Source organism: Hemitrygon akajei, chromosome 26 (assembly GCF_048418815.1).
Source record: "Hemitrygon akajei chromosome 26, sHemAka1.3, whole genome shotgun sequence".
Classification (NCBI taxonomy): domain Eukaryota; kingdom Metazoa; phylum Chordata; class Chondrichthyes; order Myliobatiformes; family Dasyatidae; genus Hemitrygon; species Hemitrygon akajei.
Window position 1 is genome coordinate 51096687 of NC_133149.1, and position 144179 is coordinate 51240865.

Below are 144179 nucleotides of genomic sequence, written 5' to 3' on the forward strand. Positions count from 1 at the left end.
GTACAGTTCCTCAAGCCCAGTACAGTTCCTCCAGACCAGTAAAGTTCCTCAAGCCCAGTACAGTTCCTCCAGACCAGTACAGTTCCTCAAGCCCAGTACAGTTCCTCCAGACCAGTAAAGTTCCTCAAGCCCAGTACAGTTCCTCCAGACCAGTACAGTTCCTCAAGCCCAGTACAGTTCCTCAAACTCAGTACAGTTCCTCCAGCCCAGTACATTTCCTCCAGACCAGTACAGTTCCTCAAGACCAGTACAGTTCCTCCAGACCAGTACAGTTCCTCCAGCCCAGACCAGTTCCTCAAGCCCAGTACAGTTCCTCCAGACGAGTACAGTTCTTCCAGCCCAGTACAGTTTCTCCAACCCAGTACAGTTCCTCCAGCCCAGTACAGTTCCTCAAGCACAGTACAGGTCCTCCAGTCAAGTACAGTTCCTCCAGACCAGTACAGGTCCTCCAGACCAGTACAGTTCCTCCAGACCACTACAGTTCCTCCAGACCAGTACAGGTCCTCCAGACCAGTACAGTTCCTCCAGTCCAGTACAGGTACTCCAGACCAGTACAGTTATTTCAGACCAGTACTGTTCCTCAAGCCCAGTACATTTCCTCCACACCAGTACAGTTCCTCCAGCCCAGTACAGTTCCTCCAGACCTGTACAGTTCCTCAAGCCCAGTACAGTTCTTCCAGACCAGTAAAGTTCCTCCAGCCAAGTACAGTTCCTCAAGCCCAGTACAGGTCCTCCAGACCAGTACAGTTCCTCCAGACCAGTACAGTTCCTCAAGCCCAGTACAGTTCCTCAAGATCAGTACAGTTCCTCCAGCCCAGTACAGTTCCTCCAACCCAGTACAGTTCCTCCAGCCCAGTACAGTTCCTCCAGACCAGTACAGTTCCTCCAGACCAGTACAGGTCCTCCAGACCAGTACAGGTCCTCCAGACCAATACAGTTCCTCAAGCCCAGTACAGTTCCTCCAGCCCAGTACAGTTCCTCCAGCCCAGTACAGTTCCTCCAACCCAGTACAGTTCCTCCAACCCAGTACAGTTCCTCCAAACCAGTACAGTTCCTCCAGACCAGTACAGTTCGTCCAGACCAGTACAGGTCCTCCAGACCAGTACAGGTCCTCCAGACCAGTACAGTTCCTCAAGCCCAGTACAGTTCCTCAAGCCCAGTACAGTTCCTCCAGACCAGTACAGTTCCTCCAGACCAGTACAGTTCCTCAAGACCAGTACAGTTCCTCCAGAGCAGTACAGTTCCTCAAGCCCAGTACAGTTCCTCCAGACGAGTACAGTTCTTCCAGCCCAGTACAGTTTCTCCAACCCAGTACAGTTCCTCCAACCCAGTACAGTTCCTCAAGCACAGTACAGGTCCTCCAGACCAGTACAGGTCCTCCAGACCAGTACAGGTCCTCCAGACCAGTACAGTTATTTCAGACCAGTACTGTTCCTCAAGCCCAGTACAGTTCCTCCACACCAGTACAGTTCCTCCAGCCCAGTACAGTTCCTCCAGACCTGTACATTTCCTCAAGCCCAGTACAGTTCTTCCAGACAAGTAAAGTTCCTCCAGCCAAGTACAGTTCCTCAAGCCCAGTACAGGTCCTCCAGAACAGTACAGTTCCTCCAGACCAGTACAGTTCCTCAAGCCCAGTACAGTTCCTCAAGTTCAGTACAGTTCCTCCAGCACAGTACAGTTCCTCCAGCCCAGTACAGTTCCTCCAACCCAGTACAGTTCCTCCAGCCCAGTACAGTTCCTCCAGACCAGTACAGTTCCTCCAGACCAATACAGTTCCTCAAGCCCAGTACAGTTCCTCCAGCCCAGTACAGTTCCTCCAGCCCAGTACAGTTCCTCCAAACCAGTACAGTTCCTCCAGACGAGTACAGTTCTTCCAGCGCAGTACAGTTCCTCCAGCCCAGTACAGTTCCTCCAGCCCAGTACAGTTCCTCAAGCCCAGTACAGTTCCTCCAGACGAGTACAGTTCTTCCAGCCCAGTACAGTTCCTCAAGCCCAGTACAGTTCCTCCAGACGAGTACAGTTCTTCCAGCCCAGTACAGTTCCTCCAACCCAGTACAGTTCCTCCAGCCCAGTACAGTTCCTCCAGACCAGTAAAGTTCCTCAAGACCAGTACAGTTCCTCCAGACCAGTACAGTTCCTCAAGCCCAGTACAGTTCCTCCAGACCAGTACAGTTCCTCCAGACCAGTACAGGTCCTCCAGACGAGTACAGTTCTTCCAGCCCAGTACAGTTCCTCCAGCCCAGTACAGTTCCTCCAGCCCAGTACAGTTCCTCAAGCCCAGTACAGTTCCTCCAGACGAGTACAGTTCTTCCAGCCCAGTACAGTTCCTCAAGCCCAGTACAGTTCCTCCAGACGAGTACAGTTCTTCCAGCCCAGTACAGTTCCTCCAACCCAGTACAGTTCCTCCAGCCCAGTACAGTTCCTCCAGACCAGTACAGGTCCTCCAGTCAAGTACAGTTCCTCAAGACCAGTACAGTTCCTCCAGACCAGTACAGTTCCTCAAGCCCAGTACAGTTCCTCCAGACGAGTACAGTTCTTCCAGCCCAGTACAGTTCCTCAAGCCCAGTACAGTTTCTCCAGACGAGTACAGTTCTTCCAGCCCAGTACAGTTCCTCCAACCCAGTACAGTTCCTCCAGCCCAGTACAGTTCCTCCAGACCAGTACAGGTCCTCCAGTCAAGTACAGTTCCTCAAGACCAGTACAGTTCCTCCAGACCAGTACAGTTCCTCAAGCCCAGTACAGTTCCTCCAGACCAGTACAGTTCCTCCAGACCAGTACAGTTCCTCCAGACCAGTACAGGTCCTCCAGTCAAGTACAGTTCCTCCAGACCAGTACAGTTCCTCCAGACCAGTACAGTTCCTCAAGCCCAGTACAGTTCCTCCAGACGAGTACAGTTCTTCCAGCCCAGTACAGTTCCTCCAACCCAGTACAGTTCCTCCAGCCCAGTACAGTTCCTCCAGACCAGTACAGGTCCTCCAGACCAGTACAGTTCCTCCAGACCAGTACAGGTCCTCCAGACCAGTACAGTTCCTCCAGTCCAATACAGGTACTCCAGACCAGTACAGTTCCTCCAGCCCAGTACAGTTCCTCAAGCCCAGTACAGTTCCTCCAGCCCAGTACAGTTCCTCAAGCCCAGTACAGTTCCTCCAGACGAGTACAGTTCTTCCAGCCCAGTACAGTTTCTCCAACCCAGTACAGTTCGTCCAGCCTAGTACAGTTCCTCAAGCACAGTACAGGTCCTCCAGTCAAGTACAGTTCCTCCAGACCAGTACAGGTCCTCCAGACCAGTACAGTTCCTCCAGACCAGTACAGTTCCTCAAGCCCAGTACAGTTCCTCCAGCCCAGTACAGTTCCTCAATCCCAGTACAGTCCCTCCAGCCCAGTTCACATCTCCAGAGGAGTACAGTTCCTCCAGCCCAGTACAGTTCCTCCAGCCCAGTACAGTTCCTCCAGCCCAGTACATCTCCTCCAGACCAGTACAGTTCCTCCAGACCAGTACAGTTCCTCAAGACCAGTACATCTCCTCCAACCCAGTACAGGCCCTCCAGCCCAGAGTGCGTACACATTTTTATCATCAGAGTGTGTTAACATCGCCACATCCGACCCCGAGTTACACTTTCCTTGTGGGCATACTCGGCAAGTCTATAGAGTAGTAACTGTGAACGGGATCTAAGAGAGAGCAAAGAGGACAACGAGCTGTTGAAATGCACGCACGACTAGATAGCAAAATGTAACAGGGGCGTGAAACAACGAGGCAAAGAGTCGCCAGATACGCTCCTTGGCCACACCATCAGGTGCGGCTGTACACTTGCTGGTCAATGCGAATATCTAATCGGCCAATCACGTGGCCTCACCTCAATGCGAATATCTAATCGGCCAATCACGTGGCCGCAGCTCAATGCGAATATCTAATCGGCCAATCACGTGGCCGCAGCTCAATGCGAATATCTAATCGGCCAATCACGTGGCCGCAGCTCAATGCGAATATCTAATCGGCCAATCACGTGGCCGCAGCTCAAAGCGAATATCTAATTGGCCAATCACGTGGCACGGTCAAGAGGTTCAGTTGTTCAGAATAAACATCAGGATGGTGGGGGGGGGGGCGGATGAGAGTGACTTTGACTGTGGAATGGTTGCCGGTGCCAGACGGGGTGGTCGGAGTATCGCAGAAACTGCCGATCTCCTGGGGCTTTCAGGCACAGCGGTTTCCGGAGGGGAGAAAAAAACAAGAATTGCATCGAGTGAGCGGCAGATCTGTGGGTGAAAAACCCCTGGTTGATGAGAGAGGTCAGAGGGGGAAACGGCCAGACGGATTCAAGGAAGGTGACGGCGACTCTGAACGCACGGCCCGTCGAACCTTGGAAGTGGACGGGCCACAGCAGCACCAAGACCGCCTACGTACCCTCGCTGGTTCGGGGGGGGGTAGGGGCACACAGTGAAGTCTCCGCTCAGGGCAAGTGCTTCTGCAATAAATCTCTCCTGATAAAAAAGAATCCAGCGGCAAGAGAGACCGGTGTCCTGGTCAGGGTCGTTTTAATCCTCAACCTACACCGTGATCGGCGGCGACCACGTTCCCGGGGCGGAAGCCGGCCGATCGTTTGTATCACACTGTTAGAGTCATTGACCGTGAGGTGCTTTGGGATGCCCTCAGGAGTGTGCGTGTGTGTGAGAGTGAGTGTGTGTGTGTGTGTGAGAGTGAGTGTGTGTGTGTGAGTGTGTGTTTGTGTGTATGTGTGTGCGTGAGTGTGTGTGTGTGTGTGAGAGTGCGTGAGTGTGTGTGTGTGTGTGTGACTGTGTGTGTGTGTGAGAATGTGTGTGTGTGTATGAGAGAGTGAGTGTGTGTGTGTGTGACTGTGTGTGTGTGTGAGAATGTGTGTGTGTGTGAGTGTGTGTGTGTGTGTGTGTGTGTGTTTGTGTGACTGTGTGTGTGTGTGTGAGAGTGAGTGTGTGTGTGTGTTTGTCGCTCTGGATTTCCAGCATCTGCAGACTTTCTCTGGTTTGTCAAAGCCAAAATGAATGAACAGCCTGCGGAATCTGACAGGAGAAAAATCACCAGCATTCTCCTGTTAACCCTACTCCCCATCACTGGTCACCTCGGAGAGGGAGCAGAAGGCACTCATCGGCCCTGAGAAACTCCGCACGTAGAAAGAAGCGGTTCATTTAAAATCCCGAAGTCATTCAGACCGAATGCAATCCCGGCCTTTGTCCGGCCCTCCCTCCCGCCCGCCATCCCCAAACCCCACCGAATGCCAGTAGCAAACATGGCGGCGCTCCAGTGGGGCCGCGGCGCCAGGACGGCGCGGATTGGCTGAGGCGGCTTCCGCTCCTGCCGCGAGCCGCGGGCGGCCCCGTTCGTGCGCCGGGCGGGCAGGAAGTGGGCAAGATGGCGGCGGCAGAGGTGGCGGACGGCGATGACTCCCTGTACCCGATCGCCGTCTTGATCGACGAGCTGCGCAACGAGGACGTGCAGGTGAGCGGCGGCGGCGGCGGCGGTCGGGGGGTCGGGAGGCTGCCGGCGGCCGGCGGCCGCTTCTGGGCGGGGTTGCGGCGGGCCTCTGCGCTCTCGGCCCGACCGGGCCGCCGGGGGCCCGGGTATGTGAGGCCGAGCCGGGGCCCAGGGCGGGTTCCCGGAGGCCGAGGGAGAAGGAGGGAGGAATATCCTCCGGGCCGTGGTTTGAGGGTGGGTCAGAGCCAGGGACAGGTTTAATATCACTGCCTGGTATGAAATACGACGTTCTGCGGCTGCAGTGGACTGCAACATAAATATCAAAAACTATAAATGATAGTATGTGTGTGTGTGTGTGTAAATATAACTACATAAAAATAAATTGCAGTGTGGTTATGTGTATAGCAATACATAAATTGCATTGCAATGTATTAATGTACACGTGTGTATATACATATGTGTGTGTATATATATAAATTTCTATGTATGTGTATATATGACACACACAATCATATGTATGTGTGTATATATCACAGACACACACACACCCCCACTCCCCCCCTCAGGTCAGGAGTGTGATGGAAGACTCGCCCCTCGCCTGAATGAGTGCAGCTCCATCAACACTCAGAAAGCTCGACACCATCCAGTACAAGACAGCCCCCTTGATCGTTACCCCTTCCAGAAGCATCCGACCCCCCCCCCCCCCACCATCGACGGACAGTTGCCGCAGTGTGTACTGTCTACGAGGTGCACTGTGACAACACACCAAAGTTCCTCAGGCAGCCCCTCCCAGACCCCAGGGCCACCACCGTCTAGAAGGACGGGAACAGCCGATCCCCGGGAACACCCCCACTTGGAAATCCCCCTCCCAGTCACTCACCACCCTGACTTGGAAACATATCGCCGTTCCTTCATTGTCGCCGGGTCAGAATCACGGAATTCCCTCCCTGACAGACAGACAGACATACTTTATTGATCCCGAGGGAAATTGGGTAATTGGGACAGCACTGTGGGTGTCCCCACAACTCAGGGACTGAAGTGGTTCAAGAAGGCAGCTCATCACCACCTTCTCAAGGGGCAACTAGGGATAAATGCCGGCTCAGCTGACGACACCCACAACCCGGAAAAATACACAATAAACCTCTAAGTTGCAATGTGTGTACATTATGTATCGTGACGGCACAAGAACAGGCGCTGAGCACAAGGGCCATAGAGCAGGAGTCTTGTCACGCCAGACGAGACCCAAGGGTGCGGACTGCGCAAGGGATGTGCTGAAGCCGTCCAGCACCTTGTAGCAGGGGCAATGTGCAGGCAGGGACAGCGTAGACTGAACGGTACAACCAAGCTGCAGGAACATCTGCGCTGAGCGTGGATCAGACACTCCCCAGTCCAAATGGGAAACACCCGAGAAGGTAGCGGAGAGTGACGGAGCTAAGATCCCGTGGGACCTCCAAATACAGACTGATAAGCAGGTTCTGGCCGATCCACCGGGCATAATAATACCGGACAAGGGACAGGAGAAAGCAATAGAGATTTGGCAATCCCAAATGACAGTGACCTCAGGAAGAAAGAGTATGAGAAGCTGGAGAAATACCGGCTTGAAAGAGCAGATAGAGAGGATGTCGAGGTTCAAGCCAGAGTAATCTTGGTGGTGATAGGAACACTCGGAGCCGGGAGAGGTCTGAGATCTCGGTCCAGGACAACGGCCCACGTTTGTCCAGCCTCCTTAACGCACAAGCCTTCTAACCAGACGGTATCCTGGTAGAAATCTTCGATGCCCTCTCGTTTGGTTCGCAAACAGCATCCTTGCCTCTTGATGCCATCTGCTGTTGACGCGATTGAGCGCCGTCATCCTGTAATCTTTCGGCATTTTCCTCATCAGAATCGGGTTTAGTATCATCGGCACGCCGTGAAATCTGCTAGCGTGGCTGCAGTGATACACGACAGTACAGAAAAAATGTAAAAAGTAGTGCAAAAAAGCATATTTTAAAAAAAAGTAGCGAGGCAGTGTTCTTCATTTCAGTGTCGGTTCAGAAATTGGATGGCGGAGGGAAAGAAGCTGTCGCTGAATCAGTGACTTCAGGCTTCTGTACGTCCTTCCTGACGGTAGCAATGAGAAGGGAGCCAGTCCTGGGTGATGGGGGTCCTTAATGATGGACGCTGCCTTTCTGAGGCACCGCTCCCTGAAGATGCCTTGGATGCTACTGAGGCTGGTACACCCATGATGGAGCTGACTGATTTTACATTTCTGCAGCTTACTTCAATCCTGTGCAGTAGCAATCCCCCCCCCCCCCCCCCCCAATACCAGGTGGTGATGCAGTGAGTCAGAATGCTCTCCATAGTACATCTGTAGAGATTTGCGAGTGTTTTAGGTGATATTCCAAATCTCCTCAAACTCCAAGTGAAATATAGCTGCATCGGTATATGGGGCCCGGGAGAGATCCTCAGACTCCCAGGAACTCTCCACTGCTGATCCCTCGGTTTGCGTTCCCTTGTCTTACCCTTTCTGAGGTCCGCAATCGGATCTGAGGTGGTGGCTGCAGCACCACTCGACTGGCTGGTATGCCTCGCTCCTGTACGCCCCCTCGTCACCACCTGAGATGCCTTGATACCGCAGGTCAGGACGGGCCGGTAATTTATGGAGCTATCCTATCACCACCTTGCTACTATAGACAGATACTTTACTGATCCCAAAAGAAATTACAGTGTCACAGTAGCATTACAAGCGCACAGATGTTCAGATATTAGAGGAGACGTAGAGAGAATAAAAAAAATAAATTACCTCAAACAGTCTAACAGGAGGGGAGGGTCATCACTCCTCCTCCCCCCCTCCCCGGCTATAGGTTAACTCATTATAGAAACGGCCGAGGGTAAGAATGACCTCATTTATCGCTCTTTTGGAGCAGCGCAGTTGTCTCAGTCTGTTACTGAAAGTGCTCCCTCTGTTCGGCCAAGGTGGCACGCAGAGGGTGAGAAACATCGTCCGGAATTGCCAGGATTTTCCGGAGGGTCCTTTGTTCTACCACGGCCTCCAGTGTGTCCAGTTTTACTCCTATAACAGAGCCAGACTTTCCAATCAGTTTATCGAGCCTGTTGGCATCAAAGGTTTCAAAGGTACATTTAATGTCAGAGAAATGTATACAATACACATCCCGAAATGCTTTTTCTTCGCAACCATCCCTGGAAACAGAGGAGTGCCCCCAAAGAATGTTAGAACCCCAAAGCCACCCCCAGCTCCCCCCTCGGGTATGCAGTAGCAAGTCAACAATTCCCCGTCCCCCCACCAGCAAAAACCACCCCCCACCCAGCACTGGAGCGTGCAGCGAAGCAACAGCAAAGACACAGACTTGCGGCACCCCAAAGACTACCCGTTCACCCGGTAATTTGACAGCATGTGACTCCGGGTCAGGGTCTTCAAAAGAACCCGGCAAGGGAAAAATAGAGATATTAAAGATGGAAATAGAGCTGTTTCCAAAGACGCAAGCAAAGGAGTCGCTGTTTAGCGCCATTTTAGCTAAACTCTGCCCTCACCCCTGTTGATGCCATTGCCCCAGCACGCCACCCCATAGGCTTGCCAGCGTAAAGCTGAAATATCCACAATTGTTTCAAACACTCGCCACCTTCAGAGATTCAAAGCAAAGTGTGAGCCCTGTTCGTTTTGCACGTCTGTACTCTGCATTCCAGTTCGTTATGGGTGAGGAGGAGCGGAGTTACGGCCATCCGACCCGTCGAGGCCGATTCGTTACTGCATTGTAAGGCGACCTTTCAAAACTGCTCCCTGGAAAGAAACGGAAAGCCGGTCAGAATAGTCCTGTGTGTGTCAGGGCTTCCTGTCGGGTCCTTTGTTCTAGCACATTCTCCAGAGTGTCCAGCTTGACTCCTGTGACAGAGCCAGCCTTTCTAATCGATGCGGGTGATATTTTAAGATGATGGGTAGCGCATATCAATGACCCCTGAGGCGTGAGCTGAGAGCTGGCCGGCTGGCTCCCAGTGGCCAGAACCGGATGGTTGTCGGCCTGTACAGTTTGAACACCGTTATTCGGCGGTCGTTCATTCCTGTTTAGGGTCCTAGCCGGTCACTCTGCCGGGAGTTCGCTGACGCGGCCTTGAATTTTCCTCCCATCTCTGTACTTGACACCCGACTGGGTTTTTTTTTCCTGTGTGTCGTCCGGTTAGTCAGCTGGTGCTTCCGATTTGGTGTGCCCTGAAATTGCCGAATCCACCTGCAGTGTGTTTCCACAGCGGGATAGAAAATCGGTACATCTCGGCGATACAGCACGGAGTATGTCCTTCCTGTTTCAGAGCCCCGACAGACCCGATGAACCCTGACCTAATGACCGATTAACCTACCTGGTACAGCTTCGGACTGTAGAAGCCCCACACGTTCCACGGGGAGAACCTGCAGAGACTCCTTTGCAAATGGCGCCGGAATTTAACCCCGAAACGCCCCGAGCTGTAATAGGGTCGCCCTGGCTGCTGCGCCGTAAGGATCAGGGTTGTTCAACGGTGTGTAATCCACTTCCAACCTGTCTTCGCCTAAAGCTTGTGGACAGTTTACCGTCAGTAGGCAGTGTTTCCTCTGGAAGATCTGCGGATGCTGGGAATCTGTGCTACACCCACGCCCCCCGCCCCCAGGCCAGGCAGCGTCTATGGAAAAGAGCACGGTCCACATTCCAGGCTGAGACTGCCGAAGGGGTTTTGGCCCGAAACGTCGACCGCGTTCTTTTCCATAGACGTTGACTACGCTGGTTAAGAAGGCGTACGGTGCATTGGCCTTCATCAACCATGGGATTGAGTTTAGGAGCCGAGGGGTAATGTTGCAGCTGTATAGGACGCTGGGTCAGACCCCACTCGGAGTACTGTGCTCAGTTCTGGTCGCCTCACTACAGGAAGGATGTGGAAACCATAGAAAGGGTGCAGAGGAGATTTACAAGGATGTTGCCTGGATTGGGGAGCATGCCTTATGAGAATAGCTGGAGTGAACCCGGCCTTTTCTCCTCGGAGCGACGGAGGATGAGAGGTGTACAGGATGACGAGAGGCATTGATCGTGGGGATAGTCAGAGGCTTTTTCCCAGAGCTGAAGTGGCTAACACGAGAGGGCACAGTTTTAAGGTGCTTAGAAGTAGCTACAGAGGAGATGTCAGGGGTAGGTTTTTTACTTGGAGTGGTGAGTGCGTGGAATGGGCTGCCGGCGACAGTGGTGGAGGCGGATACGATAGGGTCTTTCAAGAGACTCCTGGCTAGAAAAATAGAGGGCTGTAGGTAACCTGAGGTAATTTCTAAAGTAAGTACATGTTCGGCACAGCTTTGTGGGCTGAAGGGCCTGTATTGTGCTGTAGGTTTTCTATGTTTTTATTGAAGAAATTATTCAGGCGCACATGTCACTGTGCAAAAAAAAATAACACAGCACAAGATTTTTGTGTGCACTGATTACAAATTAGAAGGAACATTGTTAGTAGAGATCAAGAGAAGAAATTAGGTTGAACTAACGTCTGACTGTCCTCATCTCCATCTTATCGTTAAAGTCCCTCAGCTCCTAAGCCATACTCGTTCATTAGTAATCCAATACCCAACTGAACTAATATACAATGCCCATATCCTGCACATCAGCATGCTTGAAAGCTTCGTGAATGCCACTGCGTATCTGTCTCCCAGACCAGCACGCTCCAGGCACTCACCACTATATGCTTTAAAATAAGACATATAATTAATTTAAGTGCACGGTCCAGCTGTTAGAAATTTCAACATCAGGAGAAAGATATTGGCTGTCTACTCTTATCTATGTCTCTCGTAATTTCTGTCAGGTCTTCCGACAGCAACCGCTGTTCCACAGTAAACAGCACAAGATTGGCCAACCTTCCCTAATACAATATGCTCTCTGATCCCGACATCACCCCGGTGAATCTCCATATAAAACATGCTCTCTGATCCCGACATCACCCCGGTGAATCTCCATATAAAACATGCTCTCTGATCCCGACATCACCCCGGTGAATCTCCATATAAAACATGCTCTCTGATCCCGACATCACCCCGGTGAATCTCTCCATATAAAACATGCTCTCTGATCCCGACATCACCCCGGTGAATCTCCATATGAAACATGCTCTCTGATCCCGACATCACCCCGGTGAATCTCCATATAAAACATGCTCTCTGACCCCGACATCACCCCGGTGAATCTCTCCATATAAAACAGGCTCTCTGATCCCGACATCACCCTGGTGAATCTCTCCATATAAAACATGCTCTCTGATCCCGACATCACCCCGGTGAATCTCTCCATATAAAACATGCTCTCTGATCCCGACATCACCCTGGTGAATCTCTCCATATAAAACATGCTCTCTGATCCCGACATCACCTCGGTGAATCTCCATATAAAACATGCTCTCTGACCCCGACATCACCCTGGTGAATCTCCATATAAAACATGCTCTCTGATCCCGACATCACCCCGGTGAATCTCTCCATATAAAACATGCTCTCTGATCCCGACATCACCCCGGTGAATCTCTCCATATAAAACATGCTCTCTGATCCCGACATCACCCCGGTGAATCTCCATATGAAACATGCTCTCTGATCCCGACATCACCCCGGTGAATCTCCATATGAAACATGCTCTCTGATCCCGACATCACCCCGGTGAATCTCTCCATATAAAACATGCTCTCTGATCCCGACATCACCCCGGTGAATCTCCATATAAAACATGCTCTCTGATCCCGACATCACCCCGGTGAATCTCCATATGAAACATGCTCTCTGATCCCGACATCACCCCGGTGAATCTCCATATAAAACATGCTCTCTGATCCCGACATCACCCCGGTGAATCTCCATATGAAACATGCTCTCTGATCCCGACATCACCCTGGTGAATCTCCATATAAAACATGCTCTCTGATCCCGACATCACCCCGGTGAATCTCTCCATATAAAACATGCTCTCTGATCCCGACATCACCCCGGTGAATCTCCATATAAAACATGCTCTCTGATCCCGACATCACCCTGGTGAATCTCTCCATATAAAACATGCTCTCTGATCCCGACATCACCCCGGTGAATCTCTCCATATAAAACATGCTCTCTGATCCCGACATCACCCCGGTGAATCTCCATATAAAACATGCTCTCTGATCCCGACATCACCCCGGTGAATCTCCATATAAAACATGCTCTCTGATCCCGACATCACCCCGGTGAATCTCTCCATATAAAACATGCTCTCTGATCCCGACATCACCCCGGTGAATCTCTCCATATAAAACATGCTCTCTGATCCCGACATCACCCCGGTGAATCTCCATATAAAACATGCTCTCTGATCCCGACATCACCCCGGTGAATCTCTCCATATAAAACATGCTCTCTGATCCCGACATCACCCCGGTGAATCTCTCCATATAAAACATGCTCTCTGATCCCGACATCACCCCGGTGAATCTCCATATAAAACATGCTCTCTGATCCCGACATCACCCCGGTGAATCTCCATATAAAACATGCTCTCTGATCCCGACATCACCCCGGTGAATCTCTCCATATAAAACATGCTCTCTGATCCCGACATCACCCCGGTGAATCTCTCCATATAAAACATGCTCTCTGATCCCGACATCACCCCGGTGAATCTCCATATAAAACATGCTCTCTGATCCAGACATCACCCTGGTGAATCTCCATATAAAACATGCTCTCTGATCCCGACATCACCCCGGTGAATCTCCGTATAAAACATGCTCTCTGATCCCGACATCACCCCGGTGAATCTCTCCATATAAAACATGCTCTCTGATCTCGACATCTACCGTGAAGGCTTCTCTGGTTCTCACCTCAGACTTTCCTCTGCTGTCTCCTGCACTTCCTGATACAATGTCCCACCGCTGACAGCTGGTTCTTCTCCTCGCTTAGGTTGTGGCTATGCAGTTCCTTCCAATTCCTTCACTCTTACCACCTGCTTGATACTTGTCTTGTTTGAGAGGGATGTGGGCATACGGGACCAGAGTAGAAGGGGAGTCTCAGCGGCCATGGGTGTTTTTTGGCCACAGGGGCTTGTTTCCATTTTGTTGGAGTCTGACCCTGACCTATTTGGTGAACACTATTATGGGTCAGGTACAAACGTCGTGTCAGTACTCTCATTTGCATATGCAGATTTCTGCTAGATTTCCTGCTGAATTCACTCTGTAATGTAAACACGGGCAGCCTCATTTTATTGGAAAGTCATTCCTCGTTGAACTGGTCTGATTGTAAATAACTTCGACCAGCTAATAGCATTGCGTCAAACTGACAGCTCGTGAATGCAGACTCGCCCACTGGAAAACCAAGAAGACTTTGAAAAAGCAGCCCAGAGCCACTAAGATGTAATAAGCAAAGGGAAGACAGACTGTGGAAGAGAGCTAGCTCAAAAATATAAAAAGAGACGGTACAAGTTTTCATCGAGTCATAGAAAAGCACAGCATACAATCGGGCCCTTTGGCCCATCTAGTCTGTGTTGAGCCATTAATGCAGCCTACTCCCCTCGACCTGCAGCGGGACCATAACCCTGTGTACCCCTGCCACCCATGTGCCCATCCAAACTCCTCAAACGTTGAAATCGAGCTCGCGGGCAGCTCTCGTTCCACACTCTCGCCACCCTCTGGGTGAGATGGTTCCCTCTCATGTTCCCCTTCGCTTTTCGCCTTTCAGTACCGAGCAGGTGAGAAGGGTTCTGGGGAAACTCGGGGTGGCGTGAACCCCAGGGTCCTGAGAGGGGCTGCTGAGTCCTCCAGCGCATTTTCAGTCTTGATTCTCGGCCTGGAAGGAATGGGTCCCGCCTGTGTGGGAAAACATCACGTGTGGTCCCAGTACCCACGAGGGGCCTTGAATGACTACCGTCCTGCGGCCCTGACCTCACGCGTCACGAAGACCCTAGAGAGGCTGGTCCCGGCTCGCCTCTGACCCCTGGTCAGGCCGGATCTCGATCCCCTGCAGTTTGCCTACCGGGGGCACGTCGGACTCGTCTACCTCTCGACAGAGCCTACTCCCATTTGGATGAGCAGGGCAGCACTGAGGATCATGTTTTTTTAACTTCTCGAGTGCGTACAGCCCTCATTCCTGGGGGAGAAGCTCCGTTTATTGCAGGTTTACGCTTCCATTGTATCCTGGATAACGGACCACAGTTTGTGCAGCTTCGGAGCTGTGTGTCAGACATGGCCACAGGGGGGCTTCATTGACTCCCTTGCGGTTTATCCTGTACACCTAGGGCTTCAGATACAACACTGAGTCGTGTCATCTGCAGAAATTCTCTGACGACTCGGCAGTAGTTGGGTGTATAAAGGGAGTTCGGGAGGATGAAGGCGGGGCCCTGGTGGAGGACTTCATCAAATGGTGCAAGCTGAATCATCTGCAGCTCAACATCAGTCAGACAAAGGAGACGGTGATGGACTTTAGGAAGACTAAGCCTGCACTGCTCCCTGTTACTATTGACGATGAGGACGTGGATGTGGTGAGGACTTACAAGTTCCTGGGGGTGGTGGGGGGACCTGGACGACAGACTTGAGTGGAGCACCGACACAGAGGCTGTGTACAAGAAGGGCCAGAGTCACCTCCACTTCCCGAGGAGACTGAGGTCCTTTGGAGCGTGCAGGCCTCTCCCTCACACGTTCTACCGGCCTGTCGTCACCAGGACAATCTTCCACCCGGTGGTGAGCTGGGGCAATGGCATCGACACGGGGTGATGCCGACAGGCTCGATAAACTGATTGGAAAGGCTGGCTCTGTTACAGGAGTCAAACCGGACACATTGGAGGCCCTGGTGGAACAGAGGACCCTCCGGAAAATCCTGGCGATTCTGGGCAATGTTTCCCGCCCTCTGCATGGCTGAACAGAGGAGCGTTTATAGTAGCAGACTGAGACAGCTGCACTGCTCCAAATTCTTACTCTCGGCCATTAGGCTCTATAGTGAATCAAAATGGCTGAGGAAGTGATGACCCCCTCCTGTTAGACTGCTTGAGCTAACTTTTTTTAAAAACTGTTTCTTACTTCTAATATTTGTATATCTCTTTTACTTGTAATGCTACTGCGACATTGTAATTTGCTTTGGGATCAGCGAAGTATCCACCTTAACCCACAATATCTGGTTCTCGTCCCACCCAATCTCTGGAAAAAGCCTGGTTTGCGTTTACCTCTCATAATTTTGCATACCTCTATCAAATCACCTCTCAATCTTCTACGTTCCAAGAAGTGAAGTCCTAACCTGTTCAGTCTTTCCTTATAACTCAGGTCCTCCAGACCCAGCACCACCCTTGTAAATTTTCTCTGTGCCCTTTCAAGTTTATTTGCGTCCTTCCGCTAGGTACGTGACCAAAACTGCAGACAATACTCCCAGCGAGGCCCCACCAACATCTCGTACAACTTCAACATCACATCCCATCTCCTGCACTCAGTACTTTGATTACTGAAGGCCGGTGTGCCAGGAGCTCTCATTATGACCTGTGTTGCCACTTTCAATGTATCATGGATCTGTATCCCCCGATCCTGTATCATTTATAGAGCGACAAAGGGGGACTAAAGTGACTGTAAGTGCCTTGGGGAATTAACATCAGGCTAAGGCCTGGAACGATTATCTTGTGTCGGTCTTCGTGGCGGAGGGCACATCTAACATGCGATAGATGTGATGGGAGGTGAGAACAATCAATGTCGACTGAAGAGGTAACGTTGAGCAGACGAGTGGATCTAAAGGAGGGGTCGCCAACCTGGAGCCCACGGGTCCCTTGCTTAATGGTTTTGGCCCGCGGCATTAAAACGGTTGGACGAGGTACATCCCAGGATGCCGAAAGAGGTGGGGGGACAGCGAGGCATTTGGTCAGAAGTGGTTCTGTCAGTCAGACATGGCAGGGATTTATGAAGGGCCATACGTGTTTGATGAACTTCCTGGAGTTCTCTAAGGATATAGGGGGACAGGTGACTGATGGATTTCCAGAAGGTATTAGATTAAGGTGCTGTGTGTGAAAATAAACACACCCATAAGATATGGTTACCTGGAGTTGCGGGTAAAGTATTAGCATGGATAGAGGATTGGTTGACCAGTAGAAGGCAGGGAGTTGGGTTAAGTGGGTGTTTCTCTGGGTCAGCGGCGTTGGTATTGTTGAAAATATCCGTTCACAAGTAGAAGGGGTGCACCAGGTATCGTGTGCCCAGGTCTACCGATGACACGAAGTGGAAATGCAAATTGTGCAGAGTTGTGTAGCTGGAGCACCTGCAGAGGGGTACAGATCGGTTAAGCGAGTGGGCGAGGGAGGGTACGGCATTGATAAGTGTGAGATTATCCACTTTGGAAGGGGAACTGGGTCAGTTCATTACTTAAGCGGTGAAAGTTTGCGGAGGGAACTGGGAGTGATTGTGTGTGAAGGGTGAAGGCTGGTTCGCGGGTCCCAACAGGTTATCGAGAAGGCAGATGGAACCTAAACACAAAGTACACTGCAGATGCTGTGGTCAAATCAACACATACAAACAGCTGGGTGAACTCAGCAGGTCGGGCAGCATCCGTTGAAATGAGCGGCCAACGTTTCGGGCCGAGACCCTTCGTCAGGACTGAAGAGGGAGGGGGCGGGGGCCCTATAAAGAAGGTGGGGGGAGGGGGAGGGTGCAGGCGAAAAACCAATCGGAGGAAAGATCGAGGGGAGGCAGGGAGGCGATAGGCCGGAGAGGTGAAGAAGGAATGTAAAGGGAAAGCAGTATGGGTAGTAGAAGAAGGCAGAATCATGAGAGGTGATGGGCAGAGTCCTTCAGTAGTTTATCCGGTTGTAGCTCCATGGAAGCTGGTATGGCCTGACGTAGACTGGCATTTGTTAGAGGTAAAAAGGAAAGGAAAGTATAAAACTGATTTGGTAAGTGCATTTAACTGTCATGTGATGGAAAAGTATAGTGATTATACTCAGGTCTATACAGATGGTGCTAAGGAACCTGAGACAGGAGTGACAGGGTTTGGGGTGGCTATACCAGCAAAAGCAATTGCAATCAGCAGAAGAACATCTGATAAGTTAGCGGTTTATACAGTGGAGATGATGGCAGTGTTGGTTGCGTTGCGTTGGGTGGAGAAAACTAAATAGACAATAGGTGCAGAAGTAGACCATTCGGCCCTTTGAGCCTGCACCGCCATTTTGAGATCATGGCTGATCAATTCCTATCAATACCCGGTTCCTGCCTTGTCCCCATATCCCTTGATTCCCCTATCCATAAGATACCTACCTAGCTCCTTCTTGAAAGCATCCAGAGAATTGGCCTCCACTACCTTCCGAGGCAGTGCATTCCAGGCCCCCACAATTCTCTGGGAGAAGAAGTTTTTCCTTAACTCTGTCCTAAATGACCTACCCCTTATTCTCAAACCATGCCCTCTGGTACTGGACTCTCCCAGCATCTGGAACATATTTCCTGCCTCTATCTTGTCCAATCCCTTAATAATCTTATATGTTTCAATCAGATCCCCTCTCAATCTCCTTAATTCCAGCGTGTACAAGCCCAGTCTCTAACCTCTCTGTGTAAGACAGTCCAGACATCCCAGGAATTAACCTCGTGAATCTACGCTGCACTTCCTCTACAGCCAGGATGTCCTTCCTTAACCCTGGAGACCAAAACCGTACACAATACTCCAGGTGTGGTCTCACCAGGGCCCTGTACAAATGCAAGAACTAGTCAAAGCGTTGATATGCTCAGATTCCTCTTCAGTACTAGCAAGTTTAAGGTCTTCTCCCTCAAACAGCCGGCAAGATGTACTTCATGAAGTCCTTCAGTCAGTCACAAGAGTTGCAAATCAGGGAGGTCAGGTTAAATTTCTATGGGTTCCAGCTCATGTAGGGGTGAAGGGCAATGAAAGGGTGGATGAGTTGGCAAAGAGGGCAATAAAGAAAGAAAATATAGAAATGCACATTAGTATTAGTAAAGCAGAGGTTAAGTGTGTAATCTGGGGGAAAATTAACCAAATGTGGCAAGAAAGATGGGACAGGGAGGGGAAAGGGAGGCATTTATATCAAATACAAAAAAGTGTTGCAGTTACTAGGGTAGGAAGTAGATACAGAAGAGAGGAAATTGTGTGGACTAGGTTAAGGCTGGGGCACTGTGCACTAAACCAAACATTGAAATTGATAGGGAAACACCAGACAGGACTGTGTGAGGAATGTCAGGAAGAGGAGTCAGTAGAGCATGTAGTTCTGAGGTGCAGGAAGTATGGGATACAGAGAGAGATGATGAGAATTAATCTAAGGGAACTGGGGGTGCAGGAATTCACATTAAAAGGGTTGCCGGGCATGGGTGACAGAACACAGGTCAGGGTATTTTTAGCTTAAGGGGTACAGGGGTTTTTTATAGGATATGATGGATAAACAGAAATAGGGTACTAGGATGGGGAGGATAAAGTGTAGGTTAGGGTATGTGTATGTGTGCGATTGGGTGAAGGGATTTAGAATGTGAGTCCATCGCATACTCCGGAACAGAAGGAGGCGGTAATGCACCATTAAGCTGGGTGCCAACCGCCGTAAAACAAGACGGAGAGAGAGAGAGAGAGAGAGAGAGAGAGGTGATGGGCAGCTAGAAGAGGAGACAGAGTAGAGGTGGGATGGGGGAAGGGGGAGGGAGGGAATTACCGGAAGTTGGAGAATTTGATGTTCATGCCAAAGGGCTGGTCCTTCATTTCTAGAGGGATTGAAGTTGAGAGCGATGAGGTTACGCTGCAGCTGCATCGGGAGTACCGTGTGCAGTTCTGGTCTCCTAACTTGAGGATAGATATACTGCTTTTACAGGAGGTTCACCAGGTTAATTTGAGAGATGTGAGGGTTAGCCTGTGAGGAGGTTTTTAGTTGCCTGAGACTATATCTGCTTGAATTTAGAAAATAAGAGCAGATCTTAATAAAAACATAACATTTTGAAACGGATATGTAAGATAGAGGCAGGAAGGTTGTTTCCACTGGTAGGTGAGGCTAGAACCAGGGAACATAATTTCAAGGTTCAGGGGAATAGAATTGGGATGGTGGTGAATAGAAATTACTTTTCCCGGAGAGTAGTCAATCTGTGGAATTCTCTGCCCAGGGAAGCGATAGAGGCTTCCTGGTAAGACACAAGTTAGATTTTTGCAAATTGAGGATTGTGAAGAAAAGGCAGGTGGGTGGAGCTGAGTCTGCGGTCCGATCAACCACGGTGGGGTAGGATCAATGGACTAGAAAGCAAACTCCTGCTCATAGTTCTCACGATCTTACTGAATGAGGGAGCGAGCAGGTTCAACAGACCAGGTAACCGACCTCTTCTCCTATTCTTCACGTCCTTATTAAATGGCGGAACAGGCTGGGTGGACAACTGCTGTTCCTGTTCCTCGTGTTCTCATTGAATGGTGGAGTCAGTTTGATGAGCTGGGTGGACGACTGCTGTTCCTGTCGAAGGGTCTCGGCCCGAAACGCCGACTACTTCTCCCTATAGATGCTGCCTGGCCTGCTGAGTTCCACCAGCAGTTTGTGTGGGCTGCTGCCCCTGGTCCATTTGTTCTTACTGAATGGTGGAGCAGGTTTGACGGGCTGGGTGGACGACTTCTGTTCCTGTTCCTCGTGTTCTCATTGAATGGTGGAGTCAGTTTGACGAGCTGGGTGGACGACTGCTGTTCCTGTTCCTCGTGTTCTCATTGAATGGTGGAGTCAGTTTGACGAGCTGGGTGGAATACTGCTGTTGCTGTTCCTCGTGTTCTCATTGAATGGTGGAGTCAGTTTGACGAGCTGGGTGGACGACTGATGTTGCTGTTCCTCGTGTTCTCATTGAATGGTGGAGTCAGTTTGACGAGCTGGGTGGACGACTGCTGTTCCTGTTCCTCGTGTTCTCTTTGAATGGTGGAGTCAGTTTGACGAGCTGGGTGGACGACTGCTGTTGCTGTTCCTCGTGTTCTCTTTGAATGGTGGAGTCAGTTTGACGAGCTGGGTGGACGACTGATGTTGCTGTTCCTCGTGTTCTCATTGAATGGTGGAGTCAGTTTGACGAGCTGGGTGGACGACTGCTGTTGCTGTTCCTCGTGTTCTCATTGAATGGTGGAGTCAGTTTGACGAGCTGGGTGGACGACTGCTGTTCCTGTTCCTCGTGTTCTCTTTGAATGGTGGAGTCAGTTTGACGAGCTGGGTGGACGACTGCTGTTGCTGTTCCTCGTGTTCTCTTTGAATGGTGGAGTCAGTTTGACGAGCTGGGTGGATGACTGCTGTTCCTGTTCCTCGTGTTCTCTTTGAATGGTGGAGTCAGTTTGACGAGCTGGGTGGACGACTGCTGTTCCTGTTCCTCGTGTTCTCATTGAATGGTGGAGTCAGTTTGACGAGCTGGGTGGACGACTGCTGTTCCTGACGAAGGGTCTCGGCCCGAAACGCCGACTACTTCTCCCTATAGATGCTGCCTGTCCTGCTGAGTTCCACCAGCAGTTTGTGTGGGCTGCTGCCCCTGGTCCATTTGTTCTTACTGAATGGTGGAGCAGGATTGACGGGCTGGGTGGACGACTGCTGTTCCTATTCCTTGTGTTCTTATCGAACAGTGGAGCAGGTTCGACAGGCCAGACTCCTGCCCCTGCTCCTTGCATACGTGGGCAGCTTGTGCTCCGGGGGCTGCTTTTTGTATCTTGTGCTGTTGAGGACCAGTTTGGTGAGGTTGGTGCATTTACGTCATTTTAAATGGATGAATATTGATTCCATTGGGGAGGTGCTCTGGAAGTTACAGCAATACCCCTTTCCAGTTTAAGATAAGGATTGTGCGTCACATTATGGATCTGTTGGTTTGAGCTCTGAAGTGTAAGTGTATCACATTTTCACAACACCAAGCTTGGAAGTCGAGGTATTCTGCGCCGTTGAACACAGTACGTAGTGGTTAGCACAATGCTAATACAGTTCAGGCGACCCAGGTTCAATTCCCACCCCTGCCTGAGAGGAGCTTGTACGTTCTCCCCGACATCCGGTGGGTCTCCTCCCACAGTCCATCGACGTACCGGTTGTAAGTTGTCCTGTGGTCAGGCTGGGGTTTAAATGGGTGACGGCTCGTGGAGCAGGAAGGGGCTGTTCTGCCCTGTATATCAATAAATAAACTTTAAAGTGTTCACCTCACTACAGGAAGGATGTGGAAACCATAGAAAGGGTGCAGGGGAGATTTACAAGGATGTCGCCTGGATTGGGGAGCATGCCTTATGAGAATAGGCTGAGTGAACTCGGCCTTTTCACCTCGGAGCGACGGAGGATGAGAGGTGACCTGATAGAGGTGTATAAGATGATGAGAGGCATTGATCGTGTGGATAGCCAGGGGCTTTTTCCCAGGGGCTGAAATGGTTAACACAAGGGGGCGTGGTTTTAAGATATTTGGAAGTAGGAGATGTCAGGGGTAAGTTTTTCACACAGAGAGTGGTGGGTGCGTGGAATGGGCTCCCGGCGGCGGTGGTGGAGACGGATACATTAGGGTCTTTCAAGAGCCTCTTGGATAGTTACACGGAGCTTATAAAAATAGAGGGCTGTGTGGTAGGGAAATTCCAGGCAGTTTCTAGAGTAGGTTACAGGGTCGGCACAACGTTGTGGGCCGAAGGGCCTGTGGTAGATTTCTATGTTTTCATAGTGTGAAAACCTGGGGGTGCTAAACATCGCCGGATCTGACCTCGTAATATGAATGTCTGCTGTAGAATGAATGGGATGTGCTGATAGTGGTGTCATATGCCACTTGGGAGAATATTCTGAAATGAAGGGGGGGTGCGTGCGTTACTCTTTCATCCTCGTCTGGATAGTGAGAACAGCCAGGTTCGATTGGCTGATCTTTTTGTGACTCTCGACCAGTCCATTGGTATGAGATGTCCTCAGCGTGTTCGCGTGACTCATTTGTGTGTGCTGCAGTTAACGGAGAGACGCAGCTGAAGTAGTCTTTCATCCGACAAAATGAGAGGCAGCAGGCAGCAGATTGAGAAAGCTTTGGAGGAAGAGGCCTTTTCGACCCCACATCACATGACGTTTTATATTGTTAAAGATCAAAGGACAATTCTGTATTCAGAATGTATCTACCTTACTGCCTTTGAATTACATATAATTTTCACAGCTGCTCTGTAGACACTCAAAATTAATGTTAAATCATCATTGTCTGGTCTTCCAATTAACTGTGGTTCACCATTCTAGGAACCTGCATTTCGGATTTAAACTCCAGTCCATATTCAGACCTAGGTTGCTGAAGTTATTATCTTGCTCCACACCCCAAGTCCTTAACGGTGTGATTTTTTTTTACATCCATTACTGCAACTTGCTATGCTAGATGTATCCCAGATGTCAATCTAGTTTATGAAGCGATCATCCCAAATTTCCATCCTATTTCGTGACAAGATTCATTCCTTGTTGTTCGACAGCTGGGGCGTTTTGTAGCTCATTCTGTTTTTGTTTATGAAGTCATAATCCCAAATTTCCACCCTGTTTCGCGACAAGATTCATTCCTTGTTGTTTGACAGCTGGGGAATTTTGTACCTCTTTTTATTTTGTTGAGTTAAGACTAAATCTGTAAGGAGGAGAATCAGCGTGGCCACTTGCATTTGGAAAATGTAATTCCCTGGATTTTTCATTGTGTGAAGGAAGTTAGTGGGTGTACAGTTGTCCCAATTAAATTTATTAATAACTGATAACATTAAGGGAGAGGCTTGCTCAGTGAGTAGCTAAACCTTGCAGACGAAGGAAGGTTTGTTAATTGGATTTGACTTTGGACAGATGAGAGAGAGAGAGAGATCAATTAAGGCTCTTGGCTTCCGTTGTTGATTTGGTGTACGTAGGAATTGAGGAGGAAGGAACATCGCAAAGTGGAGTTAATGCCAAGATTTGATCAGCTATAATATAGTCATAAAAAAGAACAGTCCAGAAACAGGCCTTTCGGCCCATCTAATCTGTGCCGAACCATTTAAACTGCCTACTGCCATCAAACTGCACCTGGCCCATAGCCCTACCATCCATGTACCTATCCAAACCGTTGAAATCAAACAGATTGATTCATGCTGATACAACAGTATTTCTACGTTATATTGACTGTCCTGTTGCACATACTACTTATTATAAATTGCACATTTAGACGGAGACGTAGCGTGAAGGTTTTTTACTCGTCTGTGTGAAGGATGAAGGTATTAAAGTCAATTCAACCGAGCTCGCATCCGCCACCTCGCGCTGGCAGCTCACCACCTTCCGAGTGAAGAAATTCCCCCCTCACGTTCCCCTTAAACCTCCCACCCTTTAAACCACGGCCTCTGGTTGTAGACCCACCCAACCTCAGCGGGAAAAGTCAGCTTGCGTTTACCCTAGATCCCTCCGAATTTTGTATACCTCTGTCAGATCTCCTCTCAATCTTCTGTGTTCCAAGGGATAAAGTCCTGACCTGTTCAATCTTCCCTGACGGCTCAAGCCCTCCAGTCCTGGCACCATCCTCGTAAATTTTCTCTGTACTCTTTCAACCTTACTGGCATCTCTCGTGTAGTTAGGCGGCGGAAACTGCGCTCGATGCTCCACATTAGGTCTTGCTGCTGTCCCAATGTAACATCCCAACTCCTCCATTCAGCGCCCTGATTTATGAAGGCCAGAAGCTTCCTTCATTTTAAAATCTTTTTATTAATTATTATTGAAGATGAGCAAATAGCTAATTAGCAGTATATCAATAATAATAATAAGGGAAAATAAAGTGTTAAGAATTTTTTTTTTGAAAGAAAAAGAAGGGGGATAAAACCCCCTACTAACTGGGAAAGAAAACCCCCATTGGGAGCAGAACCCCGGAGCTATACATCACACAAGCTTCCATTAAAAAAATCAACTCAAATCCACTTAAAGAAAAATCGGAAGGAAACCATATTAACTAACTCAAATCAGATGATTGTAGCGGGCGAATGGACCCCACCTTTTCTCAAAGTCAAATCGAGGATCGAAATTTCGACTTCTGATTTTCACCGGACTAAGGCATAGCATCACCTGAGAGATCCATTGTATCAAAGTAGGAGCAGAAACATCTTTCCGTTTCAACAGAATAGCCCTTCTGGCCAATAATGTAACAAATGCAATTACATGTTGGTCTGATGGAGAAATACCATGAATATGTTGAGGGACTGTACCAAATAAAACTGTCAACTTGTTAGGTTGTAAATTAATTTTTAAAACTTTAGAAATTGTAGGGAAAATAGACTTCCAAAGATGTTTTTCATAGACCAGTGGGTACGTGGAAAGATCTGCCATGGGTAGTCCTGGAGGCAGACACAACAAAGACATTCAAGAAACTCCTAAATAGGCTCACAGTAAAAGACAGATAGAATTCTCTACAGGACAAAAGCATTTGATTAATCATGACGTGGACTGAAAGGTAAACAACGTGGGCCAGAAGGCCAGCACTGTGCAGTTTTTCTCTACAACACCTAGCTCCCCATATCCAGCATAAAAGTTGACAGAAAGGAATATTGATAAGCATGAAGCTTTCTTCATGACCTTATCTACCCATGACGCCACTTTCAGTGGATTACGGACCCGTATTGCTAGATCCCTTCTCCAATCTCTAATGGCCACCTTAACTGGAAATGGGTGTCCAAAGCAGAGGCTCAGGCATCTGCAGAAAGAGAAACCATTTAGTGACGGGGCTTGGGGCCCGGGACTTGCGCTGACAGGAATAATGTTGTGTGGTGCCCAGTGTTATTACCGTACTGTACTAACGAATCACGCCCAAGCAAGAGTTACTAAATCGTGAGATCTGATCTTTCTGTCACAACAATGACCTCACTCTACTCCGGAAATAATGCTTACTGCTCTGGGTTTCTGTTCTGTTGGCCATGATCTGCATTTAATTGTTAACAAGAGCCACTTAGTGGTGCATTTTTCATTTTGGCATATTGTAAGCAAAGATGTCTTTTTTTCCCCCCAGAATTCTGTTCAGGGTTAGATGGCATTGATCAATTTCATTTCTTTCCTCTTCCGCAGTTACGGTTGAACAGCATAAAGAAACTGTCCACAATTGCGTTGGCCTTGGGGGTCGAGCGTACCCGGAGTGAGCTGCTCCCGTTTCTGACTGGTAGGTACAAAGCTGCGCGTGGTTTGGGCTGCCTCGGTTTGAACAATCAGTCGCCTTACCGCTGATTTCTCGTCTCGGTGCAGACACCATTTACGATGAAGACGAGGTGCTGCTGGCGTTAGCGGAGCAGCTAGGGAGCTTCACGGTGCTCGTTGGCGGACCGGAGTACGTTCACTGTTTGCTGGTAAGAGCGGGCGTACATTTACGAAGCACTGTACAGGACGGTCACGCGGTTAATGCCATCGAAGCGGAGTTACTGTCTTAATAAAGGTTCATTTATTAGGATGAGAGGGGATCTGATTGAGACATATAAGATTATAAGGGATTGGACACGCTGGAGGCAGGAAGCATGTTCCCGCTGATGGGTGAGTCCAGAACTAGAGGCCACAGTTTAAGAATAAGGGGTAGGCCATTTAGAACGGAGTTGATGAAAAACTTTTTCACCCAGAGAGTTGTGGATCTGTGGAACGCTCTGCCCCAGAAGGCAGTGGAGGCCAATTCTCTGGATGCATTCAAGAGAGAGTTAGATAGAGCTCTTACAGATAGCGGGGTCAAGGGATATGGGGAGAGGGCAGGAACGGGGTACTGATTGTGGATGATCAGCCATGATCACAGTGAATGGCAGTGCTGGCTAGAAGGGCCGAATGGCCTACACCTGCACCTACTGTCTATTGTCTAATGGCATGTTGGCCTTCATAACAAGGGGAGTTGAGTTTCGGAGCAAAGAGGTCCTTCTGCAGCTGTACAGGGCCCTGGTGAGACCACACCTGGAGTATTGTGTGCAGTTTTGGTCTCCAAATTTGAGGAAGGACGTCCTTGCCATTGAGGGAGTGCAGCGTAGGTTCACAAGGTTAATTCCCGGAATGGCGGGACTGTCATATGTTGAAAGATTGGAGTGACTGGGCTTGTATACACTGGAATTTAGAAGGATGAGAGGGGATCTGATTGAGACATACAAGATTATTAAGGGATTGGACACGCTGGAGGCAGGAAACATGTTCCCGATGTTGGGAGGAGTCCAGAACCAGAGGCCACAGTTTAAGAATAAGGGGTAGGCCATTTAGAACGGAGATGCGGAAAAACTTTTTCACCCAGAGAGTGGTGGATCTGTGGAATGCTCTGCCCCAGAAGGCAGTGGAGGCCAGTTCTCTGGATGCTTTCAAGAGAGAGTTAGATAGAGCTCTTATAGATAGCGGGGTCAAGGGATATGAGGAGAAGGTCACAACTCTTATCACAGCGTACACTTTTAAAATTATAGGCCATAAGAGAAAAGGAACAGTCTGGTCCATCATTTTCATCATGGCCAATCAATTTTCCCCTCTCAGCCCCCGTCTCCTGATTTCTCCCCGTATCCCGTCATGCCCTGGCCAATCAAGAACCTGTCAACTTCTGCCTTAAATTGACTCGGCCTCCACAATCACCTGTGGCAACGAATTCCACAGACTTGCCAACCTCTGGTTAAAGGAATTCCTCGTCATTTCTGTCTAAATGGATGTCCTGCTCTATTCTGAGGCTGTGCCCTCTGGTCCTAGACTCCCCCCACTATAGGAAACATCCTCTCCACATCCACTCTATCTGTGTCGTCTGGTCCTAGACTCCCCCACTATAGGAAACATCCTCTCCACACCCACTCTATCTGTGTCCTCTGGTCCTAGACTCCCCCACTATAGGAAACATCCTCTCCACACCTTCTCTATCTGTGTCCTCTGGTCCTAGACTCCCCCACTATAGGAAACATCCTCTCCACACCCACTCTATATGTGTCCTCTGGTCCCAGACTCCCCCACTATAGGAAACATCCTCTCCACACCCACTCTATCTGTGTCCTCTGGTCCTAGACTCCCCCACTATAGGAAACATCCTCTCCACACCCACTCTATCTGTGTCCTCTGGTCCTAGACTCCCCCACTATAGGAAACATCCTCTCCACACCCACTCTATCTGTGTCCTCTGGTCCTAGACTCCCCCACTATAGGAAACATCCTCTCCACACCCACTCTATCTGTGTCCTCTGGTCCTAGACTCCCTCACTATAGGAAACATCCTCTCCACACCCACTCTATCTGTGTCGTGTGGTCCTAGACTCCCCCACTATAGGAAACATCCTCTCCACATCCACTCTATCTGTGCCCTCTGGTCCTAGACTCCCCCCACTATAGGAAACATCCTCTCCACATCCACTCTATCTGTGTCGTCTGGTCCTAGACTCCCCCACTATAGGAAACATCCTGTCCACATCCACTCTATCTGTGTCCTCTGGTCCTAGACTTCCCCCACTATAGGAAATATCCTCTCCACATCCACTCTGTGTCCTCTGGTCCTAGACTCCCCCACTATAGGAAACATCCTCTCCACACCCGCTCTATCTGTGTCCTCTGGTCCCAGACTCCCCCACTATAGGAAACATCCTCTCCACGCCCACTCTATCTGTGTCCTATGGTCCTAGACTCCCCCACTATAGGAAACATCCTCTCCACATCCACTCTATCTGTGTCGTCTGGTCCTAGACTCCCCCACTATAGGAAACATCCTCTCCACACCCACTCTATCTGTGTCCTCTGGTTCTAGACTCCCCCACTATAGGAAATATCCTCTCCACATCCACTCTGTGTCCTCTGGTCCTAGACTCCCCCACTATAGGAAACATCCTCTCCACGCCCACTCTATCTGTGTCCTATGGTCCTAGACTCCCCCACTATAGGAAACATCCTCTCCACACCCGCCCTATCTGTGCCCTCTGGTCCTAGACCCCCCCCCCCACTATAGGAAACATCCTCTCCACACCCACTCTATCTGTGCCCTCTGGCCCTAGACTCCCCCAATGTAGGAAACATCCTCTCCACATCCACTCTATCTGTGTCCTCTGGTACTAGACTCCCCCACCATAGGAAACATCCTCTCCATATCCACTCTATCTGTGTCCTCTGGTCCTAGACTCCCCCACTATAGGAAACATCCTCTCCACATCCACTCTATCTGTGCCCTCTGGTCCCAAACTCCCCCACTATAGGAAACATCCTCTCCACATCCACTCTATCCGTGTCCTCTGGTCCTAGACTCCCCCACTATAGGAAACATCCTCTCCACATCCACTCTATCTGTGTCCTCTGGTCCTAGACTCCCCCACTATAGGAAACATCCTCTCCACATCCACTCTATCTGTGTCCTCTGGTCCTAGACTCTCCCACTATAGGAAACATCCTCTCCACATCCACTCTATCTGTGTCCTCTGGTCCTAGACTCCCCCACTATAGGAAACATCCTCTCCACACCCACTCTATCTGTGTCCTCTGGTCCTAGACTCCCCCACTATAGGAAACATCCTCTCCACACCCACTCTATCTGTGTCCTCTGGTCCTAGACTCCCCCACTATAGGAAACATCCTCTCCACACCCACTCTATCTGTGTCCTCTGGTCCTAGACTCCCTCACTATAGGAAACATCCTCTCCACACCCACTCTATCTGTGTCGTGTGGTCCTAGACTCCCCCACTATAGGAAACATCCTCTCCACATCCACTCTATCTGTGCCCTCTGGTCCTAGACTCCCCCCACTATAGGAAACATCCTCTCCACATCCACTCTATTCAGACCTTTCAACATTTGATAGGTTTCAATGAGGTCTCTTCTCATTCTTCTGAACTCCAGTGAGTACAGGCCCAGAGCCATCAAACACTCCTCACGCGACAAGCCTTTCATTCTCAGAATTATTTAAACTCCTTTAAACCCTTTCCACTGTCATCACACTCTTTCTTCGATGAGGAGCCCAAAGCTCCTCACAGAACTCTTAAGTGAGGCCTCACCAATACCTGATAAAGCCTTAACATTACATCCCTGCTTTTATCTTCCAGTCCTCTCCTAATGAATGCTAACATTGCATTTGCCTTCCTCGGCCTGTGAGCTAACCTTTAGTGAATGCTGCACGAGGACTCCCAAGTCCCTCTGCACCCCGGATTCTTGAATCTTCTCCCGATTTAGAAAGTAGTTTACGCTTTTGTTTCTTCTAACAATGTGGACGACCATGAGCTTCCCTCAGATTTTGGCAAAACTGTTATGACAGGTAGCTTCATGTTTATTTGCATATTGAAATCTCATTTAAAAGGAAAAGATTTGGGATAGGGGAAAAATATTTTTAAAAATTAAGTAAATAAGTACATAGGGATTGGATAATTATGTTTGGGGGTAGGAGCGAACATGAACAAGTTAGGATATAAAATCCTACAATGGTAGTCACATAGGGTTACATATAATATTTGGGACCAGAAGTAATGGTTCAGAAGAGATACAAGGAGATTATTATTAATCTTCTATTATTACTATTTTTCTTAATTATTGTCATTGCTTAGTCTGATAGGGTGGATTTACAACTGCACATAATTATCTATTTAAGTGCCTTATTTTCATATTATCTCAATGTGTACTTATGAATGTGTAAAAAATTACAGATAAAATTAAATTTTAAAAAATTTTTAAAAAAGAAATCTCATTTAACCTCATCTTTTAAATTTGAGCGAACTTGGCGACCTTTCATTCAATATTTTCGTATGATCTAACTTTTCTTTCTTACTTTTTCAGTTAATTTTTTTCCTTCTCCGTGAAGTTTTAGATTTGACCAGAAGGATTTTTCCCTTTTTTAAAAAAAAATTCTACCCTCGAAATGGACTGTCCAGTCCCCTTTTTTTTGTTCTAGGTTAGTTTAGTGGGGTTTTTTTCTCTGTCAATAATAGAAATTTTTGAGTCTTTTTTTTTCTCTCTATGGATTGCTAAGAGGAGTTGTTTTTTTCTTTTTATTAGCTTAATGCTATATATGAATTTGCCAGTGTATATTCCTTTCTGTGTACTTTTATTGAAATATGTATTTGAGATAACTTCTCTGACTTGTTTTTATCCTTAAATAAAAATAGATTGAAAATGAAATGGAAAACCTCACAGGATTAACAATTATTGGTTCTTAATTTGAAGACGGAATAGTAATTGCTGATAATTAGGAATGTGTCGGTGTAATTTCCATTTATTTAATATTAGTGCAGTGGTTTCTGGTTAGGAACCTTGGGAATTTCTGTCATTGAGAAAATACGTGCTTGGATTTACAGTTTGATGGGTCTCGTCCTGCAGCACGGTTCTATATTGTCCTGCCTTTAAATGTTTTTGTCTCTCCTTCTCTTTCATTCCTAATTCTCAGCAGTTTAATAATCGTGTTTTTTTTTTAAGAAGTAGAGTAAAAATGAGCATGCGTTTCAGTCTAATTCTTTCCCACTAATCAGCCTCCCTTGGAGAGCCTCGCGACGGTGGAGGAAACGGTGGTACGGGATAAAGCGGTCGATTCCCTGCGGGCCATCTCCCACGAGCACTCTCCTGCGGACCTAGAAGTCCACTTTGTGCCGCTGGTCAAGCGCCTGGCTTGTGGCGACTGGTTCACATCCAGGACTTCGGCATGCGGTCTTTTCAGTGTCTGCTACCCTCGGGTTTCCAGCTCTGTAAAGGCCGAGCTGCGCCAGTAAGTACTTTTCTTCCCTCGGAACGCCGCAGGTGTACGGGGTAGGAGTTAGCTGGGGATGTGGCGGTATCGCCGTAGAAGATCCGCATCCTGTAGTACCGCTCACTGTGTGGGGAGGGCGATCTCCATGGACGTGGTCGTTCTTGGCAAAAGTTTTCTACAGCGTGCGTCTTTACAAGATGGGTGACCCCAGCCGCGCTCTTCAGAGATTGCCCGCCTGGCGTCGTTGGTGGCATAACCGGGTCTTGTGATCTGCCCCGGCTGCTCGTGCGGCCGTCCACCACCTGCTCCCTTAGCTTCATGTGACCCTAGATCGGGTGGGGGGTGGGGGGGTTTGCTACACCTTGCCCAAGGGTGACCTGCAGGCTAGTGGAGGGAAGGAGCGCCCTACGCCTCCTTTGGCAGGGACGTTCCTGCCACCCAATTTCAGTATGGTTTGGTTTTATTGGAGACGGAGATAACGCACTACCGCCATGGTGGACAGGGCCTTGTTTTAACTGAGAACAAACAGCTCCAAAATAGCACAAAGAATGTGGCGTTTTTGATTCTAATGACATAAACTGCAGGTTTTTAGTGAGGAAGGAGCAAAAGCCTCGGTGCTCGTCACTTACTCTCGGCTGTGTGGTTGAAGTGACCTTGTCATTTACAAAGGAGTGCCCTTTCGGAGAGTCGTGTCTTGTCAAGCCTGCTGCTGCGCTTCAGGGCGGTTTTGATTAATGTGGCGTACAGAGGATTTCACTCGTTCAAAAATGAACATGTTCAGAGGTGTTTGAGTCTTGTCGGACGAGAAGGTTGCTTTGGAAACTGTGTTTATCTGCAGTCCACAACCAGCCGCCCTGTTCTGCTCCAAGTGCAAGAGTCCCGCATCTGGGGTTCACTTCCAGCAGCTTTACTCCCTGAATTAAAGTTCTGCGTGGTGTCAATCGTGTCAACTTTCAGTAAATTGCTTCGGGAAAATAGAGGGCAGTGCGGTAGGGGAATCCTAGGCAGTCGCTAGAGTAGGTTACGTGGTCGGCACAACATGGTGGATTTTTTGGGTGGCGTGGTGGAGATGCGTCTCTTACCAAAGGAGGTTTAAGGCTCTCCTTCCCTCCGCTGGCCCGCAGGCCACCCTCGGGGCGAGTTGTAGCACCTGCTTTAGGGTCAAAAGAAGCCGTGGGAGCAGGCGGTGGGCGGCCGCACGAGCAGCCGGTGCAGATCACAAGTCCTGGTGATGCGACCCCTGACGGCAGGCAGACAATCTCTGAAGGGTATTGATAATGGGCTGGGGGGGGTCACCCGTCTCGTAAAGGCGCGCACGCTGCCCAGAAGGCGGCAGTGGCAAACCACTTGTGTAGAAAACTTTGCTAAGAGCAATCGTGGTCATGCAAAGACCGTGATCGCCCACGTCATATGACACAGCGCATAATGCTGATGGGTCTAGCAAGATATTTTAGTAGCTTCTGATTTGGAAACATTAATTGAAAAGATGTCAATTTTTAGTTCTTGCATTTCTATTTGCGAATTGTCGAGTCCTGCATCAATGGGGGGGACTACTCCCACGTGACCTCTCATTTTCTTTTTCTCTCCGTAGACATTTCCGCAGTTTGTGCTCAGACGACACACCGATGGTCCGCCGGGCGGCAGCATCAAAGTTGGGTGAATTTGCAAAGGTCCTGGAGCTGGAGTTCTTGAAAAGCGACATTATACCCCTCTTCACTTCCCTGGCTTCTGATGAGCAGGTACGTGGTTGTAGAGCAGACGCTGGTGAAGTGGAATTGAAGTGGGTGGCCGTGGGGCTGTGGCAGCGGGCCCAGAGGGAGGTGCTCGACGAAGAAGTCCCCCCCCCTCCCCCCCATCTGTGTTGGGTCCTCCAATGTCGAGGGGGGCCACGGTGGGAGCTCCAGATACAACGAATTGCCCCGAAAGGAAAGGGCCTCTTCGCCCGCAAGGACTGTTTGCAGCCCTGAACGGGCGGGTGTAGACCTTGCCTGGCTTTCGGGGAGGGCGGCGAAGAGGAATGAGTAGGCAAGGGAGCGGCGTGGAGAGCGAACGCTGAGGGGTGGGGTGTGATTAGTGGCGGGGGTCCCTTGCAGATAGCGGAGGTTTCGGATTAGCGGTAGGATTGTGTTCCGGGTGGCGGGGGCTACAGACAGTGATGCACTGGGAAGGCTTGTGAGGACAAGGGGGTGGGAATGTAGGTGACGTGGATGAGGGAAGCGTCGATTACAGTGGAAGGGAAACCCTGCTTTTGAGGAAGAAGAGACGTAGGCGTGGTGATCTTATTCCCCAATGGCTTGTCTTGCTGAAGCTGGTGCTGTAACCTTCGCTTTACGTCACGTGTATCAATTGCTTGTACTGTATCCCACACGTCATGGCAGTCTCTGAAATAATGGAGAGTACTTGGCTGTCATTCAGCTCGCTGCAGCAATTGCATGATTACCGCTTGCATTTTACCGTGTGGATGAGCTGGAGGCGGGAAGGATGAGCACAGATGGTTTGCACGTGTCAGGGCACTGAGTTGCATGCCGTTAACGCGTCTCCCTACTCAATAAGTTCACGCCACTTCCTGCTCGCAACGTTTCCGTTGTTGGCGGTCTCCGCCAGCTGTTTACCTTTGTAACCGGGGTTCACAACCCTCTTTTACGCCTTCGGCCGAGGGACCCCAGGCTGGGGGCCCCTGCTTTATAACGTCCGCAGCAGATGGAAGCGGTGCCTGTCAATCTGCCGACGGAATCACACCGTTCCAGTACTCCAGCTGGAGCTGCTCTTCCAAGTAGATGGTTCCCTCGAGGCTTTTGCCTGAAGAACGAACCGTTTAACCAGTGTGCGTCCTTTCCTATTCCACAAATATCCACGAGCAAAAGGCTTGACGCGCTCCGCGGCGTCCTCGTGCACTGAGGAGCCAGAGTCGTACAGAAACGGTACGCCGAAGGGGAGCTGGGATAGACGCTTCGACCCTCAGCTAGCTTCTGGTCAGCGGTTGGACGTGGGGTCCCTGGCGTTGAGCAAGCTTCCCTTCCGATTACTGCCCAGTGACTCCCCGAAATAAACCCCCACATCTGTAGCCAAGGAGATGTTCACACTTGCCCCAGGTCCAAACCCTGCCAGTGATGGCTAGCGTAGCGAACCAAGGATGCAGTGTTCACGCTTTATAAGGGCTTCAACTGGGGATATTGAGGGCGGCTTCGGGCCCCTCATCTCACAAAGGGTGTGCCGAGACTGGAGAGGGGTCAAAGGAGGGTCACGAAAGTGATTCCAGGCTTGTCATATGAGGAGTGTTTGATGGCTCCGTGGCTGTGCGCACTGGAATTCAGAAGGATGAGGGGGAGGATCTCATTGTAACCTATCAAATACCGAAATAGAGTGGATACGGGGAGGACGTTTTCTAAGACCAGAGGAACCAATCTCAGAATAGAGGTTTGTCCATTCAGAATGGAGATGAGGAAGGGTTTCTTTAGCCAGAGAACCTGTGGAATCCATCGTCGGGTATATTCAGGGCAGAGAGGTTGATAGATTCTTGATTAGTCAGGGCATGAGAAATGACCTGATAGAGGTGTACGAGATGACGAGAGGCATTGATTGTGTGGATAGCCAGAGGCTTTTTCCCAGGGCTGAAATGGCTGACGTGAGGGGGCGTAGTTTTAACGTGCTTAGAAGTAGGTACAAGGGGTAAGTTTTTCACACAGGGAGTGGTGGGTGTGTGGAATGCACTGACAGCGAAGATGGCAGAGACGGATATGGTAGGGTTTTTTAAGAGAGGTGAGTACATGGAGCTTAGAAAAATAGAGGGCTATGCGGTAGGGAAATTCTAGGCAGTTTCTCAAGTGGGTTACTTGGTCGGCACAGCTTTTGGCCTGTAATGTGTTTCTACGAAGGGATACGGGGAGAAGGCAGGAGATTGGGCTGAGGGGGAAATGGATCAGCCATGATGAAATGGCGGGGCAGACTCGATGGGCCAAATGGCCTGATTCAGCTCCTATATCCTGTGGTGAAAAGTGACCACTTGGGTGATTAGCTTGGAGGTTCAGTTGTACTCAGCAGCAGAGTGGTGCTTCAAGAGCAGGAGAAAGAAAATTGGGTCATCAATAAATTTTTGCTCTGTTGTGACATTTGCTAATATACTAATCCAAGGAATGCTTCCATCAAAGGTGTTTTTGCATGGCGATACACTCCAAATCCCCATTACAGTACTTGTATCCTGGGAAGATTCCAGCACACATCACCAAGTAGCGAAACCTGTTGCTACTTTCTTGGTGATCATCATATCATATCATCTGGGGAAACAATTGTTATATTGTCAGAATTTATTTTTATAACTTTTTTTTGATGAGATTAATTCTTCCTGATGTTAACTTCAGTAAATTAATTTTGTTTATTTTAAAAATTAAGAACCAGCTCAAACCCGGTTTGAACATCTCTTTCGCAGGATTCGGTGAGGCTGTTGGCGGTTGAGGCTTGTGTGAGCATAGCCCAGCTGTTGCCCCAGGAGGACCTGGAAGCATTGGTGATGCCCACCCTCCGGCAGGCAGTGGAGGATAAATCCTGGCGTGTCCGTTACATGGTGGCTGACAAATTTTCTGAAGTATGTGTTCATTGCTAAAGCACAAAGTGTGACGATGCGGTGCATTTACATTTTAAAACTGGTCTTTAAAGTTTTTCTGTTCCAGCTCGAATCCCTTCTGATGCTGTCAGAAGTGATGAAAACATGATTAGTTCCTCTAAGGCAACACGAGTGAATCTGCAGATGCTGGAAATAAATAAAAACACAAGATGCTGGCAGAACTCGGCAGGCCAGACAGCATCTATGGGAGGAGGTAGTGACGACGTTTCGGGCCGAAACCCTTCATCAGGAGTGAAGTAACGTGGGATGGTGGAGGGGGGATAAGAAGTGGGGGGAGGGATGGAGTAGAGAGCTGGGAAGTGATAGGCTGGGGGAAGGTGGAGAATTATGGGAAATAAAAGAGAAAGAAAGGTAGGGCTGGGGGGAGATTATAGTGAGGGGGGAAAAACAGAGAGAAAGAACCAGACTAAAATTATAGATAGGGATGGGGTGGGGGGGGGGCAAGGGGGTCAACGGAGGTCTGTGAGTTGAATGTTCAAGCCGGCAGGTAGGAGGCTACCTAGGCGGGAGATAAGGTAGATACGTCTGTCTGACTCCCACTCCCACTCCGACATGTCTGTCCATGGCCTCCTCTACCATCAAGATGAGCCCACACGCAGGTCGATGGAGCAATACCTTATCTCCCCCCTAGGTAGCCTCCTTCCTGCTGGCATGAACATTCAACTCACAGACCTCCGTTGATACCCCTGACCCCCCACCCTTACCCCATCCCTATCTATTATTTTAGTCTGGTTCTCTTTCTCTCTCTTTCCCCCCTCACTGTAATCTCCCCCCAGCCCTACCTTTCTTTCTCTTTTATTTCCCATAGTTCTCCACCTTCCCCCCCCCCAGCCCATTTCCCTCCAGCCTATCACTTCCCAGCTCTCTACTTCATCCCTCCCCCCACTTCTTATCCCCCTCTCGACCATCCCACGTTACTTCACTCCTGATGAAGGGTTTCGGCCCGAAACGTCGTCACTACCTCCCCTCCCATAGATGCTGTCTGGCCTGCTGAGTTCTGCCAGCATTTTGTGTTTTTATTTAGTTCCTCTAATATAGTTTAAAAAATCATTAAATCAAGCACCTGCTTATTTTTAATATAAAAAGCTGTTTGACTGACATGCCAAAAGGTGCTGAGATTTTTTCCCCCAGATTCATTTAATTAGCCTGTTTTTAAACATGGATCTGAAATGGAACAAAGTTGGTGGTCTGAACTGAGCTCAGATCTTTTTCAGTGTATCCGAAGGGTGATCCTGTGACAGGGGTGTCGAGCAAACTTGTTGGCAGGGTGCCGGGGATCCTGCACGTGCACAGGTTGATGACGCTGATCATTTTTTTTTGCTTTTGACTGGAGGAAGTTAAGGGGAACTTCAGTTCTGTTTAAGAATGAGCCGAAAGGTCAAAAAGCTTAAATGTCAGCTTTAAACAAATTTTCAAGAAAAGCCTGAGGAGTAATGGGACTAAAAGGATACAATCACATGGGGGGCTTTCGCTTCTGCTTTCCTTTGGTTGTCGAGACGTACCCCTGTACAAACCTCCGCCTTCCTCTCCCCGGCATCGATAATATCACAGCCGCTTCACGCACTCGTGCGGAGCACAGAATTCTCATCAGCTTTGCCACCAACTTTTACCCTGCCTACGGAGTTATCTGGCTTTACTCTAAATTCACCGATTTATTCCGATTTATCCTGCCCACGGAGTTATCTGGCTTTACTCTAAATTCACCGATTTATTCCGATTTATCCTACCCACGGAGTTATCTGGCTTTACTCTAAATTCACCGATTTATCCTGCCTACGGAGTTATCTGGCTTTACTCTAAATTCACCGATTTATTCCGATTTATCCTGCCTACGGAGTTATCTGGCTTTACTCTAAATTCACGGATTTATTCTGACAGTTCGCTTCGTTTTCTGAATCTCCCAACAAAGAAATGACTAAAATTCCGGTCCCACCCCAAGTATCGAGATTAAATCCTCCTGTTCTGTGCGAATGTAAAGTCTGCACAGAAGCAGCTGGTTTATATGTGGATACATTATCAAGGGTACATCATCACAGCTGTTTTACCTGGGTAACACTGAAGAACGCTGCTTCCATTTTATTTTAAATGGACACCATTTATCTAACCATTCCCTTTTCCTCCCCTCTTCCTTTACCAGAGCATGAGGTATCCAGTCATCGATAAGCATCTGAACACAACCATATAACAATCACAGCACGGAAACAGGCCATCTCGGCCCTTCTAGTCCGTGCCGAACGCTTACTCTCACCTAGTCCCGCCGACCCGCACTCAGCCCATAACCCTCCATTCCTTTCCTGTCCGTATACCTATCCAATTTTACTTTAAATGACAATACCGAACCTGCCTCTACCACTTCTACTGGAAGCTCATTCCACACAGCTACCACTCTCTGAGTAAGGAAGTTCCCCCTCGTGTTACCCCTAAACTTTTGCCCCCTAACTCTCAACTCATGTCCTCTTGTTTGAATCTCCCCTACTCTCAATGGAAAAGGCTTAACCACGTCAACTCTATCTATCCCCCTCATAATTTTAAATACCTCTATCAAGTCCCCCCTCAACCTTCTACGCTGCAAAGAATAAAGACCTAACTAACTTATTCAGCCTTTCCCTGTAACTTACGGCAACATCTCTCCGGGTTTCTTTCCTCTAATAGTGGCCTGTGCTTTAAGCTTTCGTGAAGGTCTCAATAGATAAGATACTAGATTTGAGTTCGGCATCCAGATCAAATGTTCGTTCGTTTATTCGTTATGTGCCATGTCATATGACGTGGGCGATCACTGTCTTTCCGTGTCCATGATTGTTCTTGGCAGATTTTTTTCTACAGAAGCGGCTTGCCATTATCCCCTTCTGGGCAGTGTCTTTAAAAGTTGGGTGACCCCCAGCTCTTCAGAGAATGTCTGCCTTGCGTCAGCGGTCACATAACCAGGACCTGTGATAAGCTACTCATACGAGCATCCATAACCTTACCCCATGGCTTCACGTGACCCTGATCTTGGGGGGGGGGTGGTGAACGGGGCGGGGGAGAGGGCTAAGCAGGTGCTACACCTTGCCCAAGGGTGACCTGCAGGCTAGCGGAGGGATGGAGCGCCTCACACCTCTCTTGGTATAGATGCTTGTCTTTATAAGAGAACTAACCCATGTTCAAAAATAAGCTCTGCGTAAGGTAACAGGCACAAAACGCTGGAGGAGCTCAGCAGGTCAGGCTGCATCTATGGAAATGAATAAACAGTCAATGTGTTGGGCTGAGACCTTTCATCAGGACAGGAAAGGAAGGGGGAATATACCAGGGCAAGATAAAGGTTCCCAGAGCACTCGTGAAATTGACACCAACCCATTATTGGAAAACAATTGCATTTATAATGGCATAGAGTTTATTGTAATGTTCTGCTGTCATTGCTAATGACAGACTTTAAAAAAAGGCACTTTCTAGGCTCAAGACCACATATAAACTAATCTTGTAGCTAAAGTCTAGTTCAGATTTTCAATTTTGAAGTTCAAAGTAAAATTTATTTTCAGAGAACATACACGTCACCACACACAGCGAGATTCATTTTCCTGCGGGCAGACTCAGCAAATCTATAGAATAGTAACTGTAAACAGGATCAGTGAAAGATCAGGTACAAATGCAAATAAAAATAAATAGCAATAAATAACGAGCATGAAATAACAAGATAAAGAATATTAAAGTAAGATCATTCATTGGTTGTGGGAGCATCGCAATCGAATAAGTGTAGTTATCCCCTGTTGTTCAAGAGCCTGATGCTTGAGGGGCAATAACTGTTCCTGAACCTGGTGGTGTGGGTCCTGAGGCTGCTGTACCTCCTTCCTGATGATTGAGGGGTAATAACTGTCCCTGAACCTGGTGGTGTGGGTCCTGAGGCTCCTGTACCTCCTTCCTGATGGTTGAGGGGTAATAATTGTTCCTGAACCTGGAGGTGTGGGCCCTGAGGCTCCCGCAGCTCCTTCCTGATGGTTGAGGGGTAATAACTGTCCCTGAACCTGGTGGTGTGGGTCCTGAGACTCCTGTACCTCCTTCCTGATGGTCGAGGGGTAATAACTGTCCCTGAACCTGGTGGTGTGGGTCCTGAGGCTCCTGTACCTCCTTCCTGATGGTTGAGGGGTGATAACTGTTCCTGAACCTGGTGGTGTGGGTCCTGAGGCTCCTGTACCTCCTTCCTGATGGTTGAGGGGTAATAACTGTTCCTGAACCTGGTGGTGTGGGTCCTGAGGCTCCTGTACCTCCTTCCTGATGGTTGAGGGGTGATAACTGTCCCTGAACCTGGTGGTGTGGGTCCTGAGGCTCCTGTACCTCCTTCCTGATGGTTGAGGGGTGATAACTGTCCCTGAACCGGGTGGTGTGGGTCCTGAGGCTCCTGTAACTCCTTCCTGATGGTTGAGGGGTGATAACTGTCCCTGAACCTGGTGGTGTGGGCCCTGAGGCTCCTGTACCTCCTTCCTGATGGTTGAGGGGTGATAACTGTCCCTGAACCTGGTGGTGTGGGCCCTGAGGCTCCTGTACCTCCTTCCTGATGGTTGAGGGGTGATAACTGTCCCTGAACCTGGTGGTGTGGGCCCTGAGGCTCCTGTACCTCCTTCCTGATAGTTGAGGGGTGATAACTGTCCCTGAACCTGGTGCTGTGGGCCCTGAGGCTCCTGTACCTCCTTCCTGATAGTTGAGGGGTGATAACTGTCCTTGAACCTGGTGCTGTGGGCCCTGAGGCTCCTGTACCTCCTTCCGATGGCAGCAGTGAGAAGGGAGTGTGGAACAGAAAGATGGTATTGTCTTTGTGATTCCTCTGTTCACGTGCTAATGCGCAGATTGCTGCTGATGAATCCGTCTCTATCTTTGTTACTCATTCATCTTCTCTTGCCTTTAAAGCTTCAGAAGGCCGTGGGTCCTGAAATTACGGAGAACGATCTGGTTCCCCGCTTTCCAAAACCTGTTGAAGGATTGTGAGGCTGAAGTGCGGGCAGCTGGTGCCAACAAAGTGAAAGGTTGGTTGGGAATTCCCGTTCTCGTCTTTCCCATCCGGTTTGGGATGTCGTTGGTGAAGCGCGGTGAAGACTCGCTGGCGGCGTAAACAGCTATCGGTTACTTTATTAATAGACTCTTGTTGTGGGCAATCTGTGCCTGGAACTCCCCTAGCGGAGGTGAGCCTTTGACCCAGCTGTACCACCTGGCGTTTTGCCGTGCAGTCCTGAACGTTACCTGCTTTTGCTTTTCTTGTCTGCACAGTTTGTCAAGTTTTTTTTTCCCTGCACGTTGTGTGATTGGCGGTCTTGTTCTAACGGGCTCTGTTGGGTTTCTTTGCTTTGTGGCCGCCCGTGAGGAGAGAAATGTCAGGGTCGCGTACGGTACGCGTGGTGGTTGCCCATCTTGTCCGACGGCGACAGGAAGCCCGTGCGGGAGAGTTTTTTTTAAAGCCTTCACGCTGGGGCAGTTCCACTCTCTTAGCCTCAGAAGTCCGGGCCCAGTGGACGAGCACCAGAAGAAGCTGGTGACCAGGACGTCTTCCGTGCCCCTCGCTCTGCGCCGTTGGGTCTCACCCGCCCAGTCCGCTGAGGCTGACTTTGCGTGCTCGGACTGCTGCGTGTCCCGGTCTCACTGGAGTATGAGACTGCTGTCACGTGCAAGCAGCTGCTTGCAGGTGAGAGACGAGTGTCGTGTGTCCGGTGGGGTGGGGGGCAAAGCTGATTGAGCTGCCCCGGGATGGACGCGACACACCCCTCCAACCAGAGGTGCTTCCCCCTTCCCTGGACACCCCTGAACTTTGAACTCCTGTGAAAGATGCAAACAAGTTTGAAAGAACGCAGAGAGAGTTTACGAGGATGTTGCCGGGTCTGGGGGGCCTGAGTCACAGGGAAAGATTGAACAGGTTAGGACTGTATTTGGAATGCAGAAGATTGAGAGGAGATTTGATGGAGGTACTATACTATGGGGAGGGGGGTGTATAGCTGGGGTAAATGCAAGCAGGTTTTTCCCCCCACTGAGGTTGGGTAGGACTCCAACCAGAGGTGGTGGGTTAAAGGTGAAAGGTGAGGAGTTTTAGGGGGAACATGGGGAGAAACTTCTTCACACAGGGGGTCGTGAGAGTGGAACGAGCTGCCTGCTCAAGTGGTCTGTGCGGTTTCGATTTCAGTGTTTGGATAGGTACACAGGTACGAGGGATATGGGGGGGGGGGGGCAGTTATGGTCCCGGTGCAGGCCAGTTTGAATTGTTCAGCATGGACTAGAGGGGCCAAAGGGCCTTTTCTGCCACACTATTTAATGTCGTGCCACACATCGAGGGACTGCCAGGTGATACTTCTCCGAGCGAGGACAGCATGCCTCCCCTCCTGATCTGATCTCAGAGCCCGGTAACAGCAGACGGCCACTTGACTTGGTGTTTCGGTAGTGGCTGTTCCTTGCACTCCGGTGCTCGTGAAGAGCCTTGGAAGGTTGCGAAATTGTGAAGGAGAGTGAATGGTGCCTCTTTAAGTTTGTATCACCTGCTGCCTGACCCGAGGCCTCCGTTGGTCGGGGTCGACCATGGATGTTACGGGCAGCTGTCTGCATGATACACGAGCCAGCGCGGTACGATACGGAGAGCGTGCTGCTGCTGTCCACGTAGCGGGCCCCCCCCTCTCCACGCAGCCGATGAACCCAAAGGAACGGCGGAGACCGATGACGGTTTGGTACCAGGAGTTGCCGGTCAGCGTCGAACTCGACGTCGGACTGCCTCAGGGACTCCAGCTCCGGATTCCCCCCCCTCGGGGGTTCACTCCCGTGAGCGGGTACGGCTGCAAGGCAGCGGAAGTTTGAAGTCAGGAGTTTTCCTTCCAGATGAGCTGCCAACGATCCCCGTCTGCCCGAAGTGACTGGGTTTTAAAGTGTCAGTGACCTACCTTCTCCTGTCAGTAAGGCACACGCAAAGGCCAGGAGCTGGACTTGGTTGCGAGAGGCTGTTTGAGGTGCTTGCCACCGGGTTCCTGCGTTTAAACTGCAGTGGGAGCTTGTCCCCATTACTGCCCCCCGTTTGTGAGAACCTTAGGGAATCATTGACTGCCCAACAAGCTGCATCTTTTTTCGTGTACGTGTCTCTCGATCGGATCTTTTGTTGAAGAAATTGGGTTGGATGTCAGGCCACCCAGACACGCCACTGTCCACCGATTGCGTCTGCAGCAGCACGTCATCACAGAGATGGCGAAAGAGAGATGAACTAGAACTAGAAACCAGAACACGTCATAAACCTGAATTTGAGTCCAGATCTGCAATCTGTGTCGATTTAAAGCAGGCTCAGGTACCGTCGGCTGACAGCATCGAGGAAGAGAGAGAGAGGTTCACTCGAGGTCGAGGACCTTCCCTGGGGAACAGCCAGCGAGAGGCTGAAGTGCCCAATGAGCCCGAAATCGAGTCGCCAGATTGGAGATAACGGGCTCGGAAGTAAAACGAAGATGCGAAAGGGATCGCCCCGCGAACCGTCTTTGGTAGTGTTGTTCACTGCCGCCAGCTGCAGCGGGTGGATTCCCTGCTTCCGAGTCAGCAAGCTGGCAGACAAACATCCAACTCTGCAATCTGCGTCGATCTAAAGCAGGCTCAGGTACCCAGGCGGTTTCCGCCCCATCCGCAAAATCTGGCTCCAGTCGCGCGTTTTGAGAAAAGGGTGCATGGGTCGTGTTTGGCCTTTCAGATTGTGGTGGTTTAGTCATGGGTCGTGTTTGGCCTTTCGGATTGCGGTGGTTTAGTCATGGGTCGTGTTTGGCCTTTCGGATTGTGGTGGTTTAGTCATGGGTCGTGTTTGGCCTTTCGGATTGTGGTGGTTTAGTCATGGATCGTGTTTGGCCTTTCAGATTGCGGTGGTTTAGTCATGGGTCGTGTTTGGCCTTTCAGATTGCGGTGGTTTAGTCATGGGTCGTGTTTGGCCTTTCAGATTGCGGTGGTTTAGTCATGGGTCGTGTTTGGCCTTTCAGATTGTGGTGGTTTAGTCATGGGTCGTGTTTGGCCTTTCAGATTGCGGTGGTTTAGTCATGGGTCGTGTTTGGCCTTTCAGATTGCGGTGGTTTAGTCATGGATCGTGTTTGGCCTTTCAGATTGCGGTGGTTTAGTCATGGGTCGTGTTTGGCCTTTCAGATTGCGGTGGTTTAGTCATGGGTCGTGTTTGGCCTTTCAGATTGTGGTGGTTTAGTCATGGATCGTGCCTTCACTTGAAGTGGAGCTGGCCGGGATAAGTATCGCAGCGTCGGTCGTCTTGGCCTGGCCAGATTCCGTAAATCAAACGTTTCAAGTAGGTTGTGATGTGCCTGCCAAAGTTCTGTGCCAGTCATCTTCAATAGCTGGTACATTGATGCCAACTCACTGAGTCAATCTGCACCAGAACAACTTGGCCGACACTATGGAGGAGGAGTGGGCCAGTTTGATACCTCTGAACATCTGTTTATTAAGATTCCAGCGCGGAATAGGCCCGTCCAGCCCTCCGATCCGCCCCTTGCCCGATTCAATCCTAGCCTGACCACGGGACACCGACCAGTTAACCCACCAACGGGAACGGGGGATGAAGTGAGCACGCGAAGGACAGAACCTGGGCCGTCTGGACCTCGATGCTCACTCTGTAGGTGCCAGCCTCGCTTTTCCTCGTGCGACTTAAATTGTGCTTCAGAACGTATGTTTTCTCTTGCCACTTGTCTCCTGAAAAGAGACAAATATGTCGGCAGGTGCTGTTCAGCCGTTGCTTAATCTGTTAAACTTTTACTGATTTGTCATCGTGTGGTGAGAGTGTGGAACGAGCTACCAGCACCAGTGGTGCACGCAAGCTCGATTTCAACGTTTCAGAGAAGCTTGGGATGGAAGTTTCGAGGGCTCTGGTCCAGATGCAGGTCGATGGGAGTGGGCAATTTTAATGGATCGGCACAGAATAGATGGGCTGAAGGGCCTGTTTCTGTGCCGTACCTTTCTTTGACTCCGGTGTTTTGTTTGAGAACAACTCTTTTAACATGCAGTACTCTATCTTTTGCAGATTTTTGTGAAAACTTGCCAGCAGATTGCAGGGAGACGGTCATAATGAGTCACATCTTGCCGTATGTTAAGGTAAATATGCCTCTCTCACATTCTTGGCTGGTTGTACGGTCTGTCTAAAATTAACGTAGCAACCCATCTCACTCACTTCGGGGGGGGGGAAGAAGTCCCTCAGTGTCTCGGGTGGGCCTGAAACGAGGATTCGGGAGCCTCTTAATCCAGCTCAATATCCAAAAGCACTAGTCACATCTCGACCCCTCTCCCTCCCTCCCCAAGCACTAGTCACATCTCGCCCCCTCTCTCTCCCTCCCCAAGCACTAGTCACATCTCGCCCCCTCTCCCTCCCTCCCCAAGCACTAGTCACATCTCGCCCCCTCTCCCTCCCTCCCCAAGCACTAGTCACATCTCGCCCCCTCTCCCTCCCTCCCCAAGCACTAGTCACATCTCGCCCCCTCTCCCTCCCTCCCCAAGCACTAGTCACATCTCGCCCCCTCTCCCTCCCTCCCCAAGCACTAGTCACATCTCGCCCCCTCTCCCTCCCTCCCCAAGCACTAGTCACATCTTGCCCCCTCTCCCGCCCTCCCCTGAACTTGAAATAAAAAAGACTTCAGTCTGATTAACCTGAAATAATGATTGTTGTCTCCTCTCACGCCGTGAAAGGATCGATACCTGTCTCTCCCCCCCCCCCCCCCCATGGGATGTCGAAATGTTGGAGAGAGCAGTTAGTTTTTGATGGAGGTAGACCATGGTCTCTCGTTGCTGTTGCTGGCGTGCTGGGTGGTGGGGATGATGGTGCTTCGTAAGTGTGTGGGGTGTGGAGGATTGACGCTGCTTGGGTGTGGGAGGGAGCCTTTGGGACTCTGCATTTTTTCTGTCATTCATTATTTGGGATTTCTGTTTTCGAGGACGTCTGTGAAGAGTAAGAATTGCAGATTGTGTATTCTCTGATACTAAGTGGAGCCGTTGAGCAAACACATTCCTGAAGCCACCTTACAGCGCTGCTCTGGTTTTGTGGTCGGTAGGAAGATACGGCACACCGGGCCGTTGACTCTGGCGTTTGCGGGGATCTGGCGGGTACAGTTCCTCCTGTTCTGAAGCTTTGGTGTCGCTCGCCGGGATCAGTGACGTCACCAAGCCCGCTGAGCTCAGCAGAGTGGAGGACTCTCGCACAAGCGCTGCTTGGTTCATAAAGAACTTCCCACTCCGATAAAGGTCGGCACGTGGCGGTTAGGAAGGCGTGCGGCACGCTTTCCTGTACCGGTCGGGGCATCGAGCTCAGGAAGTTGTGTTGCTTTTTTTTTATATAGCCGGGCCGCATCTGGGGTATTGCTTCCAGCTCTGGTTGCCCCGTTATAGCAAAGGTGTTGGGGCTTTGGAGAGAGTGCGAGAGGTCGGGCAGACCTGGGCTGGTTTCTCTGAAGTGGCGGAAGCCGAGGGGAGATCGAATAGAAAGTTATATGAGAGGCATAGAGTGGACGGGGAGCATGTCTTTCCCATGACTAATACCAGAGGACGTGCGCGGAGGAGGGGGTGATCTGAAAGGAGGTGTGTAAGGCTAGTTTTTAACACAGTCAAGACATGCTGGAAAAACACAAGATGCTGGAGAAACTCAGCAGTCGGCGTTTCGGGCTGAACTGCTTCGGCAGGAAGGGCTGAGCCCTGACGAAGGGTCTCGGCCCGAAACATCGACTGTCCTTTTCTCCGTAGACGCTGCCTGGCCTGCTGAGTTCCTCCAGCATCTTGTGCGAGTTGCTCGCATTTTTTAAGCCTGGTGTTGGCTGCCTGGAGTGGTGGTAGAGGCAGAAATATCGGAGACCTTTAATGACGTTTAGATAAACACGCGAATGTGAGGAAAATGGGAGAATGTGGACACTGGGTAGATTAGATTGCGCACTTGATAGGAATTTAAGTACAACGCTGTAGGGTTCTGTTCCGTGATCTATATAAACTATAATATCAAACTGTAAAATAAATTATTTAAGAATGACCCATGACTGACCAGGTGGATCGTAGGAAAGTGGAGCACAATAGCAACCTGACTGAGATATCAAATCACAAACAAGAGGAAGTCTGCAGGTGCCGGAAATCCAGAACAACACACACAAAATGCTGGAGGGACTCAGCAGGCCGGGCAGCATCCACGGAGAACAGTGCGGTCGACGGTTCTGTAGGCACTGCCTGGCCTGCTGAGTCCCTCCAGCATTTTGTGCGTGTTGACTGAGATGCCTGTGTTGTAGCAGAGTTTTAACGCTTCACTTAAAATAAAAGACAAGAGACTCTCTGGGCTCAGTTCGCAGCGAGAACCTCTATTGTCGTGATGATGACGGAGAGCCAACCCTCACGGTGGAGAGACTGACTCTGACCAGGCGAGTGTGTGCGAGTTGACCTTTTGTACAGATAGATGAAACGGTTTGACGTACAAGAAAGTAATAACATCGTATGTCACGTCTCAGCCTGCGGTTTTAGCTGGAACGGGCTGCTCTTCGCTCTAAGGCAGAAGCTCTAGGCTGCGGTTAATAACTAAGCTGTTGCAGTTCTCGTAAGAACGTTGCTCTGCAGAAGTAAGGCGTTAATCGCCTTTGACACACATACTAAACGGAATGTTCCAAACAGGGGCTCCTAGCAGCAAGCAAGGAACATTCTGCAAATGTCACCACCACACCTGTCTAGGTTTTCACTTGATCATTTCCTGTGGGTTTCTTTTCCAGGAGCTTGTGTCCGACACCAATCAACACGTGAAGTCTGCGCTGGCCTCTGTTATCATGGGCTTGTCCACCATCCTGGGCAAGGACAGCACTGTTGAGCACCTGCTTCCCCTGTTCCTGGCTCAGCTCAAAGATGAGGTAACTTTATCACCAAGTACAAACTGTAACATACCCCTCGCGTGACCGGTGGGCATCGGGGATATTTGTTGAATAGCCTACGGAAATCAGGCAAACAGCTGCGGGGGGCTTTTTTTCTGTCTGCTGTTGGAAAGCTGCTGTCGAGTCAAGAGTGGTGATGAAAGGTCGCTTCTTCATTAGGCGATCGGAAAGCTGGTTGCCATCTCCCTGGGACGTACCTTCAGGCATCTGCTGAGGGTGACGGGCAGCCCGTGCTCCACCACGAGACACAGGTATCTGGATGAGTGTGCCAGAACGGGACGTGTTGCAATGCAGATTGATGTGTCTAGGCTTTGATTAGGGGACAGCAGTTGACCCATGTTCATCTGCCATCTTTCCTGATGACAAAACATTGTAACTGCCGTTTGCCGGTGATGTCCAGCATTCTGAGATGTTATAATGACAGACTCTGCAGATGCTGGCAATCCAGAGTGACTGACACACACACACACATCTCTCTCTTCCTCCCTCCCCCTCTCCCTCTCTCTCTCTCCCTCTCTCTCTCCCCCCCTCTCTCTCCCCCTCTCTCTCCCCCCTCTCTCTCCCCCTCTCTCTCCCCCCTCTCTCTCCCCACTCTCTCCCCCCTCTCTCTCCCCCCACTCTCTCCCCCCTCTCTCCCCCCTCTCTCCCCCTCTCTCCCCCTCTCTCCCCCTCTCTCCCCCCTCTCTCCCCTCTCTCCCCCCTCTCTCTCCCCCCTCTCTCCCCGTATCTCTCCCCTCCCCCTCACTCTCCCCCTCTCTCTCTTTCTTTCTCTCCCTCTCTCTCTCTGCCCTCTCACTCTCTGTCTCACTCTCTCCCCTCTCCTCCCCGTCTCTCCCCCCCTCTCTCCCCCTCTCTCCCCCCCTCTCTCCCCCCTCTCTCCCCTCTCTCCCCCTCTCTCTCCCCCCTCTCTCTCCCTCTCTCCCCCCTCCCCCCTCCCTCTCTCTCTCCCACTCTCCCCCTCTCTCCCTCTCTGCCCCCTTCCCCTCCCCCCAGGGGAACTCAGCAGGTCAGGTAGCACCAATGGAGGGGAATGAACCCTTGGGCCGAGGTCCTTTGTCGGGACTGGAAAGGGGGGAAGGCACCCGAATAAGAAGGTGGGGGGAGGGGAGTACAAGCTGGCAGGTGCTAGGTTGACCAGGAAAGGGGAAAGGTTGGTGTGTAGGGGAGGGGGGTTGAAGGGAGGTGGTTGGTGGGAAAGGTAAAGGGCTGGAGAGGAAGGAATCTGATAGGAGAGGAGAGTGGACCGTGGGAGAAAGGGAAGGAGGAGGGACACCAGGGGGAGGTGACGGGTGGGAGAGGTAAAGGGCTGGAGAGGAAGGAATCTGACAGGAGAGGAGAGTGGACCGTGGGAGAAAGGGAAGGAGGAGGGACACCAGGTGGAGGTGATGGGTGGGAAAGGTAAAGGGCTGGAGAGGAAGGAATCTGATAGGAGAGGAGAGCGGACCGTGGGAGAAAGGGAAGGAGGAGGGACACCAGGGGGAGGTGATGGGTGGGAAAGGTAAAGGGCTGGAGAGGAAGGAATCTGACAGGAGAGGAGAGTGGACCGTGGGAGAAAGGGAAGGAAGAGGGACACCAGGGGGAGGTGACGGGTGGGAGAGGTAAAGGGCTGGAGAGGAAGGAATCTGATAGGAGAGGAGAGAGGGACCGTGGGAGAAAGGGAAGGAGGAGGGATACCAGGGGGAGGTGATGGGTGGGAAAGGTAAAGGGCTGGAGAGGAAGGAATCTGATAGGAGAGAAGAGTGGACTGTGGGAGAAAGGGAAGGAGGAGGGACACCAGGGGGAGGTGATGGGTGGGGAAGGTAAAGGGCTGGAGAGGAAGGAATCGACAGGAGAGGAGAGTGGACCGTGGGAGAGAGGGAAGGAGGAGGGACACCAGGGGGAGGTGATGGGTGGGATAGGTAAAGGGCTGGAGAGGAAGGAATCTGACAGGAGAGGAGAGTGGACCGTGGGAGAAAGGGAAGGAGGTGGGGATCCAGGGGGAGGTGATAGGCAGATTACAAGAGAAGAGGGGAGCCGGAATGGAATATGTTATTCAGTGAATAACATTTCTAAGGCCAGTTAGCTTAACATATGTAGTCGGGAAAATGCTTGAAGCTGTCATTAAGGAAGAAATAGCGAAGTATTTAGAAAGGAGGGGTTCCATTAGACAGACACAGCATGGATTCAGAAAGGGCAGGTCCTGTTCGACAAACTTACTGGAGTTCTTTGAGGACCTAATGAGTGCAGTGGGTAGAAGAGAGCAGGTGGATGTCACATACTGGACATTCGGTAGGGTGCTTCACAAGAGACTTATAAATAAGATACGGATGCATGGAGTCGGAGGAAGTGTATTGGCGTGGATAGTGGATTGGTTAACCAATAGAAGGTAGAGAGTTGGTATAAATGGGGTTTTCCCGGTTGACAGTCTATGGTGAGTGGGGTGCCGCAGGGGTCGGTGCTGGGCCCGCAGCCTGTTTACCATTTACATGGATAATTTAGAAGAGGGGACTGAGTGTAGCGTAGCAAAGTTTGCTGATAACACTAAACTAAGTGGAAAAGCAAATTGTACAGAGGATGTGGAGAGTCTCCAGAGGGATATAGGTTCAAGTGAGTGGGCCAAGGTCTGGCAGATGGAATACAACGTTGATAAATGTGAGATCATCCACTTTGGAAGGAATAATAGAAGAGCAGATTATTATTTAAATGGTGAAAGATTGCAGCATGCTGTTGTGCAGAGGGACTTGGGAGTGCTTGTGCATGAATCGCAAAAAGTTGGCTTGCAGGTACAGCAGGATATTAAGGGAAACAAAATGTTGGCCTTCATGGCTAGAGGGATTGAATTCAAGAGCAGGGAGGTCATACTTCAACTGTACAGGGTACTGGTGAGACCGCACCTGGAGTACAGTGTGCAGTTCTGGTCTCCATACTTGAGGGAGGATATGCAAGCAATCATCTGCAGATTTCCTCATGTTTGCTTGAGGAAGGATAGACTGGTTTTGGAGGCGGTGCAGAGGTGGTTCACCAGGTAGATTCCAGAGATGAAGGGGTTAACCTACCAGGAGAGATTGAGTCGCCTGGGACTATACCCTCTGGAATTCAGAAGAATGAGAGGGGATCTTATAGAAACAGACAAAATTTCGAAAGGGATAGATAAGATAGAAGTAGGAAAGTTGTTTCCATTGGTAGGTGAGACTAGAACCAGGGGACATTGCCTCGAGATTCAGGGGAGAAGATTTAGGACGGAGATGAGGAGAAACTGTTTTCCCCAGAGGGTGGTGAATCTGTGGAATTCTCTGCCCAGGGAAGCAGTTGAGGCTTCTTCACTAAATATATTTAAGATACAGTTAGATAGATTTTTAGGTAGAAGGGGAATAAGGAAAAGGCAGGTAGATGGAGCTGAGTTTGCAGACAGATCAGCCATGATCTTATTGAATGGTGGGGCAGGCTCGATGGCCTACTCCTGCTCCTATTTCTTATGTTCTTATGAATCATGAATGGAATAACAACTGCTTCTTTCACCAGGGTCTCTCAAACTATTTAGTTTGAGAGCTTTAGGTAAGAGCAAATGTGCACGGCATTCTTTAGAAGCAGTGATGTGTTGCCATGGAAACACTTTCCTATCATGTTTGGAGAGCTAATTTGTAATCATAGTGCGTATTGGATTAAAGGTGAATTGCTTGATGGTGTGATGGAACTGTAATTTTTCCATCTATCAAGTTCCTTATTTTATTTTGGCGTGAACTTAAACAAAAACGTTGCATGTGCAAATTTGGGATTTTTTAATTAATGTGGAAATTTGCATTTCACTATTTTACATAATTAAAATTATTTTTTTAAAAATCTCCCCTTCCTCTATTCCCCACTCTTGAGTTTTTACTTCTCCCTGGGTCCCCACCCCCTTCCATCTCTCCTCTGGTCCACTCTCCTCTCTCAGATCCTTTCCTCCTCCATCCCTTGACCTTTCCCACCCACCTGGCTTCACCTATCACCTTCCAGCTGGCCTCCTTCCCCTCTCCTCAGCTTTTTATCTGGCGTCCTCCCCCTCCCTCTCCAGTCCCGATAAAAGGCCTCGGCCTGAAACGCCGGCTGTTTATTCATCCTCCTAGACGCTGCCTGACCCGCTGAGCTCCTCCAGCGTTTTGTGTGAGTTGCTCTGGATTTCCGGCGCCTGCAGACTTGCTCGTGCTTACAATTAAAATGACTCCCTTCATGTGCTACACCTCAAAAGACTCACCAAATGTCGGAAATGCCTCGATTTTTTCCCGGCACAGCTGACAGATCCCAAGTGCACATCTTCAAATTGTCGGCTATTAATTCAAACCTTGAGTTATTTGTTCGTTTGAAATGAAATGAAGGAAAAAAAAGCCTGCCGGGTCATGATTTGAACTGTTGGATAGTTCAATAGCATTTGGCATTTTTGCATGTTATTTATGCCACACGTGCAGAAAGATTTCTCAGACGCAGAAATCCCAGTGTGTTTCTTTTGTGAAGGGCAGCTTTTCGCAAAATGGTGGCTGTTTCCCTCCCGAGGAGCTGGCAATAAAGGGCGGTGAGACTCAGGGACAGAATTAGGCCCCTCAGCCCATCCAGACTGCTTCGCCGTTCCATCGTGGCTGGCTTGTTACCCTCTCGACCCCATTCTCCTGCCTTCTCCCCCCGTAACCTTTAACCCCCGGACTAATCAAGAACCTCCACGTTAAACATGCCTAATGACTCGTCCTCCGCGGCCATCAGCGGCGGGCGGACCCGCCGCCCTCTCGCTGAAGAAATTTTCTCTCAGCTCTGGGCGCCCCTCTATTCCGAGGCTGTGCCCTCCGGTGATAGGAAACATCCTCTCTGTTCTAGGCCTCGTAACATTCGATAAGTTTCAATCAGATTCACCTCCCTTCCTTCCCTTCGGAGTACAGACCCGGAGCCATCAACCTCTTCCCCTTGAATGTTTTCACCTTCATTCCCAGGATCACTCTCATGAACTTTCTCTAATACCAGCACATCTTGGGTAAAGGGCCCGAAGCTGCTCACAATACTCCCCAACTGCGAGGCTTCAGCATTGCCCCCTATATTTGTTCTGGCCCTCTCAAAATGAAAGCCGGCATTCCGTTTCCTGCCTTACCACCCTGTCAGCCTGCAAGATAACGTTTAGAGAACCCTACGCGAGGTCTCCCAAGTGCCCTTGCACCTCTGCCTTCTGGAATTTTCTCCCCATTAGAAAGAAGTGTATGCCTTCATTCCTTCTTACCAAAGTGCATATGGCCGTACACTTCTGGCAGTAGGCAGCCGCCGATCCCTCTGGGACCGTGGGTTTGCGCCTCTGGTGGACTTGCGGTGTCCTCTCCAGGGTGCCGGCCTGGGCAGGAAAGTTTGAAGAACTGGCTGTTGCCCATGAAGTGGGTTTCCCCCCTCTCCGCGTCACTGATGCAGTCGAAGGGAAGGGCAAGCGCCGATACAGCTGGGCACCAGGGTCCTCGCAGAGGTCGTAAACAACATCAAACTGCCTTAGGGGTTTACTCCCAAAGCCTTCCCCATGGGTGTGTGTGGCCTCGAGGCAGCGGGGGTTTAAAATCAGGGCTTTCCCTCTCCTAGGTGGGCTGCCGTCCAAGGCTGATGGTCCTCACCTGCCCGAAAAACTTTTGGACACTACAGTATATTCCGGCTGCCACTGCCTTGCTGTTCTCCTGATCTGTCAAGCCCTTCTGCAGACTCGCTCTGCTTCCTCAACACTACCCCGCCCCTCCTCCTGTCTTGGTATCATCCACAAATTTGGCCACCGGGCCGTCAGTTCCATCGTTCAGATCATTGACATATTCTTGGAAAGAAACAGTCGCAATGCCGACCCCTGTGGAACACCAATAGTCCACCTGCAGTCAACCAGAAAGGGCAACTCTTTGCCTCCTGTCAATCAGCCAACCTTCTACCTGTGCTAAGGTATCTTCTGTAATAGTGTGGCACCTTGTCAAAGGCCTTCTGAAACTCCCAAGTAAACAGCGTCCACTGACCCTCCTCTGTCTGTCCTGCCTGTAATTTCCCCTTACGGAAACCATGCACCTCCAAGTACCGGAAGCCTCGTCCTTATTAATGGACTCCCAACGTTTTCCCAACCACTTGAAGACAGGCTAACGGGCTCCCTGGGTTTTGCCTCCCTCCCATCTTAAAAGAGTGAAGTGACATTTGGAAATTTCCAGTCCTCCGGAACCATTCCAGAATCTAATGACTCTTGAAAGATTATTCCTAATGCCTCCCCAATCTCTAAAGCTGCCTCTTTCAGCACCCTGCGGTGCGGCCCATCTGGCGCAGGTGACTTGACTACCGTCAAAGCTTCCAGCTTCCCAAGCACCTTCTTAATAGCAGCAACTGCGCTCAGCTTCTGCTAACCGACGCTCGAGTTCCTGGCGTGACCACAGCTATGTATAGTACTGCGCAAAAGTCCTGGGCTCGTGTGCATAGCTGGGGTGTCTGGGGTTTGCACGGTCCTGCGGTGATTCTTCTATATGGCACTGGGCTGCTGCCGCGGGGGAAAAAAAAATCAGATTTCATGACACCTGTGAGGGGTGATGAACCTGATTCTGATACGGGTCTCTGTTGCGGACTGAGAGTGGGAAGGGGGGCAGGGAGAGGGGGAATTGTGTCCCTGCCCCCCTCTTTTGGTGAATGTCGGTGGTATCGTGGTCCTGCATTTGTATTCATAGACTGTGGACTTTTTCCAGACTTAGGGTTTTTATTTTTTTTTATATTGCTTGTTTCCTTTCATCTTGTTGTGCAGGGGGTGTGTTTCAGGAGGTTAAATGTTCTGTTGGGTTGGGGGGGGTGGATGTGTTGCTGTTCCACTTAGTGTGTGGAGGGGAGGGGTGGTTTTGGTGGGGGGGGCTGATGATCGGGATGCTGTTCTTTTTTGTACCGGGGGGAGTGTGTGTGTAGGTTTTGTGTTTCTCTCTGAATGACTTCCATGTTTCTTTCTTTGCTTCGTGGCTATCTGGAGAGGACAGATTTCAGAGTTGTACATGGATACATGCTTTGATAATAAATGAACCTCTGACTCTCTGGTTGGGAAAGGTGGGGAGGGAGCGGGAAGCACCAGAGGGACATTCTTTAATGATCAATAAGCCAATTGTTTGGAATCAAATGACCTTGCCTGGTGTCTCAGGGCTGGGGTTTGTGTCTGCACCCGCGCCACCCCCTCCTGCCCTGGCACTCCTTCTCTGGCGCTTGTCCCATGCCCCTCCCGCGGGCGCTCCACCCTCGCCATTCCCAACATCCTGTGCTCCCACCAGATTGACAAACTTGCTCTCCGCTGCACGTCGACAAGTCTTCGACACCCTGGCTATATGTGCATGTCCCCTAAGTACTGTAAGTGTGAAAAGTGACGTTCATAATTTCTTTTGTGGGGTTAATATTTCATTAATGTCCGAGATGATATTTGAAAGGAGAGAGTTTGGGGAGCGCCAGTGTGTCTGTGAGACAGTGTTCGCAGTATGAACGTTTTTCACCCGTGCTGTACTCAGAAAATTGCCTTGGGGATACGAATGGACTGGTCAAAGAACACTGAGGCTGTCTACAAGAAGGGTCAGAGCCGTCTCTACTTCCTGAGGAGACTGAGGTCCTTTAACATCTACCGGACGATGCTGAGGATGTTCTACGAGGCTGTGGTGGCCAGTGCTATCATGTTTGCTGTTGTGTGCTGGGGCAAGCAGGCTGAGGGTAGCAGACACCAACAGAATCAACAATCTCATTCGTAAGGCCAGTGATGTTGTGGGGGTGGAACTGGACTCTCTGACGGTGGTGTCTGAAAAGAGGATGCTGTCCAAGTTGCATGCCATCTTGGACAATGACTCCCATCCACTCCATAATGTACTGGTTAGGCACAGGAGTACGTTCAGACCAGAGACTCATTCCACCGAGATGTAACACTGAGCGTCATAGGAAGTCATTCCTGCCTGTGGCCATCAAACTTCACAACTCCTCCCTCGGAGTGTCAGACACCCTGCGCCAATAGGCTGGTCCTGGACTTATTTCCACTTGGCATGATTAACATTATTATTTAACTATTTATGGTTTTATATTGCTATATTTCTACACTATTCTTGGTGATCCCTCGGGATCAATAAAGTATGTCTGTCTGTCTCCTCCCTAGTGCCCTGAGGTCCGTCTGAACATTATCTCCAATCTGGACTGCGTGAATGAAGTGATTGGAATTCGCCAGTTATCACAGTCTCTGCTGCCAGCCATTGTGGAATTAGCAGAAGATGCCAAATGGAGAGTGCGCCTGGCGATCATCGAGTACATGCCCCTGCTCGCAGGGCAGCTGGTGGGTGTTTTATTCTAAAATGTTCTTCATAGTCTTATTAGCAGTGCTTCCGTGTGGATGATTTGCAGAATGGAAATGATTGCCCATATTAAATTCATACTTTAAAGACGCAAATAACTTTGAACGTCTTCTTTCCTTTTTGTACCAGAAGCAAACGTGCGATGGTAACTATTATACTCGTAGCCCACCGACATGGGTAGTCTTACCTTAGACCCGGGGCTCCCCACCTTTTTTTTGATTGACCATTAGCCTGCGGATCCCGGGGTGGGAAGCCTTTTTAGTCCAGCAGGTTTAAGGACTGCAGACTTTTTCAGACTTACGGTTTTCATATTCTATTTTTTATATCGCTTGTTTCTTTTCATTTTGTTGTGCGAGGGCTGTTTGGGGGTTAACTGTTCTGTTGGATATTTGTGTTGGGTTGGGGGGGGTCGATGTTGCTGTTCCATTTTGTGTGTGGCGGGAGGGGTGGTTTTGGGGGCTGATGATCAGGATGCTATTTTTTTTGTACTGGGGGGGTGTAGGTTTCGTGTTTCTCTCTGAAAGACTTCCATGTTTCTCTCTTTGCTTCGTGGCTATCTGGAGAAGACAGATTTCAGAGTTGTACATGGATACATGCTTTGATAATGAGTGACCCTCTGATTCTTTGATTGGGAAAAGGGGGAAGGGAGCAGGAAGCACCAGAGAGACATTCTGTAATGACCAATAAACGAATTGTTTGGAACCAAGTGACCTCTTGAGAGCAGAAATAGTCCATTCAGCCCATTGAGTATCCTGCAACATTCCACCATGGCTGATTCATTGTCCCTCTCAACCTCATTCTCCTGTCTTCGCCCCGTATCCTTCCACGCCCTGATTAATCAAGCGCCTGCCGTCCTCCATTTTAATTACACCCAATGTCTCGGCCCCCACGGTCGTCCGTGGAAGTGAATTCACCACCTTCCGGCCTGAAGAAATCGCTCCTCATCTCTGTTTCTGCCAGGCGCTCCGATTACCTCCGCCATCCCAGAGACGTGCTGGTTGTAAGCTGGTTATTGTAGATTACCTCTCTGTGTCGGTAACTAGCAGAAATACAGAGGTCGTGTTCATGGGTTCAGTGTCCACTCAGAGATCAGATGGCAGAGGGGAAAAAGCTGTTCCTGAATCGCTGAGTGTGTGTCTTCAGGCTCCTGTACCTCCTCCCTGATGGCAGAGGGGAAGAAGCTGTTCCTGAGACGCTGAGTGTGTGCCTTCAGGCTCCTGTACCTCCTCCCTGATGGCAAAGGGAAAGAAGCTGTTCCTGAATCGCTGAGTGTGTGTCTTCAGGCTCCTGTACCTCCTCCCTGATGGCAAAGGGAAAGAAGCTGTTCCTGAATCGCTGAGTGTGTGCCTTCAGGCTCCTGTACCTCTCCCTGATGGCAAAGGGAAAGAAGCTGTTCCTGAATCGCTGAGTGTGTGTCTTCAGGCTCCTGTACCTCCTCCCTGATGGCAAAGGGGAAAAAGCTGTTCCTGAATCGCTGAGTGTGTGTCTTCAGGCTCCTGTACCTCCTCCCTGATGGCAGAGGGGAAGAAGCTGTTCCTGAGTCGCTGAGTGTGTGCCTTCAGGCTCCTGTACCTCCTCCCTGATGGTGGAGGGGAAGAAGCTGTTCCTGAATCGCTGAGGTGTGTGTCTTCAGGCTCCTGTACCTCCTCCCTGATGGCAGAGTGGAAGAAGCTGTTCCTGAATCGCTGAGTGTGTGTCTTCAGGCTCCTGTACCTCCTCCCCGATGGCGGAGGGGAAGAAGCTGTTCCTGAATCGCTGAGTGTGTGTCTTCAGGCTCCTGTACCTCCTCCCTGATGGCGGAGGGGAAGAAGCTGTTCCTGAATCGCTGAGTGTGTGTGACGGAGGGGAAGAAGCTGTTCCTGAATCGCTGAGTGTGTGTCTTCAGGATCCTGTACCTCCTCCCTGATGGCAGAGGGGAAGAAGCTGTTCCTGAATCGCTGAGTGTGTGTCTTCAGGCTCCTGTACCTCCTCGCTGATGGCAAAGGGGAAGAAGCTGTTCCTGAGTCGCTGAGTGTGTGCCTTCAGGCTCCTGTACCTCCTCCCTGATGGCGGAGGGGAAGAAGCTGTTCCTGAATCGCTGAGTGTGTGTCTTCAGGCTCCTGTACCTCCTCCCTGATGGCGGAGGGGAAGAAGCTGTTCCTGAATCGCTGAGTGTGTGTCTTCAGGCTCCTGTACCTCCTCCCTGATGGCGGAGGGGAAGAAGCTGTTCCTGAATCGCTGAGTGTGTGTCTTCAGGCTCCTGTACCTCCTCCCTGATGGCGGAGGGGAAGAAGCTGTTCCTGAATCGCTGAGTGTGTGTGACGGAGGGGAAGAAGCTGTTCCTGAATCGCTGAGTGTGTGTCTTCAGGATCCTGTACCTCCTCCCTGATGGCAGAGGGGAAGAAGCTGTTCCTGAATCGCTGAGTGTGTGTCTTCAGGCTCCTGTACCTCCTCCCTGATGGCAAAGTGGAAGAAGCTGTTCCTGAATCGCTGAGTGTGTGTCTTCAGGATCCTGTACCTCCTCCCTGATGGCAGAGGGGAAGAAGCTGTTCCTGAATCGCTGAGTGTGTGTCTTCAGGCTCCTGTACCTCCTCCCTGATGGCAAAGTGGAAGAAGCTGTTCCTGAATCGCTGAGTGTGTGTCTTCAGGATCCTGTACCTCCTCCCTGATGGCAGAGGGGAAGAAGCTGTTCCTGAATCGCTGAGTGTGTGTCTTCAGGCTCCTGTACCTCCTCCCTGATGGCAAAGGGGAAGAAGCTGTTCCTGAGTCGCTGAGTGTGTGCCTTCAGGCTCCTGTACCTCCTCCCTGATGGCGGAGGGGAAGAAGCTGTTCCTGAATCGCTGAGTGTGTGCCTTCAGGCTCCTGTACCTCCTCCCTGATGGCGGAGGGGAAGAAGCTGTTCCTGAATCGCTGAGTGTGTGTCTTCAGGCTCCTGTACCTCCTCCCTGATGGCGGAGGGGAAGAAGCTGTTCCTGAATCGCTGAGTGTGTGTCTTCAGGCTCCTGTACCTCCTCCCTGATGGCGGAGGGGAAGAAGCTGTTCCTGAATCGCTGAGTGTGTGTCTTCAGGCTCCTGTACCTCCTCCCTGATGGCGGAGGGGAAGAAGCTGTTCCTGAATCGCTGAGTGTGTGTGACGGAGGGGAAGAAGCTGTTCCTGAATCGCTGAGTGTGTGTCTTCAGGATCCTGTACCTCCTCCCTGATGGCAGAGGGGAAGAAGCTGTTCCTGAATCGCTGAGTGTGTGTCTTCAGGCTCCTGTACCTCCTCCCTGATGGCAAAGGGGAAGAAGCTGTTCCTGAATCGCTGAGTGTGTGCCTTCAGGCTCCTGTACCTCCTCCCTGATGGCAAAGGGGAAGAAGCCGTTTCTGAATCGTTGAGTGTGTGCCTTCAGGCTCCTGTACCTCCTCCCTGATGGCGGAGGGGAAGAAGCTGTTCCTGAATCGCTGAGTGTGTGTCTTCAGGCTCCTGTACCTCCTCCCTGATGGCGGAGGGGAAGAAGCTGTTCCTGAATCGCTGAGTGTGTGTGACGGAGGGGAAGAAGCTGTTCCTGAATCGCTAAGTGTGTGTCTTCAGGCTCCTGTACCTCCTCCCTGATGGTAGCAGTGAGAAGAGGGCATGTCCTGGGTGTTGGGGGGGTCCTTAATGATGGACCCAGCCTTTTTGAGGCAACGCTCCTTGAAGATGTCCTGGATAATACGAAGGCTAGAGCCCATGATGGAGCTGACTAATTTTACAACTCTCCTGTATCATACCAGATTTTGTATGGGATTGGTTTTAAGGAAGCCAGTCACCCTCAGTTTCCGTGTGAAAACACAAGGTAGATTTTCTCAGCCAGAAACTAACAATGCTCCTGTTGTGCTGTGTTCCCGTGTTTTACGGTTAATCATAAAACTGTTCAGTGAATATTTACACCTTTGTAGTTAAAGAGTTGTCAAGGTCCGGGTAAGAGTCACCGGCAGAGCTTGTGGTTGGACTACTCAGCCACACGGTTACCCTGGGGGAGTTTTTATTTGTGCTGGATACCTGAGAATTATGCACCGCGGGAAAAGGCTAACTCGTTCCCAGTGATTGAATGTAGAAAGTAGAATGGTGCATTGTCATGTCGAAGAGAGATACCGCGCTGGTCGGGAGTGTGAGATCTGTAATCTGAATAATCCAGCACACGTGGCAGCTTGCGTAATGTTTAAATCGTGAAGTTGAAATAGCTTCCTGCTGTGGATCTGGGTGCATGGGTTATTAAAAATACAGGCCCTGCCTGCCCTTCGATTGCCGCTCAGCAAACCCTGATCCCACCCTAGCCCAAACAGGAGACAGGTAACAGTTACTACTAACTGGGTGCGTCTCTGGATTGTGGGAGGAAACGCTGGCATCCCACAGGGAAAACGTACCGGCTCCTCACAGGTGACAATCAGAATTGAACTCTGACCTCCCCCCCCCCCCCCAGCTGTAATAGTGTCACGCCAACTGCTACGCTACCGATAGTGGTAACGTTCTTACTGTCTTCATTAAACCATTGGACACTTCTAAGTTTTTTTCCTATTTTTCATGGATCATAGTCCTGATCAAAGAAATTGATTCAAGGATATTCGAAAGTACTTGAAGCAAGTACCTTAGATAGGGTATCTTTTGTATAGCCTTCTGCCATGGCACGATCTAGTTTTGCTGCAGTTTATTAGAGGACGTGGCCAGTCTTTCTTGTGTGACCCCTTGGCCATTGGCTCAAAGAAGTTAGCTAACTGTGCCGGTAAGTAGCGACGGGCGGAAGCGGCCAGAATGCAAATGTCACGAGTTGGCACGTTCTGCTAGAAATCCAAGGGGTTATTTTATCAACGTTCTTCTTTTTTTTCGTCAAAACCTGTTTAGGGGGTGGAGTTTTTCGATGAGAAGTTGAACTCGTTGTGCATGACGTGGCTGGTCGATCACGGTGAGTACAGCCTTGACGAATCGTGACTTCTGCTGAGCGAAAAGCCCTTCAGAGTTGTCCGCGTCGTTTAACGGTGCTTTCTTTGATGCTGAGTGAGCCCGCTAAACCCCTTACCAAAAGTTCATCGTCCTGCTTTGTCACATCCTCAAAGGATTGGATCATGCCCCTCCTCACAAAGCCGTGCTGACTCTCCCGAATCAGGCTGTGCTTCTTGTAAACCCTGTCTGTAAGAATCTTCTCCTAAAACTCACTGGTCTGTAATTCCCAGAGTCATCCCTGCTCTCCTCCTTGAACAAGGAAATAACATTTGCCAACTTCCAATCCTCTGGGACTACCTCCAGTGAGGATGCCCAGATCGTCACTAAAGGTGCAGCGATCTCTTCCCTTGCTTCCCATAAGTAACCCTGGGGCCCCGGGGACTTATCCGCCCTAAGTTCCAGCACGTCCTCTTTCTTAATGTCAACAAGTTGTAGCATATCACTGCCCTCACAAACATCAAGGTCCCCCTCACTGGTGGTTACTGAAGCAAAGTCTTCGCTGCGGATCTCCCCCCAAAGTCCTCCGGCTCCAGACACGTTTCGTCTTTCAGCACTGGCCGGCCCGGACCCTCACTCTGGCCATCCTCCTGTTCTCCAGTGTCTCGGGGTTTTTCCCCCTGAATCCTACTCGCCAAGTCCTCGCTTCTAGTTCTCCCGAGTCCATTCTTCACGCCCTTCCTGGCCACCTTCTGTGACTCTCCGGAGCCCAGGCTGATCTTCGCATCCTACGCTTCTAGACTAGCTGTTCCGCATCTCTTGTCAAGCATGGCTCCTTCGCCCTTCTGTCCTTTCCCCGCCTCAGTGGGACAAGCCTCTGCAGAGCCCCATCCAAGTGAAGCCCTAAACGACTTCCGCGTCTCAATTGTGTGTTTCTGAGTGCATTCATCCCAGTTTGTACTCCCAGATTCCTGCCCAATGCCATCATAATCCTAACACCACCTCCCCCCCCCCCAATTCTTACTGCTACAAGTACACTTTTAGTACACTAGTACACAAAGGTAACAAGAAACAGACCGGACTTTAACAGATACGTTTATTTATTTAATTATTCGAGAATGGCCCAACAAGCCACATCGCCCAGAAACCAGCCGATCTAACCCTCGCCTAATCACAGGACAGTTTACAATGACCAGTGAGCCTGCTAGCCGGGACGTCTCCAGACTCTGCAGGGTGTTGCGAGACGTGAGCTAGACCCACGAGCCACTCCGGTTAGTTGCCTTCAGGCAGCGGAGCTGGGGATCTGAAACAGTAGCTGAAAAATTCTGGAGATGCTCAACAGAGCAGGCGAATGAACGGGCAGGGATTCACAGACACATCTCCCAACATGACCTCATGCCAGCCTCATCCACTCCTTTTTTCTCACCCCCCTCTACGTACGAGTTCCTAATCCTGCCTGCGTCTCCAGAAGCTGCCCATCACATCTGCAGTGGTTTTCTTCTTGCCTGGCGGTCACAGTTATGCAGTACTCAAGCCGGCTTTAAGGCAACATCGCTCAGGTCCTGTGTTTTTTTTTTGTAAAAGATGGCTCTCTTCGTTCTCTTGGGGGTAAGCGGGTTGTGGTATTTAGTTGATGCCGGAAGCCTCTCCTGAGACTTGGGCCACTCAGGTGTGTCACCCGTCGTAAATCTCTCAGCCGTTAAATTGGGAGCTTTCAAGCTTCTGTGCTGTCGTCAGTCAGAATGTAGTTTGTCCTTGCAATCGATATTCACGGTCCTTATCCTTTTTATAAGCGAATGGCAGATGAGGATATTTTTCCCTGTGCAAGTAATTTCCCAGAAACAGCTGGGCTGATTCTTCTTTAAAGTGCGTCTTGATTAAAGACCAATAAAATTAACAACAGATTGGATTTGGACTGTTTTGCTTTTCGTGTAGGTCCCTGGAATCTGAATATTGCGGTTAGGGCTTGAACAATGACTAATTATTCAATTACAATAATTAGTAATAAATAATGGTAATCTATCCGATGTATTTTTTAAAGTATCTAATGGGGCGGACAGTGGAATCGTGGTTAGCACAACGGTTTACAATTGGGTTCAATTTCCGCCGCTGCCTGTGAGGAGTTTATATGTTCTCCCCGTTTCCTCCCAAAGACGTACTGGTTGGTAGGTTAATTGATCATTGTAAATTGTCCTGTGATTAGGCTAGGCTCGCAGGGCAAGAAGGGCCTGTTCCGTGCTGTATCTCAATAAATAATCAACAATAAATAAGTATATTAAAACGCTACTTTCCAAGCGCCTAATTCTTGACCCTGTGAACGCTGTCTTGCAGTGTACGCCATTCGCGAGGCCGCGACCAACAACTTGACCAAGTTGGTGGAGAAGTTCGGCAAAGACTGGGCGGAATCCACCATTGTGCCGAAAGTGCTTGCCATGGCCAGCGACCCCAACTACCTTCACAGAATGACCACCCTGTTCTGCATTAACGTGAGTATCACCTTCACAATGCTTCCATTAAACTTCACAAGCTGCTAAAATATTCCATGAATAAAACGTACAGTTAGAACACACAAAGGATTTAACAGAGATATTATGGATTTATTTAAAATGTTCTTCTAATATGTTCACTGTGAATGTTTAGATTCTGCAAAAAAATCAATTAACAACACTTAATTCTTCATTTAATTTCTCAACGTTGCCAAAGCTGCTCCTTCCAGTATTGGCATCTGCTTGATGCGAGGCTCTGCACTTTTGCATTATTTGCTGAGGTGGAGTGGTGTTTCGTGTTTAATGGACGGACAGTGTTAGCTGAAGGACAACTGATTTAATGACCGGTTGACCCACCTGATGGCTTACAACTGTGAAGTTTTATTTCACAAGGGTCTGTTTCCGCGATGTAGTGGACTATGCTGAGAGATCTGAATACCTTGAAATGGACGTTATACGTTATCTGGCTGAGGGAATTTTAAGTTTTTTGATGCAACTGCAATTTACAAGTGGTCTTAAAGGCCCCCACAGTCTTCAGCTTTGCAGCTCTCCTGTTGCAGAGCTCCCTGGTTTTATTTGATGGGCCTGAGCCTCGCTGGAGTTCGGACAAGGTGAGGGGGAGATTCCGTTGAAATGCTTAGATAGAGTGGATGTGGAGAGGATGTTCCCTATAGTGGGGGAGTCTAGGACCAGAGGACACAGATAGAGTGGATGTGGAGATGATGTTTCCTATAGTGGGGGAGTCTAGGACCAGAGGACACAGATAGAGTGGGTGTGGAGAGGATGTTTCCTATAGTGGGGGAGTCTAGGACCAGAGGACACAGATAGAGTGGGTGTGGAGAGGATGTTTCCTATAGTGGGGGAGTCTAGGACCAGAGGACACAGATAGAGTGGATGTGGAGAGGATGTTTCCTATAGTGGGGGAGTCTGGGACCAGAGGACACAGGTAGAGTGGATGTGGAGAGGATGTTTCCTATAGTGGGGGAGTCTAGGACCAGAGGACACAGATAGAGTGGATGTGGAGAGGATGTTTCCTGTAGTGGGGGAGTCTAGGACCAGAGGGCACAGATAGAGTGGATGTGGAGAGGATGTTTCCTGTAGTGGGGGAGTCTCGGACCAGAGGACACAGATAGAGTGGATGTGGAGAGGATGTTTCCTATAGTGGGGGAGTCTTGGACCAGAGGACACAGATAGAGTGGATGTGGAGAGGATGTTTCCTGTAGTGGGGGAGTCTCGGACCAGAGGACACAGATAGAGTGGATGTGGAGAGGATGTTTCCTGTAGTGGGGGAGTCTCGGACCAGAGGACACAGATAGAGTGGATGTGGAGAGGATGTTTCCTGTAGTGGGGGAGTCTCGGACCAGAGGGCACAGATAGAGTGGATGTGGAGAGGATGTTTCCTATAGTGGGGTAGTCTAGGACCAAGGGCACAGATAGAGTGGGTGTGGAGAGGATGTTTCCTATAGTGGGGGAGTCTAGGACCAGAGAACACAGCCTTTGGAGCAGAGGGATATCCCTTTTAGAACGGAGATGAAGAATTTCTTTAGCCAGAGGGTGGTGAGTCCACAGAATTCATCGCCACAGGCAGCGATGGAGGCCAAGTCACTGGGTATATTTGAAGTGGAGCTTGATAGGTTCTGGAGGGTATCGCGCTCTGCTCGACCTGGCGTTTTTTACAGGATTTGGCAAGCTGGACTCTCAAGAACGCAGGTGCGGCTGCCGCGGACTTCAGGTTGGATTGTAAGTGGCCTGAGAGTGGGGAATGAACCAGTGTTCAGTCGATTTAAGCACCGAGCCAGGTTAAAAGAGTTGAGGGCGAAAGACTCACATCTCCGTGAGGCTTTACTCACCTCTGCACTGAACCGACTTGTCACTGTCAGTACTTCCCTCCGCACTGAACTTGCCTAGTTCGAGTGGCTCCTGGACCAGCTACAGGTCTGAACTGACTCCCTGGCTGTGGCCTGAAGCCATCGGGGCCCTGGACCAGCTACAGGTCTGAACTGGCTCCCTGGCTGTGGACCTAATTCCAGTGACTCTGCGGGTCTTGTTCTATGTCTTTCTTGTTTACTATTTTTAAATTCTTGTTTGCACGGTTTGTTCTTTCTGCGCACGTTGCGTGGGGTTCCTTTTCTGTGGATTCTCTTGTGTTTCTTCGCTTTCTGGCTGCCTGCAAGAAGACCAATCTCAAAATATGGAGCTCATACTTTGGTAATGAATGTGCTTTGAACTTTGGACCTCTGGATCAGCAGGAGCACCCCAGAAAGTGATCCCTGTGCGGGCTTTGGACCAAAGCAGGGCTCGCATCCTGCGGGAGTGTCCGCTGGGATTCCAACCCACAGGGATGGGCCACAGGCCACGTTCACAGCTGAGGGGGCAGTGAAGAGAAACACAGCGTGCCCAGTAAGGAGAGTAAACGTCAGTGTGATAAGAAATGCAAGATTATATTTAGTTTGGTGTAAGCAACACGGGAGGGTGATATTGTTCCTGTCGTTGTTGAGTGGCTGAACGATTCAGTGAGTGAGTGGAGTGGTGGGGAGGCACCGTAATGATTTATTACTGAAATGCTGAGGAGGAGGGTTTTCTGGGACGCACCTTATTAATCCACAAACCTCTAGCGGCGAGCTTCCCGCAAGATGGCAGCGTGCTCGGGCGCGACGAGGCCAGCCAAAGGTGTTACTGTCTTTTATTTATTTACGGTCGCAAGGCCCTGCTGGATCTTAGCAGAGTGCTGCGGGTCTACCCCATCGGCGAGTTGCCCGCCGGCGGAGAAGGTGAAGGAGCTGGACTCGGGGCAGATGGCGCTGCTCCCCGCGTCAGAGAGGCAGCAGCGGGGTCGGCGTGCAGTCTGGCAGCGAGCGATTGTCTTAGTCTTTCGTGTCGAGCATTGTTAACGCATAATGCTGCAAGTCTGGTCCACTGATTTATTGGCGGGCTGCAGGGGTTTGAGCCTCCCAGGAGAGAGGCGTCAGGAGCTGGCGCTGGAGGTGGAGTAGCGCGGCGTCTATGCTAACGTTGGTACCGTCCCCCTCCCTCCAAGTGTTTGCTCGGCAGGAGACAGGATGTATGTGCCCGACTCCAAACTGCTGCAACATTCATGGACTCAGGGACTTGCACGGTATGTTTTTTGTGTGACTGCTGTATGTGCCACGTGCTGTGCATGACTGTTGGTACTGTGTCTTGTACCGTGACCCTGAAAGAGTGCGGTTGAATGACAGTTAAACTTGAACTTGATGTAAACAGCCAAGTATAGCGAAACATTGGAGTATTACCATCTGGACTTGGAAATATATTGCCATTAGTTCCGAGACCCCCTTTGTACCGGGCGTCTCTGAAAACGCAGCCTTTTAGCCCCTCGCTAACGGCTGCTGGACTCAGCGGGGAGAAACTTCAGGCTTCGTACGTCGAGGGTGTACGAGACTTTGTACGAGGGTGCAGAATCCGTGAGGCTGGGGTATCTGGCCCACCCAAACCCCGGTTTGTGTGAACGCTGTGTGCCTTACTGCCCCCGGCGATCGCCTGTCAGCAAGGAATAACACAGATCGTACCCTGCTTAGAATTATTCAGGAGTCTATTTAAGAACGTTAACTGCAGCAAAAGGAAAGAGAGAGGGAAAAAATTTACAAAAGGGGCCCGTTCTACTGAGACAGTCACATGTGCACAGTGGAGCTCAAACCTTGAACTTGTCTGTAAATCGCGCGCCGGACCCTCCCTCGGTCTGCGTGAAAGCACACACACCACCTTCCGAAGGTCGCTGGAAATCCACCTTGAGCAAACGGGCTTTCCCATTGGGAGTATCGGCCCTTCCTCCTCGAAGCCACTCACCTGCACAACAGGGACAGCGTCGCCCACCGCCTTCCCTCCTGCCTCCCGGCTCCCGGCTCCCCCTCGTTCTCTAGCACCTCCTCCCAATTCCACCATCCTGATCGGCTGACACCACATTCCTAAGCCTCTTATCTCAGCTCAAATCCAAGCGGGCTGAAAGCAGGACAGGCTGCTCTTACAGGCCCGAAATGGCCAACATGAGGGGGCATAGTTTTCAGGTGCCGAGGGGGTGTCAGGGGTGAAGTTTTTCACACAGTTGCGGGTCTTTTAAGAATTTCTTAGATGGGTCCGTGAGGCTTAGAAAACTAGAGGGCTATGCGCTAGGGAAATTCTAGGCAGTTTCTAGAGTAGGTTACAGGTACGTGGGCTTGTAATCTGCTTTAAATTTCGATGTTCTAAAACAGACGCGGTTAAACCTCCCAGTCCTCTCGTGCTTCCCCACCCGTTCCTGCCTGTTCAGTTTGTTTGACGTTAGAATTCTGACTCGGCACTCACTACGCGAGTGTTCTCTGTCCCACCCCTGCTGCCTCACTAGCTTAAACCCTCCCAAAGAGCTGGAGCGAACCTCACTGCCAGGGTACGGATGCACAGAGGCGGTTTTCAATAGCGCAGGAGTCTGGGACCAGAGGGCACAGCCTCAGGATAGAAGGACGTCCCTTTCGAGCAGAGCTGAGGGGGAATCTCTTCAGCCAGAGGGTGGGGAATCTGTGGAATTCATTGCCACAGACGGCCGTGGAGGCAGAGCCATTGAATATATTTAAAGTGGAGGTTGATCAGTTAAGTGCGTGAAGGGATACGGGGAGAAGACAGGAGAATGGGACTGAGGAAAATAAATCAGCCATGATGGAATGGTGGAGGGGACTTATAGAAACATAGAAAGCCTACAGCACAGTACAGGCCCTTTGGCCCACAAAGCTGTGTCGAACATGTCCCTACCTTAGAACTACCTTGGTTTACCCATAGCCCTCTATTTTTCTGAGCTCCATGTATCCATCCAGGAGTCTCTTAAAAGACCCTATCGTATCCGGATTCACCACTGCCATCGGCAACCCATCCCACGCACTCACCATTATCTGCGTAAAAGAATTACCCCTGATATCTCCTCTGTACCTACTTCCAAGCACCTTAAAAATATGCCCCCTCATGTTAGCCATTTCACCCTGGGGAGAAGCCTCTGACTATCCACACGATCGATGCCTCTCATTATCTTATACACCTCTATCAGGTCACCTCTCATCCTCCGTCTCTCCAAGGAGAAAAGGCCAAGTTCACTCAACCTATTCTCATAAGGCATGCTCCCCGATCCAGGCAACATCCTTGTAAATCTCCTCTGCACCCTTTCTATGGTTTCCACGTCCTTCCTGTGGTGAGGCGACCAGAATTGAACACAGTCCTCCAAGTGGGGTCTGACCAGGGTCCTATATGGCTGCAACATTACCTCTCGGCTCCTAAACTGAATCCCACGATTGATGAAGGCCAATACACCGTATGCCTTCTTAACCACAGGGTCAACCTGCTCAGCAGCTTTGAGCGTCCTGTGGACTCGGACCCCAAGATCCCTCCGATCCTCCACACTGCCAAGAGTCTGACCATTAATGCTATATTCTGCCATCGTATTTGACTCGATAGCCTAATTCTGCTCTTGCGTCTTACAGTCTCGGTTCCCTCTTGGCTCGGGTCAGCTTGCCATGGAAGAGATCCCAGTGATGCCTGCCTGCCTGCTCTCTGCACCCACTCTTTGTCTCTTCATCTCAGCCGTCCTGCCTTCCTGTTTCTAAACTCGCCGAGGGGGTAGTCCGGCAATTACAATATACCACCATTTCAGATTCAGATTCAGTTTATTGTCATTTAGAAACCACAAATGCAATGCAGTTAAAAAATGAGACAACGTTCCTCCAGAATGATATCACAAAAGCATATGACAAAACAGACTACACCAGAAAATCCACATAACGTTTGGCAATCCCCAATCCAGAGTCCGGAGAGGCTGCTGTTTATTAATATCACGCTACCGTCTTAGCGCGTTCCCCGGAAAGGAGCTCCAAACCCACCAGACAAAAACAAGACCAAAAACTAAAACTACAAGACCTGCACAAAACCACGTAATTACAACATATAGTTACAACAGTGCAAACAATAGCATAATTGATTAAAAAAACAGACCATGGGCACAGTAAAAATAGTCCAAAGATGTTAAAGGACTATAAATCACCACACAGTTTCCACAAGTCCCCAGGGTCCCGACAGACTCGTCATCCCACGCCGGCAGCAGAAGGGAATACCCTCGCTATGGACTTCCACAGCGCCGCCGGACTCAGCCTCGCAGACACAGCACACAATGAAAGCTCCGTCGGACCCAGCCTTGCAGTGAAAGCGACCTGACCGTAGCGGACTCCGAGTCCGTCGAACCTCCGAGCCGACGACCATCCCCTCCGGCACAGCTTCTCTGAGCACCATCCTCTGCCAAGCGTATTAAGACGGCCCCGCCAATGGCCATCGGCAACGCGACCCCGAGGACTGGGGGCCTGTTCTTCCCAGCAGAGTCCCGGACCTCACAGCAGCAGCAGCAATGAAGAAGGTCTTCCTGGAGATTTCCCGATGTTCCTCCGTGCTCCCACGTCCGTTTTCAATCGATTATGATTGCGCACGGCACCCCACTTCACAAATAGCAGATAATCAGCTCCGGAGTGGCCGCCGCCATCTTGGAAGAAACTTACTTCTTTACAACACTTCAATTGACCTGAAAATCCCCTTTGCAGGACCTCCTCTCTCTCCTTGCCGATTATCACCGGTGCCAGCGTGGACTGTGTCTTTTCATCGCGGGGCAAAATTGCACTAATCAGATGGGTGATCTTTTCTTCCGTCTGGAAGGTGGGGGCTGTGAGTGAACATTTGCATTCCCTGCTGTCTGTCTGTCTGTTTCAGGTGCTGTCTGAAGCCTGTGGCCAGGAGATCACAGCGAAGCACATGCTGCCGACGGTCCTCCAGATGGCAGGCGACCAGGTGGCAAACGTTCGCTTCAACGTGGCGAAGTCGTTGCAGAAAATAGGACCGGTTTTAGATGCCAGGTAGGTACGCCACTGAGTTGGGGCTCGTAACCCGGCCCGCGGAGCACGCTCCGCCTCAGGTTTGGGGCGCAAGTTGAAATGCCGCTTGTGGTGGCATTTAGTGATGGAGCCACAGGCCCGTTCCGGCCAAGACCTCCCGTCTCTGCCGGTCCCAGATTCCTAACCTGGGGTCCGTGGACCCCTTAGCTTAACGGTGTCGGTCCGTGGCACCAAGATAGTTGTGAACCCCTGCTTTAAACCTTCCCCGCCCACGTACCTGTCCTCTTCAAAGTTGTCAATGTTGAGTTGGCTCAACCACTTCCTCTGGCAGCTCATTCCGTGTACTGTGTGGGAGAGGGGCATAAACTTAACCCTCAGTCCATCTCCTCTCCCCACCCTCACTCTCCTCCTTTGCTAACCTTAAACGATCTTCGCTGTCCTGAGATTAACTCCACAAGCCACAGGAGCAGAAATAGACTGTTCGGCCCATCGACGCTGCACAGCCATTCTATCGTGCTGATTTACTATCCCCCCCTCAGCCCCACTCTCTTGCCTTCTTCCCAAGGACACCCTTGCCAAGAACATTGTGTCCCGTTTCTGCCCTCCGTATTGCCTTCGTATTCCCAAGGGCCTCGTTTTACTACCGCTTTCCCGAGCCATGCGTAATATTCCTTTCTGTAAGGTTGTAAGACTGACACTCTCTCATCACCCACGCTACCCGAGGAACTCCAATCAACTGGCCTTTAGAAGGGTCCAGCGTAGAATAGTACAGCACAGTACAGGCCCTTCAGCCCACAGTGTTGTGCCAACCCTCAAACCCTGCCTCCCATGTATCCCCCCCACCTTAAATTCCTCCATATACCTGTCTAGTAGTCTCTTAAACTTCACTAGTGTATCTGCCTCCACCACTGACTCAGGCAGTGCATTCCACGCACCAACCACTCTCTGAGTGAAAAACCTTCCTCTAATATCCCCCTTGAACTTCCCTCCCCTTACCTTAAAGCCATGTCCTCTTGTACTGAGCAGTGGTGCCCTGGGGAAGAAGTGTCGCTGTCCCCTCGAGCAGCTGCTTCCCAGTTTACCCTCTCCTGACCCTGCCTAATACTCTTACAATTACCCCTCCTGCACCTCAGCACCTTCACCCAAGGATCAGTTTTAATCTGTGAATATCTTAAAACTGAGGGAATTACAACTGCGGCTGAAAATGTGATCATCCGGCCCGGCTCATTTCCTCGTAGGCTCTGTGACGTCGACGTCTGGTGTAACCCTCCTAGACGCAGTTACTGATTTTGACCCATTGAAGCCTCTGGCGCTCAGGAAATTCCATTTGGTACTGGGGAGGTTGAAGTCAGCCACTCAGTAAACCCTTTCCGTGACTGGGGTTGGGTGGGGGGGGTGGGGGGATAATAAATCGGCTGTGACGGAATGGCAGAGTAGACTCGATGGGCTGGACGGCCTGATTCCGTTCCTGTGTCGCACGTCGTATCTGCCTGTAGATCTGCTCCCCAGCTCCCAGTGGCCTTTTGGGAGCCCAGCGAACCATTTTATTTGTGTGTCATGCAATGTGTCTGCTTCGACTTCAGTGAGACCTTTGACAGGGTCCTGCACAGGAGGCTGGTCTTTATAGACAATAGACAATAGGTGCAGAAGTAGACCATTCGGCCCTTCGAGCCTGCACCGCCATTCTGACATCATGGCTGATCATCTACTATCAATACCCGGTTCCTGCCTTGTCCCCATATCCCTTGATTCCCCTATCCATAAGATACCTATCTAGCTCCTTCTTGAAAGCATCCAGAGAATTGGCCTCCACTGCCTTCCAAGGCAGTGCATTCCAGACACCCACAACTCTCTGGGAGAAGAAGTTTTTCCTTAACTCTGACCCAAATGACCTACCCCTTATTCTCAAACCATGCCCTCTGGTACTGGACTCTCCCAGCATCTGGAACCTATTTCCTGCCTCTATCTTGTCCAATCCCTTAATAATCTTATATGTTGCAATTAGATCCCCTCTCAATCTCCTTAATTCCAGCGTGTACAAGCCCAGTCTCTCTAACCTCTCTGCGTAAGACAGTCCGGACATCCCAGGAATTAACCTTGTGAATCTACGCTGCACTTCCTCTACAGCCAGGATGTCCTTCCTTAACCCTGGAGACCAAAACTGTACACAATACTCCAGGTGTGGTCTCACCAGGGCTCTGTACAAATGCAAGAGGATTTCCTTGCTCTTGTACTCAATTGCCTTTGTAATAAAGGCCAACATTCCATTAGCCTTCTTCACTGCCTGCTGCACTTGCTCATTCACCTTCAGTGACTGATGAACAAGGACTCCTAGATCTCTTTGTATTTCTCCCTTACCTAACTCTACGCCATTCAGATAATAATCTGCCTTCCTGTTCTTACTCCCAAAGTGGATAACCTCACACTTAATCACATTAAACGTCATCTGCCAAGTATCTGCCCACTCACCCAGCCTATCCAAGTCACCCTGAATTCTCCTAACATCCTCATCACATGTCACACTGCCACCCAGCTTAGTATCATCAGCAAACTTGCTGATGTTATTCTCAATGCCTTCATCCAAATCGTTGACGTAAATTGTAAACAGCTGTGGTCCCGATACCGAGCCCTGTGGCACCCCACTAGTCACCACCTGCCATTCCGAGAAACACCCATTCACTGCTACCCTTTGCTTTCTATCTGCCAACCAGTTTTCTATCCATGTCAATATCAATACCTTCCCCCCCAATGCCATGAGCTTTGATTTTACCCACCAATCTCCTATGTGGGACCTTATCAAATGCCTTCTGAAAATCGAGGTACACTACATCCACTGGATCTCCCCCGTCTAACTTTCTGGTTACATCCTTGAAAAACTCCAATAGATTAGTCAAGTTTTATTGTTAAAACTTCTGGCAAGCTGGCAACGTGGGTTAAAAGTTGTCTGCGGATGGTGTTTCAAGCAAAGCCCAGGTTCCGGAAATAGTTGTACTGTATGCCCTCCCGTCCATTGCATCTGTACTGACAATCACTCCTTGCTATAGTAACCCACTTAGCCACGCTAACTCCACATCCCTTTGTCTTGCTCACTGTAGAAAAGGCCCGTTGACCCACAATTCTTTCTTCTCAGTCCTGGCGAAGAACAGTCGACTGTTCATTCATTTCCGTAGGTGCTACCTGGCCTGCCGAGGTGCTCCGGCATTTTGTGCATGTTGCTCTGGAACTCCCACACCTGCAAAAGCAAAAAAACAAAAGCAGCGCCCAATTGAACCACGTCCTTTTGCCTACAAGTGGCCAATATGCTCCGTTCCCTGCACATTCATTTGCCTGTCTAACAGTGTCTTAAACACTTCAACACTCACAAAAAAATGCCGGAGGAACTCGGCAGGTCAGGCAGCACCAGTCGACGTTTCAGACCGTGACCCTCCTTCGGATCTTAAACGCTTCTTTCGTATCTGCATCGACTGCCACCAGACCCATCAGTGTGTTTCGGGCACTCAAATCCTCGGCACATCTTCGAGCTGTTTTCCTCTTGCTCTCGCATCTTACCCATCAGCCGTCTGTCTTTGCCTCAAACTTCAATCAGCCCGTCCCTCAGACTCCACCGCTCTGGAGAAAGCAATCCCAATTTAGCAACCTCTCCGGTAAAGGCTGCAGTACCAGCTAGCATGTCTTCTTTACCTTCTTCAGACCCTTTAAAGGGGAGACCAGAGCAACAATCAGTACTCCAAATGTGACCCAGCCAGAGATTTATCACATCCTGGTAAACGTCTTCTGTACCTTCTCCAAAGCCTGCACACTCTTTAAAGGCCTGACCAGAGCAGAATTCAGTACCCCAAGTGTGACCCAACCAGAGATTTATCTCAGGCAACGTCATGGTAAACGTCTTCTGTACCCTCTCCAAAGCCTTCACACTCTTTAAAGGCCTGACCAGCGCTGAATTCAGTATCCCAAGTGTGACCTAACCAGAGATTAATCAAGTGACTGTCCAGGTTTTTGTTCCTGCATGAAAAGTTTACTCCTCCGATCCTCTTTAATACATCTTCCCTCTCCCCTTCGACCACTGACGGACAAACCCTGGTTAGAACCGAAAACTGCACGGTGAGATTTCAGTCAGTGCCACCACCATCATCATCACGTGACGCTGTGGTCTCTCCGTGGCCACGATTGTTCTTGGTTTGTGCCCTTGCCTCCTGGGCAGCGTGTGTCCTTACAAGACGGGGTGACCCCAGCCATAATCGGTACTCTTCAGAGATTGTCTGCCCGGCGTCAGTGGTCGCATCACCAGGGCTTGTGATCCGCACCGGCTGCACACGTGACCGTCCGCTATCTGCTCCCAGGTGCTACACCTTGCCCAAGGGTGACCTGCAGGCTAGCGGAGGGAAGGAGTGCCTTACACCTCCTTTGGTAGCGATATATCTCCCCACCCCCCCAACCCGCCAACCCGTCCGGGTAACGATGTTTGTGAAATTGTGCGTTTCGGATTTGATGGGAATTTGTGTGGAAAGTAGTAGCAGATGGATTGCATTAAAAGGAAATTTATGAATTTAATGCCCCCTCTCGCCAACGGCGTAAAAATGGGGCATCCTTTTGCATCCCCTCACCCAAATGAGCTGAGCTGCAGTTTCTGACCGCTCCACCCCGTACCTGGCCAGTAAAAGATCAGTTGTGGTAGCAGGAGCCTGCGTGAGAGGCAGAAACAGGAGGTTTTTAATCTGGGTAATACCCAGTTCCGTTCTGGATTGAAGTGAATGTGCTGCTGTCTAGTCTTTAAGCTCACAGGTACTAAAAATCACTTTTAAATCGCAGCACTTTACAGAACGAGGTCAAACCAATATTGGAGAAATTGAGTCAGGACCAAGATATGGACGTGAAATACTTCGCGCAGGAAGCCATGACTGGTAAGTTGCGGCTTTGGACCCAGCTCGGTCCCAGCATAAGCATTCTCCCCTCAAGCAGTTCCGGCCTGCATCGTGTCCCAGAGTCCCAGCTCGGTCCCAGCATAAGTACTCTCCCCTCAGGCAGTTCCGGCCTGCATCATGTCCCAGAGTCCCAGCTCGGTCCCAGCATAAGCATTCTCCCCTCAGGCAGTTCCGGCCTGCATCGTGTCCCAGAGTCCCAGCTCGGTCCCGGCATAAGCATTCTCCCCTCAGGCAGTTCCGGCCTGCATCGTGTCCCAGAGTCCCAGCTCGGTCCCAGCATAAGCATTCTCCCCTCAGGCAGTTCCGGCCTGCATCGTGTCCCAGAGAACCAGCTCGGTCCCAGCATAAACATTCTCCCCTCAGGCAGTTCCGGCCTGCATCGTGTCCCAGAGTCCCAGCTCGGTCCCAGAATAAGTATTCTCCCCTCAGGCAGTTCCGGCCTGCATCGTGTCCCAGAGTCCCAGCTCGGTCCCAGCATAAGCATTCTCCCCTCAGGCAGTTCCGGCCTGCATCGTGTCCCAGAGTCCCAGCTCGGTCCCAGCATAAGCATTCTCCCCTCAAGCAGTTCCGGCCTGCATCGTGTCCCAGAGTCCCAGCTCGGTCCCGGCATAAGCATTCTCCCCTCAGGCAGTTCCGGCCTGCATCGTGTCCCAGAGTCCCAGCTCGGTCCCAGCATAAGCATTCTCCCCTCAGGCAGATCCGGTCTGCATCGTGTCCCAGAGTCCCAGCTCGGTCCCAGCATAAGCATTCTCTCCTCAGGCAGTTCCGGCCTGCATCGTGTCCCAGAGTCCCAGCTCGGTCCCAGAATAAGCATTCTCCCCTCAGGCAGTTCCGGCCTGCATCGTGTCCCTGAGTCCCATCTCGGTCCCAGCATAAGCATTCTCCCCTCAAGCAGTTCCGGCCTGCATCGTGTCCCAGAATCCCAGCTCGGTCCCGGCATAAGCATTCTCCCCTCAGGCAGTTCCGGCCTGCATCGTGTCCCAGAGTCCCAGCTCGGTCCCAGCATAAGCATTCTCCCTTCAGGCAGTTCCGGCCTGCATCGTGTCCCAGAGTCCCAGCTCGGTCCCAGCATAAGCATTCTCTCCTCAGGCAGTTCTGGCCTGCATCGTGTCCCAGAGTCCCAGCTCGGTCCCGGCATAAGCATTCTCCCCTCAGGCAGTTCCGGCCCGCATCGTGTCCCAGAGTCCCAGCTCGGTCCCAGCATAAGCATTCTCCCTTCAGGCAGTTCCGGCCTGCATCGTGTCCCAGAGTCCCAGCTCGGTCCCAGCATAAGCATTCTCCCCTCAGGCAGTTCCGGCCTGCATTGTGTCCCAGAGTCCCAGCTCGGTCCCAGCATAAGCATTCTCCCCTCAGGCAGTTCCGGCCCGCATCGTGTCCCAGTGTCCCAGCTCGGTCCCAGCATAAGCATTCTCCCCTCAGGCAGTTCCGGCCCGCATCGTGTCCCAGAGTCCCAGCTCGGTCCCAGCATAAGCATTCTCCCCTCAGGCAGTTCCGGCCTGCATCGTGTCCCAGAGTCCCAGCTCGGTCCCAGCATAAGCATTCTCCCCTCAGGCAGTTCCGGCCTGCATCGTGTCCCAGTTTCTCGCTGGGTCTCTGAAGATGAGCACAAGATGGGTGCCTGCTGTAGGGGTACTGATGGTAGAAAAGGCTCTTTAAACTAAAGATGTGTGCCTCGTAATCTGCACGTGCAGCTAGCGAGGGTCGGGGGGAGAAACACGCAGTCCTCAGCAGGTTCAATAAGGGGTATAAAACACAAATTATGGATTCAAAACTCTGAAAGTACAACTGGGAAGCCAACCAGAGGATTATTCAAAGAGCTGGAAAAACGCTGTGATACTTGGAACTGTTTCCAGTTAGAGGGATTTGCTAATTGTCCAGAATTATAAACCTTGTGATAGAGCTGAGCATGAAATTCCCAGTTCTGTCTCCCACTCGCCCTCCTGTTTCTGTGGGCTGAATATTTTAAGAAGCAATCCAGAGTTTTGAGTGGAATCCTCAGTAAATGGTTCTGTGTTTCTATTGGGTGATTTTTAGGGTTTAAGAACAGGTGTTAAAATCTAGCGGTACCGTTCAATAATTCTCTACCATCGTATGTACTTCCTGTTACCCGGCTGGTGTTCGGGGCAGTAATGAAGGCCCTGCATCTTTGGCGGTGTTCAGGGCTCCCCCTCATCTTGTCAGTAGCTTCCTCGGTTTTCACTCCTGTCAATCGCACAAATCCCGCGGGGGTGGAGCCCAGGAATACCGATGCACTCGGAGGTAGAAAGATTCTTCATTGCTGTTTCCGTAACGGTTATTGTTTGACCGGTCAGGGTTGTTGGCCCTGAGCTGAACCCGGTGGACCGCCCTGAGTCTGGCCTCTGCCCTTTGACCTGTTTGGCATGGGTGACCCCACCAAGAGCCAAAGCATAAAACCCTGAGTCCGACCAACATAGTTCTCCGGGTCGTTGAGGCAGGCAAGCCTCCAAACCCCGCGACAAGCTTGTGACCCTCTGGGAGCTCTGCTGTTGTGGTCGACTTTTGTGTCTCACCCTCACTTGTCCCAACCATGTGAGGTAGCTGATGCCTTTATTCCAAGTGGTCCTCAGTTAGATGGGGCTCATCTAGGAGAAGGAAAACTCTGATCTCAAATCTCCGCTGCCTTGCAGCGATATCCACTCGTGAGGGAAAATCCGGAGCCGGAGTCCCTGAGGCAGTCCGACGTCGAGTTCGACGCGGACCGGCAACTCCTGGTGCCGAACCGTATCGGTCTCCGCCGTTCCTCTGGGTTCATTGTCTGCGTGGAGAGGGGGAGCCTGCTACACGGGGAACAGCCTGCTCTCTGTATCGTGCTGCCCTGGCTTGTGTATCTAGGCAGCTCGGACACAACAGCCACAGTCGAACCTGACCGATGGAGGCCTCAGTCACTCCTCCCGTGTACATTTATTACAGTTAAATCAATTCATTTGGTGTGTAGCGTTTCAGATTACTTGATTTTTTTTTAAAAAATCACTGAAGAGATGAGAGTTTGTGGTCTGTTTTCAGTTGAATGATTTTGAGGTGTTGTCTCTTCAGTAAAGCAGAAAATCTGGTTCGCGGTTTCTGCTAAATTAATTGCTGGCTGAGAAATGGGCTGCATTATTGAGTGGTTTAAGGTCCACGGGCAGGGGTGTTAACATTTTGGCTGAAAATGACGGGGGTGATGTGAGGAGAGAGGGAGTGGTGAAAGCAGAGTGCAGCGTGGGACAGCAAGGGTTCCGAGGCAAGAGCAAGACTTCTGTGATAGCTGTAGTCAATACAGGCTCGATGGCCTCCTGCTGCCCCCTGTGTTTCTGTATCAGCCTTGTGGATAATGTTTCCTACTTTAAAATCTAGTAGTTAGCAGAACCCAGTAGGTCTTAAAGTGACTGAGGCCTCCGTTGGTCAGGGTCGACCGTGGCTGTTGTGTCCTATCTGTCTAGATACGCATGCCAGGGCAGCAGGATACGGAGAGCGAACTGTTGCCCGTGTAGCAGGCTCCACGCACCCAAAGGAACGGCAGATACCGTTTGTCACCAGCGGCGTCGCAGGAGTCGCCGGTCAGCGTCGAACTCGACGTAGGGCTGCCTCGGGGGGCTCCAGCTCTGGGTTTTTCACTGGGGGTTCACTCCCGGAGCCTCCCCCGTGATCGGGTACAGCGGAGGTTTGAGATCGGAGTTTTCCTTCCCCCAGATGAGCTGACGAGCCCCGTCTGCCCGGATAGGTCTTAAAGCAACAGGAATTAAGAGTTGGTAATTATATGAATTCACTTGCAGTATTTTAGAAATGACATATACTCCATTGCTAGAATTCCCACAAGTTGTCGTCATAGCTTACAGGTAGATGCACGTTCTGATTATCTTCAGAAGTGTTCACGTCTTGTCTGCTTTCAGTATCTGATCTGCCTGTTTTCCTTTCTTACCTAGTGCTTGCCTTATCGTAGAAAGGGGTGACAGAACGGCTCTCGGCACCTGCAGCGAGATCTGCCGCTGACATCTTTGAAAACCTTCTTCCACTCTCTCTGAAAAGGATGACCCCCTGGAAAATGTAAATGTCTCGTAGGTAGTGCCACTGGATTTCAGTTGCCTTGGAGATGATAGTTCCGCAGACCTTCTGCTGCCTGAAATTAGCTTGAGTGATCATAAGTGTCTACTCCCCCCTATTTATTTTCATTGACTGTAGTGTACCCAGTGGCATTGTGTATCCGGTGGGTTTAGCTGTTAACAAGGATGTGTATTAGCTTTGCTGCTCCGTCGATAGTCACTTTGTATCCAGCATGCTGCCGGCTCCTTCTCCTCCTTTCCCAAAACTCCTTCGCTTGTATTCCCAGCATCCAACGGCAAACGCTCGAATTGAAACTGAAGACGTCGTCCAATCTGAAGTGGCGGGGAGGGTCCACGTCGGATGGGTCCTGGCCTGGTGTAGGGGTGGGGTCCACGTCGGATGGGTCCTAGCCTGGTGTAGGGGTGGGGTCCACGTCGGATGGATCCTGGCCTGGTGTAGGGGTGGGGTCCACGTCGGATGGGTCCTGACGAAGGGGAAAGAATGCGACTTGGCGTAGAGACGGGGGCCTCGTGTGGGAGGGTGTCCGCGCTGCGTTTTCTCCGGGTTGCTGAACGACGTGCTGTAAGCTTTGACCAACCTTACTGAAATGGCTTTAAATGCCGACCTGCTTCTTTTGATGGCGTGAGCAGCAGTGCCAGTGGATGCTGTGATTACCCGGTGGTTTGGTTAGGCAGCCCCGCTTCTGTACGTATCAGTTAAAGTAGATTCTCTTCCTGACCAGAATTACAAAATATTGTATCATTCCAGTGGTCTCGTCACATTTGGGATGCCGTTTCAATATTGCAAATCATGTAATTTAATGTCTGATAGCTTCTTGAATGATTTTAGGCAGGTTTAACCTGCTACCACTGGATGTCTTTCTCCTAATTTGTACATTACATCGTTGTTTGGACTGATTTCCCCAATAAAGTGGATTAAGGTAAATGCTGTCACGTGTTTTGTCTCCTCGCAATTCTTTCCTTCCTGTTAAATTATTTCTTTTGTCAGGTGGCTTTCTGTGCTCTTCGCCGGATTTTAGACCGAAGTCTTGCACAGAAATCAGAGTTTGTCACTGAAGTGGGATTAACAAGTTTAGTCAACGTGGAGAGGCAAGGGGGGGGAGGGAGCCCATCGTATTCATGTCTGATCTAGTCCCATTGGCCTGTGTTTGGCCCACTGATGCGATAAATCTTTCCCTCCAAATGCCTTTTAAAACTTGTAGTTGTACCCACCGCTACTGCTTCTCCCTTTAAGCAGCACGCTGCTTCTGTAGTGGCGGACCTTCACGCGATGGTACAACTGCGACGTAATCTCCCCAACTCCTGCACTCGCTGGCTCAGCCAGTGCGAAACATTTCCGTTTCCTCGGCCGCTTAAGTCCAGGGAAGGCCATCTCCGGGCCCCGCCAAACGTGCGGGTTTGAGGGGCGAGCCCATCCCAAGGCCCCCTGTTTGTGGGGACCCTCTGTAATTTGTGATCCTGTTACAAAATAACTGCATAGAATTAAAATATTTAGTTTCATAATCCTCAATTTGACTAAAAGGTTAGTAAAGAAAGAGCAAAGACAAGGGCCTGTTTTACTGGAACAGTCTAACATGCTCACGGTTTCCCCCGCCACCAATCCCCCATTGATCACCCCGGCCCCACTCCGGGTCAAATCCTACAAACTCCTCTCTCTGGCCCCAAGCCCAACCTTAGTGCCCCTCACCAGAGAAACCTCCCCTTAATCATAGAGGAGCAGAAGTAGGCCAATCGACCCATCGAGTCTGTTTCACCATCCAATTCTTCCAGTCATCCCCATCCCCCTTGCCCCCTCCCCATACCCTTTGATGCCCTGGCTAATCAAGAACCTGTCTATCTCTGCCTTAAATACGCCCATTGAGATTGACATTGACGAGCAGTTGCTCGTGGCAACGAATTCCACAGATTTACCGCCATCTGACTGAAGAGGTTTCTCTGCATCTCTGTTCTAAATGGACGTCCTTCAATCCTGAAGCCGTGCCCTCTTGTCCTGGACTCCCCGGCCATGGGAAGTAACTTTATCATATCTAATCTGTTCAGGCTTTTTAACATTTGGAATCTTTCTATGAGATCCCCCTCCCCTCATTCTCCTGAACTCCAGGGAATACAGCCCAAGAGCTGACAGACGTTCCTCATACGGTAACCCTTTCATTCCTGTCATTCCTGTCATTTGTTCCCGTCATCCTCCTCCAAGCATAGCCGACCCTCAAACCCTCGGACCCTCACTCCTCAGTCCACTCTGTCCGGCGGTCTAACAACTCTCTCCATTCGCATCCCCTCTCTTCATCTCTCCCTGACAAAGGACCATGAAAATCCCTCTTCCAGACCCACAAGAAAGAACAACACCCCTCTCATTGGTGAACATACATTCCAAAGTCCCCATTATCTCTAGTCATAACCCAAACATTGCTGCTACAGAGAAACCATTACATTAGCAGGTTTCATTAGATGGTTCATTTCATACCTGGAACCATTCTAGTGAACCCTCTCCAATGTCAGTACATTCTTCTTTTTTTGTAATTTACTTTTTTTAATTGAAGTTCATCATCAAACAAACATTTCCGTAAGATGTATTTCAGACATTGTACATATATATCACAAATCTCCACAAAGTATTTATCTGAGGTACACACTTACACACCCTCTCAGAAATCCCATTATGATAGTACATTCTTTCTAACATAAGGAGCTCAAAACTGTACACAATACTCAAGTGTGGTCACACGAGTGCCTTATACAGCCCCAACATCACATCCCTGCTCTTATATTCTATAAATATTCCTCTGGAAAAGAACACCAACATTGCATTTGCTTTCTTCACCACCGATTCAACCTGGAGATTAACCTTTAGGGTATCCTGCACGAGGACTCCCAGGTCCCTCTGCATCCCTGCATTTTGAATTCTCTCCCCATCTAAATAACAGTCTGCCTGTTTATTTCTTCCACCAAAGTGCACGACCCTACACTTTCCAACATTGTATTTCATTTACCATTTCTTTGCCCATTCCCCTAAACTATCTAAGTCTCCGCAGGCTTACTTTCTCTATTTTCTCCACCTATCTTGGTATCATTGGCAAATTTAGCAACAAATCCATTAATCCCATAGTCCAAATCATTGACATACATCGTAAAAAGCAGCGGTCCCAACACCAACCCCTGTGGAACTCCACTGGTAACTGGCAGCCAGAATAGGATCCCTTTATTCCCACTCTCTATTTTCTGCTGATCAGCCAATGCTCCACCCATGCTAGTAACTTCCCTGTAATTCCATGGGCTCATGCTAAACAGCCTCATGTGGGCACCTTGTCAAAAGCCTTCTGAAAATCCAATTACACGATGTCTACTGCATCTCCTTTGTCTACCCTGCTTATAATTTCCTCAAAAATTTGCAGTAGATTTGTCAGGCAGGATTTTCCTTTCAGGAAACCATGCTGGCTTTGGCCTATCTTGTCATGTGCCTCCAGGTACTCCGTAATATCATCCCTAACAATCGATTCCAACAACTTCCCAACCGCTGATGTCAGGCTAACAGGTCTATAGTTTCCTTTCTGCTGCCTCCCACCCTTAAATAGCGGAGTGACATTTGCAATTTTCCTGTCATCCGATACCGATTCTTGAAAGATCATTGCTAATGCCTCCGCAATCTCTCCAGATACTTCCTTTAGAACCCAGAGGTGCATTCCATCAGGCCCAGGAGATTTATCCACCCTCAGACCATTAAGCTTCCTGAGCACCTTCTCAGTCGTAATTTCCTCTGCGCAAACTTCACTTCCCTGACACTCTTGAATGTCCGGTGTACTGCAGATGTTTTCCACTGTGAAGACTGATGCAAAATATGCATTCAGTTCCTCTGCCATCCCTGCGTCTCTCATTACAATATCTCCAGCATCAATTTCTCTTGGTCCTATATCTACCCTTGACTCTCTTTTTGCCCTTTATATGCTTAAGAATGCTTTTAGTATCTTCTTTGATATTAGTCGCTAGCTTCCTTTCATAATTCACCTTTTCCTTCCTAATGACCTTAGTTTCCTTCTGCAAGTTTTTAAAGGCTTCTCAATATTCTATCTTCCCACTAGCTTTGGCTTCTTCATATGCCCTCTCTTATAACCATATAACAATCACAGCACGGAAACAGGCCATTCCGGCCCTCCTAGTCCGTGCCGAACTCTTAATCTCACCTAGTCCCACCTACCCGCACTCAGCCCATAACCCTCCACTCCTTTCCTATCCATATACCTATCCAATTTTACCTTAAATGACACAACTGATCTGGCCTCTACTACTTCTACAGGAAGCTCATTCCACACAGCTATCACTCTCTGAGTAAAGAAATACCCCCTCGTGTTTCCCTTAAACTTTTGCCCCCTAACTCTCAAATCATGTCCTCTCGTTTGAATCTCCCCTACTCTCAATGGAAACAGCCTATTCACGTCAACTCTATCTATCCCTCTCAACATTTTAAATACCTCGATCAAATCCCCCCTCAACCTTCTACGCTCCAATGAATAGAGACCTAACTTGTTCAACCTTTCTCTGTAACTTAAGTGCTGAAACCCTGGTAACATCCTAGTAAATCGTCTCTGCACTCTCTCTAATTTATTGATATCTTTCCTATAATTCGGTGACCAGAACTGTACACAATATTCCAAATTTGGCCTTACCAATGCCTTGTACAATTTTAACATTACATCCCAACTTCTGTACTCAATGCTCTGATTTATAAAGGCCAGCGTTCCAAAAGCCTTCTTCACCACCCTATCTACATGAGACTCCACCTTCAGGGAACTATGCACTGTTATTCCTAGATCTCTCTGTTCCACTGCATTCCTCAATGCCCTACCATTTACCCTGTATGTTCTATTTGGATTATTCCTGCCAAAATGTAGAAACCTCACACTTCTCAGCATTAAACTCCATCTGCCAACGTTCAGCCCATTCTTCTAACCGGCATAAATCTCCCTGCAAGCTTTGAAAACCCACCTCATTATCCACAACACCTCCTACCTTAGTATCATCAGCATACTTACTAATCCAATTTACCACCCCATCATCCAGATCATTTATGTATATTACAAACAACATTGGGCCCAAAACAGATCCCTGAGGCACCCCGCTAGTCACCGGCCTCCATCCCGATAAACAATTATCCACCACTACTCTCTGGCATCTCCCATCTAGCCACTGTTGAATCCATTTTATTACTCCAGCACTAATACCTAACGACTGAACCTTCTTAACTAACCTTCCATGTGGAACTTTGTCAAAGGCCTTGCTGAAGTCCATATAGACTACATCCACTGCCTTACCCTCGTCAACATTCCTCGTAACTACTTCAAAAAATTCAATAAGGTTTGTCAAACATGACCTTCCACGCACAAATCCATGCTGGCTACTCCTAATCAGATCCTGTCTATCCAGATAATTATAAATACTATCTCTAAGAATACTTTCCATTAATTTACCCACCACTGATGTCAAACTGACAGGTCTATAATTGCCAGGCTTACTTCTAGAACCCTTTTTAAACAATGGAACCACATGAGCAATACGCCAATCCTCCGGCACAATCCCTGTTTCTAATGACATCTGAAAGATCTCCGTCAGAGCTCCTGCTATCTCTACACAAACTTCCCTCAAGGTCCTGGGGAATATCCGGTCAGGACCCGGAGATTTATCCACTTTTAAATTTCTTAAAAGCGCCAGTACTTCCACCTCTTTAATTGTCATAGGTTCCATAACTTCCTTACTTGTTTCCCACACCTTACACCATTCGATATCCTTCTCCTTAGTGAATACCGAAGAGAAGAAATCGTTCAAAATCTCTCCCATCTCCCTCGGCTCCACACATAGCTGACCACCCTGATTCTCTAAGGGACCAATTTTATCCCTCACTATCCTCTTGCTTTTAATATAACTCTCTTGCTTTTACTTTGTCTCTGACTTCACTTGTCAGCCACAGTAGCGTCCTTCCATTTGAAAATTTCTTCTTATTTGGGATCTATCTGTCTTGCACTTCCCTCATTTTCCGCAGAAACTCCAGTCACTGCTGTTCTGCTCTCCTTCCTGCTGGTGTCCCTTTCCAGTCGACTTTGGCCAGTTTCCTTCTCATGCCATTGTAAATTCCTCTGTTCCACCGAAATGCATATTGGATTTTAGTTCCTCCTCCTCGAATTTCAAAGTGAGCTCGATCATGTTGTGATCACCGTTCCCTAAGGGTTCCTTGACCCTTAAGCTCTCTTATCACCTCCGGATCATCGCACAACACCCAATCCAGCACAGCCGATCCCCTAGTGGGCTCGACAACAATAAATGGACGGCATACAGTTCTCCAATCTTTTATCTTCAGCAGTAACCCAAACGTGAGCGGGAAACAACTCGCACAAAACGAAATAACAGACAGCATAACAGTAAAAAAACACAAACTAAGGCATTACACGTGCTATACACCTCGCCCACAGACCTGTTGACTTGTTGCCATTTTCACGGACCCCTCCTAATGTAGGAATTTGGCCGTAAGCATCAACTGTTCATTCACCTCTGTGGATACTGCCTGTCTGCAGATGTCCTTCAGATTTCCAGCATCTGTAGTTCTGGGGCCTCTACTTGTGATTTTCTTTTAATATACAGTAAATGACTTGGATGAGGAAGTGGAAGGGTGGGTGAGTAAGTTTGCAGAGGACATGAAGGTTGGCGATACAGATAGTGTAGCAGGGTGTACAATGGGACATCGAGAGGAAGCAGAGCTGGGCTGAGAGGTGGCAGATGGAGATGAATGGATTCACTTTGGAAAGCGTCACGCCCTGGTTAAGATTCTTTTTTTTTCCGCGATGCTGCAGGTATTTCATTTTAGCGGTCCCTGCTGAGACGGGAGACTCTTGTTTTCCAGCTTAGGAGCGTGGTGTCGGCCAGTCAGGGTGGCAAAATTGGGAGAAGGTTCCAGAGAACACGGGGCGGAGAGGATCTTGTTTGGCGGAAGCTGGGAGGAGAGAGGAGGGAAGGTGGTGGACGATGCCGTCCCTGATGCGCAGGGTGCTGTGTGCTTTCACGCAGACCGAGGGAGGGCCCGGCGAGTTTGTTCCAGACCAGTTCCAAGATTTGAGCTCCACCGTACACATGTGACTGTTTAAGTAAAGTGGGCCCTTTTTGTTCTTTTCTCTTACCTTCAATAACCGTTCGCTTAAGTTAATATTCTTAAGTATGCTTCTTATTAATCGTACGCGGTGTGCGATCCGTTATGCCTTGCCGGGGGGGGCAGCATTCACACAAACCGGGGTTTGGGTGGGCGAGACGTCCCGACCTCGCGGATCTGGGGCCGAACTCACATACGCCCTCGGCGCGCCAAGACTGGGACGGGTGGGTTTCTCGCCGCGGAGCCCAGTGGCCGTTAGCGAGGAGGGGGTGCCGTCGATCCGCACTTCCAGGGACGCCCAGTGAAAGGGGGATTTCAGAAGGTCGGGCTTGAAGGCGGAGTACGGGGTTAATGGCGGGAGTGCGGAGGAACAGGGGGGATCTTGGGGTCCATAGGTCCCTCGAAAGTTACCCGACAAGTTGACAGAGTGGTTAAGAAAGCTGGTCTTCAATAGCCCTGGGGTGGAATTCCAGAGAGGCGGGGTAACTTTGTCGCTCTCTGTAAAACCCTGGTTAGACCGTCCTTGGAATACCATGTTCGGTCCCGGTTTCCTCGTCACTGGAAGGATGCGGAAACTGCAACGCTTAAGAGGTTGCAGAGGAGATCGGCCAAGTCCGCTGCCTGGTCTAGAGAGCACGTCTTGGTCGAGCGGGCGAGGGCTTGCCCCCCTTTGGGGTGAAGATGAGCGGCGAGGTGGCAGAGGTGTGTAAGATGATCAAGAGGCATCGGTCAAGTGGGCAGCCAGGGAGTTTCTCCCCAGGGTGGTCATGACTTCAGGAGGGTGGGAGGACGGTACAGAGGTGATGTCAGGGGTAGGTTTTTTTTACAGAGTGCCGGATGGATGGTAGATACACCCCGGGGGTGGTAGGAGAGTCAGATACAAGACGAATGAGAAATGGAGGGCTCTACGGGAGGGAAAGACCAGACTGATGTCGGAGCAGGTTAAAAGGTCAGCACCACATCGCGGGCCGAAGGGCCTGTGCTGTGCTGTGTTCTATGCAGCCATTTCTCTGTCCTTCCGTCGCAAAGTCTCTCCCTCTCTACACAAACAGGGTCCTCCCACTTAATTGCCTACGACCTGCCCTGGTCTGACGCTGGTCGAGAAGTTAAATTCCAGCAGCCGCTTTCCCTAGACTCTGTCGCAACCTTTGACAACCCTCGCTGTCTCCTGCACCACCAGGTTTACGAATCTCCCTACCTGCACTTCCATCCAAATCATTACCGTGCATAATACACTGGGCACGGGCCTCGAATCTCAAAAAAAAAAACAGGAATCGGAATCGGGAGCGTTATCTCCGGCCTGTGGCGTGAAATTTGTTGACTTAGCAACAGCAGCTCAATGTAATGCGTAATCTAGCAGAGAGAGAAAAATAATAAATAAAATAAATAATAATGAAAGTAAATCAATTATGTACGTTTGTATATTCAATAGATTTTTTAAAAACGTGCAAAGACAAATATTATATATTAAGAAAAAGTGAGGTTGTGTCCAAGGGTTCAAAGTCCATTTAGGAATCGGATGGCGGAGGGGAAGAAGCTGTTCCTGAATCGTTGAGTGTGTGTCTTCAGGCTCCTGTACCTCCTCCCTGATGGCGGAGGGGAAGAAGCTGTTCCTGAATCGTTGAGTGTGTGTCTTCAGGCTCCTGTACCTCCTCCCTGATGGCGGAGGGGAAGAAGCTGTTCCTGAATCGTTGAGTGTGTGTCTTCAGGCTCCTGTACCTCCTCCCTGATGGCGGAGGGGAAGAAGCTGTTCCCGAATCGCTGAGTGTGTGTCTTCAGGCTCCTGTACCTCCTCCCTGATGGCGGAGGGGAAGAAGCTGTTCCCGAATCGCTGAGTGTGTGTCTTCAGGCTCCTGTACCTCCTCCCTGATGGCGGAGGGGAAGAAGCTGTTCCCGAATCGCTGAGTGTGTGTCTTCAGGCTCCTGTACCTCCTCCCTGATGGCGGAGGGGAAGAAGCTGTTCCTGAATCGCTGAGTGTGTGTCTTCAGGCTCCTGTACCTCCTCCCTGATGGCGGAGGGGAAGAAGCTGTTCCTGAATCGCTGAGTGTGTGTCTTCAGGCTCCTGTACCTCCTCCCTGATGGCGGAGGGGAAGAAGCTGTTCCCGAATCGCTGAGTGTGTGTCTTCAGGCTCCTGTACCTCCTCCCTGATGGCGGAGGGGAAGAAGCTGTTCCCGAATCGCTGAGTGTGTGTCTTCAGGCTCCTGTACCTCCTCCCTGATGGCGGAGGGGAAGAAGCTGTTCCCGAATCGCTGAGTGTGTGTCTTCAGGCTCCTGTACCTCCTCCCTGATGGCGGAGGGGAAGAAGCTGTTCCCGAATCGCTGAGTGTGTGTCTTCAGGCTCCTGTACCTCCTCCCTGATGGCGGAGGGGAAGAAGCTGTTCCCGAATCGCTGAGTGTGTGTCTTCAGGCTCCTGTACCTCCTCCCTGATGGCGGAGGGGAAGAAGCTGTTCCTGAATCGCTGAGTGTGTGTCTTCAGGCTCCTGTACCTCCTCCCTGATGGCGGAGGGGAAGAAGCTGTTCCTGAATCGCTGAGTGTGTGTCTTCAGGCTCCTGTACCTCCTCCCTGATGGCGGAGGGGAAGAAGCTGTTCCTGAATCACTGAGTGTGTGTCTTCAGGCTCCTGTACCTCCTCCCTGATGGTAACAGTGAGAAAAGGACAAGCCCTGGGTGCTGGAGGTCCTTAATAATGGACGCTGCCTTTCTGTGACACCGCTCCCTGAAAATGTCCTAGGTACTCAAGATGGAGCTGACTAGATTTACAACCTTCTGCAGCTTCTTTCGGTCCTGTGCAGTAGCCCCTCCACACCAGACAGTGATGCAGCCTGTCAGAATGCTCTCCACGGTACAACTATAGAAGTTTTTGAGTGTATTTGTTGACATGCCAAATCTCTTCAAACTCCTAATGAAGTATAGTCACTGTCTAGCCTTCTTTATGACTACATCGATATGTTGGGACCGGGTTAGATCCTCAGATCTTGACACCCAGGAACTTGAAGCTGCTCACTCTCCCCACTTCTGATCCCTCTATGAGGATTGGTGTGTGTTCCCTCATCTTACCCTTCCTGAAGTCCACAATCAGCTCTTTGGTCTTACTGACGTTGAGTGCCAGGTTGTTTCCACGACACCACTCCACCAGCTGGTCCGTCTCGCTCCTGTACGCCCTCTCATCTCCAGCGGAGATTCTACCAACAATGCTTGTATCGTATGGTATTTGAGCTGAGCCTGGCCACACAGTCCTCATTCTTGCCCCCTACTCCTACCTCCAAGCCAAATTTTGTATCCAATTGGCCAGCTTACCCTGGATTCCTTGTGCGGACCAGCCCACCACGTGGGGCATTATCAGGGATACTGCCGAGGTCCGTGTAGATAACATCTTTTTTGGTGTCATGCGAACTTTAGCGTAAAACTTGCAGGTTGAGTCGGTGGTGAGGAAGGTGAATACGATGTTAGCGTTCATTTCGAGAGGGCTAGAATATAAGAGCAGGGATGTAATGTTGAGGCTTTATAAGGCATTGTCGAAGCCTCACTTGGAGTATTGTGAGCAGTTTTGTGCCCCTGCTGTAAGAAAGGATGTGCTGACATTGGAGAGGGTTCAAAGGAGGGTCAGGAAAATGATTCCGGGATTGAAATGCTTGTCATGGGAAGAGCATTTGATGACTAATGACCTCATCATCCCATGTCCTCCTTTGCCTCTGAGAGAGAGGATCCAGACCTCTCACCCTCTCCTGACAACGCCGGCCTCCACCAATCTCCCAGCCATTTCTGCAGGCCCTCTCTAGATTAACCCTACCTTTCCCGCGGTCCGTCCACCAGAACTGAACTGGCCGCGTGGTGTCGCGGTTCAGAGTTGAGTTCTGGCGCCACCTGCGGGCAGCCCCGAGGAACGCGTGGGCTTCCCCCGGGTAATCTGCTTTCCTCCCACAGTCCAGAGACGTACTGGGCGGGTTAATCGTAAATTGCCCCCGTGATTAGGCTGGGGTTAATCCGGTGCTGTCAGTGGTCGTCGGGACGGAGTGGCTCAGAGGGCAGAAAGGTCCTACTCTGCCCTGGATCGCGAAATAATTACAGAAATAAATATTCCAGGCAGCCCATCTGGGAAAACGAAACCATCACTCCTACCCGCTAATCTCCGACCACCAACCAATATTCCTGTCTGATATATCCTGTACCTCCTGAGCGTCATAGGAAGTCATTCCTGCCTGTGGCCATCAAACTTTACAACTCCTCCCTCGGAGTGTCAGACACCCTGAGCCAATAGGCTGGTCCTGGACTTATTTCCACTTGGCATGATTAACTTATTATTATTTAATTATTTAAGGTTTTATATTGCTATATTTCTACACTATTCTTGGTTGGTGCGGCTGTAACAAAACCCAATTTCCCTCGGGATCAATAAAGTATGTCCGTCTGCCTTTTTTTCCCGGGGCTGAAATGGCCGGCACGTGAGGACACAGGTTTAAAGTGCTGGGGAGTAGGTACAGAGGAGATGTCAGGGGGTTTTTACACAGAGAGTGGTGAGTGTGTGGAATGGGCTGCCGGCGACGGTGGTGAAGGCGGATACGATGGGGTCTTTTAAGAGACTCCTGGACAGGTACATGGAGCTTAGAAAAATAGAGGCCTATGGGTAACCCTGAGTAATTTCTAAGATAGAGACATGTTTGGCACAGCTTTGTGGGCCGAAGGGCCTGTATTGTGCTGTAGGTTTTCCATGTTTCTATTTTTTGATGCTGCCTGGCCTGCTGAGTTCCTCCAGCATTTTGTGTGTGTGTGTGAGTGTGTGTGTGAGTGTGTGTGTGTGTGTGAGTGTGTGTGTGAGTGTGTATGTGTGTGAGTGTGTGTGTGTGTGTGTGTGTGTCTGTGTGTGTGTGTGTGTATGTGTGTGAGTGTGTCTGTGTGTGTGTGAGTGTGTGTGTATGTGTATGTGTGTGAGTGTGTGTGTGTGTGTGTGTGTCTGTGTGAGTGTGTGTCTGTGTGTGTATGTGTGTGTGTGTCTGTGTGTGTGTCTGTGTGTGTCTGTGTGTGTATGTATGTGTGTGTGTGAGTGTGTGTGTGTGTGAGTGTGTGTGTTTGTGTGTGTGTGTGTGTGTGTCTGTGTGTGAGTTTGTGTGTGTGTGTGAGTGTCTGTGTGTGTGTGTGTGTCAGTGTGTGAGTGTGTGTGTGTGTGTCTGTGTGTGTGAGTGTGTGTGTGTGTGTGTGAGTGTGTGTGTGTGTGTGTGAGTGTGTGTTTGTGTGTGTGTGTGTCTGTGTGTGAGTTTGTGTGTGTGTGTGTGAGTGTCTGTATGTGTGTGTGTGTCAGTGTGTGAGTGTGTGTGTGAGTGTGTGTGTGTGTGTGTGTGAGTGTGTGTGTGTGTCTGTGTGTGTGTGTTACATAAAGCAGTTCACAATGCTGTGCCCAACCAACTTATAGACAGACTAAGAACCTGCAAAAATTAATCCCTCCTACCTGCACGAGGTCCATATCCCTCCATCTTCCTCACAGTCAGGTTCCTATCTAAATGCCTCTCGAATGTATTTGCCTCCACCACCACACCAGGCAGCGCATTCCAGACATCCACCACTCTCCGTGTGAAAAACTTACCCTCCTTTCTGACCCCACCCCCTGCCCCACCCTCTGGTATTAGATTAGACCCAGCCTACCCTGCCCCCGGCGGTCCTCTTGGCCAGCTCTTCATAAAACCCCCCAGGGAAATCCTCTGAGATGCAGGGGCAGGCACAACACACCGCCTGCTGGAGGAACTCAGCCGCTCGAGCAGGCTGTGGGGAGAAAGGAATTGTTTTCATTTGGGATCAAACCCCCACCCCCCACCTGAATCCCCTCACACGAGGCCAGGCCGACCGCCTCCAATCAGAGGTCCAGGTTGACTCGGTGACGAGGAAGGGAAAGGGGGTCTTAGCATTCGTTTCGAGAGGACCAGAGTTTGAAAACAGGGATGGAGTGCTGAGGCTCTGATCAGGCAGTATGGTGAGCAGTTCTGGGCCCCTCGTCTAAGAAAAGATGGGCTGGCTTCGGAGAGGGTCCAGAGGAGCTTCACATGAATGGTTCCAAGAATGAAAGGGTTAACCTACGAGGAGTATTTGATGGCACTGAGCCCGCACTCGCTGGAGTTTAGAAGAATGAGGTGGGGAAGGGGGCACCTCGTTGAAACCGATCGGATATTGAAAGGCCTCGATAGAGTGGATGTGGAGAGGATGATTCCTATAGTGGGGGAGTCTAGGACCAGAGGACACAGATAGAGTGGGTGTGGAAAGGATGTTTCCTATAGTGGGGGAGTCTAGGACCAGAGGACACAGATAGAGTGGGTGTGGAGAGGATGTTTCCTATAGTGGGGGAGTCTAGGACCAGAGGGCACAGATAGAGTGGGTGTGGAGAGGATGTTTCCTATAGTGGGGGAGTCTAGGACCAGAGGGCACAGATAGAGTGGATGTGGAGAGGATGTTTCCTATAGTGGGGGAGTCTAGGACCAGAGGACACAGATAGAGTGGGTGTGGAAAGGATGTTTCCTATAGTGGGGGAGTCTAGGACCAGAGGACACAGATAGAGTGGGTGTGGAGAGGATGTTTCCTATAGTGGGGGAGTCTAGGATCAGAGGACACAGATAGAGTGGGTGTGGAGAGGATGTTTCCTATAGTGGGGGAGTCTAGGACCAGAGGACACAGATAGAGTGGGTGTGGAGAGGATGTTTCCTATAGTGGGGGAGTCTAGGACCAGAGGACACAGATAGAGTGGGTGTGGAAAGGATGTTTCCTATAGTGGGGGAGTCTAGGACCAGAGGACACAGATAGAGTGGATGTGGAGAGGATGTTTCCTGTAGTGGGGGAGTCTAGGACCAGAGGACACAGATAGAGTGGATGTGGAGAGGATGTTTCCTATAGTGGGAGAGTCTAGGACCAGAGGACACAGATAGAGTGGGTGTGGAAAGGATGTTTCCTATAGTGGGGGAGTCTAGGACCAGAGGACACAGATAGAGTGGATGTGGAGAGGATGTTTCCTGTAGTGGGGGAGTCTAGGACCAGAGGACACAGATAGAGTGGGTGTGGAGAGGATGTTTCCTGTAGTGGGGGAGTCTAGGACCAGAGGACACAGATAGAGTGGATGTAGAGAGGATGTTTCCTGTAGTGGGAGAGTCTAGGACCAGAGGACACAGATAGAGTGGGTGTGGAGAGGATGTTTCCTATAGTGGGGGAGTCTAGGACCAGAGGACACAGATAGAGTGGATGTGGAGAGAATGTTTCCTGTAGTGGGGGAGTCTAGGACCAGAGGACACAGATAGAGTGGATGTGGAGAGGATGTTTCCTGTAGTGGGGGAGTCTAGGACCAGAGGACACAGATAGAGTGGGTGTGGAGAGGATGTTTCCTGTAGTGGGGGAGTCTAGGACCAGAGGACACAGACAGAGTGGATGTGGAGAGGATGTTTCCTATAGTGGGGGAGACTAGGACCAGAGGACACAGATAGAGTGGATGTGGAGAGGATGTTTCCTATAGTGGGGGAGTCTAGGACCAGAGGACACAGATGGAGTTGATGGGGAGAGGATGTTTCCTATAGTGGGGGAGTCTAGGACCAGAGGACACAGATAGAGTGGGTGTGGGGAGGATGTTTCCTACAGTGGGTGAGTCTAGGACCAGAGGGCACAGATAGAGTGGATGTGGAGAGGATGTTTCCTATAGTGGGGGAGTCTAGGACCAGAGGACACAGATAGAGTGGATGTGGAGAGGATGTTTCCTATAGTGGGAGAGTCTAGGACCAGAGGACACAGATAGAGTGGGTGTGGAAAGGATGTTTCCTATAGTGGGGGAGTCTAGGACCAGAGGACACAGATAGAGTGGATGTGGAGAGGATGTTTCCTGTAGTGGGGGAGTCTAGGACCAGAGGACACAGATAGAGTGGGTGTGGAGAGGATGTTTCCTGTAGTGGGGGAGTCTAGGACCAGAGGACACAGATAGAGTGGATGTAGAGAGGATGTTTCCTGTAGTGGGAGAGTCTAGGACCAGAGGACACAGATAGAGTGGGTGTGGAGAGGATGTTTCCTATAGTGGGGGAGTCTAGGACCAGAGGACACAGATAGAGTGGATGTGGAGAGAATGTTTCCTGTAGTGGGGGAGTCTAGGACCAGAGGACACAGATAGAGTGGATGTGGAGAGGATGTTTCCTGTAGTGGGGGAGTCTAGGACCAGAGGACACAGATAGAGTGGGTGTGGAGAGGATGTTTCCTGTAGTGGGGGAGTCTAGGACCAGAGGACACAGACAGAGTGGATGTGGAGAGGATGTTTCCTATAGTGGGGGAGACTAGGACCAGAGGACACAGATAGAGTGGATGTGGAGAGGATGTTTCCTATAGTGGGGGAGTCTAGGACCAGAGGACACAGATGGAGTTGATGGGGAGAGGATGTTTCCTATAGTGGGGGAGTCTAGGACCAGAGGACACAGATAGAGTGGGTGTGGGGAGGATGTTTCCTACAGTGGGTGAGTCTAGGACCAGAGGGCACAACTTCAGAACAGAGGGACGTGCACTTAGAACAGAGATGAGGAGGAATGTCTTTAACCAGGAGGTGATGGATCTGGGGAATTCATTGCTGCAGACAGCTGTGCGCGCCAAGTCATTAGATGTATTTAAAGCGCAGGTTGATAGGTTCCTGGTTATTCAGAGCATCAAAAGTTATGAGGAGAAGGAAAGAGAATGGGGTTGACCGGGATAGTAATTCAGCCACGATGCAATGGTGGAGCAGACTCGATGGGCTGAATGGCCCGATTCTGCTCCCAGGTCCTCTACTCGTAAATCCTGTTGTTGTGTATTTCGGTAATATTGTTTGGTTAAGCATTCCTTTTTGTTTAAACAATTCATTATGGGTTATTTCTAAAAGTACGTGAGTGGCATACAACATCATGTCTCTACATCAGACGTGAGAATCTCACGTAAAATAAAGATGAAGTTTACACACATCTCTCAGCTCCCTTTCTTTTAGGAGTTAGAAATATACCTGAGACCACTACCTACCTGTTGAGGTGCAGCAAGGCCTTCCAGTTTAAAAAAAAAGAATAGTGAGTTTTTAAAAGAATTTAGAGCGAGATGTTTGAGTTGTTCAATAATATCTCAGTACATGTTCTTCGGAGGAGAAGAATAAAAGGCAGAAAACGGACGAACTTGTTGGTTCATAAAGAGTGAGTATTGGGCCACGAATAATAATAATAAATAAATAAGAAGAGCAGAAATGGCTACATTAGAAGGACTGATGCATTCGATTGCACAACAGATGACTGGATTAAGTACGCTGAGCGAATTGAACATTGTGTTTTGAAGCAAATGAAATAGACAGAGGCAGCTTTACTGAGTGTAACAGGAGGAAGAGCATGCAGCTTGTAGAGAAGTTTGACGGCTCGAACCAAACTAGCTGAAATGAGCTTTGCCGATTGAGGTACGCTTTAGGTTTCATAAGAGGACTAAAGGGGGCGGGGGTGTCCATTTCAGCGTACGTGCACCCACAGGGTCTACACCCCCCCTACAGAAAGCCCAAGCCAGACGGGCTGGCCATGTCGTCAGGATGTCTGACAGCCGACTACCAAAACAGCTGCTGTAGGAGAGCTGAGCCAGGGCAAGCGCTCAGTTGGAGGGCAGAAGAAATGTTTCAAAGATTGCCTCAAAGTGTCCCTCAAAGACCTCAACATCAATCCCAGTAGCTGGGAATCGCTTGCTCTGGACCGCCCAACCTGGTGGAGCAGGACCACTAAAGGAGCGTATGCAGCAGAAATCAGACGCACCGCAGAGGCTCAGAGGAAACGCGCCACGCGCAAGGCTCGAGCTACCTCCACTTCCACTGCAGCACCTATCCTCGTGTGTCCCACATGTGGGCGAGCTTTCAGGGTCACCAGTCACCTCCGGACCCACAGTCACAAACCCTCCACCTAACTTCGAAAACGTGGATGAATCGGAAAGATTGTCTGAGCATTGTCAGTTCTGTGATGGGATTACTGATGCATTAAGGGATCATTCAGTTGATGGAATCTCGCAAGAGAGCATTCAAAAACGGCTCCCAGCGGAAGCACAACTTAACACTGCAAAGAGCCGTTGAGGTAGCCGTATCAGTTTTAAACCTCCGCTTCGGGAGTGAACCCCGAGGAAGAAATCCGGAGCCGGGGTCCCTGAGGCTGTTTGATGTTGTTTACAAACTTCACTCTGGCAACCTCTGCGACGACTCTGGTGCCGAGCTCTATCGGTGCTCGCCCTTCCCTTGGACTACGTCGGTGACGAGGAGAGGGGAACCCGCTACGTGGGCAACAGCCGGATCTTCAAATCCCCCTGCCCAGAGGACACCGTCCTCCAGAGGCGCAAACCCCACGGTCCCCTGGGACCGATGGCTGCCTGCCACTATATTGCATATTCTATATTGAGTTCGAGCTCATAGCTCAGCAGGGTGGAGCGTCGTGTATTTAACATTTCAGTTGCATTAACGTGATATTGTACATATATTTGTTCGATTAAGCAGCCTTTGTTGTTTATCTGACCCTGAGGTTCTGTGGGCCGCGAAAGTCGGGGGAAGACGGTCTCTGGCCCCGCCAAACGTGTGAGATTGAGGTGCGGAACCCACTGTTTGTGTGGACGCTGTGTGATCTGTCCACCCCCCGTTACAAATCAGCACCGCGGAACAACAGACAGTGCGCCATATGCAATTAAACGATTTAGCTTCACAATCCTTAATTTGTCTCGGGGTTAGTAATGAAAAAAAAAACACAAAAAGGGCCCATTTTAATGAAACGGTCCAACCCGCGCGAGCTGGAGCTCGCGGTTCCCCTTCCGCTGGTCCTCCATCGATTCCCCCCCCCCCCCCCCCCCGGGCTTCAACAACTCCCGGCCCCACTCCAAGTCCACTCCTTTCTGGAGTCCACGACCTCTCCTTTCCGCCATCTTCTCTCTCCATCCTCCGCCGAACACGAGACCCAGATCACCTCGGTGTCAAGCACGCAAAGCTCTCCCCTCATTGGACGGCGCCCATTCCAAAGCCCCTGTTATCTCCAGCCTCAGCCCAAACACTGCTGCTACAGAAGGACCATTACAACAGCAGTGAAACCTTTCCCAGGGTGTTACGCTTACAGAATTCATGACAGGCTACGTGTAGAAGTATGTGAATGGCATACGTTATTTTGCCACCGCGCCGTACGTCCGTGCCTCACTTAAAGTGAAAGCAAAGCTTATGCACGTCTCTCTGCTCCCTTGTTTCGCTTTCAATTTGTTTCATGTTTTGGAGCCTCAAACCATCCACCGATGTCACCAGCCTGTAGCTCCCTGGCTTATCCCAGCTGCTCCTTGAAAGAGGGTGCTAGCTCTCCTCCAGTCGTCTCATATCCCACCTCTGGCGACCAAAGTGTAGACACCTCCATATAACCGTATGACAATTACAGCACGGAAACAGGCCATCTCGGCCCTTCTAGTCTGTGCCGAACGCTTACTCTCACCTAGTCCCACCGACCTGCACTCAGCCCATAACCCTCCATTCCTTCCCTGTCCGTATACCTATCCAATTTTACTTTAAATGACAATACCGAACCTGCCTCTACCACTTCTACTGGAAGCTCATTCCACACAGCTACCACTCTCTGAGTAAAGAAATCTCCCCTCGTGTTACCCCTAAACTTTTGCCCCCAACTCTCAACTCATGTCCTCTTGTTTGAATCTCCCGACTCTCAATGGAAAAAGCCTATCCACGTCAACCCTATCTATCCCCCTCATAATTTTAAATACCTCTATCAAGTCCCCCCTCAACCTTCTACACTCCAAAGTATAAAGACCTAACTTGTTCAACCTTTCTCTGTAACTGAGGTGCTGAAACCCAGGTAACATTCTAGTAAATCTCCTCTGTACTCTCTCTATTTTGTTGACATCTTTCCTATAATTCAGTGAGCAGAACTGTACACAATATTCCAAATTCGGCCTCACCAATGCCTTGTACAATTTTAACATTACATCCCAACTCCTATACTCAATGCTCTGATTTATAAAGGCCAGCATACCAAAAGCTTTCTTCACCACCCTATCCACATGAGATTCCACCTTCAGGGAACTATGCACCATTATTCCTAGATCACTCTGTTCTACTGCATTCCTCAATGCCCTACCGTTTACCATGTATGTCCTATTTGGATTAGTCCTACCAAAATGTAGCACCTCACACTTATCAGCATTGAACTCCATCTGCCATCTTGCAGCCCACTCTTCTAACTGGCTTAAATCCCTCTGCAAGCTTTGAAAACCGACTTCATTGTCCACAACGCCACCTATCTTAGTACCAACTGCATACTTAGATAGATAGATAGATAGATAGATACTTTATTCATCCCCATGGGGAAATTCAACATTTTTTTCCAATGTCCCATACACTTGTTGTAGCAAAAACTCATTACATACAATACTTAACTCAGTAATAATATGATATGCATCTAAATCACTAACTCAAAAAGCATTAATAATAGCTTTTAAAAAGTTCTTAAGTCCTGGCAGTTGAATTGTAAAGCCTAATGGCATTGGGGAGTATTGACCTCTTCATCCTGTCTGAGGAGCATTGCATCGACAGTAACCTGTCGCTGAAACTGCTTCTCTGTCTCTGGATGGTGCTATGTAGAGGATGTTCAGGGTTTTCCATAATTGACCGTAGCCTACTCAGCGCCCTTCGCTCAGCTACCGATGTTAAACTCTCCAGTACTTTGCCCACGACAGAGCCCGCCTTCCTTACCAGCTTATTAAGACGTGAGGCGTCCTTCTTCTTAATGCTTCCTCCCCAACACGCCACCACAAAGAAGAGGGCGCTCTCCACAACTGACCTATAGAACATCTTCAGCATCTCACTACAGACATTGAATGACGCCAACCTTCTAAGGAAGTACAGTTGCCTCTGTGCCTTCCTGCACAAAGGCATCTGTGTTGGCAGTCCAGTCTAGCTTCTCGTCTAACTGTACTCCCAGATACTTGTAGGTCTTAACCTGCTCCACACATTCTCCATTAATGATCACTGGCTCCATATGAGGCCTAGATCTCCTAAAGTCCACCACCATCTCCTTGGTCTTGGTGACATTGAGACGCAGGTAGTTTGAGTTGCACCATATCACAAAGTCCTGTATCAGTTTCCTATACTCTTCCTCCTGTCCATTCCTGACACACCCCACTATGGCCGTGTCATCAGCGAACTTCTGCACATGGCAGGACTCCGAGTTATATTGGAAATCAGATGTGTACAGGGTGAACAGGACCGGAGAGAGTACGGTTCCCTGTGGCGCTCCTGTGCTGCTGACCACCGTGTCAGACCTACAGTCTCCCAACCGCACATCCAATTTACTAATCCAATTTACCACCCCATCACCCAGATCATTAATGTCACCTCCGGAGACGTGAGAGACGGCAGACGCTGGAATCGGAATGGGCTGTCAATGTGCCGGAGGGACTCAGCAGGCCCGAGAAGTACCTGTAGAGGGAATCTGATGTCTTCGGACAAGACCCTTCATGAAAATCAGAATCAGATCTCTAAATCGGGTTTAGTACAGAACTCTGTGAGAAGAAAGCACCCCTCCCCCACTGCACCCCGCCAAAAAAAAGTGAGGCGGTGTACACCGTCCATTCATAAATCTGACGGGAGATCGAGGACTGGGTTGAACAGTACATGGTTCTTCGTGAAGAAACACAACGATAGGAGGTGTGAGCGTCGTCATCAACGAGGGACGGTTGAACAGGCACTGGTGAGGCGTCCAAGACATAACCCAGAGGGGGGATGGTTGGACCTAAAGTTATCTTTTCCAAAACACCCACAGAACCCAGATTCGGGAAGGTCGGAAGCGCAGTATTTAAAAAGTTTCTAATCTGTAAATATCTAAAGAAATCTTTGGTTTACCAATGATAGAGCCAGATTATTTAACTCCTTCAGCTCGTCGGATGATTACATTTCTCACATCAGTGGCCAAGAGATCGATTTTGTTGAAATGGAAAGAGATTAATCCGCCGACCACATTTCATTGGTTCTCTCGAACTATGTTGTGTTTAAACTTAGAATAAAATTAGAAGTTTCATATATGATCCTTCTATTAAATTTGAAAATACTCGGAGGCCATTTATTCATCATTTTCACATGATGTAATTTGACCTTTTCCAAATCTATTTCTTTTCTTTTTCTTTTTGTTCTATACATGTAGAGAGGGTCGGAGTTGATGACACTTATCGTTCCTTTTTCTGTTTTTTAGATATTACAGACAGCCCATGTCTATTTTCAAAAACAAAATGCTGGCAGAACTCAGCAGGCCAGACAGCATCTATGGGAGGGGAGGTAGTGACGACGTTTCGGACCGAGACCCTTCACACTCCTGATGAAGGGTTTCGGCCCGGAACGTCGTCACTACCTCCTCCCATAGATGCTGTCTGGCCTGCCGAGTTCTGCCAGCATTTTGTGTTTTTATTTATTTCCAGCATCTGCAGATTCACTCGTGTTGCCCATGTATATTTTTCTTTTTATTCTCTTTTTTTTAAATTAGTGGTTAGTTTTGGATAGACTAGTTTTGTTTGGGGGTGTGTATATAATATATTTTTTTCATTTGTTTTATTCCATTCTTTTTTGCTCTGTGTACACCTTATTTGTATTTTGTACGATTTTGGGAAGCTTAATTCCCTTGTATCATTGAATATATGTTCATTTATGTTAACTATGAACAATGTAATCCCAATAATTGTGTATTGATATTTGCTATTTTCTATATGTTGATATTAATAAAAGGATTGAAAAAGAAAGAATCCCAAGTTATCACGGAATAAAACACGATTTAACATCAGCAATTCTTTGCAGAAAGGATCACAGGTTTATTGCTGTAAATACATAGAACACAGAAAGATACAGGCCCTTCGGCCCACAATCTCGTGCCTGCCATGTAACCTACTCTAGAAACTGCCTAGAATTTCCCTACCGCATAGCCCTCTATTTTTCTAAGCTCCATGTACCTATCCAGGAGTCTCTTAAAAGACCCTATCGTATCCGCCTCCACCACCGTCGCCGGCAGCCCATTCCACGCACTCACCACTCTCTGTGTGAAATCTTACCCCTGACATTCCCCCTGTTCCTACTTCCAAGCACCTTAAAACCGTGCCCCCTCATATTAGCCATTTCAGCCCTGGGGAAAAAGCCTCTGACTATCCACACGATCAATGCCTCTCATCATCTTATACACCTCTATCAGGTCACCTCTCATCCTCCGTCGCTCCGAGGAGAAAAGGCCGAGTTTGCTCAACCTGTTCTCATAAGGCACGCTCCCCAATCCAGGTGACATCCTTGTAAATCTCCTCTGCACTCTCTCTATAGCATATATGTCAAACTCAAGGCCCGCGGGCCAAATCCGGCCTGCGGTGGAATTATCTTTGGCCCGCGAGATAATATCTAATTACTATTAAAGCTGGCCCCAGTAATCGAAGCGCCTATGGCGTATGATATGGCTAATGCTGAGTTTATTCAGGTACCAGGTTTTCAGGGTTTTTAGTGTTTATTCGGCAGTCTTCTTCATAAGAAACGGAATTTGTGAAGTGAAACACTTTGTAGTTATAGCAGAGACTGAGACACATGAGAGCAGGCTGAAAAAACAGAGGCAACGAAAGCTGCGTTCGCACGCATCCGACTGATCCGGCCCGCATGAAGCTGCATTTTGCTCAATCCGGCCCGTGACCTCAAATGAGTTTAACACCCCTGCTCTATGGTATCCACATCCTTCCTGTAGTGAGGAGACCAGAACTGAACACAAGTGGGGTCTGACGAAGGACTGATATAGCTGTAACACCACCTCGTGGATCTTGAACAATGTGGCCAACTCGCCTTAACCACAGAGTCAACCTGCGCGGCAGCTTTGAGCGTCCTATGGACTCGGACCCCGAGATCCCTCTGATCCTCCACACCGATTACTGATCCGATATAGTGCAGTTCCTTAACAATACCAGGTCTTTTTAAAGATAGAATTTGACATAAATATATAGGATTTAGGTATTCCGACCCCTAGTCCAGTTCAGAAGGTGGCGGTAATTCACCTTAAAAGCTGTTTTCCAGCCATCATAAAGTCCCAGAAGAAATTTGATGGCGGAGGGGAGGGGAGGGAGGAGCTGTTCCAGAAACCAGAAGCGTCGAGTGTGTCCTCCGTCGAGGATGAATTCCTCAAGGTGTAGCACCCCTCTGTTTTGAGATTTGGGGCAAATCTTGGGGGGTGGGTGGGAGGTAGGGTGACACCAGGTCTGGTCGGAGAGGGAGGCTGTCAGAACTAGAGATTACAGGAAGCCAAATGCTCGGGAGAGGAGGATTAAAAAGAGATCGGAGGAGTTCCTCTGTCAATACAGCCGGTATCGAACAAAGGCAAGATGGTTGTCTGTCGAGAGCCGTGGGTGAGGCAGGCACAAACTGGGCTCGATCGATTACTTTTAATCCCAAAAACGTGACCCTCGCTTCGACTAGCGGCTTAATGTAGGGGGTGATAGCCCCCTCCCCACCCCGGCCCGGCCAAACTTGAGAAACCTCATTTGGGTGGATGCTGTGCGATGCGTCCCCTGTTACAAATCAGTACCCCGAAATAACAAACGGTACACGATTAAACGTAGAAGGTTGAGGGGGGACTTGATAGAGGTATTTAAAATTATGAGGGGGATAGATAGAGTTGACGTGGATAGGCTTTTTCCATTGAGAGTAGGGGAGATTCAAACAAGAGGACGTGAGTTGAGAGTCAGGGGGCAGAAGTTTAGGGGTGACACGAGGGGGGAATTTCTTTACTCAGAGAGTGGTGGCTGTGTGGAACGAGCTTACAGTAGAAGTGGTAGAGGCAGGTTCGGTATTGTCATTTAAAGTAAAATTGGATGGGTATATGGACAGGAAAGGAATGGAGGGTTATGGGCTGAGTGCGGGCCAGTGGGACTAGGTGAGAGTAAGTGTTCGGCACGGACTAGAAGGGCCGAGATGGCCTGTTTCCGTGCTGTAGTTGTTATACGGTTATAAACGATTGGGATTTGTAATTCTTAATTTGACTATACGGTTCGTAAAGAAAACAAAAACAAGAAAAGGGCCCATTCTCACAAAACAGTCTATTGCACGACGTTAAAGCTCACGGATCAGGCCGTTTGTCCACCATCGACCTCCTCCGATCGTCGCTGACCCTTCGGACCCTCGCTCCACCCGGCGGTCCACCAACTCTCTCCATTCGCGTCTTCTCTCCTCACCTCTCCCACAAAAGGCCCGCGAATTCCCGGCTCCCAGACGCGCAAGGAAGGACAACATCCCGCTCGTTGGCTAGCACGCCCCGTTATCTCTTGTCTTAACCCAAACAGTGCTGCTACAGAGAAACCATTCCCTCCGCAGTGGACCGTCACAGAGAAGCTAGTGCATTAGCAGTGAAACACTTACAGTGTTGTGTTGGCGCGTGGCCTAGTGGATAAGGCTTCGGTCTGGTGACCTGAAGGTCACTGGTTCGAGCCTCAGCTGAGGCAGTGTGTTTGTGTCCTTGAGCGAGGCACTTAACCACACATTGCTCTGCGACGACACTGGTGCCAAGCTGTATGGGTCCTAATGCCCTTCCCTTGGACAACATCGGTGGCGTGGCGAGGGGAGACTTGCAGCTTGGGCAACTGCCCGTCTCCCATACAACCCTGCCCAGGCCTGCGCCCTGGAAAAACCTTCCAAGACCAACAGATGAAACCTGACAGCGTGTTACTCATACAAAGCAAAGATCAGTCCTTGGTTTCACAGCCTCACAGTCACTTTGAGTTGAATTTAGCCACTGTGACGGGGAGCCTGTGTGCCGATGGGGGCTCCTGTAGGGTTTATCACACCCCCTCCTTGCTGGACGCCGCTGCCAGTCCTGTGTCAATTAAAAGATAATGGATTGAAGGGAAATGGGATGAGAGGTCTGGTCCGGTGGGAGACTGTTGTTTATTGCACTGCTGGGCTGTGACGCACATTCAGTCTCCCAGCCAGTAAAGTCGTTAATGTGACAATCACTGTCCCTGCGTCAGACTGAGCCAAGGTCAAAAGACCGAAACTGTTCTTTAACCAGCCTGGATGGATGCCCTTGGGGGTGGTGGAGAATCTGTATCGGAGCCTGGGGGCGGGGGGGGGGATGTATTTCAGGCACACACTGCATTCTCAGAGCCACGAAAGGGAATTTATCCTGATCTGCTCAGGACCTTTCTCCCCGAGGGTCCTGGGGCCCGGTTTCGCTTTCCTGCAGACTAGAGCAAGGGATCGTGCCCGTTGTTCAGCTTGTTTATCCTGATCTGCTCAGGACCTTTCTCCCCGAGGGTCCTGGGGCCCGGTTTCGCTTTCCTGCAGACTAGAGCAAGGGATCGTGCCCGTTGTTCAGCTTGTACCACGGTGGGAGAGGAACAGATCATCTGTCGCTGAAGTTGGTTAATAGATCGACCCGGGGAGCGTTTCAATGCCGTCTCGGTGAGAATGAGGATGGCATTGGGCATGTTGCCGCGCCAGGGCCCGGGGCCCTGGAACACCTTAAACGTCGGCCCGGATAGACTGGAAAGCTGAGTGATGGGATGGTTCCATTCACCCTCCCATGAATGTTCATTCCTCTCTCTGCAGCGCTGTCAATTGTGTCTGTCTGTGTGTGTGTGTGTGTGTGTGTGTGTGTATGTGTGTGTGTGTGTGTGTGTGTGTGTTTGTGTGTGTGTGTGTGTGAGTGTGTGTGTGAGTGAGTGTGTGTGTGAGTGTGTGTGTGAGTGAGTGTGTGTGTATGTGTCTGTGTGTTTGTGTGTGTGTGTGAGTATGTGTGTGTGAGTGTGTGTGTGAGTGAGTGTGTGTGTCTGTGTGTGAGTGTGTGTGTGTATGTGTGTGTGTGTGAGTGTGTGTGTATGAGTGTGTGTGTGTGAGTGTGTGTGTGTATGAGTGTGTGTGTGTGAGTGGGTGTGTGTGTGTGAGTGAGTGTGTGTGTGTGAGTGTGCATGTGTGTGTGAGTGTGTGTGTATGTGCCTGTGTGTTTGTGTGTGTGTCTGTGTGTCTGTGTGTGTGAGTGTGTGTCTGTGTGTGAGTGTGTGTCTGTGTGTGAGTGTGTGTGTGAGTGTGTCTGTGTGTGTGAGTGTGTGTCTGTGTGTGAGTGTGTGTGTGTGAGTGTGTCTGTGTGTGTGTGTGAGTGTGTGTGTGTGTGAGTGTGTGTCTGTGTGTGTGTGAGTGTGTCTGTGTGTGTGTGAGTGTGTGTGTGTGTGTGTGTGTGTGAGTGTGTCTGTGTGTGTGTGAGTGTGTGTCTGTGTGTGTGTGAGTGTGTGTGTGTGTGTGTGTGTGTGTGTGTGTGTGTGTGTGAGTGTGTGTGTGTGTGTGTGTGTGTGAGTGTGTCTGTGTGTGTGAGTGAGTGAGTGAGTGTGTGTGAGAGAGGGATTCCCGGAGGGAAGGGTTTAACGTAGGAGGAGTGTTCGGCAGCTTTGGGCCTGTACTCACTGGAATCTAGAAGAATGCGTGGGCGGGGGGGTGATCTCATTGAAACCTACCGAATGTGGAAAGGACTAGGTAGGGTGGATGTGGAGAGGGTGTTTCCTATGGTGGGGGGGGGGGGTATCCATAACTAGAGGGGACAGCCTCAAAATTGAGGAGTGACCCTTTAGAACAGAGGTAAAGAGGCATTGTTTTAGCCAGAGAGCAGTGAATCTGTGGGATGCCGTGCCAGTGGGGGCCAAGTCCACGATGCGGCGGGAAGGCAGGTGTACGGGGTTGGGCGGGACCCGGGATCAGCCCCCATGGAGAGGCAGAGTAGACTCCACCGGCTGAATGGCCTCATTCTGCTCCTATGTCCTCGACGCTGGGGAGGCTGGTGCTGGCTGAGTTTACAACTTCCCGCAGCTTTTCCCGACCCTGTGCGGCAGCCCCTCTCCCGTCCCCATTCCAGACGGTGACCCAGCCGGTCAGAGTGCTGTCCGGGGCACAACGGCAGGTAGGGAGCGGGCGGGCGGGTACGGACCGCGAGCACACAGCGGGGATTTCTTTGCTCTGGCAATGTGGTTGGTGCAGACCTGGTAGGGGAAGGGGATTCCTGTGAATCGAACTGAACTGACTTTATTTCTTACGTCTTTCACATACACGAGGAGTAAAAATCTTCACCTTACGTCTCCGTCTTATAGTAATTTGTAATAAATAGTGTGTACAACAGGATAGTCAATATAACATAGAAATACAGTTGTGTCAGTGTGAGTTCATCAGTCTGACGGCCTGGTGGGAGAAGCTGTCCCGGAGCCTGTCGCTCCTGGCTTTTATGCTGCGGGACCGTTTCCCGGACGGTAGCAGCTGGATCAGTTTGTGTTCGGGGTGACTCGGGTCCCCAGTGATCCTTTGGGCCCCTTTTTACACACCCGTCTCTGTAAACGTCCTGAATAGTGGGAAGTTCACATCTACAGATGGGCTGGGCTGTCCGCACCACTCTCTGCAGAGTCCTGCGATTGAGGGAGGTACAGTTCCCGTACCGGGCAGTGATGCAGCCAGTCAGGATGCTCTCAGTCGTGCCCCTGCGATTGAGGGAGGTACAGTTCCCGTACCAGGCAGTGATGCAGCCAGTCAGGATGCTCTCAATCGTGCCCCTGTAGAAAGTCCTGAGGATTTGGGGGCCCATACCAAACTTCCTCAACCGTCTGAGGTGAAAGAGGTGCTGTTGTGCCTTTCTCACCACACGGCCGGTGTGTACAGACCACGTGAGATCCTCGGTGATGTGGATGCCGAGGAACTTAAAGCTGTTTACCCTCTCAACCCCAGACCCATAGAACCATAGAACATTCCAGCACAGAAACAGGCCTTTCGGCCCTTCTTGCCTGTGACGAGCCATTTTTCCGCCTCGTCCCACCCGGCCCGGTCCATATCCCTCCAAACCCCTCTCATCCATGTACCTGTCCAAGTTTTCCTTAAATGTTAAAAGTGAGACTTTGAAATACATTGCGACAGATTCAACTATGCTTTTGTAAAGACACAAATCTCAACTGCTCTTCCAAGCTACACGCCAAAGTTAACGCGTCACACGGTCTCTGGGGCGCACCTCTGTTTTGGCGGACGTTTGTGAAGAAAAAGGATTTCAGGATGTGTATTGTATACAGGTGTCTCCCCTCGCCCCCCTAAAAAAGGACAGTCAGTATAACATAGAAGCACAGTTGTGTCCGTGTGAGTTAATCAGTCTGACAGCCTGGTGGGAGAAGCTGTCCTTCACAAAGGTAGAGCGTTCCTAGGAAACCTTTCTTAAGCCGGAATGGCGTGGAGCGATGAACCACCGATTTATAACGGAAACATTTTCGTCAAAGCGAAAATCCTCTTTGTAATGCCAAAACAGGTTACTAACGTAGGTCTTTTGTAAAAACGAGGTTGTGGAAAGCGGACGTTCGTAAAGCGGGGGGGAGAGGGGGCACCTGTACATTTCCCTGACATATAGGGGTTAACCCGTCTCCCTTCCTCCTGTAATCCACAACCGGCTCCTTTGTTTTTGCGACACTGAGGGAGGGGTTGTTTTCCTGACACCCCTGTGTCAGGGTGATGACTTCCTCCCCGCAGGCTGCCTCCTTATTAATATTTGAGATGAGGCCAATCGGTGCGGTGTCATCAGCAAATTTAATTAGATTGGAGCCGTGGGTGGCGACGCAGTCGCGGGTATACAGGGGGTAAAGGAGGGGGCTTAGTACACAGCCCTGAGGGGCACCTGTGCTGAGGGTCAGAGGGGCAGAGGTGAGGGGAGTTCGATGTAAGTTAAGTACAACTTTTTCTAAACTTCTTGGAAAGTTTCCGTCCGGCATCTTCAGGCCGCACGCCAGCACGGCGGTCAGCGCATTCACCTTAGAGCGTTCGACTGCCGCCATTGTACGTTCTCCCGGTCGTTCCGGAGACGTACAGGTTAGGCTTTCGGGCATTCCACGTCGGTGCTGGAAGAGTGGCGGCTCGCACGGGCGGCCCCCGCCCCCCAGCGCATCCTCGGAGTGCTTTGATCGTCGACGCAAAGTGACACGTCCCGCAGTAGTTCTCCATGCGCTTGTGACGAGTAAAGCCAGCCTTTTAATCTCTTTGCCAGCCCCTTTAACTTAACTGGCTACCCGAAAGCAGCTCGAAGTGACTCGGTCTCCTCCCGGCTACAGTGGAAATAACGGGGGACGTCTCTCGCTCGCAGCAGTTGTTCCAAATTACGAGGTGTAAAGACAGACTTTATTGATCCTGAGGGAAATTGGGTTTCATTACAGTCGCACCAACCAAGAACAGTGTAGAAATATAGCAAAATAAAACCATAAATATTTAAATAATAGTAAGTTAATCATGCCAAGTGGAAATAAGTCCAGGACCAGCCTATTGGCTCAGGGTGTCTGACACTCTGAGGGAGGAGTTGTAAAGTTTGATGGCCACAGGCAGGAATGACTTCCTATGACGCTCAGTGTTACATCTCGGTGGAATGAGTCTCTGGCTGAATGTACTCCTGTGCCTAACCAGTACATTATGGAGTGGATAGGAGTCATTGTCCAAGATGGCGTGCAACTTGGACAGGATCCTCTTTTCAGACACCACCGTCAGAGAGTCCAGTTCCACCCCCACAACATCACTGGCCTTAGGAATGAGTTTGTTGATTCTGTTGGTGTCTGCTACCCTCAGCCTGCTGCCCCAGCACACAACAGCAAACATGATAGCATTGGCCACCACAGACTCATAGAACATCCTCAGCATCATCCGGCAGATGTTAAAGGACCTCAGTCTCCTCAGGAAATAGAGACGGCTCTGACCCTTCTTGTAGACAGCCTCAGTGTTATTTGACCAGTCCAGTTTATTGTCCATTCGTATCCCCAGGTATTTGTAATCCTCCACTATGTCCACACTGACCGCTTGGATGGAAACAGGGGTCACCGGTGCCTTGGCCCTCCTCAGGTCCACCACCAGCTCCTTAGTCTTTTTCACATTAAGCTGCAGATGATTCTGCTCGCACCATGTGACCAAGTTTCCCACCGTAGCCCTGTACTCAGACTCAGCTCCCTTGCTGAAAGGAACACCAGTCCCACCCCCACCTTCCTGCGCAAAGATCATCGACCCCCTCCACCGCACGAAACGGGACGAATACATCGACCCCCCCCAACGACCCCTGACCCCTGCAGGAAAAAAAAACACGAACAGAACATCAACCCCCAACCCCTGTCCCCCTTGTATCACAATGGGGAAAAGGCCCACGGTCCACCTCGTAAACGCAGAACCAGGATACCGTCCTCCGACTATCACCAACGTTCATCGAAAGAGAGACGCCCCACGCGGGGTGGAGGCAGCAGCAGCTGTGCCACTGTTAATACCCCCGGGGGTATCTTGTGACTTGTCTTATGACCATGATGTCATTGAGTATCTGGTGAGCGTGATGTAATGGTCTTGTGATGGCGGGGTGATGTCATTTCCCGCCAGTGTGAGGTCACGTGATGTAACTTCCTGCCACTGTGAGGTCACGTGATGGCCTGTTCCAACAGGTGTAAAACCTCCCTGTGGCCACACACTTCAATTCCACAGACCACTCCCACTCCAACATGTCTGTCCATGGCCTCCTCTACCGTCAAGATGAAGCCACACGCAGGTCGATGGAGCAATACCTTATCTCCCGCCTAGGTAGCCTCCTACCTGCCGGCATGAACATCCAACTCACAGACCTCCGATGATACCCCAGACCCCACCCCCCTACCCCATCCCTATCTATAATTTTAGTCTGGTTTTTCTCTCTCTTCCCCCCCTCACTGTAATCTCTCCCTAGCCCTACCTTTCTTTCTCTTTTATTTCCCATAATTCTCCACCTTCCCCCCCCAGCCTATTTCCCTCCAGCCTATCACTTCCCAACTCTCTACTCCATCCCTCCCCCCACTTCTTATCCCCCCTCGACCATCCCACGTTACTTCACTCCTGATGAAGTGTTTCGGCCCGAAACGTCGTCACTACCTCCCCTCCCATAGATGCTGTCTGGCCTGCTGAGTTCTGCCAGCATTTTGTGTTTTTTATAAAACGGGAAAGCCCGCTGTGACACAGGAGTTTTTGAGTTGAGTCGTTGCTTAATTCGTCAGTGACTCCGTTACGCTGCGTATTTGTCTCACGACGCAGTTTCGTTTTAAATCTGGAGTTTTACTTTCTATCTTAATTCTCAAAGGTTATTGCCGGCAGTCTTGCCAAACGCTGCCAATTTTGGTTTGATCTGACTTTGCAATCCAGTTGGAGAGTTTACCGAAGTACGGAAACCCGAAGGATCGAGTAAAGTTGGTGTTGTCGGCGGTTTAATCCAGGATCGTCCTTATTGGATCTTCGTTCAGGAACTAGTAACCTGCATCTGAGATAACCCCTGCCTTGTACGGGCAGAAAGGGATGGGGGCAGCGTTATTCGCCAAGGAAAAGGTCAGTTCCTTCAAGCCGTTTTTATTTCCTTCATCGTGAGTCCTTCGGGCGAGGCATATTTTGGGCTGGGATCAGCAGTAACGTCACGTCGTCGTGGAATTCCTTACTTCAGGAAAGTCTCTCCTAATTGACTGAATAAATCACTTGGACTTTTGCATTCACCGCTTCAAGAACTGCGTTCTCATTTAACGCTTTAAGGACTGTCCGAGTTGCCGTGTAGCGGTTAACTTCCGGTTCGGTCAGTCTCTCGTTTACTTTTCATTTTTTATTGAACGGAGTTAAATAAATGTTTATTTGTTTATAAGAAACCTGTCTCAATCCTATATCCATTGTTGCCGGAGAGGTTCCCGTAACACCACAGACAGCCACACAGCGATAGGCTGCTCCTCAGACTCCCTTATCGATTTAAGTTCAATCACACGCGTAACGGCATCCGGAACGAGAGTGAGTCCGTAGACACGGGGCCCGGCGGCCCTCGCTCTCGGTTTTCATCGCGCTGCGGGGGGGGGGGGGGGGGGCAGAGATCGCGGATACGAAAGTGCACAGTGGGCCAGAGGAGCGGGAGTCGCAAGGAAGAACGAGCAGAGTCGGGTCCGACCCTCACCTCCGGTCCCGACGACCCTGCCTGGCCGGTCCATCTGGGACCCACTCGGACCCAGGCACCGCCACAGCGACACGCGCTCTGGGCCTGTACCCCGCTACTCAGCCCTTTATTTATTCTCCTCTCCGTATTTGCCCCGTTCGTCACCTTTTCCCCACGATTGACAGGGTCACGGATGAGAGGGGTATGGAGGTAATATGGCCCAGGAGCAGGTCGGTGGGACGAGGCAGAAAAATGGTTCAGCACAGCCAAGAAGGGCCGAAAGGTCTGTTTCTGTGCTGTAATGTTCTATGGTTCTATGGATCTGGGGTTGGGGTTGGGGTTGGGAGGGTGAACAGCTTTAAGTTCCTCGGCATCCACATCACCGAGGATCTCACGTGGTCTGTACACACCGGCCGTGTGGTGAGAAAGGCACAACAGCGTCTCTTTCACCTCAGACGGTTGAAGAAGTTTGGTATGGGGCCCCCAAATCCTCAGGACTTTCCACAGGGGCACGACTGAGAGCATCCTGACTGGCTGCATCACTGCCCGGTACGGGAACTGTACCTCCCTCAATCGCAGGACTCTGCAGAGAGTGGTGCGGACAGCCCAGCGCATCTGTAGATGTGAACTTCCCACCATTCCGGGCATTTACAGAGACGGGTGTGTAAAAAGGGGCCCGAAGGATCACTGGGGACCCGAGTCACCCCAAACACAAACTGTTCCAGCTGCTCCCGTCCGGGAAACGGTCCCGCAGCATAAAAGCCAGGATCGACAGGCTCCAGGACAGCTTCTCCCACCAGGCCGTCAGACTGATTAATTCACACTGACACAACTGTATTTCTGTGTTATATTGACTGTCCTGTTGTACATACTATTTATCATAAATTACTATAAGACGGAGATGTAAGGTAAAGATTTTTACTCCTCATGTACGTGAAAGACATAAGAAATAAAGTCAGTTCAGTTCGATTCACAGGAATCCCCTTCCCCTACCAGGTCTGCACCGACCACATTACCAGAGCAAAGAAATCCCCGCTGTGTGCTCACGGTCCGTACCCGCCCGCCCGCTTCCTACCTGCCGTTGTGCCCCGGACAGCACTCTGACCGGCTGGGTCACCGTCTGGAATGGGGACGGGAGAGGGGCCGCCGCACAGGGTCGGGAAAAGCTGCGGGAAGTTGTAAACTCAGCCAGCACCCGCCGCTAGGGTTCTGTGGTGCTAATTCACAAGGGGTTTTCCCACAACCCGTCTTCGTCTGTGTGTGGTTTTTCATCGATTCTGTTGTGTATTGACTGAGAATCTCGGGGTTGTATATGGTGACACCTGGGCACGACCTTCGATGATAAATTTCATTTGAACTTTGGATGCCGAGCGAGAGCCGTCACGTTGTCCCAGCTCTGTCCTTCTCTAAACTGTCCCTCGCCCTTTCAGGACCAACCTTCGGTCCACGTGTCAGCAACTACCAGGTCCTGCCCCCGTCCCAATTATCATTGGGCTAAAGAGGGCAAAGATTCCCCCGCTCTCACCTTAATAAAAGACATCTGAGACCCCTTCTCTTGGAAAGGGGGTGCTGACATCACAGTGGGGTTCACGGAAATGATTCCGGGATTGAACGGTTTGTCACATAGACAATAGGGGCAGGAGCAGGCCATTCGGCCCCTTGAGCCAGCACCGCCATTCACTGTGATCACGGCTGATCATCCACAATCAGTACCCCGTTCCTGCCTTCTCCCCATATCCCCTGACTCCGCTATCTTTAAGAGCTCTATCTAACTCTCTCTTGAATGCATCCAGAGACTTGGCCTCCACTGCCTTCTGGGGCAGAGCGTTCCACAGATCCACAACTCTCTGGGTGAAAAAGTTTTTCCTCAACCCCGTTCTAATTGGCCTACCCCTTATTCTTAAACTGTGGCCTCTGGTTCTGGACTCCCCCAACATCGGGAACGTGTTTCCTGCCTCTAGCGTGTCCAATCCCTTAATAATCTTATATGTTTCAATCAGATCCCCTCTCATCCTTCTAAATTCCAGTGTATACAAGCCCAGTCGCTCCAATCTTTCAACCTATGACAGTCCCGCCATCCCGGGAATTGACCTTGTGAACCTACGCTGCACTCCCTCAATAGCAAGAATGTCCTTCCTCAGATTGGGAGACCAGAACTGCACACAATACTCCAGGTGGGGTCTCACCAGGGCCCTGTACAACTGTAGAAGGACCTCTTTGCTCCAAAACTCAACTCCCCTTGTTATGAAAGCCAGCATGCCATTAGCTTTCTTCACTGCCTGCTGTACCTGCATGCTGACTTTCAGCGACTGATGACACCTAGATCTCGTGGAGAGCGTTAGATGGCTCTGGGCCTGCATCCGCTGGAACTCAGAAGGATGAGGGGTGACCTCGTTGACCTCTTCGCTCTCTCCGTGACAGAGCCGTCGATGAGCAAAGGAGAGTCCCGTCCGCGTTGAGACGCAGGTTTCTGGAGTCATCGAGTCACAGAACGCTACAGCGCAGAAACAGGCCCTTTGGCCCATCTAATCTGAGCTGAACCATCTGCCTCGTCCCATTGACCGTAGCCCTCCATACCCCTCCCATCCGCATTTCTCTTAAATGTGGAAATCAAACCCGCATCCTCCTCTTGGGCTGGCAGCTCGCTCCACAGTCTCGCCACCCTCCGGGTGAAGACGTTCCCCCCCCCGAAACATTTCACCTCTCACCCTTAACCCACGACCTCTGGTTGCAGTCCCACCCGACCTCAGCGGGGATAAAAAAAACCAGCTTGCATTCACCCCAGCTACACCCTTCATAACTTTGTGTACCTCCAGCAAATTTCAGAAGGGCAGCGTCCATTATTAAGGACCTCCAGCACACAGAGCACCATGCTAATACCACCAGGGAGGGGGTACAGGAGCCTGAAGACACACACTCAGCGATTCAGGAACAGCTTCTTCCCCTCCGCCATCAGGGAGGAGGTACAGGAGCCTGAAGACACACACTCAGCGATTCAGGAACAGCTTCTTCCCCTCCGCCATCAGGGAGGAGGTACAGGAGCCTGAAGACACACACTCAGCGATTCAGGAACAGCTTCTTCCCCTCCGCCATCAGGGAGGAGGTACAGGAGCCTGAAGACACACACTCAGCGATTCAGGAACAGCTTCTTCCCCTCCGCCATCAGGGAGGAGGTACAGGAGCCTGAAGACACACACTCAGCGATTCAGGAACAGCTTCTTCCCCTCCGCCATCAGGGAGGAGGTACAGGAGCCTGAAGGCACACACTCAGCGATTCAGGAACAGCTTCTTCCCCTCCGCCATCAGGGAGGAGGTACAGGAGCCTGAAGGCACACACTCAGCGATTCAGGAACAGCTTCTTCCCCTCCGCCATCAGGGAGGAGGTACAGGAGCCTGAAGACACACACTCAGCGATTCAGGAACAGCTTCTTCCCCTCCGCCATCAGGGAGGAGGTACAGGAGCCTGAAGACACACACTCAGCGATTCAGGAACAGCTTCTTCCCCTCCGCCATCAGGGAGGAGGTACAGGAGCCTGAAGACACACACTCAGCGATTCAGGAACAGCTTCTTCCCCTCCGCCATCAGGGAGGAGGTACAGGAGCCTGAAGACACACACTCAGCGATTCAGGAACAGCTTCTTCCCCTCCGCCATCAGGGAGGAGGTACAGGAGCCTGAAGACACACGCTCAGCGATTCAGGAACAGTTTCTTCCCCTCCGCCATCCTATTCCTGAATGGGCAATGAAGCTTTGGACCCTACCTCACTTTTTAATATACATATTATTTCTGTTTTTGCATGATTTTTAATCTATTCAATATCTGTACGCTATAATTGATTTACTCATTTATTTATTATTATTATTTTATCTTTTTTTCTTCTATATTATGTATTTTTTCATTAAACAAAATACACATTATTCAAAAATAAAATCATACAGAATAAACCATTCAATGACTTTCAATCCTTTACAACTGTTTCCATTACAGTCTTTACATTTTCACAATTTACACCACCCACGTGGAACTCTGTTATTCCATATTTACGTACCCTTGTTTAGGGGTATACACCCCGCCCCCCTACCCCTCAACTCCCACGGAGGAGAACCCTGGACTGTGGTCCTTCCCCACCGGGCCCTTGCGGTGACTGCACCGAGTTTGAGTGCGTCCCTCAGCACCTACACCTGCAGCCGAGAATGTGCCAGTCGGCAGCATTCCCCCACGGACATCTCCGTGTGCCGGTAGACCGTCAAGTTTCGGGCCGACCAAAGAGCGTCTTTGACCGAGTTGATGATCTGCCAGCAGCACCGGATGTTGGTCTCGGTGTGCGTCCCCGGGAACAGCCCGTAGATCAGACAGTCCTCTGTTACGCAGCTGCTGGGGATGAACCTCGACACAGCCCCTTCCATCCTCCTCCACACCTTCTCAGCAAACCCACAGTGTGCAAAGAGGTGGGTCACCGACTCCTCCTCACTGCGGTCCTCCCGTGGGCAGAGGCGCGTGGAGACGACGTTCCGGGCTTACAGGAGGGATCGGACTGGGAGGGCCCCCCTCACCGCCAGCCTATATTATGCATTTGTGACGAAAGCCCGTCACTGATCACGGACGGCACATGGCCCGTTCAGTAGAACACTCAAAGGGTCGCCCACACACACATTATTCCCCTCTGTCATTGTGCTGAGGGCTCGCATCGCAGGAAATCAACAGTCACGATTTTACACTTCTCCCCAGCAGTAATAGGTATGAAAAAACACACCATGTCACAGTTTAATTATCACAGGTCAATTTATTCATCAAACACGAGGAAATCTGCAGATGCTGGAAATTCAAGCAACAACACACACAAAATGCCGGTGGAACACAGCAGGCCAGGCAGCGTCTGTAGGGAGAAGCACTGTCGACGTTTCGGGCCGAGACCCTTCATCAGGACTCAAAACAGGTTCAATACCGCCCCCTGCTGACCGGGAGGAATCAGGAGAGTGGTCCCAACATCTAAAACAGGTTCAATACCGCCCCCTGCTGACCGGGAGGATTCAGGAGAGTGGTCCCAACATCTAAAACAGGTTCAATACCGCCCCCTGCTGACCAGGAGTGTGAGGAGGATTCAGGAGAGTGGTCCCAACATCTAAAACAGGTTCAATACCGCCCCCTGCTGACCGGGAGGATTCAGGAGAGTGGTCCCAACATCTAAAACAGGTTCAATACCGCCCCCTGCTGACCGGGAGGATTCAGGAGAGTGGTCCCAACATCTAAAACAGGTTCAATACCGCCCCCTGCTGACCGGGAGGAATCAGGAGAGTGGTCCCAACATCTAAAACAGGTTCAATACCGCCCCCTGCTGACCGGGAGGATTCAGGAGAGTGGTCCCGACATCTAAAACAGGTTCAATACCGCCCCCTGCTGACCGGGAGGATTCAGGAGAGTGGTCCCAACATCTAAAACAGGTTCAATACCGCCCCCTGCTGACCAGGAGGATTCAGGAGAGTGGTCCCAACATCTAAAACAGGTTCAATACCGCCCCCTGCTGACCGGGAGGATTCAGGAGAGTGGTCCCAACATCTAAAACAGGTTCAATACCGCCCCCTGCTGACCGGGAGGATTCAGGAGAGTGGTCCCAACATCTAAAACAGGTTCAATACCGCCCCCTGCTGACCAGGAGTGTGAGGAGGATTCAGGAGAGTGGTCCCAACATCTAAAACAGGTTCAATACCACCCCCTGCTGACCGGGAGGATTCAGGAGAGTGGTCCCAACATCTAAAACAGGTTCAATACCGCCCCCCTGCTGACCGGGAGGATTCAGGAGAGTGGTCCCAACATCTAAAACAGGTTCAATACCGCCCCCTGCTGACCAGGAGGATTCAGGAGAGTGGTCCCAACATCTAAAACAGGTTCAATACCGCCCCCTGCTGACCAGGAGTGTGAGGAGGATTCAGGAGAGTGGTCCCAACATCTAAAACAGGTTCAATACCGCCCCCTGCTGACCGGGAGGATTCAGGAGAGTGGTCCCAACATCTAAAACAGGTTCAATACTGCCCCCTGCTGACCGGGAGGATTCAGGAGAGTGGTCCCAACATCTAAAACAGGTTCAATACCGCCCCCTGCTGACCAGGAGTGTGAGGAGGATTCAGGAGAGTGGTCCCAACATCTAAAACAGGTTCAATACCGCCCCCTGCTGACCGGGAGGATTCAGGAGAGTGGTCCCAACATCTAAAACAGGTTCAATACCGCCCCCTGCTGACCGGGAGGATTCAGGAGAGTGGTACCAACATCTAAAACAGGTTCAATACCGCCCGCTGCTGACCGGGAGGATTCAGGAGAGTGGTCCCAACATCTAAAACAGGTTCAATACCGCCCCCTGCTGACCGGGAGTGTGAGGAGGATTCAGGAGAGTGGTCCCAACATCTAAAACAGGTTCAATACCGCCCCCTGCTGACCAGGAGGATTCAGGAGAGTGGTCCCAACATCTAAAACAGGTTCAATACCGCCCCCTGCTGACCGGGAGGATTCAGGAGAGTGGTCCCAACATCTAAAACAGGTTCAATACCGCCCCCTGCTGACCGGGAGTGTGAGGAGGATTCAGGAGAGTGGTCCCAACATCTAAAACAGGTTCAATACCGCCCCCTGCTGACCGGGAGGATTCAGGAGAGTGGTCCCAACATCTAAAACAGGTTCAATACCGCCCCCTGCTGACCATAACAACACACACAAAATGCTGGTGGAACACAGCAGGCCAGCATCTCTAGGGAGAAGCACTGTCGACATTTCTGGCCGAGACCTTTCGTCAGCGCTTCTCCCTATTGACGCTGCCTGGCCTGCTGTGTTCCAGCGGCATTTTGCGTGTGTCAATTTTTTCATATCCATCTTTCCAGTAAGTGATTTTGTCGAAGTGTCATGATAATCTGGCGTTTCCCTCCTCCACAGTCACTGGGTCTGAAACAGAACTACTGCATAGAGCTGTCTAATACAGAGGCTGCAGCAGCCTGCACGGGTGCGCTGATGGTGGAGGATGCCATCTTCAACCGGGTCAAGGCTTATGTTACCTAATTACTCCTCTTGTGGTAAAGTTTCGGTGTTTATTTAAGTTATGTAACCGGGAGATGGTGGCTCCTATAATGAGGTATATGTGTTCATTGTGAGAACTGGCAGTTGAGTTTCAGATTGTGCGAAATGGAAGATAATTGAGTTAATTAGCTTTTGGTTGGACTAGGGGGAGGGGGCTGAGCGGTTACAAGCCTCGGGTTACCAAGGCTTTGGGGGGGGGGGGTGGGGGGAGGTTTCTGTTTAGTCTGAGGGTGGCTGTTAACCAGACAGGCGACCGCTGCAAAAGCTGTATTTATATCCATTGTATTAATTTTCTCGTTTTGATGCTGACGTCCGGGTTTTTGTTTTCCCACTGGTTTTGCAGCTCGATCTATTTTGGCGACTCAAGCCGTTTTGGTTATTCTTCTCAGGCAGTTGGACCCACGGTTATCGGCTGCACAGAACTGCTGCTGCTGAGTGAACAGATTTGGCGACACGTGAACCCGATTCCAATTCTGGGGGGCGGGGGGGAAGTCCTGACCCGCTCAACCTGTCCCAGTAACTCAGCTCCCCAAGTCCCGGCCACTACGTTTCCCCCTCCGATCTTATTTCCAGCTTCCCTGAAGGTAGGCGGTTACAACTGTGCGTTGTACTTTGGTGAACTACATATACCTGTCTGGACACGCCCCCTCCCTCCCCCGCTGACCGCTCCGGTGGCTCCTCCCACAGACCCCGGTATAAAGGCGATTGGAGGCACTGCTCCCCCCTCAGTCTCCAGGATGTTGCTGCTGACAGTGCTCTCTCTCTTCCAGCTAATAAAAGCCGATCTCTCGCCTCACGTCTGCGAGAGTGATTGATGGTGCACCAGGTACTCGAAATCAGGCCTCACCGGAGTCTCGCACAGTCTCCCCCGTAACGCCCAGCTCCTCTCCGCAATCCATTGATTTGTGCAGGCCGTTGAGCTAAAAGCTGTCTTAACGACCCCACCCGTATTCTCACACCCCTCCGTGCCCCACCGCTCTCTGCGGGAGAACCGCCCCGTTCGGTCCCCCCCAAAGCACAAATGCTCGTACTTAAGTTCCACCTGCCGTCTTTCAGCCCGTATTTCCAACCGGTCCAGACCCAGCTGCGAAAGGTCTTATAGTCGTCCCTCGCTGTCCGATTCGCACCCTCCCCCCCCCGCCACTCCTCCTCAATCTCGGTGCTGTTGTCGGATTGTTTGACGAGCCCCTCTCCCCTCCTCTCTGAACCATTGTACCATCGGCGAACTCGATGGGGCGGTTTTGAGCTGGGTCTGAGCGCGCGGCCCTGGGGCAGACGGGGGGTGGGGGGGGGGGAGGTAGGGGCACCAGTGCTCGGGGTGACGGAGCTTTTGAGATGTCGCTGCCGATCCGGACTGAGACAGATCTCCGCGGAGCTTCCGCTCTCGACTTGCTAATCAAACCTCCCACCTCCTCATCCGAATCACTCGCATTTATTCCAAAACACCGAAGGTCCAGCAGACATCACTAGAACATAGAAACCTACAGCCCATCACAGGCCCTTCGGCCCACAATGTCGTGCTGACCACGTAACCTGCTCTAGAAGCTGCCTAGAGTTACCCGAGTGCACAGCCCCTCTATTTTACTAAGCTCCATGTGCCTATCTAAAAGTCTCTTAAAAGACCCTATTGTATACGCCTCCACCACCGTCGCCGACAGCCCATTCCACACACTCACCACTCTCTGAGTAAAAAACTTACCCCTGACATCTCCTCTGTACCTACTCCCCAGTGTACAATGTACTGCGTATGTTAATCAAAATGCCTTTTTTGTTTTGTTAAGAGTAGGAATGCTTTTATGTCTGATCAGTGCTTTCTCTGGCAGTTGTTTAGCTTTGGACTTGCTGATATGGATATGTATTCATTTGTTGACCAATGGGGAATGTTATTTTGTCTTGTGGGTCTGGGAGCTTGGCGGTTTTCGCGGTCTTTTCGGGGAGGCGGGAAGGAGACGCCAAGGAAGGTGGACGTGCGCTGCACTGCTCGGTTCGACCACCCGGGGGTGGTCCCAGGTGCGAGGACGTGGAGGTCGGAGGCAAGCGACGAGGGGTCGAATGGTTTCGATGGTTGAGCTCCAACGATGTGCACTAAACTGACTGAACTTTGATAAGTTGGCGCCTTTTACTTTATTTTCTTTTCCTTCATATATACTGTATTGCATAGTACTCTTTCAGTTTTAGTAAATCTTTAAAGTGTATTTTCATACCGGTATCTGGTGTGAGTTTGATATTGTGTGTGTACGCGCGACATAAACCTGATTCTCACAGCACCTGCGTGTACGGGAGGTGGGGTTGGTGAGTGGCTGGATCTCCTTTTCCCCCAGACATATACCTGCCTGTTGGGGTAGGTGTTACACAAGCATCTTAAAACTGTGCCCCCTCGTGTCAGCCCTGGGGAAAAGCCTCTGACTATCCACACGATCAATGCCTCTCATCATCTTGTACACCTCTGTCAGTGTGGTGAACTACATATACCTGTCTGGACTGCTCCTGTGGCTCCTCCCACAGACCCCTGTATAAAGGCAATTGAGGCCTGAGCCCGGCCTCATTCTCCAGGATGTAGTGTTGTTCATTCTTCCAGTCAATAAAAGCCGATATCTCGCTTCTTATGTCTCAGAGTGAGTTATTGATGGTGCATCAATCAGGTCACCTCTCATCCTCCGTCGCTCCGAGGAGAAAAGGCCGAGTTCGCTCAACCTATTCTCATAAGGCATGCTCCCCAATCCAGGCAACATCCTTGTAAATCTCCTCTGCACCCTTTCTATGGTTTCCATATCCTTCCTGTAGTGAGGCGACCAGAACTGAGCACAGTACTCCAAGTGGGGTCTGACCAGGGTCCTATATAGCTGTAACATTACCTCTCAGCTCCTAAACTCAATCCTACGGGTGATGAAGGCCATCACACCGTACGCCTTCTTAACCACAGGGGTCAACCTGCACAGCGGCTTTGAGCGTCCTGTGGACTCGGACCCCAAGATCTCTCAAGGTATTAGGTTTGGTGATGATGATGTTCTGAACTCAAATTAAGACCTTAAGCCCTATCCAGCAGAGATAGCCATGAGTTCTCAGACTAAAGGGATGCTCCAAGACCCTTGTCTGCTTGCCCTCCCCTGTGTGTATAGCCGCCGATACCGACCATTCGAGCGGTGGGTCCCTGCTCCCTCCCGCGGGGGGCGATATTAGCGGCTGACACAGCAGCTTAGGCGCAGTTCATTTCCTTTCAATCCACACGACAGCCCTCAAAGCGCACTTAACACCCTCAGAAGATTTCCAGCCAACGGCGCTTCCGAATTGCGAGCCGCTTCTCGAGCCCTGAAAGCATTTCCAAGACACGGGCTCGCCTGTTCCGCGGCCCCGTCGGTACGGCGCGGGGGGGTGGGGGGGGGGCCATCGCGGGCTTTCCGCCGGCGCGACTGCTCTCGGCAAGTTGCTCCGCAGACGGTTCGGGCCAGCGCCTCCTGCTTGGGCAGCGCGCGGCTTTACAGGGAATGGGTGACCCCCCCAGCCATGATCAGTACCCTTCAGAGACCGTCCGCCTGGCGTCTGCGGTGGCTTGACCAGGACTGGTGATCTGCGCCGGCTGCTCGAACGACCGTCCACCGCCTGCTCCCACGGTTTCACGTGACCCTGGTCGAGGCGGGGGGGGAGGGGGGTAAGCAGATGCCACACCTTGCCCAAGTGTGACTGCAGGCTAGTGGAGGGAAGGAGTGCTCTACCCCTCCTTTGGTAGAGAGTAACTCCTATAAAACACACACAGCTACGACTCACATAAGCTGAAATACCCAGGAGCCGCAGCTGAACCAGTCATCTGTCGCAGGAATCGAAGGCAGAGCAATAGAGTCTAATTCACCCCCATGGTCCTCTAATTCTTTATGCTGTTTTTTTTAAAAGTATCTCATTCCGAATAAACCTGAGCTGCTCTCCACGTTTACACTATTTCTTTGCAACCTGGGTGGCTTCTGATAATTTTCCCGTCCTTGGACTCACTTCACACCGCACGCTGTCGGAGCAGTGCTGCCCGGATAATCGAGGACACGACCCACCCAGCCAACACACTTTTTGTCCCTCTTCCCTCCGGGAGAAGGTTCAGGAGCATGAAGATCCATACGGCCAGATTTGGGAACAGCTTCTTCCCAACTGTGATAAGACTGCTGAACGGATCCTGACCCGGATCTGGGCCGTACCTTCCAAATATCCGGACCTGACTTGCACTACCGTACTTCCCCTTTTCTATTTTCTAATTATGATTTATAATTTAAATTTTTATTATATTTACTTCGACTTGTACTCCAGGGAGCGCGAAGCGCAGAAACAAATATCACCGTGATGATTGTACGCTCGAGTGTCAATTGTTTGGTGACAGTAAAGTCAAGTGAAGTGAAGTGGTCTAAAAGCTTCTGGAAGCAGAGTTCCCCAGTGACCACAATCAACGCTGTGAAGCTGACTGTTTGAGCATACAACCTTTCAACTTCTTGTAGCATCTGTGCCCCCCAATTTACCCCCCTTCGCAGAGGGTGAACTGCTGTCGCCCCACCAACAGTACAATACTGCTCCGGTGGCTCCTCCCACAGACCCCGGTATAAAGGCGATTGGAGGCACCGCTCCCCCCTCAGTCTCCAGCATGTTGCTGCTGACAGTGCTCTCTCTCTTCCAGCTAATAAAAGCCGATCTCTCACCTCACGTCTCCGAGAGTGATTGATGGTGCACCAGGTACTCGAAATCAGGCCTCACCGGAGTCTCGCACGGTCTCCCCCGTAACGTCCCAGCTGCTCTCCGCAATCCATTGATTTGTGCAGGCCGTTGAGCCAAAAGCTGTCTTAACGACCCCACCCGTATTCTCACATCCCTCCGCCCTACCGCTCTCTGCGGGAGACCCGCCCCGTTCGGTACCCCCCAAAGCGCAAATGCTCGTACTTACGTTCCACCTGCCGTCTTTCAGCCCGTATTTCCAACCGGTCCAGACCCAGCTGCGAAAGGTCTTATAGTCGTCCTCGCTGTCCGCTTCGCACCCTCCACCCCCCCGCTCCTCCTCGATCTGGGTGCTGTTGTCGGATTGTTTGACGAGCCCCTCTCCCCTCCTCTCTGAACCATTGTACCGTCGGCGAACTCGATGGGGCGGTTTTGAGCTGGGTCTGAGCGCGCGGCCCTGGGGCAGACGGGGGGGGAGGGGTGGGGGGTGAGGTAGGGGCACCAGTGCTCGGGGTGACGGAGCTTTTGAGATGTCGCTGCCGATCCGGACTGAGACAGATCTCCGCGGAGCTTCCGCTCTCGACTTGCTAATCAAACCTCCCACCTCCTCATCCAAATCACTCGCATTTATTCCAAACACCGAAGGTCCCAGCAGACATCACTAGAACATAGAGACCTACAGCCCATCACAGGCCCTTCGGCCCACAATGTCGTGCTGACCACGTAACCTGCTCTAGAAGCTGCCTAGAGTTACCCTAGTGCACAGCCCCTCTATTTTTCTAAGCTCCATGTGCCTGTCTAAAAGCCTCTTAAAAGACCCTATCGTATCCACCTCCACCACCGTCACCGGCAGCCCATTCCACGCGCTCACCACTCTCTGAGTGAAAAACTTACCCCTGACATCCCCTCTGTACCTACTCCCCAGTGTACAATGTACTGTGTATGTTAATCAAAATGCCTTCTTGTTCTGTTAAGAGTAAGAATGCTTCTTTGTACGATTAGTGCTTTCTCTGGCTGTTGTTTAGCTTTAGACTTGCTGATATCGGGATTGTATTCATTTGTTGACCAATGGGGAATGTTATTTTGTCCTGTGGGTCTGGGAGCTTGGCGGTTTTCGCGGTCTTTTCAGGAGAGGCGGGAAGGAGACGCCAAGGAAGGTGGACGTGCGCTGCACTGCTCGGTCGACCACCCGGGGGTGGTCCCAGGTGCGAGGACGTGGACGTCGGAGGAAAGTGACGAGGGGACGAATGGTTCGATGGTTGAGCTCCAACGATGTGCACTAAACTGACTGAACTTTGATAAGTTGGCGCCTTTTACTTTATTTCCTTTTCCTTCATATATACTGTATTGCATAGTACTCTTTCAGTTTTAGTAAAATCTTTAAAGTGTATTCCGTAACGGTATCTGGTGTGAGTTTGATATTGTGTGTGTACGCGCAGCATAAACCGGATTCTCACAGCACCTGCGTGTACGGGAGGAGGGGTTGGTGAGTGGCTGGATCTCCTTTTCCCCCCGGACATATACCCGCCTGTTGGGTAGGTGTTACACAAGCATCTTAAAACTGTGCCCCCTCGTGTCAGCCCTGGGGAAAAGCCTCTGACTATCCACACGATCAATGCCTCTCATCATCTTGTACACCTCTGTCAGTGTGGTGAACTACATATACCTGTCTGGACTGCTCCTGTGGCTCCTCCCACAGACCCCTGTATAAAGGCGATTGAGGCCTGAGCCCGGCCTCATTCTCCAGGATGTAGTGTTGTTCATTCTTCCAGTCAATAAAAGCCGATATCTCGCTTCTTATGTCTCAGAGTGAGTTATTGATGGTGCATCAATCAGGTCACTTCTCATCCTCCGTCGCTCCGAGGAGAAAAGGCCGAGTTCGCTCAACCTATTCTCATAAGGCATGCACCCCAATCCAGGCAACATCCTTGTAAATCTCCTCTGCACCCTTTCTATGGCTTCCACATCCTTCCTGTCGTGAGGCGACCAGAACTGAGCACAGTACTCCAAGTGGGGTCTGACCAGGGTCCTATATAGCTGCAACATTACCCCTCGGCTCCTAAACACAATTCCACGATTGATGAAGGCCAATACACCGTACGCCTTCTTAACCACAGAGTCAACCTGCTCAGCAGCTTTGAGCGTCCTATGGACTCGGACCCCAAGATCTCTCAAGGTATTAGGTTTGGTGATGATGATGTTCTGAACTCAAATTAAGACCTTAAGCCCTATCCAGCAGAGATAGCCATGAGTTCTCAGACTAAAGGGATGCTCCAGCTCAGACTAAAGGGATGCTCCAGCTCCCTTGTCTGCTTGCCCTCCCCTGTGTGTATAGCCGCCGATACCGACCATTCGAGCGGTGGGTCCCTGCTCCCTCCCGCGGGGGCGATATTAGCGGCTGACACAGCAGCTTAGGCGCAGTTCATTTCCTTTCAATCCACACGACAGCCCTCAAAGCGCTCAAGCCCTCAAGCCCTCCACCTTAACACCCTCAGAAGATTTCCAGCCAACGGCGCTTCCGAATTGCGAGCCGCTTCTCGAGCCCTGAAAGCATTTCCAAGACACGGGCTCGCCTGTTCCGCGGCCCCGTCGGTACGGCGCGGGGGTGGGGGGGGGGGCCATCGCGGGCTTTCCGCCGGCGCGACTGCTCTCGGCAAGTTGCTCCGCAGACGGTTCGGGCCAGCGCCTCCTGCTGGGCAGCGCGCGGCTTTACAGGGAATGGGTGACCCCCCCAGCCATGATCAGTTACCCTTCAGAGAGCCGTCCGCCTGGCGTCTGCGGTGGCTTGACCAGGACTGGTGATCTGCGCCGGCTGCTCGAACCGACCGTCCACCCGCCTGCTCCCACGGTTTCACGTGACCTCTGGTCGAGGCGGGGGGGAGGGGGGTAAGCAGATGCCACACCTTGCCCAAGTGTGACTGCAGGCTAGTGGAGGGAAGGAGTGCTCTACCCCTCCTTTGGTAGAGAGTAACTCCTATAAAACACACACAGCTACGACTCACATAAGCTGAAATACCCAGGAGCCGCAGCTGAACCAGTCATCTGTCGCAGGAATCGAAGGCAGAGCAATAGAGTCTAATTCACCCCCATGGTCCTCTAATTCTTTATGCTGTTTTTTTTAAAAGTATCTCATTCCGAATAAACCTGAGCTGCTCTCCACGTTTACACTATTTCTTTGCAACCTGGGTGGCTTCTGATAATTTTCCCGTCCTTGGACTCACTTCACACCGCACGCTGTCGGAGCAGTGCTGCCCGGATAATCGAGGACACGACCCACCCAGCCAACACACTTTTTTGTCCCTCTTCCCTCCGGGAGAAGGTTCAGGAGCATGAAGATCCATACGGCCAGATTTGGGAACAGCTTCTTCCCAACTGTGATAAGACTGCTGAACGGATCCTGACCCGGATCTGGGCCGTACCTTCCAAATATCCGGACCTGACTTGCACTACCGTACTTCCCCTTTTCTATTTTCTAATTATGATTTATAATTTAAATTTTTTACTTATATTTACTTCGACTTGTACTCCAGGGAGCCGCGAAGCGCAGAAACAAATATCACCGTGATGATTGTACGCTCGAGTGTCAATTGTTTTGGTGACAGTAAAGTCAAGTGAAGTGAAGTGGTCTAAAAGCTTCTGGAAGCAGGAGTTCCCCAGTGACCACAATCAACGCTGTGAAGCTGACTGTTTGAGCATACAACCTTTCAACTTCTTGTAGCATCTGGTGCCCCCAATTTACCCCCCTTCGCAGAGGGTGAACTGCTGTCGCCCCGCCAACAGTACAATACTTCGGTGTAAATACGGTGTAATGCCCCCCCCCCCCCCAGTACGCGCTCACAACACAAATATCAGACAATAAGCCAAAGGTGAGTAAATAATTGCAACTTTATAGTTATCTCTTAGTGATGGGTTAGTAGAAATCGATAACCTAAAGGTGCCAAATCAGTGAGTTCAAACAACAAACACACACAAAAATGCTGGTGGAAACGCAGCAGGCCAGGCAGCGTCTATAGGGAGAAGTGCTGTCGACGTTTCGGGCCGAGACCCCTTCGTCAGGACTCAAAAACAGGTTCAATACCGCCCCCCTGCTGACCGGGAGGATTCAGGAGAGTGGTTCCCAACATCTAAAACAGGTTCAATACCGCCCCCTGCTGACCGGGAGGATTCAGGAGAGTGGTCCCAACATCTAAAACAGGTTCAATACCGCCCCCTGCTGACTGGGAGGATTCAGGAGAGTGGTCCCAACATCTAAAACAGGTTCAATACCGCCCCCTGCTGACCGGGAGGATTCAGGAGAGTGGTCCCAACATCTAAAACATGTTCAATACCACCCCCTGCTGACCGGGAGTGTGAGGAGGATTCAGGAGAGTGGTCCCAACATCTAAAACAGGTTCAATACCGCCCCCTGCTGACCGGGAGGATTCAGGAGAGTGGTCCCAACGTCTAAAACAGGTTCAATACCGCCCCCTGCTGACCGGGAGTGTGAGGAGGATTCAGGAGAGTGGTCCCAACATCTAAAACAGGTTCAATACCGCCCCCTGCTGACCGGGAGGATTCAGGAGAGTGGTCCCAACATCTAAAACAGGTTCAATACCACCCCCTGCTGACCGGGAGGATTCAGGAGAGTGGTCCCAACATCTGAAACAGGTTCAATACCGCCCCCTGCTGACCGGGAGGATTCAGGAGAGTGGTCCCAACATCTAAAACAGGTTCAATACCGCCCCCTGCTGTCCGGGAGGATTCAGGAGAGTGGTCCCAACATCTAAAACAGGTTCAATACCGCCCCCTGCTGACCGGGAGTGTGAGGAGGATTCAGGAGAGTGGTCCCAACATCTAAAACAGGTTCAATACTGCCCCCCTGCTGACCGGGAGGATTCAGGAGAGTGGTCCCAACATCTAAAACAGGTTCAATACCGCCCCCTGCTGACCGGGAGGATTCAGGACATCACACACAAAATGCTGGTGGAACACAGCAGGCCAGGCAGCGTCTATAGGGAGAAGCACTGTCGACGTTTCGGGCCGAGACCCTTCGTCAGGACTGACCGAAAGGAAAGATAGTAAGAGATTTGAAAGTTATGGGGGGAGGGGGAAATGCGAATTGATAGGAGAAGACCGGAGGGGGTGGGGGGTGAAGCTGAGAGCCGGAAAGGTGATTGGCGAAAGTGATACAGAGCTGGAGAAGGGAAAGGATCATGGGACGGGAGGCCTAGGGAGAAAGAAAGTGGGAATGGGGGAAGCATCAGAGGGAGATGGAGAACAGGCAAACAACTAAATATGTCATGGATGGGGTAAGAAGGGGAGGAGGGGCATTAACGGAAGTTAGAGAAGTTAATATTCATGCCATCAGGTTGGAGGTTACCCAGCTGGTATATAAGGTGTTGTTCCTCCAACCTGAGTTTGGATTCATTTTGACAATAGAGGAGGCCGTGGATAGACATATCAGAATGGGAATGGGACGTGAAATTAAAATGTGTGGCCATTGGGAGATCCTGCTTTCTCGGGCGGACCGAGCGTTGGTGTTCAGCGAAACGGTCTCCCAGTCTGCGTCGGGTCTCACCGATATATAAAAGGCCACACCAGGAGCACCGGACGCAGTATACCACACCAGCCGACTCACAGGTGAAGTGTCGGCTCACCTGGAAGGACTGTCTGGGGCCCTGAATGGTGGTGAGGGAGGAAGTGTAAGGGCAGGTGTAGCACTTGTTCCGCTTACAAGGATAAGTGCCAGGAGGGCTCCTGTACCTCCTCCCTGATGGCGGAGGGGAAGAAGCTGTTCCTGAATCGCTGAGTGTGTGTCTTCAGGCTCCTGTACCTCCTCCCTGATGGCGGAGGGGAAGAAGCTGTTCCTGAATCGCTGAGTGTGTGTCTTCAGGCTCCTGTACCTCCTCCCTGATGGCGGAGGGGAAGAAGCTGTTCCTGAATCGCTGAGTGTGTGTCTTCAGGCTCCTGTACCTCCTCCCTGATGGCGGAGGGGAAGAAGCTGTTCCTGAATCGCTGAGTGTGTGCCTTCAGGCTCCTGTACCTCCTCCCTGATGGCAGGAGGGGAAGAAGCTGTTCCTGAATCGCTGAGCGTGTGTCTTCAGGCTCCTGTACCTCCTCCCTGATGGCAGGAGGGGAAGAAGCTGTTCCTGAATCACTGAGTGTGTGTCTTCAGGCTCCTGTACCTCCTCCATGATGGCGGAGGGGAAGAAGCTGTTCCTGAATCGCTGAGTGTGTGCCTTCAGGCTCCTGTACCTCCTCCCTGATGGCGGAGGGGAAGAAGCTGTTTCTGAATCGCTGAGTGTGTGTCTTCAGGCTCCTGTACCTCCTCCCTGACGGCAGGAGGGGAAGAAGCTGTTCCTGAATCGCTGAGCGTGTGTCTTCAGGCTCCTATACCTCCTCCCTGATGGCAGGAGGGGAAGAAGCTGTTCCTGAATCGCTGAGTGTGTGTCTTCAGGCTCCTGTACCTCCTCCCTGATGGCGGAGGGGAAGAAGCTGTTCCTGAATCGCTGAGTGTGTGCCTTCAGGCTCCTGTACCTCCTCCCTGATGGCAGGAGGGGAAGAAGCTGTTCCTGAATCGCTGAGCGTGTGTCTTCAGGCTCTTGTACCTCCTCCCTGATGGCAGGAGGGGAAGAAGCTGTTCCTGAATCGCTGAGCGTGTGTCTTCAGGCTCCTGTACCTCCTCCCCGATGGCGGAGGGGAAGAAGCTGTTCCTGAATCGCTGAGTGTGTGCCTTCAGGCTCCTGTACCTCCTCCCTGATGGCAGGAGGGGAAGAAGCTGTTCCTGAATCGCTGAGCGTGTGTCTTCAGGCTCCTGTACCTCCTCCCCGATGGCGGAGGGGAAGAAGCTGTTCCTGAATCGCTGAGTGTGTGTCTTCAGGCTCCTGTACCTCCTCCCTGATGGCGGAGGGGAAGAAGCTGTTCCTGAATCGCTGAGTGTGTGCCTTCAGGCTCCTGTACCTCCTCCCTGATGGCAGGAGGGGAAGAAGCTGTTCCTGAATCGCTGAGCGTGTGTCTTCAGGCTCTTGTACCTCCTCCCTGATGGCAGGAGGGGAAGAAGCTGTTCCTGAATCGCTGAGCGTGTGTCTTCAGGCTCCTGTACCTCCTCCCTGACGGCAGGAGGGGAAGAAGCTGTTCCTGAATCGCTGAGTGTGTGTCTTCAGGCTCCTGTACCCCCTCCCTGATGGCGGAGGGGAAGAAGCTGTTCCTGAATCGCTGAGTGTGTGTCTTCAGGCTCCTGTACCTCCTCCCTGATGGTAACAGTGGTAACAAGGCATGTTCTGGGCGGTGGAGGTCCTTACCGATGGACGCTGCCTTCCTCAGGCACCTTGATGATGCTTTGGACACCACAGAGGCAAGTACCCAAGGTGGAGCTGACTGAAGTTACAACTCTCGGTAGCATCTTTCGATCCTGTGCAGTAGCACCGGCCCCCCCCCCCCCCCACCCCCTTACCAGTGACGCAGCCAGTCAGATTCCCTCCACGGTCCGTCTGTAGAAGTGTTCAAGTGCTTTAGGTTCCTGAGGCTGTCACAGCCGGGGGGTGGCGGTGGGGATAAGCTCCCACTGCCTATAAACTTCGGCCAATGGCCTGCGTCTCCAACAGCCTCTGACCACCAGGCCCAACTCTCGGCCTTCACGTGTGGCTCAGCCACTAGGCCCGGCGGATCAACTCTCGGCCTTCACGTGTGGCTCAGCCACTAGGCCCGGCGGATCAACTCTCGGCCTTCACGTGTGGCTCAGCCACTAGGCCCGGCGGATCAACTCTCGGCCTTCACGTGTGGCTCAGCCACTAGGCCCGGCGGATCAACTCTCGGCCTTCACGTGTGGCTCAGCCACTAGGCCCGGCGGATCAACTCTCGGCCTTCACGTGTGGCTCAGCCACTAGGCCCGGCGGATCTGTTCCTACTGGCCGGAGAAGGGGCAAAAGCGGACCACTGGCGCCTGAAAGCCAGTGGGGGGCTCGTCAGCCTCGGACGGCGGCCAGCCCGGGAGCTGGAACACTCTGATTTTAAACCTCCTGCCCTTTCCCTGCCCCCGGGAAAGGCTCGGGGAGCGAACCCCAAGGACGAAATCCGGAGCCCGGGGGTCCCTGAGGCAGTTTGATGTCGTTGACAACTTCGCTCTGGCAGCCTCTGCGACGACACTGGCGCCGAGCTGTATCGGGCGCCTGCCCTTCCCTCGGACCACATCAGTGACCCGGAGAGGGGGAGCCCGCTGCGTGGGCGACAGCCGCCGCTAAGGCCCGTCGGGGAAGGACCGCAGTTTAAGGTTCATCAGCCGCGGGAGTGGGAGGTGAATACCCCTCATCAGAGGTGCGGATAGATGAGTCAACGTGGTACCCCCAGGAGGGGCTGGAAATGTCTAGTCCGTAAAGAAACTTCAGCAGAGGAACGCCTGGATTTTTGTTTATTGTTAATAATTTTTTTATTTTATTGTAAACAAGTCTTCAATGCTTGCCTGAAGTTTGAGAGTCAATGAAAGGTTTATTGCATACATCTTTAATTTGAATAGGAACAGAGAGCCAACGCATAATTTAATGTAAATAACTTTACTTACCGTATAATGATTTAGATTTAACGAATGTTTTTTTTTCACTATGTAAATAACTTTATTTTGTAATATTCCTGAATAAAGTATTTTTGGAAGGAAAAAAAAACAGCCGGTTACATAGAAACATAGGAAACATAGAAAATAGGTGCAGGAGTATGCCATTCGGCCCTTCGAGCCTGCACTGCCATTCAGTATGATCATGGCTGATCATCCAACTCAGAACCCTGTACCTGCTTTCTCTCCATACCCCCAATCCCTTTAGCCACAAGGACCATATCTAACTTCCTCTTAAATATAGCCAATGAACCGGCCTCAACTGTTTCCTGTGGCAGGGAATTCCACAGATTCACCACTCTCTGTGTGAAGAAGTTTCTCCTCATCTCGGTCCTAAAAGGCTTCCCCTTTATCCTTAAACTGTGAGCCCTCGTTCTGGACTTCCCCAACATCGGAAACAATCTTCCTGCATCTAGCCTGTCCAATCCCTTTAGAATTTTATACGTTTCAATAAGATCCCCCCTCAATCTTCTAAATTCCAGCGAGTATAAGCCCAGTCGATCCAGTCTTTCTTCATATGAAAGTCCTGCTATCCCAGGAATCAATCTGGTGAACCTTCTCTGTACTCCCTCTATGGCAAGAATGTCTTTCCTCAAATTAGGGGACCGAAACTGCACACAGTACTCTAGGTGCGGTCTCACCAAGGCCTTGTACAACTGCAGTAGAACCTCCCTGCTCCTGTACTCGAATCCTCTTGCTATGAATGCCAACATACCATTTGCCTTTTTCAGATCTTCCCTGCCCAGAGGAAACCCACGATCCCCTGGGATCGAAGGCCGCCTACTGTCCGCCTGTCCAGGTGACAAACCAAATCTCCTGCGACTCCTGATGAAACATACCCTTCTTTATCACGGCATCAATATCCTGGGCAGAAAAAAGCCCCTCACCTTCTCGACTCCCCATCACCGACGCACAATCATCCAGTGTCGGATTGTGCTTTGAGAGGAATTGTGCAGGAAAGCCCGGTTTGTGTGTGTGTGTGTGTGTGTGTGTGTGTGTGTGTGTGTGTGTGTGTGTGTGTGTGTGTGTGTGTGTGTGTGTGTGTGTGTGTGTGTGTGTGCGTGTGCGTGCGTGTGCGTGCGTGAGTGTGTGTGTGCGCATGTCTGTGTGCGCGTGCGTGTGTGTGCGTGCGTGTGTGCGTGCGTGTGTGTGCGTGAGTGTGTGTGTGCGCGTGTCTGTGTGCGCGTGCGTGTCTGTGCGTGTGTGCGTGCGTGCGTGTGTGCGTGTGCGTGTGTGTGTGTGTGCATGCGTGCGTGCGTGCATGTACGTGCGTGCGTGTGTGTGTGTGTGTGTGTGGAACACGGCGGGAAGTGGTGAGCACGTGTGGACACTTGTTAATGGCTCCAAGGGGACGTTTGATTGCAGAGGATCAGCTGTGGACGCGAGCGGGAGGCAGGGACGTGTTTTCTTCGCAGTGTATCTTCATAAAATATGCAGGGTTTACATCAGTACCTGAAAGCTGACTCTCCCGGGTCCAAGGTAGGTTTCAGTGTGAAACAGGATAGGCGATCGGAACCGTGTCTCCATATCATTCTGTCCCCTCCTGCAACAGTGGCCTTGAATTCCGATTTGCTGCTCCCATGCCAACCGGAGTTTTAATTTCAATCTGGCACCCCGTCCGCTGAAGGAGATGTATCCTTCGAGGGGGGGGGGGAGGGTCAGCAGAATTTAAATCACCGACTGGCAACCTAACATTCCACTGACTCCGGGAATCGATCCGAGGAGAGGGGTTTGAAAGCGCACACCTCGTTCAGTCTGCAGTGCGAGGTTAATCCAAAGTTGCTACCTGCTGGCCTGGCCACACGGCCCCCTGCCACACACAAGAGGGCTGGCAATGCTTTCCGAAGTAAGGGAGAGTGAAATCCCTCAGGCAGTGGAGGACCGGTCAGGGGAGGACACGGGCGCCGAGGCAGCGTAGGGGCCAGTGCGACGGTATTGGAGCTCAGGGGTGCAACCCTCACACACCGTTCCATCAACACTCTCACCCACCATTCCATCAAAACCCTCACAAACCATTCCATCAAACCCCACACCCACCGTACCATCAAATCCTTCACAAACCATTCCATCAAACCCCACACCCACCGTACCATCAAATCCCTCAAAAACCAGTCCATCAAACACCACACCCAACATACCATCAACGCTCTCACCCACCATTCCATCAAAACCCTCACAAACCATTCCATCAAAGTCCTCACCCACCGTTCCATCAACACTCTCACCCACCATTCCATCAAAACCCTCACAAACCATTCCATCAAACCCCACACCCACCGTACCATCAAATTCCTCACCCATCGTTCCATCAAAGTCTTCTCCCATTATTCCATCAAATCCCTCACCCATCGTTCCATCAAAGTCCTCTCCCACTGTTCCATCAAAATCCTCACCCACCGTTCCATCAAAACCCTCACCCACTGTTCCATCAAAACCATCACAAACCATTCCATCAAAGTCCTCACCCACCATTCCACCAAAACCCTCACCCACTGTTCGATCAAAGTCCTCTCCCATTGTTCCATCAAAACCCTCACAAACCATTCCATTAAACACCACACCCACCGTACTATCAAATCCCTCACAAACCATTCCATCAAACTCCACACCCACCTTTCGTTCAAAACCCTCACAAACCATTCCATCAAACCCCATACCCACCGTACTATCAAATCCCTCACAAACCATTTCGTCAAACCCCACACCCACCGTACCATCAAATCCCTCACAAACCATTTCATCAAACCCCACTCCCATCGTAACATCAAAACCCACACAAACCATTCCATCAAACCCCACACCCACCATACCATCAAATCCCTCACAAACCATTCCATCAAACCCCACACCAACTGTACCATCAAATCCCTCACAAACCATTCCATCAAACCTCACACCCACCGTACCATCAAATCCCTCACAAGCCATTCCAACAAACCCAACACCCACTGTTCCATCAAAACCCTCACAAACCATTCCATCAAACCTCACACCCACCGTACCATCAAATCCCTCACAAACCATTTCATCAAACCCCACTCCCATCGTAACATCAAAACCCACACAAACCATTCCATCAAACCCCACACCCACCATACCATCAAATCCCTCACAAACCATTCCATCAAACCCCACACCAACTGTACCATCAAATCCCTCACAAACCATTCCATCAAACCTCACACCCACCATACCATCAAATCCCTCACAAACCATTCCATCAAACCCCACACCAACTGTACCATCAAATCCCTCACAAACCATTCCATCAAACCTCACACCCACCGTACCATCAAATCCCTCACAAGCCATTCCATCAAACCCCACACCCACTGTTCCATCAAAACCCTCATCCACTGTTCCATCAAAGTCCTCACCCACCGTTCCACCAAAACCCTCACCCACTGTTCGATCAAAGACCTCTCCATTTGTTCCATCAAAACCCCCACAAACCATTCCATCAAACACCACACCCACCGTACTATCAAAACCCACACAAACCATTCCATCAAACCCCACACCCACCATACCATCAAATCCCTCACAAACCATTCCATCAAACCCCACACCAACTGTACCATCAAATCCCTCACAAACCATTCCATCAAACCTCACACCCACCATACCATCAAATCCCTCACAAACCATTCCATCAAACCCCACACCAACTGTACCATCAAATCCCTCACAAACCATTCCATCAAACCTCACACCCACCGTACCATCAAATCCCTCACAAGCCATTCCATCAAACCCCACACCCACTGTTCCATCAAAACCCTCATCCACTGTTCCATCAAAGTCCTCACCCACCGTTCCACCAAAACCCTCACCCACTGTTCGATCAAAGACCTCTCCATTTGTTCCATCAAAACCCCCACAAACCATTCCATCAAACACCACACCCACCGTACTATCAAATCCCTCACAAACCATTCCATCAAACTCCACACCCACCGTAGCATCAAATCCCTCACAAACCATTCCATCAAACCCCACACCCACCTTTCGTTCAAAACTCTCACAAACCATTCCATCAAACCCCACACCCACCGTTCCATCAAAACCCTCACAAACCATTCCATCAAACCACACACCCACCGTACTATCAAATCCCTCACAAACCATTTCGTCAAACCCCACACCCACCGTTCCATCAAATCCCTCACAAACCATTCCATCAAACCCCACACCCACCATACTATCAAATCCCTCACAAACCATTTCGTCAAACCCCACACCCACCATAGCATCAAATCCCTCACAAACCATTCCATCAAACCCCACACCCACCGTACTATCAGAACCCTCACAAACCATTCCATCAAACCCCACACCCACCGTTCCATCAAAACCCTCACAAACCATTCCATCAAACCCCACACCCACCGTACTATCAAATCCCTCACAAACCATTCCATCAAACCCCACACCTGCCGTACTATCAAATCCCTCACAAACCATTTCGTCAAACCCCACACCCACCATACCATCAAATCCCTCACAAACCATTTTGTCAAACCCCACACCCACCGTTCCATCAAACCCCTCACAAACCATTCCATCAAACCCCACACCCACCGTACCATCAAATCCTACACAAACCATTTCATCAAACCCCACACCCACCGTACCATCAAATCCTTCACAAACCATTTCATCAAACCCCACACCCACCGTACCATCAAATCCCTCACAAACCATTCCATCAAACCCCACACCCACCGTACTATCAAATCCCTCACAAACCATTTCATCAAACCCCACACCCACCGTACCATCAAAACCCTCACAAACCATTCCATCAAACCCCACACCCACCATACTATCAAACCCCACACCCACTGTACCATCAAATCCCTCACAAACCATTCCATCAAACCCCACACCCACCATACTATCAAACCCCTCACAAACCATTCCATCAAACCCCACACCCACCATACTATCAAACCCCACACCCACTGTACCATCAAATCCCTCACAAACCATTCCATCAAACCCCACACCCACCATACTATCAAACTCCTCACAAAACCATTCCATCAAACCCCACACCCACCATACTATCAAACCCCTCACAAAACCATTCCATCAAACCCCACACCCACTGTACCATCAAATCCCTCACAAACCATTCCATCAAACCCCACACCCACCATACTATCAAACCCCTCACAAACCATTCCATCAAACCCCACACCCACTGTACCATCAAATCCCTCAAAAACCATTTCATCAAACCCCAGTCCCACCGTACCATCAAATCCCTCACAAACCATTCCATCAAAACCCTCCCCCACTGTACCATCAAATCCCTCACAAACCATTTCATCAAACCCCACTCCCACCGTACCATCAAATCCCTCACAAACCATTTCATCAAACCCCTCTCCCACCGTACCATCAAATCCCTCACAAACCATTCCATCAAAACCCTCCCCCACTGTACCATCAAATCCCTCACAAACCATTTCATCAAACCCCACACCCACCAAACCATCAAATCCCTCACAAACCATTTTGTCAAACCCCACACCCACCGTTCCATCAAACCCCTCACAAACCATTCCATCAAACCCCACACCTGCCGTACTATCAAATCCCTCACAAACCATTTCGTCAAACCCCACACCCACCATACCATCAAATCCCTCACAAACAATTTTGTCAAACCCCACACCCACCGTTCCATCAAACCCCTCACAAACCATTCCATCAAACCCCACACCCACCGTACCATCAAATCCTACACAAACCATTTCATCAAACCCCACACCCACCGTACCATCAAATCCTTCACAAACCATTTCATCAAACCCCACACCCACCGTACCATCAAATCCCTCACAAACCATTCCATCAAACCCCACACCCACCGTACTATCAAATCCCTCACAAACCATTTCATCAAACCCCACACCCACCGTACCATCAAAACCCTCACAAACCATTCCATCAAACCCCACACCCACCATACTATCAAACCCCACACCCACTGTACCATCAAATCCCTCACAAACCATTCCATCAAACCCCACAACCACCATACTATCAAACCCCTCACAAACCATTCCATCAAACCCCACACCCACCATACTATCAAACCCCACACCCACTGTACCATCAAATCCCTCACAAACCATTCCATCAAACCCCACACCCACCATACTATCAAACCCCTCACAAAACCATTCCATCAAACCCCACACCCACTGTACCATCAAATCCCTCACAAACCATTCCATCAAACCCCACACCCACCATACTATCAAACCCCTCACAAACCATTCCATCAAACCCCACACCCACTGTACCATCAAATCCCTCACAAACCATTCCATCAAAACCCTCCCCCACCGTACCATCAAATCCCTCAAAAACCATTTCATCAAACCCCAGTCCCACCGTACCATCAAATCCCTCACAAACCATTCCATCAAAACCCTCCCCCACTGTACCATCAAATCCCTCACAAACCATTTCATCAAACCCCACTCCCACCGTACCATCAAATCCCTCACAAACCATTTCATCAAACCCCTCTCCCACCGTACCATCAAATCCCTCACAAACCATTCCATCAAAACCCTCCCCCACTGTACCATCAAATCCCTCACAAACCATTTCATCAAACCCCACTCCCACCGTACCATCAAATCCCTCACAAACCATTTCATCAAACCCCACTCCCACCGTACCATCAAATCCCTCACAAACCATTCCATCAAAACCCTCCCCCACTGTACCATCAAATCCCTCACAAACCATTTCATCAAACCCCACTCCCACCGTACCATCAAATCCCTCACAAACCATTTCATCAAACCCCACTCCCACTGTACCATCAAATCCCTCACAAACCATTCCATCAAAACCCTCCCCCACTGTACCATCAAATCCCTCACAAACCATTTCATCAAACCCCACTCCCACCGTACCATCAAATCCCTCACAAACCATTCCATCAAAACCCTCCCCCACTGTACCATCAAATCCCTCACAAACCATTTCATCAAACCCCACTCCCACCGTACCATCAAATCCCTCACAAACCATTTCATCAAACCCCACTCCCACCGTACCATCATCCCTCACAAACCATTCCATCAAAACCCTCCCCCACTGTACCATCAAATCCCTCACAAACCATTTCATCAAACCCCACTCCCACCGTACCATCAAATCCCTCACAAACCATTCCATCAAAACCCTCCCCCACTGTACCATCAAATCCCTCACAAACCATTTCATCAAACCCCACTCCCACCGTAACATCAAAACCCTCAGAGTTTTCAGAGTTCAGGAGTTCAATTCTGAACTCTCCTGTAAAACTTTTGCACTTTCTCCCCGTGACCCACGCGAGTTTACACCGGGCGCCGCGAATTCCTCCCGCAGTCCGCAGACGAACCGGTTGGGCGGTCAGTGGGCGATTGCGAATTGCCCCATGATCGGAGGGCTTGCTGGGTCGGAAGGGTCTGCATCTCAAGAAATAAATAATCCTACAAAAGTTGGCCGAGCCTTTTCCGCCCGGGGAGCCATTATGAGTGACCAGTGACAACCTCTACAGTGATCTGCACAAAGGCCGGGTTGTGAGATCTGTGGGTGAGACAGGCGGGCAGGAGCAAGACGCTCAACCAGAGGTCGGGTGGGGGAAATATAACACTGTGCGTTCTGGCAGGAAAAAGCTAAGGGATGAATTTTATTATTGAGAAGTCACTGTTTGGAAATCCATTTGACAAAGGGGGTATCATCGGGTCAGAGACGAGGAACAGGGGCACTGTCCCGTCAGCAGAACTCGACTGCTGGGGTGGGGGGGGGGGGGTCTTCAAATATGATTCAGTCAAAACAAAACAAAAGAGATGGTTGTTGACTTCAGGAGCACTCCCTGCTGAACAGAGATCGTAAAGAGCACCAAATTTCTTGGTGTTCGCCTGGCGGAGAATCTCACCTGGTCTCTCAACACCAGCTCCACAGCAGAGAAAGCCCAGCAGCGTCTCTACTTTCTGTGAAGGCTGAGGAAAGTCCATCTCCCACCCCCCATCCTCATCACCTTCTACAGGGGTTGTATTGACAGCATCCTGAGCAGTTGCATCACTACCTGGTTTGGAAATCGCACCGTCTCGGATCGCAAGACCCTGCAGCGGATAGTGAGGTCAGCTGAGAAGATCATTGGGGTCTCTCTTCCCGCCATCACGGACATTTACACCACACACTGCATCCGCAAAGCGAACAGCATTATGAAGGACCCCACGCACCCCTCATACAAACTCTTCTCCCTCCTGCCGTCTGGGAAAAGGCACCGAAGCATTCGGGCTCTCACGACCAGACTGTGTAACAGTTTCTGCCCCCAAGCTATCAGACTCCTCAATACCCAGAGCCTGGACTGACACCTTACTGCCCTGTTGTCCTGTTTATTATTTATTGTAATGCCTGCACTGTTTTTGTGCACTTTATGCAGTCCTGGGTAGGTCTGTAGTCTAGTGTAGTTTTTTACGTAGTTCAGTCTAGTTTTTGTACTGTGTCATGTAACACCATGGTCCTGAAAAACGTTGTCTCGTTTTTACTGTGTACTGTACCAGTAGTTATAGTCGAAATGACAATAAAAGTGACTTAACTTGACTTGACAAAGATGGATACGAAATGAGCAAGGGATTGTAGGGAAAATCAGGAACTGATAATGGGGGCAGGATTGCAGGGTGGGTGAAGGGTTGGGGTTTGAGTGGTGGGGGAGGGATTGCAGGAAAAACACAAGGGTGAGGATGGGGAGTTACATTTGAATCGCGGGAGAGGGTTTGGTGGGGGACAGTGAATGGTATGGCGGCTGGGGATTTTGGTGGAACAGTAGGTGAGGAGTTTGATGGAATGGTGGGTGAGGGTTTTGATGGAATGTTTTGTGAGGGTTTTGATGGTACGGTAGGTGTGGGGTTTGATGGAATGGTTTGTGAGGGTTTTGATGGTACGGTGGGTGTGGGGTTTGATGGAATGGTTTGTGAGGGTTTTGATGGTACGGTGGGTGTGGGGTTTGATGGAATGGTTTGTGAGGGTTTTGATGGTACGGTGGGGAGGGTTTTGATGGAATAGTGGGAAAGGACTTTGGTGGAACAGTGGGTGAGGGTTTTGATGGAACAGTGGGTGAGGGTTTGGTGGAATGGTGAGTGAGGGTTTTGATGGTACGGTAGATGTGGGATTTGGTGACACCGTGAGTGGGGTTTTCCTGGAATGGTGGGTGATGGTTTTTGTGGAACGGTTGATGATGATGATGATCGGAGACGGTGAGGGTGATCGGAGACGGTGAGGGTGACGATCGGAGACGGTGAGGGTGATGATCAGAGACGGTGAGGATGATCGGAGATGGTGAGGATGATCGGAGAATGTGAGGATGATCGGAGACGGTGAGGGTGATGATCAGAGACGGTGAGGGTGATCAGAGACGGTGAGGGTGATCGGAGACGGTGAGGGTGATGATCAGAGACGGTGAGGATGATCGGAGATGGTGAGGATGATCGGAGAATGTGAGGATGATCGGAGACGGTGAGGGTGATGATCAGAGACGGTGAGGGTGATCGGAGACGGTGAGGGTGATGATCAGAGACGGTGAGGATGATCGGAGATGGTGAGGATGATCGGAGAATGTGAGGATGATCGGAGACGGTGAGGGTGATGATCAGAGACGGTGAGGGTGATGATCAGAGACGGTGAGGGTGATCGGAGACAGTGAGGATGATCGGAGACGGTGAGGGTGAAGATCAGAGACGGTGAGGGTGATCGGAGACGGTGAGGATGATCGGAGACGGTGAGGGTGATGATCGGAGACGGTGAGGATGATGATCAGAGACGGTGAGGGTGATGATCGGAGACGGTTTTGGTGTTCGGAGACGGTGAGGTTGATCGGAGATGGAGAGGTTGATCGGAGATGGCGAGGATGATCGGAGATGGTGAGGGTGATGATCAGAGACGGTGAGGGTGATGATCGGAGACGGTGAGGGTGATGATCGGAGACGGTGAGGATGATCAGAAACGGTGAGGGTGATGATCGGAGACGGTGAGGGTGATCGGAGACGGTGAGGGTGATGATCGGAGACGGTGAGGGTGATGATCGGAGACGGTGAGGATGATCAGAGACGGTGAGGGTGATGATCGGAGACGGTGAGGGTGATCGGAGACGGTGAGGGTGATGATCAGAGACGGTGAGGGTGATCGGAGACGGTGAGGGTGATCGGAGACGGTGAGGGTGATGATCGGAGACGGTGAGGGTGATCGGAGACGGTGAGGGTGATGATCAGAGACGGTGAGGGTGATGATCAGAGACGGTGAGGGTGATGATCGGAGACGGTTTTGGTGTTCGGAGACGGTGAGGTTGATCGGAGATGGTGAGGTTGATCGGAGATGGTGAGGATGATCAGAGACGGTGAGGGTGATGATCAGAGACGGTGAGGGTGATCGGAGACGGTGAGGATGATCAGAGACGGTGAGGGTGATGATCAGAGACGGTGAGGGTGATGATCGGAGACGGTTTAGGTGTTCGGAGACGGTGAGGTTGATCGGAGATGGTGAGGATGGTTCGAGACGATGAGGATGATGATCAGAGACGGTGAGGGTGATGATCGGAGACGGTTTTGGTGTTCGGAGACGGTGAGGTTGATCGGAGATGGTGAGGTTGATCGGAGGTGGTGAGGATGATCGGAGATGGTGAGGGTGATGATCAGAGATGGTGAGGGTGATGATCGGAGACGGTGAGGGTGATCGGAGACGGTGAGGGTGATCAGAGACGGTGAGGGTGATGATCGGAGACGGTGAGGGTGATGATCGGAGACGGTGAGGGTGATCGGAGACGGTGAGGGTGATCAGAGACGGTGAGGGTGATCAGAGACGGTGAGGGTGATGATCGGAGACGGTGAGGGTGATCGGAGACGGTGAGGGTGATCAGAGACGGTGAGGGTGATGATCAGAGACGGTGAGGGTGATGATCGGAGACGGTGAGGGTGATCGGAGACGGTGAGGGTGATCAGAGACGGTGATGGTGATGATCGGAGACGGTGAGGGTGATGATCGGAGACGGTGAGGGTGATGATCGGAGACGGTTTTGGTGTTCGGAGACGGTGAGGTTGATCGGAGATGGTGAGGTTGATCGGAGGTGGTGAGGATGATCGGAGATGGTGAGGGTGATGATTGGAGACGGTGAGGGTGATGATCGGAGACGGTGAGGGTGATCGGAGACGGTGAGGGTGATGATCGGAGATGGTGAGGGTGATGATCGGAGACGGTGAGGGTGATCGGAGACGGTGAGGGTGATGGGAGACGGTGAGGGTGATCGGAGATGGTGAGGGTGATGATCGGAGATGGTGAGGGTGATGATCGGAGACGGTGAGGGTGATGATCAGAGACGGTGAGGGTGATCGGAGACGGTGAGGATGATCGGAGACGGTGAGGGTGATGATCGGAGACGGTAAGGATGATGATCAGAGACGGTGAGGATGATGATCAGAGACGGTGAGGGTGATGATCGGAGACGGTGAGGATGATCAGAGACGGTGAGGATGATGATCAGAGACGGTGAGGGTGATGATCGGAGACGATTTTGGTGTTCGGAGACGGTGAGGTTGATCGGAGATGGTGAGGATGGTTCGAGACGGTGAGGGTGATGATCAGAGACGGTGAGGGTGATGATCAGAGACGGTGAGGGTGATGATCGGAGATGGTGAGGTTGATCGGAGATGGTGAGGATGATCGGAGATGGTGAGGGTGATGATCAGAGACGGTGAGGGTGATGATCGGAGACGGTTTTGGTGTTCGGAGACGGTGAGGATGATCAGAAACGGTGAGGGTGATGATCGGAGATGGTGAGGATGGTTCGAGACGGTGAGGATGATGATCGGAGACGGTGAGGGTGATGATCGGAGATGGTGAGGGTGATGATCAGAGACGGTGAGGGTGATGATCGGAGACGGTTTTGGTGTTCGGAGACGGTGAGGATGATCAGAGACGGTGAGGGTGATGATCGGAGATGGTGAGGATGGTTCGAGACGGTGAGGATGATGATCGGAGACGGTGAGGGTGATGATCGGAGATGGTGAGGGTGATGATCAGAGACGGTGAGGGTGATGATCGGAGACGGTGAGGGTGTTCGGAGACAGTGAGGGTGATGGGGGATGGTGAGGATGATCAGAGACGGTGAGGGTGATGATCAGAGACGGTGAGGGTGATGATCGGAGACGGTTTTGGTGTTCGGAGACGGTGAGGATGATCAGAGATGGTGAGGGTGATGATCAGAGACGGTGAGGGTGATGATCGGAGACGGTGAGGATGATCGGAGATGGTGAGGTTGATCGGAGATGGTGAGGATGGTTCGAGACGGTGAGGGTGATGATCGGAGACGGTGAGGGTGTTCGGAGACAGTGAGGGTGATGGGGGATGGTGAGGATGATCGGAGATGGTGAGGGTGATGATCAGAGACGGTGAGGGTGATGATCGGAGACGGTGAGGGTGATCGGAGACGGTGAGGGTGATGGGAGACGGTGAGGATGATCGGAGACGGTGAGGGTGATGATCAGAGACGGTGAGGGTGATGATCGGAGACGGTTTTGGTGTTCGGAGACGGTGAGGTTGATCGGAGATGGTGAGGTTGATCGGAGATGGTGAGGATGATCGGAGATGGTGAGGGTGATGATCAGAGACGGTGAGGGTGATGATCGGAGACGGTTTTGGTGTTCGGAGACGGTGAGGATGATCAGAAACGGTGAGGGTGATGATCAGAGATGGTGAGGGTGATGATCGGAGATGGTGAGGATGATCAGAGACGGTGAGGGTGATGATCAGAG

At 50.6% G+C, this 144179-nt stretch overlaps 1 protein-coding gene across 1 annotated transcript; it reads left to right on the forward strand.

Moving 5' to 3' along the window:
- The first annotated feature begins 5328 nt into the window (after positions 1-5328).
- On the forward strand, positions 5329-79887 carry LOC140716972 (serine/threonine-protein phosphatase 2A 65 kDa regulatory subunit A beta isoform-like). Its single transcript, XM_073030169.1, is given in 16 exon segments — positions 5329-5470; positions 25402-25492; positions 25576-25676; positions 30757-30989; positions 32563-32710; positions 35398-35553; positions 40471-40515; positions 40517-40586; positions 44585-44655; positions 47292-47426; positions 55555-55728; positions 60589-60649; positions 62956-63110; positions 69858-70000; positions 74789-74880; positions 78825-79887. Coding segments are annotated over 16 exon segments (1779 nt in total). The 5' UTR covers positions 5329-5383; the 3' UTR covers positions 78842-79887.
- Positions 79888-144179: the final 64292 nt, after the last annotated feature.